This window comes from Eublepharis macularius, chromosome 10 (genome assembly GCF_028583425.1).
Source record: "Eublepharis macularius isolate TG4126 chromosome 10, MPM_Emac_v1.0, whole genome shotgun sequence".
Classification (NCBI taxonomy): Eukaryota; Metazoa; Chordata; class Lepidosauria; order Squamata; family Eublepharidae; genus Eublepharis; species Eublepharis macularius.
In genome coordinates this window covers 45102618-45246796 of record NC_072799.1, presented here as the reverse complement: position 1 = coordinate 45246796, position 144179 = coordinate 45102618, and positions in this window count along the sequence as shown.

Below are 144179 nucleotides of genomic sequence, written 5' to 3'. Positions count from 1 at the left end.
AGCTGCTGTGCCGGCACTACTCCATACTGGAAGTCTGACAAAATCCCATCTTAGTGGGTGTTTACATCATGAAAGGAATGTTCTCCCCAAATTTCATGTTTCTAGGTCAACGAGCTTGGGGTGGGCATTGATGAGTCAGTCGGGACACTTGTCTTTATATATATAGATATGTGACAGACAAATATGTGAAAATGACCAGATCCGCAGATTAGCCTTAGTCTTACCACCCTTACTCTTAAGTAAAGTGATCAGGAATGCACCTATATTATTAAGAATTTGCCATACCTGTTGAGCAATGACCTCTCAGTTATAGAAAAGTATAGGAATAGCTTCAACACACATCCTTTATGGACAATCCAACTTTAATTTTTTTTTATGTAATACAATGGTTTTTGTATTATGCACCCCTGTTGGTTGTGACTCGAGATGGGCATGAAATGAACCACGGAACAAAATTCTGTATGGAACGGCTGGTTTGCTTGCAACCAAACACATGTTCCATGGGAACGGGTGTTTACAGAACAAACGGATTTTCCCAGCCGTTCTGTGGCTGGTTCAGAGTTCCACAGACCTTGCGCCAGTTTCAACCCATTGGCTGAACCCAGCGTGGGGTCTGTGAAACTGACAGCCCCTGTGCAGGAGAAAGGGGCTGTCAGTTCCACAGACCCCTATGCTGGATTCAGCCAATGGGCTGAAACTGGTGTGGGGGTCTGTGAAACTGACAGCCTCTTTTCCTGCTGCCTGATTTTCCATGGGAATGCATGTTTATGGAACAAATGAATTTGTCCAGTTGTTCTGTGGCTGGTTTGGAGTTTCACACACTTTGTGCCAGTTTCAGCCCTTCGGCTGAACCCAGCATGAAGTCTGTGAAACTGACAGCCCCTGTGCAGGAGAAAGGGGCTGTCTGTTTCACAGACCCCAAGCTGGGTCTGTGAAACTGACAGCCTCTTTTCCTGCTGCCCAAATTTCCATGGGAATGAGTGTTTACAGAACAAATGAATTTTTCCAGCCATTCCATGGCCAGTTTGGAATTTCACAGACCTCGCGCCAGTTTCAGCCCATCAGCTGAACCCAGCATGGGGTCTGTGAAACTGACAGCTCCTGCGCAGGAGAAAGGGCCTGTCAGATTCACAGACCCTGTGCTGGGTTCAGCTGATGGGCTGAAACCAGCATGGGGTCTCTGAAACTGACAGCCTCTTTTCCATCTGCCCAGGCTGTCAGTTTCACAGACCCCATGCTGGAACACAGACCCACACTGCCTGGGGTCTGTAAAACTGACAGCCCAGTCAGCAGGAAAAGAGATGTCAGTTTTACCAATCCTGCACCGGTTCCAACCTGGGGACTGTGAAACTGACAGCCTCTTTCTCCCGCTGCCAGAGCAACAGGAGAAAGAGGCCTCCAGTTTCACAGACCCCATGCCAGTTCCAGTGCAGGGTCTGTGAAATGACCGCCTCACAAACCATGAACCAGGAACTGGGAAAAAGTTGAAGTTTGTGTTTCATGGAATGCTATGAACCACTAATCATATGGTTTGGGTTTTTTTGGTTTGTGCCCATGTCTAGTTGTGACTATACTGCCTCTTTAAGAGGCTATCCCATAATGCCTCAGCACAAGCTGGAAGTACATTTTTAACTTCCCTGCTAGTAACCTGTGGAAGTGCTGGGCTTGTACAAACTGTTCAGAATCAGGCCAGGAAAATCCTGGGCCTAGTGGTCAAAAAGGAGCCTTTAATTAAGTATTATTATATTTCTTTTTGTCATGCCAAATTATCCACCCTGAAATTTCAGTGTTAGTAAATAAATCAAGTTAAGGAAGCTAGAATAGTGACTATTTCTTAGTGGAAAAAATAAATAGAATTACCATATATATTTGCAATCACATACCTTTATGCTGAATAGTTGGACTATACATATACATAAAACCATAAATATGGAGGTGCCCATTTTGAACAGTTATTGTTTTACCTTTGTGTCATGAATTCCTCCCCTTGGATATTTTAGTCTTTGAAGTTCACATAATGAGATCAATATCTGGATAGAGTCTGTTTAAAAGAATATCATTACAGCCTGAGGGGGGAAATATCAAGGAACACAGCAAATCAGACATTTGAAAAGGGTACCATTAATATGTAAATTTCAGGTATCACTTGTAAAATTGCCCATATTTCTATCTCCGGCACTGAGAATGATTTTCTCCAATGTGTTTATTATTAAAAACTCAATTTTCACTTGTCAATGCATATTCCTCTTACTATGCTCTCTTATCCCATCTACATTTAATTGGTTATGGAAAATTGTCACCTTGTTGTCACTGTGGCTTGTTGAAACAAAAGGATAGAAAGTGTGATGGTGAGCAACATAACAGGATTTAAAGGAGGGGGAATCCTCAATTTATTTCCCAGAATATAAGAGAAATAATGTTTTAGTAATAGCTTTTTTAGATATAATTGTCACCAAATGGTCTTTTTTATTCACATTTTATTTTACAGTCTGTATTCATTCCAAAATTTACTTAGCATGGCTTCACAGAATTATATTTTTTTCCAAATAGTGATAGGAACTCCATAGCCATTATCACAATGTATTCTTGCAATTCGCTTTCTGTGACTTGGTGGTTGTTTCTCTTTCTCAGAGGACTTTTGAACTGATGGAAACAAAAATCGTTAATAGGAAACAAGTTTGTATATAAGAAGTAAGTTTTTGCAATTAAGTTTTTCAAAATTTTAATTCCACCCTTGGCCTAAGGGCAGCAACATGGTCCCTTCCCATTTAATACTTACAAGAACCCTATGAGGTAGGCTATTCTCTGTGGGAGAGTAGGACAAATTCACAAGGAATTCCACTGCAGAGTGAGGATCTGAACTCAGATCCCACCAGGTCTGGTCAAACATTTTAACCACTATATCTCCTTAGCCATGGATTTTAAGCCATTTTAGATGAAGAGACTTGAGCTTAATAAGCTGTCTTTCTGCCGATACACGTGGCTGGGATGTGGGAAGCTTCCAGTTCTAATATCATCTCAGTTACATGCTCACCAGCTGGCATGTCACTCTCTCTCAATATCAGTTCCCATAGGGATAGTGATACTGGCCTGCCTTACAAGGACATTGTCAGCTAATCTTGTAAACAGAAATAAGTCTAAGTGATTCAAAGGAAGTCACTTCCAATTAAGTGTGCAGTTTGATCTCAGAATGCAATATCAGTGTTAAGTATTGTTGTTAGCCAAGTGCTAACTAATTTTCAGTAAAAAACTTTTTAATAGATTTAGTTTAGCTTAAGAATGTGCAATCACTCTCTACAGAAATTTTACATATAAAACATGGGTGATATTTTAAAAGTAGAAAGGCACCTGTTAGCTTGCCCTTCAAAATTTCATGTTCTTTGCCCATTCAGTTGCATAAAAATCCTTATTCTCCTGTACATGAGCCATTCTTCCCTTTGCATTTGGTCACATAGTTTCTTGCAATGCAGTTATTTATATCACACAGGAAGTAAATTGTTGAAAACATTTGGAAAAGTATTATACAGTAACTCACCAGATTGGATCCTACTGGCTTTTTCACTTAACCCCTTGCTAATGGGGAATGACTAATAAATGCCACTATTTAAATCAGCTCAGAGAAGGCAGAGAAGGCTTTTTTAAAATAGGGATGCTCAAATATCTGCTAGTTCATCTCACATTCTGCTCACCAGTCACAATCAGGCAGCCAATTTTTCAACAAACAATTCTTCCTAACAGTGTAGTACAATATAATCAGCTTTTTGCTCATGTGTTCTCACAGAGCCTAAAGGAGTTCTACTTCCCCCTGTCCTTTCTGCACCACTGTGCAGGCCACTTTTTACACAAATAGCTAAATTAGTCACAAACCACCTTAATCAATCATAAACCAATGGCACATTAAAATATATATAACTAGGTATTCATCTAAGTAGTCAGTGACATTAATAGCTGCCAATCTATTTAGATTGTCATTTCTGAGCATGAAGTTCTATAAAACCTGATGCAAGCCTTTTTGGCAGTCATTCAAGTTGTTTAGTACCTAACTGAACAGACCAAATGATTGATTCATACCTGATCATCACTTATAACTGTTTAACACAGTGTGGCACCCTGACCTGGATAGCTCAGGTAAGCCTGATCTCATCAGATCTCAAAAGCTAAACAGTGTCATCCTTGGTTAGTACTTGGCTGGAAGACCTCCAACAAAGCTCAGAGTTGCAGAGGCAGGCAATAGCAAACCACCTCTGTTAGTCTCTTGCCATGAAAACCCCACTAAGGGTTGCCATAAGTCAGTTATGACTTGAGAATACTCTCCACCACCTACACATGTCTACTTTTTACCTGATGTCTGCCCACCTATCCATTCTGGAGATGTATTATTTGCTGGATGCTTTGCGACCAGGTAGAGATTTGGGGAGGGTTCTGTCTGATTGGCCATGGTGGGCCTTTTCCCCACATGTCTACCTTAATCTGGAGTGCCTGTTTAGTTAAATAGGTCTGGAATTAGGACCAGTTAGGCTCTCAGCAGGTGGCAGAATTAGGGCAGGTTAATATTATATAGATAGAGGATAATTGGTGAGCACCTGATGCATCTAATGATGATGGAAGCTCACCTAATCTGATTGATTATTGGCTCTTAGTGCTGGATAGTAGCGATGGGCACGAAATGGGAAAAAACAAAACGAGCAGTTCATGTTTCATCACATTCCATGAATCACAAACTTTCATGAAATTGTCCCATTTCATGAAACAATTTGTTAGTTTCATGATTAGTCAGAACCCAGGGCACTTCAATGGCCCCCTTCATACCAAGAGATGCCAAACATGCAGGGAAACTTCAGCAGGCTCTCCTCCACCCACCCTCACCCAACAAGCCTGCAAGAACAAATGCTCTAAAGAAGAATATAAACAAAATTGAAGAAAAAAAGGTAGGTCTCAATCAAGCTAGGCCCCAGAGCCAGGCAATGCCCTGAGTCTGGGGTTGGGTGAAGTGGAAGAAAGAAGGCACCCTCACCCAACTACCTTTCCAGCAAGGCCAAGAGCTGAAAATAAGAAAAGCTTTTCAGTCTCTTTTTAAGCAGCAGCAAATCCAGCCAAAAGCTCCCAATTCCACTATCTCACTCCAAATCCCAGCAACAAGTCCTCCCTCTCCCTCTGTCTACTGGAACTGAAAAGCACGAGGCAGAAAGCTGTGCCTTATATAAGAAATACCCACATAGAGCAGAACAGGAGAACTCTGGCTGGCAAACAGACCTGCCTAACAGGGTTTGGAGGGATGAGACTGGTGTTTCCATGGCTACAGAAGGCCTATCTCCTCAGTTACCTAGAGGATTAACCCCCCTGCTCCTTGCTGTATAGGGCAGAATGGAAGCTCTCCAGTTGGCAGGGAGAGCTGCCTATCAAGGTTATGTGGGCTAAGATTGGGGCTTCCAATGGCAACAAAAGGTCTGTAGACATTCTGGGCCTATGTTGCCTAGGGAATTAATGGATCAGTGCCAGCCTGTCTGGCATCATGTATCATTCACAAATTAAACGAATCGACCCCAAAAGTAGTGAATTTTGTGAAAACTGTGGCCCCCACGAAACACGTTTTGCGAAACTCGAATTGGCCCTATTCATCACAAAATTTGATTCGTATTTCAATTCGTGCCCATGTTTACTGGATAGCATTGGCTGAATGTATGTCATAGTGGGAAATGGGTGACATACAGCAGCCAATGTATGCCATGGTGGGAAATGGGTGACATACAGCAGCCATTTCCCATTTCCAAGACTTTTAAGTCAAAGCAGCTTACATTGTTATCTTTCATCAACCGTGGCCATTTCCACGTCTCCCCCTACCGAAAAATAGCGCAAAACTTACAGAACATTGCGCCTTCATGGCAGGATTTCCTGACATGACTTTGCTTCATGGCACGATGACGTCAGAAAACGCAACACGAAGCAGTCATGATGGAAAATCGCACCATGAAGGCGTGTCATTCCGTAGATTTTGCACTATTTTTCGGGAAGGGGAGATGTGTGGAAACGACCAGGGAGGGTGGAAGAGAACAATGTAAGCTGCTTTGGGTCCCCACTGGGGAGAAAGGCGGGATATAAATGCAGTAAATAAACAAAAGAATTTACTGTTGGAAATATTCCTTCTTTGAAAGTATTCCTTAAATATTTCCAGCATTTCAGCAATGAGATGGCATTTGAACAGGGCATTTGAATATAGTATACACTGTGTTGCGTAGCTAATGTAAAAAGAAGAAGGCAATGGATTGCTACAGACAGACAGGATGGCAGAATGGACATGCCTCCCACAGTATGTTCCAGTAACTATGTTGGCACAAACCTTTGTCTATATCATCCCAGCAGTACACATCTATTTGATTAACGAATGTCAGTGGGACCTAACTGGCTCCATTCCAAGTACCACAGTTTAACTGACTTCTTGATTGGACTGGGTGGGTGCCGTTTATAATTCACAGCAGTCAGCAGCCAAATTTCCAGTGGTTTTTAAAAGCTCTGGATTGTTCCCTGACGGTCTCACAAACAAGACTTTCAAGTGATGAAAATGGGAACTTATGTAAAATAATGTTTTGTGTATCAGTTTATGCACTCCTTTTCAAAGAGATTTGTAACATTCACAAGAAAGAGTTTTAAATGTCAGTAATGCTTAGGATTGATGAGAAACCATACTAAGTGAAGCCCTTACTTATGCAATTGTCGGGGGGGGGGGGCTAGAGATCTCCTGGAATTCCAACTGACTACAGAGATCAGTTCATCTGGGGAAAATGGCTGCTTTGGAGGGTAGATGGTATTGCTTTATACCCCACTGAGGCCCCTCCACCCCATCCTACTTGGGCTGCACCTCCATATCCCCAGGGATTTCCCAACTGATCACTGAAAAAGGCAGACTATAAATAAACCAACAGACAAACTCCACCTCTGGTCCTATTAAATAACCTATGTGGGGGGTTAGGGGCATCCATGTCTCTGCCCTCAGCAGCTCTCTTTATCTAATACCCCCTTTTCTGTCATGTTTGAGCTTGCAGAGCCACAGAACTGAAGAGAAGTTTTGTAGTCTCTGGCTCTCCCTGCGTGCCTCCATCCCCAGTCTTTCCTACATAGCTTGGAGAACCCAGCCGGATCCCCACTGGCCTACTCCCCCCCCCCCCCCGCACTTTTCAGGCTCAGTCAATTCCAATGAATCTCACAAGAACAATCAGTCTCTGGAGACCTCAGGGGGAATCTTGGGCTGTATCGGCAGCCTCTTTCTCCCTCCCATTGATGTGGCTGGGCTAGATTGCTGGCAGCTGTTGTTAGTGGTTGAAGTAGCTCATACTGTCTTACTGCTGTTGAAGCATTTCTCCTCTTTGCTGCTGCTGCTGTCCTGAAAGTTTTTGGCTGTGGTAGAATTATGGCATTAAAGGGCCCAAACTGTGTTGCTTCTCTCGCAGCATTTTCCCTTGCTGTTGGTGTCTTATGGAATTCCCTGTTGCTGACACAGTGGGTTCCCATATGAGCATTCTGTGTCTCCCGGGTAAGTCCAGGGCAGCTCCCAAATACTATGGCTTCTTCCAGACAGCAAACTGGATTTTTACTTGCCTCCAGGGCATCTTCAATTGCAGCATGTTCGGGGCACTCATCCCATGCTGCAACTTTTTATGAGAGCCAGCTTGGTGCAGTGGTTAGATTATTTGACTAGGACCTGGGAATCTCAGGTTTAAATCCCCACTCTGCCATGGATGCTTGCTGGGTTACTTGGTCCAGTCACATACTTTCAGTCTTACCTACCTCACAGGGTTCTTGTGTGGATAAAATGGAGGAGAAATGATTTGGGTCCCCATGGGGGAGGTGGTGATGGAGAGTGCTCTCAAGTCATAGCTGACTTATGGCAACCCCAGTGCAGATTTCATGGCAAGATACTAACAGAAGTGGTTTGCCATTGCCTCCCTCTGCAACATGGGTCTTCTGTGGAGGTCTCCCATCCAAGTACTAACCAAGTCCAACCCTGCTTAGCTTCTGAGACTCACCTGGGCTATCCAGGTCAGGTCCCCTATGGGGGAGAAAAGTAGCATATTAATGAAGTGATTTTTTTTAAAAAAATTAAAAATTATGTGGAACTTCCCTGTGAGTGTCCTGTTCAGTTTATGTTGTTCAGTTTATGGCTTTTTTCTTTTGTGTGTATCTGTGATGGAGAAATGGTGCAATCTATCAAAACCACTCCATTTGCACACATGCTGTGCTTAATCAGTTACTTCCCCCAAAGCCCACTAGTTAATGTTCCTTGTGTACCAATTTTACCTTTGTCTGGTTAACTGCTTTCCCACATTTGACTGCTTGTTTTGATAGGCTGTGCTGTCTTTCCTTCCTTTTCTGAATTGCAGACAGTAGCTAATGAATTCAGAATAATTATAGCCGATTGTAGAATTAACAGGACATTTCTTTGGAAGGTTATTGTTGAGGGCAGCCTTACACTATGTTTATATTCCTTATGTCAACATTGAATTCATCACTATTCATAGAAAGTGTGTTTGTATGGGTAATAGTTCATACTGAGGCAAATTCTGCTTCAGAATCACTTCACCACCAGTAAATCATCATAAATAATGCTTTTGTAACTACACTCTAGTTTGTGATCATTAATCATGAACTTTGGAATAGACCCAGTGCTTATTTTTTTAAGAGGTACTGGTACTTGTATATATGGTTGAACTGATTATGCAGTTTCTATGGAGGGCATGCTAGGCAGGACACAGTGCAGGCGGGGATGGTGGGGGGAAGGGACACCCTGAAGCTTCGCCTCACTCAAGATCAATAGCAAGGCAATCATTTCCTCTTTCTCCCCAGGAAACCTCACATACTTTCACAAGCTTGCCTTCTATTCAGATTGCATGGTTAAAAGGAACCTAGCATGCAATGCACAAAGGGCTTGAAAATGGCATTTAGGCATGGTGTGCTCTTACGTGGAATGTTTCAGGTGACAGCAAGGAAAGGATTGGCTGCTTGTTTCGAACATTCTGATTGGTCATGCCAGTTTCTTTAGCACAATCATAGTACATCACTGTTTCAATATTTTGCTAGCTTGCAATTAAAGTTCACTGCCTACCATGTACCAACAAAATGGCAAGGTGGGCAGAACAATGAGAAATGGCACAGGCATTACAGACAGATGAAATGCTGAAATTAAACGATTTCTGAAAAAAGATGGAAGGAAAACAGGATCAGAAAGAATAAGAAAAAATGTAAAGAAGCTAGGACAGCAAGGAATATACAATGAAGCTGTAAGGAAATGATGGAGGCAGGGAGAACAGTAACAAATAGAACATTAATGGTGCAATCCTAAGAAGAGTTACTCCAGTCTAAGCTCATGGATTTCAATGGGCTTAGACTGGAGTTACTCTTCTTAGATTGCACTGTCTGTCTAGAAGAACTCTACATTAAGTTTTTAAAAAGGGAGAAAGCAAAGGGTCTTTTATAACCATTTAACAGGGAGAGAAACTTATTGCAAAGCAATCTGCGATGTTCCTTATTTTTTATTTACTTTCTATTGCTTCCCAAGCATCACTAAGCTGTTATTTTCCAAATCATCATCTCTAGCATTTATATAGTACTTTTTTGTATTTAAAGGATTTCATTTTTTAAAAAAAATATTGTATTTGTTTTCAAATGATTTCATTTCATTTTTTAAAAAGTACAGTAATATCATTGCTTCAGTGTTGTATCATAACTAGAGATGGGCACAACCTGCATTACGAACTTCAAAAACCCACGAAATTGGCGATCGTGTGATCGCGATCTGGTGGTTCGTGATTGTCCATGGCCAATGAACCAATGTTCAGAAGAGGCCTGGTTCGGTGGGTTCGGCCACGGTTCGGGAAGCCAGACACTCAGGCGCCAGCAATCAATTCACCTGGCAATGGAGCCGGGGGAATGCCTGAACTCTGTCTCCACTCCTTCTGTCACCCTGGAAACCTGAATGGAAGCCCAGTTTACCTTAATCGGCATGTCTTCCTTCCAACCATGGAGCTGCAAAGCAGTTACAAGTTGGGAGAAGACATCCAGGGGAGGGAGGGGGAAGGGAGTGTTCTGTAGTCATGGGCACTCCAATCTCATCCCTGCAACCCCTGATAGGCAGCTCTGATGGCCAAACACAGACCTCCTGCATTGCTCAATGGGACCTGTGCTTATAAATAGCTGTGGGCTCTCAGGCTGGGTTTCACTTTCAGTGAGCAGTGGAGTGGGACAGAGATCTTGCTTGCCACTTGCTAGCCTTTGGGGAGAGAGACTGAAAGTATAATTGAGCTTGGATTTTTGTGGGAGTTTCCTGGGGGCCTTGGATTAGAAGGTATAACTCCAAGATCCCTTTTGCAATCTTGTCCAAACTTGGGTGATGGCTGTAGGAGAGCCTGCAAAAGACTCCCTGGGAATATGGGCTCTCTAAGTACCACGGGGGCCATTCTGCGCCCCACAAATTGCAAACTGGTTCGGCAATGGAAAATGTTCGTTATGGTTCGCAACTTCAGGATCGTCGTTGGCACCGAACCGCGAACCGCTGGTTCATTAATTTTTTTTGGTTCGTGTCCATGTCTAATCATAACATAATATTCACACAGTGCAAAATTTCAGCACTATGCAAAAAGTGGTGAAGAGCAGCTGCACCTCTGTCTAGGCCTGAGCCAGTGGTATAGGCTGCAAACTGCAGAGAGAGAAGAACTTGGATGCCCTCCCAACCCCTCTCTCTTGCCTTATGAGGCCTTCCTTGAGGAATTGCCATTAGTGTTTGTAGCAGGATTTGAGCCCAGTAACACCTTCAAGGCCAACTAGCTTTCCAGGGTATAAGTTTCTGAGAGGCAAAGGTCCCTTTTTCAGATACCAGAAAATGTGTGATGTCAGTGTTAGTGCCTTGCAACATCTAGCTGCCTGCCTCGGTACTGGCTTGCCAGGTTGATTCTGTGGAATTCTATGGTTTGACATTGGTTCTGTTGGGCTTGCTGCCATATTGGTCCATGATTCTGCTGGGATTCTCTGTTTTGACATTGGTTCTGTTGGACTTGTTGGTTCTGTTTGCATTGGAAGGCTTTTGGCCAGTGGTTGCTTGGTCTTTTGTGTCTGATTGGAGAAAGCATGGAATTTTTCCCTCATAGGAAACAATAGAGAAAAATGGGATGGCTGGGGTATCTTGTTCAGGTGCCCATAGACCTAGATTCCTTTGCCCAATTTGCTTGAAACTTACGGGTCTTTAGTGGAGAGGAAATACTAGGTCCTCTACCATTTTGGTGTCATTTAGTTAAAAAACAGCCACACAACCTCCCCCTCCCAAGTCCTCCGTATGGAGTAATAGAACACAAATGATTCCAGAATCCTGGAAAAAATCCTGAATCTGAATCAGTACTGGGGAATCTGAATACCACTGTTTGTGCCCTTTCTGAAATCCAAATCCAAAAAACCCCAGGATTTCTTTTAAGATGCACATCCATAATGATGACTGATGATTGGTTTCAATCAGCAGCATCTTTGTACATAGGAAGTTTTGCAAATCATGGTACAAACCTATTTGGCACACTTCAAAGGTGTCCTTCATGAACCACACAGACCATGATTGGCTGATGTCTGATTAGCCTTCAAACATGGTAAGTCAAACATGCTTGCAGTGAAATTTGCAACATCTGGATATGATATTCTGGGGTTAGGCAAACATCAAGAACACTGGAGTAAAGAACACTCCAAGTGTATGACTACTATTACTACTACTATATCATAAAGAACTCCATATTTTTAAATCAATGCCATTAACAGTCCCAATATCATGAAGGGGGAACTTCGTGAAATATTTTTGGAGCATCCAATGTGTATGTTCTGAGATTCTCTTCTTGCAATAAGGACTGGAAATAAGCAAAAATGCCGCTGAAGTCATTCTTTAAAGTACCATAAGACCTCTATGACAAGCAGTGTCTTAAAAAAATTACCATTAGAACACAAGAGAGGCCAAGAAGTTTCCTCTGTGAAGATATGTATTTTAATTTGGCTTCACATTCTCCAATACAGAGAGAACATTGTGAGGCAGGAATTTAAAATACATAATTATAATACTTTTAAAAAACCTAAAGAAATCTTCAGCATGTCATCCTCAGAGAGTGAAGCATAATGAACAAGAAATGCACAGAGGAATACATTTATATATTGTCAATGATAAAAGGGATAATCACTTCAAGACAAAGCAAAATGTCAGATGAAAGAAGCCTATAGAACATAGCCTGGGGGTGCTCCTGAGGCCAATCAGATAGCATGGATACACCTGCAGGATTTGTATTTAATGAAGCCCTTGCTCAGTTCTGTAATGAATGTTGACGACTCCTTACTGACTCCAGCACTATTTAACAGCGCTGAAACAAAGGGCCTCCACATGAGTATTTTTGCGCATTGGGGAAACTAACACATTTTGTAGCACATATACCCCCTTCCTTGTGCATCAGTGAAAAAGTTAACTCTCTCTCTCTCTCTCTCTCTCTCTCTCTCTCTCTCTCTCTCTCTCTCTCTCTTTATATATATATATATATATATGTATGTATGTATGTATGTATGTATGTATGTATGTATGTATTACATTTATCATTTACCCTTTTTAATAAAAGCCTTAATACTGTAGATACAGAGGGGCCAAAAAACTTTGCTAAAAATAGTCCTGCTATTGGATGATGTGGAGATAGTGATTCAACTGCATCACTCGACCCGGTTAGTGCCTGGATTCCTTAAGGCAGGGCTAAAGAATTGCAAAGCTGCTAGCCACTGTTGGCATTCACAAGAAGACAAACACAGGTGATCACAGAGCAAGAAGAACAGAATTTAGGAACAAGTGCCTATTTTTCCAGCTCAGCAAATATAACAAACTGCAATTCCCAAATCACACTTACACTGAACCAGTTACCCTCCCCCCAAAGGCAGGCATAATACCAGCCATATTGTTGCCGCTACTCTTTATTCCACAGATAAATTCCCCAAGCATTGAAGGAGAACAAAGAAACCAAGATACATTGGACAATCATGTCCATTGATCCTGTTCCCTGGTTAAGGCAGACAAGACTGAAAATATACTTCTCATATAATGCTAAGAAAAGGTCCATAAAGCCAGGCATTCATTTCAGAAGCACAATGAAAAGGAGGAGAAATGGCAGTAGTCATACAGTGCAATCCTATGAAGAGTTACTCCAGTCTAAGGCCATTGTCTTAAATGGGCATAGACTGGAGTAACTCCATAGGATTGCATGGATAGTCTCCTTGACTCTTCATATTGCATCTAAGTCTTTCTTTGTGTTCTTCCAACATATCTCATGTCTGCTACTACTGCCAAAATTCTGTGGCGTGCTTTTGTTGTTTTGATCTCACTACTACTGTCTCCTCTCTGGCTTTCTTTTATTGTGCCTTGATCCCTTACCTCTGGCAAAAACGTTGCTTCTAGAATCATCTGCTTTCCCTACCGCTGTATTTTAATATCACCTACTTGTCTTATGAACAGCTTCCTACCAAGACTTTTCTTTCTTACTTCTCACTTTATCAGTGGCAGCTGCTGACTCCCATTGTTGGTGAGGCATACTAATACCTCATAATCATCCACAGCACACACTTCTCTTCAACTCCCATCTCTCAGAGATGAAACAAGAAACATTGGTGGAGAACTGATTTATATTCTACAGTATACTAAGGAGAAGATTCTAATATGAAGTGTGTGTGCCTGCTTAGTGCATTTTCTCTAAGAGAAAAGGGCAAGAAATGTTCTAGTTTAGTAATTCCCAAACACTAATGCATCATAAGAGAATTTTTAAGGCACCATGATAATTTACTAATGAAAGTGTTCCCACTTACACAGGAGACATCCTGATGCATCCTTGCATCTGTGCTCTGTTTCTTTTAATCAACATCTGTTGAACTGAGAAGGCTACTTTCTGAATCTCTGCATGAGACACTGCTTCGGGCTTGGTGCCTTCCAAATGGAAGATATATCAACAAAGCAATGGGAGTTTGTAAAAAATAGTAATGGCTTTACTGATGGCGAGTCATTCTATATTTTACTCTAAAAGCAAACATTTTCAGGTATAAATGTGAAGTGTCTCTCCAAATTTTAATTCAGGAAAAAACTTTACCTCAGATATCAGAGGTCTAGTGAACATTGATCCCATTTATAGAAATCATCCATTGTTAGGAAAACCTCTCAATGTAACATTTCAGTTTTCCCTTTACCTTCTCAGAGTTCATTTTGTCAAAGATTAAATTGATCTCTCGTGACTCACCACAGATGATAAACACATGGAGGCTTCAGAAAATCAGTTATGGCTTTGACCCATTCAAATCAATAAGGAAAATGAGTTGTGTTAAAGAGGGCTTGCTGACTCACCAGCAGAGCAGTGCTGTGGCTGGGAGCCGAAGCTGGAGTGAAGGGCTGGCTGGTGGCCTTGATGATGATGCTGGTGGGGGTGGATCAGGTAGGAGCTCTGGAAGGGCTTCCCCCCATGCCAGTAGCCCTTGTGGTCCTCACCACCATTTCCTCAGCTGGAGCTATACCTCCTGCCATCCCACAGTGCCCAGCAGGCAGACTGGGGAAGCATGCCATCGAATGGTAGGTGGATCATTTGATCCATATCCTATACCCCACTAATGCTCCAATGGTTGTAATCAATAAATCTGTGCCTTTTGCCAAAGATCTGTGTGTACAGGTATTTATTGCTCAGACACCAGCCTCACATGTAGCCAATACAGCCGCAACTGTCCTATCTCAATGAGACTTAAGTAGGGATAAGTTGATATTGCTATTTTAGTTTTTTGTTTTCTTGGGGGGCTCCTATCTGTATCAGTTCCCTTCAGTTTCTTTGCTGTCACTGAGGATTCTTTTGTTTCCTTTACATAATCTCACACCATTTACATGCCAAAAATGTTCCATTGTTAAAACACTATTTATATGTAATCAACTAAAAAATTGGGCTGAAAAGTATGTTAATCTTAAAGGGAAACATTCAGCAAAAGGAAAATAAAAAGTCTTGAGCCGTTGCTCACCAAAGAGAAAAAACAATCAAAATGGGAATATTCATATTGAACCAACAACCTTTCAAAATTTGATTTTATACTTAGACTTAAGCATGACTATAGTTTAGTCAGGGTGGCAGTCCATGAATATGACTGTTACCTATATATAAATGTAAAGTGACTCTGAGAGAGTGTATTTTTTCTGTTTGCTTCTATGTATTTGTCAGATATAAAAATATAAATCTTATTTTTAGAAGAGATGGTTTACCCTCTGAGCAAATTACAGTTTGTTTGTATTTAATAATGCTTTGTAAATGTTGTACCAAATTGGTTAGGAAAAGATAGTTTTAGCAATATGTCAAATACTTATAAATAGGTATATTAGATATTCTGGCACCCATGTAGAAAATGGTGAAGAAAGGCACGGCTGCCCATTGCACCCCCAGCCGGAAGAAAGAGACAGAGATAGGCTTGGATTAAAGGGCCATTTATTAAATTGGCCATAAAGATAAAGCACGGCAAGAACTAACTAAGCGGTACAGGTCAAGCCACGGGATCAGCCCACTGACCACCGCCTTGCCTGTCTGGGCGAGCCCCAATGCCCCGGGTGTAGGCCATCTCACGAATGGCTGCAACCCGGCCAGCCAGGCCTAGGATCCCCACTCAAGCACCTGTTACGCCCCGGCTGACTAACATGAGGTTAGGCCTTGTGCCAGGGGATCCCCTCAGGCATCTGCCCATGCAACGGTAGCTGCCACAAGCATACCGCCTTAATGGCAGACCCTGTTCCCCACCCTTGGGGAATTGCCCCAGGGGCTCACCGGCCCACACCCTATTCCCAAAATCTCCTGCCACTGCAAGGGCCAAGCCTCTGCTTAGACCCTCGCGCCCCACAGGTGGACTACAGCCACCCGAAGTCCTTGCTGCAGGTCATCTAGGAATATATCATTGCCCTCAGGTGCCAGGTGGACCCCGTTGCCTCTGTAGAGGTGGGCAAATTCAGCCCTAATCTTGGGGTGTGGCAAATAAATGCCCAAGCCTTGCCCCAAAGACCTTTTAATGGCATGGTTAGCCTTGCATCGGGCCCTCTTTATTGCCCTGGGATCTAAGACCTCCCGCCAAACCCATCATTGTAGCGTCTCTGACCATACTATAAGCACGCCCGGCCATCGGCTTCTTACGTAACTCAGGTCCTCAGCTACTTGCATCGCCAGGGCCTTGCCGCGTACCAGCCCAAGGTAATTACCACCCAGGTGAATGACCAAAACGTGTGGGGGAGGACCCGTCTGTCCCCTAAACAGGAGGGGCAGCAGGCCAGGCCATCTGAGGCCACGCCGGTCCTGCCACTCCACAGTGGCCACAGTGCTCAAACCCAGCTGGGATCCAATCTGCGTTCTCTCGGCTTGATTGGCTGCCCAGAACACCATGCTGTGGCCACAAATCAGGATCCTCTTCCTCGTTTGGCCCGACATGGCACCTGAGAAAAGAGCAATTAGTTCACCATTTAAAACTGATATAGGGGCTGGATATAGGACCCAAACGCCCGTGACCGCCACCTGCCCACTCTCTGGATCACCTGCTGAGGGTATCCCATAGCAGCTGCTGTGGAGGCCGCTCCAATCCGGAAGGAGTGGGTTCCGAATTTGACCCCATACAAGCCCATTTCCTTAAGAGCCCTCTCAGTCACAGCCCAAACCTGATATTTAGTCAATGGGGCCTGATCTTCATGGCGGAATAAGACCCCTTGGTCATCCCCACGAAGCGTGACATACTCCCTGAGGGCCTTAACAGGGCACAGCTCCTGCTCAGCGCAGGGGCCCAAGAGCAAGGTGCTCCCCCGCTGCTGCTGGTCTGTCTTGGACCTTCTAATCCCAATGGAGACTTTGTCCCCGACAAATTTAATGTCCTGGGTGTTCAAGGCCTGGCCAGATGCTTCCGTACGCAATGAGGCCACCAGCTCACTGACTCGCAAGGCCCCAAAGAATGCCGTTAAGGCAGAAGTGTGAAAAAGCTTCCGTTCAAACATGGACGAGCAGACCTCCGCCCACGTGGTCCCCAGCCCCTTCAGCACTGATGGGGAGATGGGCTGCCTCAGGTCACTTGGCGTTTTTATCTCCCTGGCACAGACTTCCAGCATCTTTCAAATCCTGAAAGCATCCGTGAATTCAGGAAAGCCACGTGCTTTGCTGGCAAAGGCTAAAGCAGCCAGCTGCCCCCTGATAGACTTCACAGCAAGGCCCTGCCCCCACTGCACTACACAAAAGTGCATCAGGTGCTCCAGTGGGATGAGCCACGACTGCTGGAGCCCCACAGTCTCCCTAAACTGATAAAGCTGCCCTACCGCACGGTCGTAGGCCCGGCGTGTACTGGGAGCAATGGACAGCTGGATCGCTCTATTTACTTCCGCTGTCCAAGCTCCCATAGCTCCAGGGGCATCCTCGCTGGTTGCCTGTCGGCCCAGGGGGCAAGCTGCCAGAATCGTTCCATCTGTTGGCGAAACAAAGCGTCTGCCACACCATTGTTAACACCTGGAACATGTCTGGCCCTAAACAAAATGTTCATCTGCAAACATTTCTTTTTTATATATATATATATTTATTTTTAATTACTAACCTCAAAAACTACAAAAAAGGGAAAAAGGGAACAGGGGGAAAGGGAAGAAACAACATATAAAAAATACACAACATCATCTACAAGTATTGCATTCCCTTTATAATACAATTATTTAAAGTTAAACTTTCTAATATGCTATTAGATTGGTAGATCTTATAAAATATGAACTACAGTCAGGATCAGGTCTTCTCCCCCCCCCCCACCCTGTGTCTCGGTCGCAGCTCTCTCTGAACAGCTTCAGTAGCTGCGCTCACTCCCTCCTCCCCATTCCCCCCTTCAGATTCTAAATCTTCTTCTTGCTGGAACTCTTGATGATTAAACACAAAGTCCCTCAGCTGTACTTCTGATGTTATCTTGTAGGCTTGGTCTTTATAACTGAACCAAATGCCTTCCGGAAATAACCATTTGTATTTTATTTCACACTTCCTCAGAAGAGCTGCAAACCTTTTATATTTGAATCTTCTTTTCCAAGCTAAAAATGGAACGTCCATCAATATCTTAACCTTGTTACCCAGAAAGTCCAAGTCCACATTGTACGAATTATATAAGATGGTGTCCTGAGTCTTCTTAGATGAAAAATCGATAATAATCTCGCGAGGCAGCTGACGCACGTTGCATATTTTGAAGATGTCCTTCATCTGCAAACATTTCAATGTAAAGGCCCTCACCAGCCTCATCACCCTGGGGGATCTAGATGCCAGGGAGTTAACCACATGCACTACAGCCAAGTTGTCACACCAAAAGTGGACAGCCTGGTTCACCAATTGTGGTCCCCAAAGCCACACAGCCACTAACAAGGGAAAGAACTCCAAAAACATCAGGTCTTTGGACAATCTCCGGGCCACCCAATCTGCGGGCCATTGGTCAGCACACCAATGCCCCCTGAAAAAGACTCCAAAGCCTGTAGACCCGGAGGCATCCGAAGTGACCTGGAGCTCTGCTTCTAACAACAGATCCTCCCTCCAAAAGGTCACCCCATTAAAGGTGGCAAGAAATTCCTTCCACACCAATAAATCCTCCCGCATACCTTTGGTAATTCGCAAGCAATGATGGGGCAACCACAAGTTCCCCATAGCATCACACAGCCGCCTAAGGAAAGCCCTCCCAGGTGCCACTGCCTTACAGGCAAAGTTTAAATGGCTGACTAATTGCTGCAACTCAAGGAGAGATACCTTGTCTCTGCTCAAGCAGTCCTCCAACCTGGCTCTAAGGTCTACCACCTTCTCCAATGACAACCTCAAGGTCTGGCGAACCGTGTCAAGTTCAATGCCTAAAAACGTCAGGACCACCGATGGCCCCTCCGTTTTCTCATGAGCCAGAGGAACCCCCAGTTCCTCAGTGAGCTCCATGAACTCGGCCAGAAGCCTGGCACACTTTCCCGTGCCAGCAGCCCCAGACACCATAAAGTCATCTAAATAATGGACGATGTCCGGGCAGGCACATCGGTGACGCAACTCCCATTCTAAAAAGGAACTGAAACGCTCAAAAGCAGAGCAAGATATGGAACACCCCATAGGAAGGGCCCTGTCCATATAAAACTTGCCCTCAAATACAAAACCCAAAAGATCAAAGTCCTCAGGGTGAACCGGGAGCAGGCAAAAGGCAGATTTAATATCGCACTTTGCCAATTTCAGCTCCCACTCCACACCGGCGCACAACCTTGACCGCTTGGTCAAAGGAAGTGTAGTGCACCGTGTAGAGTTCTTCAGGGATGCCATCATTCACCGAGCCCCCTCTGGGGAAAGACAGGTGGTGAATGAGGCAAAACTCTCCTGGCGCCTTCTTTGGCACCACCCCCAAAGGAGACACCCTCAGGGACGGGACAGGAGGGGCATCAAAAGGCCCCAAGACCCTGCCCTCAGCACACTCCTTCAAGATCTTTTGGCGGACCACTTCTTCCAAGCCAGCCACTGACTTAAGGTTGGCTGCCATGAAAGGTGTCCTGGGACCCTGGAAAGGGATCCTAAACCCGAACTTAAAACCTAACGCAAATAATCAGCGTCCATGCGCCTTGGTTATACTTGAAGCAACCGCTCAAGTACCCTCAGCCTTACTGGACTGGGCCCCTTTACCAGGCCCTTGCTGACCACCATTGCCACCAAAGTGTTTTCCACCCTGTCCCCTCTGTCTTCCCCTGGGACAGGCGGAATTCATGTGCGATCCACACATGTACCTATATTTGCACGCCCTTCTATGGCACACCCCCTTCGACGTAAAGTCCCAGCAGAACAGCCGTGATTGAACCTGCTGCCCCGCGGGGGTGCGGGAACCTAAACCCTGAGCTGGCCGAATAATCATATGACCGCTGTCGGTCCTGTCCCCCATGGTGGACTTAGAGGGGGCCATAATCTGAACCCAAAGCTGGACAAGTATTTGATCCCAGGGGAGGCTCAGGGTCAACGCCGCATGCATGCGGAACTCTTCGTCATAACGAAGCCAAGCCGCCCCCTCAAAATCAGTGTACCCCCTGTATATTATATTATATTCATGTATTGAAAGAGGGGGAGCGCCCTGTGTGGCTGCACCCTGGCCAACACCCTGGCATAAACCAGGAACCCAGGCAACCAATGAGCCCAGGTCCTGTCAAGCCGCCGCCGGCAGAACTTTTCCTTGTCCCTGTCATCAAGATCATCCTTATCCTTCTTATCCAGTTCCCTGAAGAGAAGGGTAAAGACATCCACGTACTCTCCCCTTATAATTTTCTCACGGGTGGCCTGAGTCAAATGATCCCCTAACGGCAAAGCGGTATCCCCCGGGGGCAATGCCCTGTAAGGGACCATGCCATATCCCTGGGCTGCGTAAGGGGCTAAGCCCGTCTGATTGACATACCCGTAAGGCCACCCGGCTGCCACAAGCGTGAAGGACTGACCGTCCCAACCGGCTGCACTGCCCGGAGAAGGCAGGACTGAAGCCTGTTGCTGGTGCAAGGCGCCACCGGCATGGTTAGGCCACTCCAATGGGCCCACAGCAGGCCAACCCTGTGACGGGTAAGCACTCATAACGGAAGGGGCCAAAACACCAGACGCAACTACTTGCCCCCAGGGCCAAGCAGTGTTCTGCTGGGGCAGGGGATCCTTACCCTCAGGTATAGGTGGTTCCACTACGATGGCGACTTGGCCACTGTCCACCTGCCATTCCTGGCCACCATCAGCCACACCCTCCAGTGAGGTCGGATGTTTCAAGGCTCCACCACCATCGCTTGACGCTACACCTGATATTAGCTCGAGAGCAGAAAGGCGAGAAGCAAAATCTTTGTTAAAACCCACCTTAGCAACCCGTTTGCCGCCCCTGCGCAGCTGAGTGGGCATCACAGCAGACGCCAAGCCCCCTTTTTCCCTCTCGAGAGCCATAAGTTGCTCCATAAGTTCCCGCCTGCTCGGTCCCTCATCCTCGTCAGAGGAAGACATAGCTGGGGGTGGGTTCTTTGGCGCTGGCCTTTTAACAGGCGTAACGAAAATACAAATTGTAATATAGAAGTTAATACACAATAAGTACAATACTAAATTATTAATGATAAGCAACAGGTGTAGACATTCCAAAGGGACTCCAACAATATACAGATATGATTTTTCCAGTCCAATAAGCCCGTAGCAGGTAACTGGCGTGCCGAGATGATAGACGTAGATAATAGCCGTAACTGGCTGTAATTAGGCCATGAAGTCCTACAGCGCTAAAGAGTATTTCAAGATGGTAACAGCCAACCGGCTGTAAGGATCTTCAACATGATGTCAGGAAAGCAAAATCAAAAGCGGCAACGAGCATAAGCCAGCAATTTTCCACTTTCTCGTTTCAGAACAAAAATATCCTTCCTCAGGCCACAGTATCTAGAAAGACAAATATCAAACAATTCTTATACTACGCCATAAAATAAATTTAAATATTAATCATATGCCATTCAATTACTCACATATAGAAACCAATGGAACAATTTTCCACGAACAATGTAACAGTGCTTTCCACGAACAATGTAACAATGCTTTCCTTTAGACGGACCCCCTCCCTTCTTAGGTGGCATAATTAATAACAAAGTTTAGCCCAACAGCTGAGACTGTAACAATACAGCAGACTGTTCACAGCGCAACCACTTAACCATACACAATGCCCACCCTACAAGGTAGGACGGAGCCTGGCCAAAATGTAAAAGAGAGTCCAAACAGTCACAGCAATCCCAATCCACCGCTAGGTGGTGCCTTATGTTACACTATGCTAAAAGTGAACAATTGTCAAAGGAACAGTAGCTGTGACTCGCCTCTAGGCAGCATTAATAACCACCCCCGAGCCGAATTTTTTTTTTTGCACCAACTATGAGCCACCACCAGATGGCACCAAATCCCCTGGATGGGATCCAAGGCACTGGCACAAAATGGCCACAGGGGCAATCAAACCAAAATGGCCCCTCAGGCCTCTAAGACAGGCTCCAAGCACCACCCCCACCCTACCCCCACCCTTCCAGGTGAGGTTTATAAGGCCCACAGGCCCACTGGGCTTTTGAGCAGTGCAAAGGGGCGCAGGGACTCAAACCCCCCAACCCCCTTAAGTGCCCCAAGACCACCTGATGTAAATGAGGCGGAGATATTGAAACGTGTTAGGCCTAACTCAAGGCCCTCTTAAACAACAGCCACTCAAGGTCACTAAACCAGTCTCCAGCTACCACCCAGGAGGCCCAGTTATTGTAAATTATACTGCAGCCGCCATTGCTCCGGTGGCCGCAAAAAAGCTGCAGCGGTGCGCCACCGAAAAAGCGGCCTTCGAGCGGCCCTCCTGGCTGACAGATGCTGCCACAGGCCCGGCGATGCTTCCTGGCAAAAATCCGTCGTCCCTATGCCCTTCTGCTGTCCCCAGACACGCCGCTGCGGCAGAGGATAGGGCCGGCGAGGTCTCCACTTCGACACTCGAAGGAGGCCATGGAGTAAAATGCTCCAGCCTCTCCGAGCAAATGAAGAGACTGACGCCGGAGGGAAGCGGAGCTCCCAAAAACGGCTCATGGCTCCCCCCCCACCAGCTAAGCCCTGGATGCCCGGGAAGGGAGCCTGTCTCCCTCACCAGGCGGGGCTGCAAAAGGTGGCTCCCAGCCTGAGCGGTGTTATGCCGCGGCTGGGAGAGCCGGCTTTCTGTAAAACATTTGTAAACATCGACCTGATTACAGTATTCCTTTTCAAATGGGATATAATGTTGCATGAGTCTTTGACCTTTTTGCTTTTCAGCTAGGTAAGCAACAGTGCCATCCTAAGCAGAGATACACTAAGCCTGCTTCCATACACATTGGATAATCCACTTTCAATACTCTTTAGTGAACATTTGAAACTGATTTTCCATGTGTGGAACAAAAAATCCACTTCTAAAGGATTACAAAATTGAAAGTGCATTATTCAATGTGTGTGGAAATGGCCAGTGTCACAGGACTTAGAGATGCATTATAAATGAATAAATACAGTGAACTTAAAAAAAACATAAATGTCACAAATAAATAGAGTGGTGTAACTTTGCTAAGTATGACTCTGTAAAACTGCCTTTGTTTCCTGTCTCTGTTTTGAGCTTTGAAATAATATGCTCTAGGATGGTGGAACACTTAATCTGTGAACTTTGCTCTGCTACTAAAAAACTGTATTCTACAATTACTTACAAATGTAGAATACCTTTCCTTGTCTTGCTGTCCCTGTAACTTCACATCCTGTAACAACCTCTCAAAGGCTGCCTCCACACTGTTGGATATTTTGCTCTACCTGAAGTATAGCAATCTTTGCAACTTGATTTCCTTGTACATCTAGGAAAATCTAATCATGAATTATTGATATGGTGCAATCGTGAAGTCTAATTGTGAATGATTGCTATGATTGTGTGATAGCCAATAGTGTGTCAATGCAGCATTGGATATACAATGAAAAAGGATGTCATAAGTGTGAACAGGACCACACCTGTTTCTTTCATGCATCCCTGCAATGAGCCTGTAAAAACTCATTACTCAAAGGACCCCATTCTCATCAAAGGGCCTTTGGTTGTACAAAATCTGAGATGGTGTGCCGCTAGCAAGATGCTGGCCAACAATTCTCCTCTCTTGTTCTCAGAGTCTCTGGTCATACCCAGACTTGTAGAAAGGAAGGTGAGAGAAACACATTGGAGATGGTATGCAGCATAGCAAGGCGCAGCCCAATAGTTATTGTCTGTTGCTCCTAAATTGGAATACATTTGTTCACATTTCAAAGATTGACACCAAAGTGTAATGAAGTGCTATACCAACATTAGGCTTGTATGGCTAGTCATCAGGGAAAGAAAGATATGCATTTATATATGCATTTATTTATTTAAGGCATTGACAACTCTGCTTTTCTATTCCAAAATTAATCTCTAGGGAAAAATAGATTATGAGGAGGTCATAATTTTAACAACCCTAAAGCTATAATCAGCAAATGTTTGCCTAACTGTATTTTCCAATTTTACTGCTCTTTAAATTTAAATGACTAGGCCTCCTTCTTAGTTGTCAGGTGTGAACATTCATAATGTCTTCACACTCTCTAGCCCAAATGTTAATCTTTGCATGTTTGACTGTCTGGCTATTTTTAATAGCTGCACACTGTACAGCTGATTTGAGAGCTATTAGAATAGTCACTTTAAAATGTGTTCTATCTGGCTGGAATGAGTGCCAGATTATTAATAAAACAGCTTTATTTTTTGAGGAGGCAAATGAAAAATTAAATCCCACCTATGCTTTCAACCCATGATCTCAGTTTCTATTCCTATGGTTTTTGAATTGATATTTGATTATTTATGAATGTATAATAACCAAAAAACAGCACAAAACTGATGGCCATTATGTTCAGAAGCAACAGTGAGGTCCCCAGACTGCCCATTTCTCCATTTTTTAATACAGCTGAATGACAAGCTACTGATAAAAATAAATACTTTGTGACAGGGGAAGAAATATGACTTGAGGGTGTCGGTTATGGAATGAATATCATGCATGCCTTCCATAAGAGCTGTTAACAGAAGAATGCCATTTTCAAATGTACTTCTCAATAAACATTCACAGCTGAACCTGTGTTTTGTATCAGAGCTCCTGCATACATCTGGGAAGGCAAATTATTTATTACACATATTTAAAGTATTATTCAACACTTAACAGGAATTTGATGTTATGAAACTTGTGCAAGTCATGGCTATCTTTTTAAAATTCATTTCTACAATTTCCCTCCAATAAATACCTATTGTTTTGTTGGATAAAAAGCATTACAGAATTAGAATTACAATTTCTGCTACTGTAGAAAAGAAATTCCTTTATTTGCTTTTCCTTCTTATTACAATCTTCTACAGGATCTATACATTAGGTATATTTTTTGCTCATCAGAACTCTTATGATTGGATTATTGTTATTATTGCACTCCAGTAGAAAATTCTATGGCATATCGACTTCACTGAGCTCTGTGCAACTTATGTTCTGATAGGATTGTAGGTTTTAGCACATTTATTGTATCCATGGTCATAGGATACAAACATAGGATCCTAGGCATAGATGACTTCAAATTTCTTATTCCTACTATTTCAGCTCAAAAGTTCTATTTCATTTCTACTTTTCCCTTGTACAAATGAAACCTATAATTGTTTATGTTTATATTTATTATTATAATTGTGTATTTTCTGCAAGATTTCCATCATAAAATGTGTTTTGAACATTATTTGTGAGTTCTTTATGTGCATAACTTTATGCGTTATGCTTATTTTATGTGTACAAATGAGATTATGTATTAAATGTTGTATACATTGTATAATCCCTTGTAACATGCATGTGCATATTAATAGAAATAAAAATAAAACCAACAGGGAAAAGAAAAGAATGAAAACTTCTGGCCAAAAAGTTATATAATATTTCTTTATTAATATCAGTTTTGAAATTAAAAAAAATATATTAATAGATGGTTGTTGTGGATTTTCCGGGCTGTATGGCCGTGGTCTTGGCATTGTAGTTCCTGACGTTTCACCAGCAGCTGTGACTGGCATCTTCAGAGGTGTAGCACCAAAAGTCAGAGATCTCTCAATGTCACAGTGTGGAAAAGAAGTTGGCAGGTAATTTATATCTACCCAGGAAGGTAGGGTTGGGCTGAGTCATCCTGTAAGAGTTTCCCAGGGTGTGGAATGCTAATGGAGGGAGGCTTCACTGTATCCTGAGGAGGTCACAGCTGCTGGCGAAATGTCAGGAACTACAATGCCAAGACCACGACCATACAGCCTGGAAAATCCACAACAACCATTGTTCTCTGGCCGTGAAAGCCTTCGACAACACAATATTAATAGAGATGAAACAGGAGTAATTAATTCATTCTCAATTGTGCTTTGATCTGATCAGATTCAGTCAAAGATGTCACATAACACTGCAACTTGAATCCTACATACAATAGCAGTGAGCGTACAGCCTGTAATGTGGAAATGCAGTGTTGTGGACTTCCTAACAGAAAAGCAGCCCTTGTGTATTGGAAGAAGTCCCAACTATGAAAACTGAGATAATAGAAATTTTCTGAGGTCTTCTACCTTTTAGGAGAAAGAGCCTATCCTTATTTTAACATCAATTAGGGACAAGATTAGAACAGGTTTATATGGATTACATTGATTTGCTTTTCTTTTAATTGTTGCTCAGTTCTACTGCATTGACAAAATTTTGGGTGTGCTTTTTAAAAATTAAACCTTTATATTCTGAATACTGGAAATCTGATTTTTTTTAAACCGATACTACATCTGATTTAATCATGTTTACCAAAAGAGAACACTAAGTTTGAGGGTCAGTTTTAGTTCATCTCACCCAGTGCAACCCGTAGCTTCCACATCATACTAGACAATTATGTAATTTTTAGCATGATGGGTGGGTGTGGGAGGTAAGTTCTTGCTGTCCCCCACACCTCTGCCCCTGATTTGGCCCCTGGTGGCAACTCTAGCATGATCCAGTTCTTAGGGGATAAAGGAAGGGAAAATCAATGAAGCCCCCACTTTTTGTAGGATGAGAAATGACCTTCTGTTCATGCAGTGAGGGATTTGGATCCAAGATATAAGAAATTTCCAGAGGATTTGAGGGGAAAGCTGTCAGAAAAAGTGTTTTTAAAGCATTTCACTTTTGCCATCTTTTTTAGCATACTAAAATTCCTTTCTGGTATCTCACAGGATTCCATTTGGAGCTATGAGAAGAAATGGAAACCCTGCAGAGTATAATGAATGACTTTGGCAGAAATCCATTAGAAAAGAGTACAGAAATATATTCAGATAATTCCCATATCCATTCATTTGTACCTAATTTTGAAAACCAAAATGAAAAAAAAGTGCAGAATATATCTAGTACTGCTATGTTGAGAATTTACCAGCACTCCATTTTTTTAAAAAAAAAGTTTGGCCAATTTTAATTACTTTACTTCTCTCTCTCTCTCTCTCTCTCTCTCTCTCTCTCTCTCTCTCTCTCTCTCTCTCTCTCAGCAAACAAATCAAATTCCAAATTTGTCAAGGCTGGAGCAAGGCTTTGGTTATTCCTCAGAATATTTACCAAACCAAAGTCTAAGACCTCCTCAATATGATCAATAATTTGTTATGTTCCTTGATGACATATGCTTGGCAGAGAACAAAGCCACAAGCTTTGAAGTGCATCCATGTTTAGTGAAGGGATCTTCACAGGTGCTGAAGCTGTATGGGTCTCAGACGCTCTTAAAGATCTAAGACAACAGACTAGCTCTCCAAACCATTAAAGTTTGAAGAGCAAGATAACAGATGTTTATTCCTTTCATTTAATATTTCAGGCAGCTGTGTAACTTTACTGTGTTGCTTTTTCATTTCTTTTCCCCCTTCTAACATTTAAAAGCTAAACTGGATTTAAGGTCAAAGCTAATGATAGACTGAACTTGTTCTGACAGCTGTTTAAATGTTTGTGACATCTGCCTCATACGCTGGAATTTGCGCTTTCTTCTGCCTCAGCTACCATGCTAAGAATGTTTTTTTTTCACTTAAACAGCTTATCACTGCAAAGATTCATAGAGTCATAAAAGTCTGTATATTGTTGTGAGTCTGCTATATTGCTGTTGTGTGTTTATTTCAAAGTGATAGGATATACACATTGTTGTATTGTGGAGACACAAATAATCTTTCACTTTGTTTTGACTGGGATTCCTTGTGTTTGTGTGTGGGGGGGAATCTTACCAAACATGTACCTGAGGCTGCTTTTGATGAAACAGGAATGTGGGAGCCCTGTCGGCTATCAAGTCTGCCCAGGCTATCAAGTCTCTGTTCCAAAATTTCTCCCCATGATTTTGTTCACTTGTTTAGGCTAAATTTCAGTGTTGAAGCCTGGCCGGGGGAGGGGGGAGGTGGGTTTAAAACCAACCTGGAAGACTCTTTAAAGAAGAACATTGGAGAGGAGGAGAAAAATGACACTGTTGCCAGTTCGTGTCCCCCTACAAGAAACACTGCCCCTGCTTTAGTATTATGTCAACCTCTTATTTCTCGTGGAATGAGTATTTATGTATTTATTATTTACTTCATTTGTAGCTCACCTTTCTCACTGAGACACAGGGCAAATTTCAAAACATAGAAAATAATTCAATGATATGTCATAAAACAGCTAATGAACAATGCAATAGGAATAGGATTGCAGAGTTAAAAACAGTGCAAACAAAGTCGTATTTCCTTTTTATTCCAAATATATAAGACAAGATATGCTTGGATCAAATAAAAAATGGAATAATTTTATTAATATTTCTAAAAGTTAAGAGATTAAAAAAAAATCTTGACCCAGATTTTGTAAATCATGATTTTAAACTATGAAATGTCTCTATTTTGCAATACTTATACAATAGGGAGCCTGTAGGGAAATCCTCCCACTTTAATACAAATTTACACAATAGTTATTCAGAATGTTTATACTGTTCCTTCTTGCGATCCCAGCATGGTATAGCAAATAAGTAAAAGGGGATCCTCTTGGAGATTCTTGAAACTAAAATTGTGGAGTTCTGCTCAGAATTACAATTAAAAATATTCCTGAAAATTATAATTTATACTGAAAATTAACATCCTGCAATGGATACAATTTGAGCCTTGTTTATCTCCTTGTTTTACCCTTACCACTGAAGAAACAATTGGTTCTGTTTCCTCAATTTAGTGCAAACAAATAAAAAACAGTGTATCATTATTTATTCATTCAAGCACATGCCTGCTTCTGTGCTTTAATCACTCTCCCCAACTAGCCTGTATTACCCCTGGAAGTATTTTATTTATTTCATTTGTACTCTGCCTTTCTCTCTAGTAGGGACATCATTCTCCTCTCCTCCATTTTATCCTAACAACAACCCTGTGAGATAAGTTAGGCTGAGAGTATGTGATTCACCCAAGGTTGCCACGGCAGAGTGGGAATTTGAACCTGGGTCTCCTAGATCGTAATCTGACACTCTAACCACTACACCAACCTGGGTTTCCATTTTACATGATTGTGAGAGTGTCAGATTGCTGAATACAATTTTCCTTCCACTGGCCAAATTTAAGGTATTCATGTTGTCGATAATGTTATGACGTCGTGTTTGACATCAACATGGACATCCATAAACAATCATTTAGATCACCCCTGGATTAAAGCATAATGTGAGAAAATGAGACCAAGCAGAAGGGGCTTGTGGTAGTGAATATTTCCTGCACTTGTTTTCCCTTGCAGCACTGAAAGGCTTATACTGGTACTTAGGGGCCCATGTCATGAAAAAAAGTGACACAACACTGCATGAAAATTGCCCCTACTCTTTCATGTGCTGTTAAAGCCTCTTCCACCAGTGTAAGGAGCTTTCTTCTGCCAGAACAGAGGCACAGGATCCAGCCCATAGCTCTCTCTCTCTCTCTCTCTCTCTCTCTCTCTCTCTCTCTCTCTCTCTCTCTGCATAGGGTTTTTACAATTCTGAGAATATATTAGTATTTATTTAATACTTTTTCATATATGCCCAGCATATAAGTTTTCAAACAATTTTTACCATGATTTTTATTCATATTAAACTATTAAGTATTTGTCAGATATTCTGCCCCTTAATCAAGGACAACTTTTTAGTAATGAAAAAATATTTTTAATTGATTCATCTCATTGTTTAATCAATGAAATGTTAATGGTCTTAAAGCAAACAATTCTTTGCTTTAAATCTAATTATTTGTAGAACGTACTGTACAAATTATTGTGTGGGACTTCTTTTAAGGTCAGAACAGTGTGCCACTGCATATTCTTACAGCTCAAATGAGGTATGTGCACACAGAAAACCTTGAAAAAAACATACTAAGCTATATATCCATGTTGACATCTATGAAAAATCAGTTCATCAATTAAGTAAACTATCCACAAAGTTAGAAGCCCTTTCCTTGTTTAATGCAGGATAATAGAAAATTGCATCTTCCCATGTTTCCAAGGCTCTTCTATGTACATGTCAATAAGGTAGCATTTTTCATTTTACTCATGTCATGTCAAATTGTATATGTCACTTTGGTGATTGAAGCATATTGGGAAAATTATTTCTTGTAGACTTGTATGTATATGGTTATATAGGAGGTAATGCATGTAAATGAGGATGTATTTTCACCGACAATAGCACTCTAAGCTAAGACATGCCAAGGAACTGGAATAAAATAGTTTGTGACATTGCTAAGTGTCAAAAGGAAGAAGATAAATTACACCGTGTTGAACCTAAGAGAATAAACAGTAGTCTCAATATCAGCAGCAGTTTCTGTTTTTTAAAAAAAGAAATCCAAGCAGAATGTGTGTATGAGCATTACACAATTTTGGCCTAGCTACAATTAACGTCAAACCAACACCTTTTAATTTATTGTCCTTTTTAGCTTGATAAATAGAATTATAATGGCATTTTCCTCTTAAAAATTGTATTCAAGAGAGAGAAGAAACAGTGCCTTGCATGGATAAGGCATTACAGAAATCCTCAGTCTGTTTTGACACCAGCAAGGATAGTTTCCATTCCCCTTTCTTCTCTTGATAAGAAGGGGGTAAATCCCAGAGAGAACTTCTCTTGTTTCCATATATCCAGCTGTCAGTGACATTTCAGCTAACAGGGTCAGTGGGTTTGAAAGCTCAGTATTGACAGAAAGTTTGAACCTCAGCTGCACCTTGCAGACATGGGTTTTGAAATTATGTGGAGCAATATCCTTCAAAGTTTCTTTTACATTTAAGTCAACCATTATACTACATTCCTGCATTCTTCACTTCTATATCTTTTTTTCAGTGTTCAAAGATTTTAACAATTCTCATCTTTGTCTCCATAAGATATGTAAAGTGGAGGAATCATTGTGATTTGGAATGCTACTAATTTTTTTAGCAAGATTCCATAACAGTCGAAGTAACTGAGGAGCCAAATGCTCTTCTCAAGAAAGTTGTTTGACTTAGCATGGATATCACCAGATATTTTATCAGGTATGGACAGTAACTCAGGAAATAAAGTAGTTTTGCTTTGAATGTTAGCAGATGAGAACTATATGTGACAAGAAGCAAAACTCACTCATTGTAATGAGACTTAATTTTAAGCAAGTATGGTTAGGATTGCAGTACTGTCAATAAAGGCCTTATGGTTCCATCCTAAACAGAGTTACGTCTTCCTAAATCTATTCAAGTAAATGAGATTAAGTGGGTATAATTCCATTTACAGGGCAATCCTGAGAGCTGCTGTGATGGAGGTGGCTGGCTGCAAGGGTACTGGCAGCACAACTAGTTAGCTCTCTAAGGGGTTTTGGCAGAGGCCAGGTGGTGGCAGAAAAACACGAAAGGGGGACCATACAGGCCATGGCTGCAACAGTGTCCCTAGAAACCATGCCATCAATCTCCAATGCCCCTGTCCCTAGGGCCATCCTTGTCCTGAAGGGGGTGCAGCTGTCCCTCCAGGTTCTATTCATGAGCCAAGGAGTCACTGCTAAGGTCCTGAAGGTGTCCTGGTCATTGGTGAGCCAGTACCTCCACAGCTTCCTGGATGCCATGCTGAGGCAACTGTAGGAGCACATGTGGTTCACCATGGAGGAGGCTGAGCAGCCACCCATCTTGGCTGGGTTCACTGGCTTTCCAACCATCATGGGGTCAATGAACTGCAAGGACCCAATTGGCAGGAAGACAATACCATAGCACCAAAAAAAAGAGCGATGCAGTCATGTGTATTGCACACATTTCCCTTTCCTGCCATCAGAGTTAATTAATAATATAAGAGCGCTCTCTCTCCTTAGGATCTGATTGGTGAATGCCATTAAAGAAAACAAAATTCTCCCATGCCCACCCAGAGCCTGCCTGCTGCCACCACTGCTGCAAGTTAGGAACCAAAACAAAACACAAAAACTTTTTGGTGGAAGATGTCATAATTTGGTTTCCCAGATTTGGTTCGCCATTCCAGAAGATGCTTTATCAAAATGAAACAGCAATTTCCTTGCATATTTCCAGCTTGTTTGTTTCATTTTGCACACTTAGACTTAGCTCTGGACTCTATTTCTTTTCACTCACTCTTTTCCTTCCATTGTCATTAAATAAGCAAAGGTAAGATTATTTGTACATGCAAATTAGGGTGGGATGCATTATATAGTTTAGGTTCTTTTGGAGTTATTTTAAATTAAAGGCTTCCACATAGACATGTCCCTATTCTCCCCTTCCAATTTCTTTTAAAATATTATGTACTTGGTTGTTTCTTTGGGGGTTATTTCATAATAATTTTATGTCTACATTTCCTCTATGTGGTTTTGATGTCTATTTTATGACTGTTTAATTTTTCAATGATAAATTAATATCTCAGTACAAATGGTGTGTGATTTTGTCCCTTTGTCTTTTTTTTCTTATCCAATTACTGTCATTATACAAACCTCTGAAACAAACTAGGAATTAGAAGATTAAGATTACTTCCTACTTTCGGGGGTGGGGGAAGGGAGGCTATTTTTAGTACCCAACCCCTGAAAACTGGTGTCAATGTTAAAGAAATTTTACTATCCAAGTTTGTGTATTTGGCAAACTAGATCATGTGATTTCACTTGAATTTTTTTTAAAAAACACCAGTATTTTAATCAAACAAATGGAATCCCAAAATTCAGATGCACTCCTTAATAGATACTGATACTCTTGCATCGAATCTACAAAAGACTGTTGAATCAAGATGCTACTATACAAATAAAGCTAAATCTGTAAATTTTCTTCAATTGTTCCTTGAGAACATAGTGTGACCAGATTATGGATCTGCAATGGTTGCTTTTATGCACAACCTCCATTTGTGTGTGTATGCTGTTGAACACACAGTAAACTGCAAGTGTTTACCATGTATTTTGGAGGATCAGAACTTTGCACTACAGGTGAAACAACTCAAATTCACCCCTCATCTTTGATAACCTCTGTTTGGATATTTTTAAATTATTTAATAATATTTATAAACAGATATCACTACAGCTTTGAGACCCCTGTGAATGATTTGAGCTATCAGAAACATACTGCATGCACTTTCTATCTGTGGGTTGCAGTAAATGGCAATGTTTGAGAAGTGAAAGTAGTATGGTTTTCTTAAAAGCTCTTCAGAAAGTGAGAAAAGTCTTTACAGTGTACAGATTTGTTCTTTTCATTGTTTCAGGTTACATATGCATATTTCAGACCTTTAAAATCTACGCTTGCGATGTCATACTCTTTTATCTACTCCCAGAAGACAATAATACATGCAACAGATATGAATAATGTTTGTAAATGGAGTAGTGCTTTCAGTTTTTGGAAAACATCTTTGTTTTTGCTTTAGTGTATATCCCTTTTGTTACCTGCAGCTGTTTCATCAGCCATCTGTTCTTTGAAACATCTTTTTCTTTTCATCCCATGCTAATCGGTGTTAACCCTCTAAGTATGCCTGTAACAGAACAAGCTGAACATATGCTTAATACCTTCTTTCTAATTTCATTTTCTCCTCTGCACTATGCTAACTCACAAAGACCAAAAACTTGAAAGCTCCTTTATGTGTACTTCAGGGACTGGGCATGCCCAGGGGGAATATTGACATGTTGACTCCATGCCCTTTAGAAATGACTTTGCCTGAGTTTCAAAGGTAGTAAAGGGAACTACTGTTTGTAAAACTGTCAAAAATACCATTTAATTAGGCATGTGGAATTTCTTGTGCCTTACTGAGCTTTTTAGAAAGGAACTTTATGGCAGATTTATAGATATTGCAGTAAAATGTATGTGTTTTTCAGAAGTATTCTGTTGCTGCTTTTCATCTAAAGGATACTAAGTCCAAAAGACAAGCACCAATATTAGCATTATTTAACTTTACCAGTAGGGCTGTCAGGACATGCCTGACAACTGGTGGGAGTCAAAGTGGGGGAGAGACATGGGGCATAGTTGGTGGCAGCATGATGTCATTTCCAGGAAAAACTCAGAAATGGCATCAGTCTTTTCTAAGAATTGCCAGAAACTCTATGGTTTTTCCATGAAGTGATATCATTATGTCATCAGCAATGATTTCTAATTTTTTTCCAGATGTCTGCCATCTGAAAAAGTGGGATCTGGTCCATAAAAATTTATAACAATCAATAGGTACAATCAATACATATAAATACAAATATATACGCCAAAATATCTGATGGAATAGCTGATGGAATAGCTTCTGGGTGTTTCTCAAGGACAACAATCTCTTAGGTCCACAACTGATACATAATCCCTTCCTTGAAAAAGATGAGGTAGATGATGCAAAAATAAAGTGCAAGGTACAGGAGAGATCTTCACATAACTGTTCTAGGCATGCTGTTTTCCTTCTTCAAATAGACGTCCACGCCATACAGATTATTGGCCACATCCGTTTCACACATATGTGCTTTTTCAAGGACAAACAATCTGTAAACTCACACTTCTCTAACCTGTTCTCATCTCACCCCGTCAGCTTCACTGAAGCATTTGGTCACTGCAAACAAGCCGATGGGGTGAGATGGGAAAAAGACTTGATATACCATTTTACAGGGAGGAAGAAGAAAAAACGAGAATGAAATCCAGATTGTGATCCAATAATTTAGGTTTAACCTTTTATATCTATCTGTCTCTCTAACCTGTTATACTGTTAAGGGATAAGAGAGAGGGGGACCGATGGTGCTTTTTGTCTTTTTTGTTTCTTGTTTGAAAGGGAGAAAGAAGGAGAAACATAGATTATGATTTAGGCTCCCTCTCTACGCATAATGATATGTAATACAGACTTATTGAGAGTTTAGATGTTCTGTAACATGTTAGGTTTTGTATATTTACTGTTAATGGATTAGTGATAATGTGATAATTGGGTCTTTGGAATTCTTTAATCCTTCCTAGACTTCAGCTATTTTCTTTAGAATATAAACTAGTGCTTAAGCCAAATACTTACCTGTTCTTCCCAGCCTTACTATTATGAAAATTCAAATATATAAGTGTAGATGGCTTGGATAAAACAGATGAAAGACCTACCCTCTCTAGAATATAAATTAGTGTTTAAGCCAAACACTTATTTGGTCTTCCCAACCTCACAATTATGAAAATTCCAATTTATGTGAAGATAGCTGGGTTAAAATAGAGGAGAGAATGAGGGAAAACTGGTATAAAAATGTTCCTTTTTCCTATATTGATATATAATAAGAATCATTTATCTTTCTGCTTATACTCTCTATTTTTCTATTTTTATCTCCTATTCCTGGAATGACTAAGGGATTAATAATTTTGGTTAAAATGTAAGGGATTGGAAATGTGATTTATGCATAATATATATAAAGGAAAGAATTACTAGAAATGAATTAAGAAATAGAGTAAAGTGGACAAGAAAGCATAGAATGTAAATAATGATTGCAGAGATTAAAAGGGAAGCTTGAAGGTAGAAGGGGCATTAACTGGGTATGTAATGTCTTGCTGTATTTATGGATGGATGGAAATGTGTCTTGTACACAAATCTGCTATTGAAACCTTTTTGTCTTGTTGTAACCCTTTTCCCCACTATAAAATCCAATAAAATCATTTATATATATATAAAAAATTAAAATATACAAAAATCTTTTTTATTGTATGGTTAAGAAATCCAGTACCGAGAGTTTTTTTGAACAGTAGTATTGAGAGTTACTCTTTGGTTTCACCCTTTGGTAGAGCCATAAAAATTTATGCCTAATAAATTTGCTAGTCCTTAAAGTGCCAGAACATTTTATTTTAGTTTTTGTCAACTGAAGTTATTTTTCTGACGTTTGGTATAATATCACATTTCTGAAATACCTTCTAATATTCAGACTTTAGCTGTTTTCATACCTCACTGGATGCTGTATTCTCAATGAACTATAGCAATCAGGAAAACAGGAAAATCCAGCTGCAAAAAATGTATATAGTTGAAAGTGCATTGCCTCAGCATGTGCCTTTTGTCTTACAGCTTGAAGTAATATTTTCACAATTTGTTATTATTTTATACAATGACAAGAAAGAAACTAGGATGCCCGAAATTATCTAATACTTACTGGACATCCCAGACTCCTGCTGTGGAAAGTCAGCAATGTTCTGTCTTACCAAAAGTGGTAACAAATCAATTGCACATTCAGTTACATCAGATAACCCAGTATCAGTAAAAATATCTAGGAGTTTTCCCTATAGGGACAAGCTTGTGTTGTTTCCCTGTTGCTGCTGTGGCTACTAAAACAGTGGAGTGGCAACAGGGCTTTTACATAACAGGTTTCACCACTAGTTTTTTTTTTTTAATGGTGATTAAATAATGTTATATTGATATACTGTTATACTTAAATATGTATCAGGTTCTCTGAATTCCCAGCTTTCATTTTAAAAGAAGTTTCATTACAGAGATATGCCTTTTCCCATGTATTTACAAAAGGAAAGGGGCTAGAGACTTGAAGGAAGGAATTCAGAGAACCTGATGTATATTTTGGTATAGCAGTATATCAATATATACCTGATACACTGGTCAGCCAGTGTAGTGCAGTAACTAGAATGACAGACAAAAAATTGGGCAAGCCAGGTTCAGCTCCCCACTCTGCTTGGAAGCTTGCTGGGTGACCTTGTTCAGTTACAAGCTTTCAGCCTAATCTTCCACACAGGGCCTTTCTCCAGAGGAAAGCTGAAAGCCTTTTTCCTCACTGAGGAGAAAGACAGGGTATAAATTAAGTAAGAAATCCACTTTGATAGGAAAAAATGGATTCATTGAGTTCATACTTTCATGATCAGTCAGTTGTATTTCATCTATTTTAGCTGAATCCAACACAGTTTTTCATAGTAACATGGACATGATAATGCAGAATAATTAGAAAAAAATCACAGAGCAACATATTATTAAAGATTAATACATGAGGTTCTTTTATGGGCATTCCTCTTGTCATAGTTAATTAGGAACCAAAGTGGTAGCATTGAGAGATTTTTATCTATTAAAGTTTAAAAGACATGGTAGCTCCTCTGTGATTATTGTACATTTCAGTAGTTTTATTATGGCAGAAAGCCAAAGAACTATATTCAAAAATCCAATAATCACTCCACAATGCTTTTGGCTCAAGAATTTTATTGCTAGTTTGAACTGAATTTTCTGCATTGAATTAAAGAGGGCAAGCCAAATCTTCATATAAATGATTGACAAGCAAGTCAAAGAGCTTTGATGTATTTAGTATTAAAAGCTAGTCTTTAATGAGCCATCACAACAATATTAAGTATCGCTATAATTAATAATCATTCCATCCCAGACACAGAATAAAGGTTCCCTCTCCCATTTTTATAATGTACAGAGCTCTAGTTACAATATAAAGACATCATAACTGACTGGGCCAAGAGAAGACACAAGAAGGTTACAAAGAAGCCAGATGGTTAAAAAGGTGGGTCACTATACCTTGTCAACCATCCACCTTTGCTGTGATCACATCCTCCGTAGGCTTAACACTTTACCTTGCCGGATTTCTGCTGAAGCATGGGAAGACTTCTTCCCTCTCTTCCCTCACAGAAGGTAACAAGATCTCCTTATATTGGGGAGAGAAAGGAAGGGGAGCTTGTGAATCAAGTTTTAAAATGAGAAATAGTAACACAAGTGCAGAGCATGATTGACAGGAAAATAATAGAGAACAGAAGAATACAATTCACACAATCAGGTCAGAGAGATACTCAATGAATTAATATATGTGGGACCCTAATTGCAATGTAAAGTGGAAGTATAAAATGACACCTAGTACTACGACGTCATGAATAACAGGAGTAACAGGTTCGGTACATGTATTCTGGTTTTCTCCATATTTTTTTCCAGGTAGCGCATGTAAATTTCCAACATACATTTATTCCTCCAACTGAGAACAGAAGTGGTCTGTGATCTGCCTCAGAACTGCCACTGGGGTTGATACTAAACTCCATGGCAATGCAGGAATATCTTGCATATACATGTTTGGGATCAGGCCTGGAACGATAGACTTGGTAAGACTTGCTTATACTTTTTACAAGACAGAGAATCCTTGAACGTATGCTTGCAATAAATGATGTCCAAAATACCCTTGATAAATAAATGCAGTCATTATAGTTAAGTGCTAATTAGTGTGAATCGTAATTAACTGTCACCTAATGAATTTGCTTAAAGATATCTCCTTAAAAACTCAATTAAATGCTCGAATAGGCCTTTCTGTGTTTAATAAACTAATAAGAATGATTCATTCATTTTCCCTGCCTGTTTTCCAGTAATAACCTAGCTGCTGTTTTTAATCTCTTTTATTAAACATCTGCAATTAATAAGCACTATTATCTGGATTGCATTTTCATTCAGTTAAATGCAGTCAATGTCCTTTTAGATCGTATTTCTTTATAGAGTTCAGACAGCTTCAACAAAATGGCACAGGTGTAGCATCTGGAGGCATGGTAATGAATGAGAAAATTATCTACTATTGAAAAAAGAAGTTTGACTTGAGCCACATGCAATCATTGTAATGGTCTTAAATGATAAAATACATAGGATATGACCATGCCCACACCAGGAAATCTGAACTTCTTAAATGGCTGCTAGCTGTATCGTCTTAGAGGAACAGAACTGCTTCAAAACCTGAAGTACAACTCTAGTTCCAATGTCTGGTTGCTAGGCCATTTTGGCCATCTATAGATGTGGTGGGAAATGGGAGGTTGTGGAAATTGTGTGCCTTACCTGGTGCATTGGCACTGCCTCTGGTAACAGTAGGCATTTATAAATTTCCCTGTCAACTCATATGCACAAAATGCTTGGTTAAACTATCGGTTCACTGTAGGATTTCAAGAGCACTATGTCTCAGTTCAGTAATACATGGCTACCCACTGGCATTAAGTCCATCTCCCTGGGTAAAACACAGAGATACAGTGCACTTATTCTCAATCTCCTCTCCTGCTCTTTACCATGTATAGTGCTGCCATATCATCTAGACCAGCCACTGAGTAATGGTGATACAATCAAAGGACAGATGGTAGGTCATGCAGTACTATTCTATTTTTACTCTCAATGAAGCCCAGTCATTTCTTAACATTTTGCTTCGTTGCAATGTTGGCACCAGATACCTGATTATGTTTGGCTTCCATTCCTGTGTTATGTGCTAATCCATGTACCCCAGACACATCTAGCTAAAATGAAACTGAAAGGCATCTTCACTCACACAGCAATGAGTAGGATGCTAAACAGATAAAGTTGGGGTCATCAGAGACTGTAAGCTTTGGGCTTTATTTGATTTTGTAATGAATAATGTTTAATATCAAGTGCTCACCTCTTATACAGAATACTTTGTACTATGCTAATGATAAATAGTAATTGCCATTCCTGTTAATTTTGTTTTCTCCTTAAAACTGATGTTGGCTAAAGGTTACTTTCTGCATGAAGATCAATACATGCAGTGGTGGGTAGCCATCATTCACATCTAAGAACTGGTGCAGGCTGACATGAGAACAGCTGGGGATTTTAATGAATGAATAGCATTAACAACATCTAAAGTTTAGACAGTAAAGCGAGTTTTTCGGATGCAATGAGATGACATGCTGAATGTTGATAAATATAATACAAATAAGATAAGAAGCACATGCACCTTTGAAGGTCTTTGGACTTAGAAGACAACAACAAAAAGATGTATCATCTTTCTTCATCCATAATGCTAACTGCACAAGGATGGAAAATGACTAATTAAGGCAATCCACGGTCTCCCAGAATGTTCTTTGATTGCCAAGGCTGAAATCTGCCCTTCATTATACAGTTTAATAATTCAAGGATTTATCTTTCACATATACAAGCCAAGTGAAACCTCACTAAATATATCACTGAGGCGGTGATGCAAGTTGCCCTTTAAAGACAATATTTTAACAACTTATTAAATCAGTTTTGGTATCTACAATGGCAGAATACAATGACTGTATTGTACTATATCAGCTGGAGAAGACATAAAGCTATAAAATCATTGGAAATTGAAGCAAGATACCTATTCAGAACAAGCCCTAGTGAATTAGCAAGACTTAAAACCCAATATTTGGCAGATCAATTCCTAGGAAATTTGATGGGACTCACTCTCTAGTAACTATGTAGATGATTGAAGCTGTGATAAGTTAAGGTTCAGTCATATGAGGGACACACTAAACTAAAAGTAAATGTGATAATTTATTGCAAAGCACAATATTCTCCTAGGTTCCCTGAATGCTCTCCTACTTCTACTAACAGCAGCACCACCTCTTTAAGCAGCAGGGCTGCTCTTTAAACTTCCATAATCTATATTCCTTATAAAGATGTGCTTCTAAATTACAAAGATCACTATAGCAGCTTTAGTTGTAATCACCACTTCTAGTTCAGTGTCATTTGTATATCTCTGATTTCCTATGATTGGTTGAAATTCTCATATGTGTATGAAATAAGTACATTGGGCATGACACATGCCATTTATTTATATTCTGAAATTAATATAATAAGTAATATGCCTCTCTGGAATGTCATACACTCTCATCAATTGACATACATCCAAGATTATTTATTCATGAATGGGACTTCAAGTTGTGGCCCCGTAGAACACTAAGATCCTCTGGCATTCCAAACTCAAAAGTGCAGATTAATCCATTCATTTTGATACCAGGTTAGGGTCTCTTTATTAAGGCATGTGTTTCTCTAGGCAATATCAAGAGTGTCCCTAGCCATGGTGCTAACTAGTGGCCTATCTGCCATGACAACTAAGACTGGACTGCCCATTGCTTATGTTAAAACTGATAAAAGGTAGTTCTTAAAAATCTTGCCTTTTCAAGATTACCACATTAAATTTTTGTCCTAACATATGTGACCTTAATATGTGGATTTTGATTTCTCTTTTTCATAACTTTTTAACTATGTGAATATTTCTTAGAAATATAACAAGTCACTGAGTTAGAAAGCAAGGAGCCTATGTGAATATTTCTTAGAATTATAACAAGTCACTGAATTAGAAAGCAAGGAGCATTTTTTACATGGTGTTTCTGGTTTTGTTTTTTTAAACAAAAAATAGCTTCTAAGAAGAGTAATGGAGAGGATGACTTGATAATAATGGGATTGTTTTTCTGGGCAGTTGATACTAGAAAAGGTAATTCACTTTTCAAAGTAATCCTCCAAAAGCTAGGTTGGATATCTAATCTTTTGCTTGCAGAAGACTGGAAATGCACTGGTGGTTTCAATCACGAAAGAACAGAAATAACATTTCTGTTTACCTTCTGGTAGGAGGTGGGGGAGTCTGGTCAACTTCATTCTTTAAAATTATACTTCTTTTGTACTAATTCCTGCATTATACACCTTGCAGCTTACTCAGCCATTCTATGTGTATCTGATAGGGTAGGGAGAGCAGCCAGACATTTATTACTCATGATCCCACTTGAATAATATCTCCTTATAAATGCTCAAAACCAAATAGGATTATTCCAGATATTTGGAATAGTAGGAAAATTTTCCATCTCACAGTTATTCTCACCCAGTGGCCAGCTGGGTGAGAGAGGGCGGGACTCAGTCCTGACCTGAGAGGAGATGTTTTCTCTCAGGTCTGCCCTCCCCTCTATTTAAAGGGGAGATGGCTGGAGTGTGCAGCAGCTGGGCTCCGAACAGTGATCCCTCCCATCCACCAATTTCATATTTTGTGGCAGGTTATATTCGTAATGTTCTACAGAGGTCTCAAAAATTTTCATAAAGGCTTTAATCTGTTTTAGGAAATTATTTATTTATCATCACAACTGGGGGGTGATAGTAAGTTTTTCTATTTGTTAAGAACACAGGGTTGTATTTTGTGTTGAGGTTTGATATTTCTCATAACTTTCTATGGCAGTTTGGGCATTGAGCACGGATCCTCTTCGGGGGGAAACAGAACCTGCGCACACTGTTTCTCCATAGATAGGGATCTCCATAAGGGATCTTGAACCAGGCATAGGCAGTAGCAAGCCCAGCTCTGGGGCTGGCAGAGAATGCCCACTTCCAGGTGATGAGGCAAGCATGCGAGGCTACCACCCAGTGTGGATCCCACTGTTATCCCACAGTTGCGTCTTTCAGCAGACAGGCTGAAGGGGTGAGGGATCATCAGCTGGCAGGTGGGACAGCTGATTCTGGGATCCATGCCCTACGCTGTGCAAATGCTCTTATCACTGTTACCAATAAAGTTGTGGCCTTTTTCTCCATGAAATGTCTCATGTGTGTTTTGTTGCCTGCCCAAGCACCCTCAGCCATTAAACTGATCTGGCAAACAAAAGTATGCAAAGAAAATAAAGCACAGGTTTAGTTTTCATTTATCATTGGTCTGTTTATTATTATTGATTGGTTTTTACTGTTGTTCTGATGCTTTAGATACTTATGTAACTTTATATTTATTGTTGAAAGCCATTTTGAAAAAAAATCAGTTGATCTCAATCGAGCTGTTTTAAATAAATTAGGTAAATAAACTTGGAGATCAGTTTGATCGAAAGTGAAGTTAGATGGGCGGAGGTTGTGATTCTGCCCAATCTCTGGTTTTAATAGTGAACCTTATGTGGGGTAGTGTGGAACCTGCCAAACAGAAAGGGAAATATGCAGGAGGAATGAGGCAGCCGCAGTAGGATACTTCAAACGCAATACATTGGGAATTTTACAGTTATGCTATAGTAGGACATGATTAAAGGAACAGTCCAGTTTCTAAAAGAAGCATGGAACTCCTGGCATAAATTTTACTAAGGGAAGCTTCTGGATTTGTTCTCTGAGGCAAATAGGCAGAAATCTGAGCTAACTGATTTTCTGGAAAAGGAGAACAAGATATTATTTGGACTGATGAATGTAATCAGATCCATGGAGATTATTCAGTCTTTTACTGATTCAGGCTTGGTTAGAATATCATTAGAAGAATACGTTCTGTCTAAATAAAAGACCATTTCTGAATGCTGCATTTCTTTAGTTTGCATCATCAGCAACGTTATCACCTTTTATCCTATCAGAAATTTTTTACGTGTTCTGTTCTTCAAATTCTTTGAACATTGTTGATGATATTTATAAGGGAAACTGTGAACTGTACAAAATGTGTGGATCTTTAGCCGCAATGGACATTAGAGCTCAAAACAATGCACAGAAAGTGGGCTGCGGCTGTAAAGCTGTTGTGTGATGGCTTCAGTATATGTCCAATGATTTCTGCAATAGGGAATAGTATTTTTACAATTTACAGACATTACTGATTTGAATTTGGGCCTCTCAGAACATAGTCCACACTTTAACCAACCCTGCTTTCTAGCTGACTGGCTAGATGGACCAATGACTTGATTCAATATGAGATAAGTTTTTTCAGCTTATATCAGTAAAAATATACTTATGTGACCGTAAAGCTTAGACCATTTGTTTGGATAGGGCAGGCATCTTCACAAGGGACTTATTTACTTGTGCTTATTTGGCATATTAACGCCTCGCCTTTCAATAAAATTGCATTTACAGGAGATGTTCCAGAAGTATTTAAGGATAACAATATGAAACTTGGAATTAGAAGTCAATCCAGGGGCATGTCACACAAGATTGTACACCACTGGAAAGCCTGGTTCGGGCCACAATAAGAAACAGAAATATTTCTCAGCATTATTAGATAGCAAAAATTCAGAAAAGCCCTGTCATTATATCCAAGATTCAGTGAAAGCAACAGAAATAAAATTCTGACAGCTAGCAAGTTCCCTAGTCCATTTTACGCTCTATGGGTGTGAGGAAAGTTTTTGCCCTGTCACCAAGAACAGTAAACCATAGCGTTGCCAGCTCTGCTCCAGGGTTTGGGGGGTTGGTGCTTGGGGAGCATAGAGTTTCAAGGAGTGACATTACTTTCTCCACTATTCTAGGAATCTCCCAATCTATATGTGCTTTACCATAGATGTTGGAGAAATTCCTAGAAAGAAACAGAAGTGATGTCTTTTCCAGGTGGAGGATCACTGGTTATGATATCACCTCAAGGTGATTAGGAATTTTACCAGTCTTTATGTTCTTTACTATAGAGTTTCAAGGAAATTCTTAGATCATCACCATCACCCCACCCCCACTTTTTCTCTCACCACTAAAATTTGTTAGTGTGGTAACCTCTGGGGAGGCCAGAGGTGGGAAATTGCCTGTTGTCACCACATGAATCACAGCTCTGGTAGTACAGTTCCACATCATTATACCCATTAGGGGCTGCACTAGACACCATGAAGCACAGATAATCAGGGAAGGCTAGAAGCAGCTTTTAAAGACAGCTCCACCTCCCAGTTTACAGGTTTTTCTGAATCTGCTGTCTCACCCTAACCTGAATAAAGTCAGATTAGCAGTATCTAGTGGGGCTGAGCGCATATTGGGGCATGTCCCTCAGACTGGGCTTGGAGACAGACTTTTTGTTTTTTGGCCTGTCTTGCCAAGCATCCAAAAGCATCAAAGACTGAAGTAAGTGTTTTGCAAAATAACTGATCATTGGCTGTGCAGTGGGGTTGATGGGAGATTCCTCCCTCAATGCTGAGCTGTTTCAGCTAAACCCTTAATTGGTCTCTGGCATGTGGTGGGGAGAGGATGATTCTTGACACCTTTAGGCTAAGTTTTCCTCTGGGCACAGTTTTACTGTGTGGGCTGTGATAAACAAAGCCAGCAGAAATGCTAGTGGAGTATGGAACTAAGGTATAGCCCCTAGGGATTTGCATTAAGAAAATTTCTATTTCAATTTCAATTCTAGGGAGATCCTGATGGGCATGAACAGCAATACGAACTAAAAAAAGCCACAAACAGCCCAGTCAGCTGTTCGCGAACAAGCTGTTCGTGAGGCCCCATTCTAAATGAACAGGTGGTCATTGCAAGCATTGTTCATTGCTGTTCGTTGCTGTTCATCAAGTCAATCTGGCACCTGCAATCAATTCCCTTGGCAACCGGAGGCATGGACTGCCTGAACTCTGTCTGAATTCCTGCTGTTGCCCTGGAAACCCCAATCTAATCCCAATTTAGCTTGATAGGCAGGTCTTCCTTTCCAGTGTGGAGCTTCAAATTTGTTACAAGGAAGCAAAGAGCAGGGAGGAGGGGGCTCCCAGCTCTGGTTTTGCAGACAGTGAGTGAGAGAGAGTTGCTGTTGGCATTTTGAGAGAGAGACAGGGAGAGTGCATTGGAGCTTGAATTTTCTTTTTGTATGGTGGGATAGGGATCTACCTCTTCAAGTTCCAGGGCTGCTGCCAGGCTCTGGGCCAAGCTATTATTTATTACTGGTACGTTTCCTGCTGCCTTCTCAGGTAGGGTTTCTGGGAGTAGTATGGTAGGGATCTTGATGGCTGGAGGAGGGCCTGCGGGCCCCCATGAACAACGAACAATGAACATGTTCATGAACAAGTCATGTTCATCAGTGTTCATTGTTCGTTATTCATGGATGGCAACGAACAACCAACACCATGTTTGGGTTTTTTTCTGTTCATGCCCATGTCTAGTCCTGAATAATTCTGCCATCTCCAGTTAATAGTAAAGACTAGGGGTGTGCAAGGAAAAAACTTTCGGCTTTCTTGTTTCGGGATTACCCGAAACAAGATTCTCTACCGGCATTAGCCGAAAGCCGAAACAAGAATCTCTTTCGGGATTCGGGATTCGGCATTATTTCGGCATTCTTTCGGGATTCTTTCGGGTTTTTTTGCTGGGAAAATGCCTCCGTCTTTCAGGACGCCTGGAGGAGGCATTTTCCCACCAAATAAGCCAAAAATTGGTGGGGACCTTCCTCTAACCCTTCTCTAACAACTACCCAAGTTTCAGACAGATTGGACTTTGGGGGGCCATGTTATGGCCCCCCAAAGCAGGTCCCCCCATCCTCCCCATAAGAAAGCAAAGGAGCAGCATATTGTTAGCATGCTGCTGCTGATCTCTCTTCATTATTTCCTATGGGGAAAAAATGAAGAGGCAGGCTTCCTTTGCCAGGGGTGGCATTTTGCATGCAAAATGCCCCCCAGCCCTCAGGGGCCCTTCTCCCACCCCTCCTCCCACCCCCCACCAAGGCTCAGCCTGCTCCCACTTGGGGGGGCCATTTCATGGCCTCCCCAAGTAGGTGCTCTAATCTCTACCACTGACAGCTGGGGGAGGCTTGTGTTGCCAGGGGTGGCATTTTGCATGCAAAATGCCCCCCAACCCTCTGGGGCCCTTCTCCCACCCCTCCTCCCACCCCCCACCAAGGCTCAGCCTGCTCCCACTTGGGGGGGCCATTTCATGGCCTCCCCAAGTAGGTGCTCTCAGCCCCTAAAGTCCACCCCTCACAGCCCCACACAAACCCAGTTCCCCCACCCCAGCTGCCACACACAGACCCAAATCCCCCCAGTAGCCCCTCACAGACCCAAATCCACCCCCACCTGCCCCACACCCACCATAACCCCAGGAACAGGCTGGCCTGCCCTCCCCTTTTGGGAACCCCTAAACTCTCTTTCCCAGGGCAGTTCTGCACAGACAAGGGGTGCCACAATGGTGGCAGTGCCAAATCGTCCCTGGGAAAGAGCACCTGCCCTGGCACACAGACAACCACCCCCCTGACCCCCCCACCACCCGCAGAGAAGGCTGGCCAGCCTGCCCCATTGTTCCCTATGCTGGGAACCAACCTCCCATCAAAGAAGGGAACACAGACACACAATCATTAAGTTTAAAAAACCTTTATTTTCTCATTTTCAAATTACAAGTGGTCAACAAATCACAACATATTACACTTATTGTCCCTCATAGCACAACACAACACAATTAACTACACATCAGAGAATCTTAAACACAATTTTTTTTTTGAAATGGACAAACAGTAAAGTTTTGAACATTACAACAGGTCACATAGTGAGCGGGCACAACAGGGCATGGAAACAGAAGATGATCATAATAACTACCAGCCTAATACAACTCTCCCTCCATAACATGACTTAATGGGGGGGAACCACAGCAACAAAATCCCCCCCCAACCCTCTGGGGCCCTTCTCCCACCCTTCCTCCCATCCCCCCACCAAGGCTCAGCCTGCTCCCACTTGGGGGGGCCATTTCATGGCCTCCCCAAGTGGGTGCTCTGCTCTCATCTCTACCACCGACAGCTGGGAGAGGCTTGTCTTGCCAGGGGTGGCATTTTGCATGCCAAATGCCGCCCTTCTCCCACCCTTCCCCCCTACCCCCCACCACATGCATTCCTTGACAATCAAGAAATCTGGAGTTAAATATAATGTGCATGTAAGTCCCTCAAAGACAGAAGCAATATGGAGGTAATGACCCATTTGATTTCCACAACCTCAGACACAATTAGGGATCCGTTTCCCCTTGGTGGGGGATCCCCCACTCTCACCTATCACCCCGAAGGGGGAAAGTCAGTGAATGAGCCTTCAAGGTACGCTCCAGGGGCTGCTGCCGTGATGTCACTGATGTCATCTGGCTGCCCTGAGAGTATGCCTGTGCTTTGCAGTGGGCTGATTTGGGCCCTACAGGCCAAAGCAGGATCCCTTGTGGCCCAAATCTGCCTGCTGTGAATTGTGCGTGCTCCCCAGCCTTGTGTGATGATCACATCACCTCCTAGAACAAACATCATCATGCCAGAGCATTGCCATTAAATGATCATGCGTGTGTGAACAGACCCTAAGTATCCTGTAGGCTTCAGTGATGGTATAGTAATGTTTTCACTCACATTATAGAGAGAGAGAGAGACAGAGAAGGGGGGGAGGCACTGAAGCTAGATTATTTCTTCTATTTTACTGTCCCCTTCCAAAGCCAGGGTGGCATTGGCACAATGCCCCCCTCCCCCCGGCCAGAGCCTTAGTACCAGTATGCATTGACAGGCCCATGCATCATAGTCCTTTTTGAGACCCAGCCAAGTTGTGCCTTTTGGAGAAAAATGTTCAAGTTGCTGGTGGGGGTATGAACAGTTTTTAGATATCCACTGTAGTGCAATGGCTAGAGAGTTGGTCTAGAATCTGGCAGACTCTGATTCTGTGCCTTGTAGGCTTGATGGATGTTCTTGGCTCAGCCTAAGTAAACAATTGTGTTGTGTTTTCCAGAGGCAGTCTACGTGATTTTGGGGCCCTGGACAAATGTTCTGGACGGGGCCCCAGAACCAGTGCCGCCCCACCACTGGCTCCTTGCCAAGGCCAAGCAATTTGGTCACCTAGGCCCCAGATAGAGTGGGCAGGAGTGCGTTGTTTCCTTCCTCCCCCCCCTCCACCCCCTCCAACAACTAAGAAGGCCATCGGTGGAGTCACTCCAATGTGAGGCATGGAGCAGCTGTCTATTGTTAGCCTGGTTGTGATGAGGGTGAAACAAATCAAGGGAGAACAGCAATGTGTAAACCACTCTAGGTTCCCATGGGGGAGAAAACCGGGGCATAAGATAAACCTTTAATTTGGTGGGGAGGGGGTATATACATTTTATGTGTATGTGTCTGTATGTTTTATGCATTCAAATCACTTGTGGTGTACTTTAGAATTATATTGAGCTCCACAGTATCCCAAAAACCTTGTCCATGTATTGCAAACCGCAGTCAATCTACCACATCTAGGGTATTCTTCTTTTCCCTACTGCCTTCAATTTTTCTTAGCATTATTGTCTTTTCTAGTGAACCTTGTCTTCTCATGATGTGACATAAGCACTATCATCAATTGATATCTTCAAGGGAGAAAGCAGGCCTGATTTGGTCTGGATGCCACTTACATGTCTTTTTCGGAGTCCATGGTACATGTAAATTGAAACTTTCTTCCCACTTCACAGTGTGAATGCTTTTTCCTCCTATGAGCTTAGTCTAAATTTTACTGTACTGATACTGCTCATTTGGCCAAAAGGCCTGCCCTTGATCAATGCCACATTAAATACTTCATAATAAAAATATGTTTTTAGAACCATTTAAAAGTGTCCTTCAGTGCCATACGCTGATTTAAAAAAACATAAGCTAAATGTTTGGGAACACAACCAGATATGTGAATGACTGAAATGCAGCCCAATCCCACTGCTACTTAAAATCCATTTTTGATGGAGGTCTGGATTGTCTTACATTGGTGTCATTGGGCTTGGAATCAGGAACCTGGAAGCGTTCCATGGGGGCTACAACTTTCATGCCAAGGCTAAGAGGGTGGGAACGGGATCTCTCTGGGGTGGCAAACTCTGGCCTTGGAAGTTACTGGCAATTTGGGGGTGGGACTTGTGGAAAGGAAAATCTGAGTAGGGATCTCCCCCAGAATCCATGGTCCGCATTTGCCCTCTAAAGAGATTGCCCTTGGAAGCAGCCAGTTTCTCTGTAGGGAACTACTCTCTCTAACCTGAACTCAAGCCCAACCAGGAGTTTGGCAGCCCTAGGAAAATTTCAGAAAAAGATGGCAAAGGAGGGCCAGCAACTGATGGAGGCATGGAAGCCCACACCAGGACAGTAGCAGGGGCCTACTTGGGCACAAGGGACAACCAGTGCTCTCATCCCCCATAGTCCACTCCTTACAGCCCCACACAAACCCAGTTCCCCCACCCCAGCTGCCACACACAGACCCAAATCCTCCACTCAGCCCGTCTCAGAACCAAAACCACCCTCAGCTGCCCCACACCCAGTACCCCAGGAACAGGCTGGCCAGCCTGCCCCATTGTTCCCTATGCTGGGAACCAACCTCCCATCAAAGAAGGGAACACAGACACACAATCATTAAGTTTAAAAAACCTTTATTTTCTCATTTTCAAATTACAAGTGGTCAACAAATCACAACATATTACACTTATTGTCCCTCATAGCACAACACAACACAATTAACTACACATCAGAGAATCTTAAACACAATTTTTCTTTTGAAATGGACAAACAGTAAAGTTTTGAACATTACAGCAGGTTACATAGTGAGCGGGCACAACAGGGCATGGAAACAGAAGATGATCATAACTACCAGCCTAATACAACTCTCCCTCCATAACATGACTAAATGGGGGGGGAACCACTGCAACAGGGTCCAGCAGAACCTATGTCATTTCCTGTGGCTGTGCTTTCAGTTCAGACACACAAAGCTGAACTGGGCACTTCCAAGGCACTGGACAATGGTATTTCTGGAGCAGTTCTGCAGAGGTCTCCCCCCACCCCCACACCAGCCTCAGAATTTACCTGGGAACATCTGTGAGAGATCATCATTGGCCGGTGCCCATCCACCACTCTACCCGCATCCCCCAACCATGCAAACCCAACATTAACATCAAATTTTTTTTTTTTTAAACATGAACATTCAATCAACTTTTAAAAAACATAATCACAACATTTTTTTTTGGTTTTTTTTCCTTTTTTTTACATGAACGGAACATCAACTTTTAAAAAACATAATCACAACATTTTTTTGGGTTTTTTTTTTTTATGAACATTCAATCAACTTTTAAAAAACATAATCACAACATTTTTTTTTGGTTTTTTTTCCTTTTTTTTACATGAACGGAACATCAACTTGCAAAAAACAGTACAACAATTCTTCTACAATTTTTTTTTACAAGGAGTTCATCTGATAAAAACACCTAAGCAATCCCTATCTAACCTGTTTCTCCCTCCAGTAGCAATCCATGTTTCTGGGGCATTATTTCTCATAATAAATTTGGTCCCACAGGGTATGTCTCAGTGATGGGAGATGTTTTGAATACCCTGGGGGGGGGGCTTTCAAATTGCTGGGTGTTTTCCCTTTGCCACTGGTTCCTAACCACCCTCCCTCTACTGGCCGGTTTTAACTGTATATACAGGGTTTTATACAGGGGAGAGCGCGATTCCAAAGGATTGGACTCATAGAGGATGCAGGCCACAAGTTGGGCTCACCTCAGTCACTCTGGAAGTCCAGTCCTGAGAAATCGAAGAGGCGAGAGTTGACCTTCAGGAAGGTCAACTGCTCGACTCTCCATGGGAGAAGGCGAGTGCGATGTGGGCCGACAATGTCGCCCGCATGTGAAAAGACGCGCTCGCTCTCCACGCTCGTCGGAGGGCATGAGAGCAGCCGCTGCGCCTCGAGGGAGAGGTCCGGCCAGACCGACTCCTTCCTGGCCCAGTAGCTGAGCGGATCGGTGGAGAGCGACTCGCAGGGCTCCGCGAGGTAGTCCCTGACCATCGCCTCCGCCGGATCCTCTCTCACGGTCCTCACGACCCCAGAGGGGACGAGGGCCCACCGGAGCATCTCCATCTCCATCGGCACTCCGGTGGTGGCCTCGGGGGGGGCCTGCGCAGAGGGGGCGTCAGAGGGACCCGCACGGCAGGGCCCCTCTTGCGTCCCCCCTGTCGACAGGCGTCCCCTCTTGGCCTGCCTGCGCCTCACCCAAGAGCAGAGCCCGTCTCTGGCTTGGGTGAGGTTCCCGTCCCGCTCGGCGAAAGTGCCCTTTATGCGCGGGTCACACATGGTCGCCAACATGTATGACTCTTCCTTAGTGAGAGGAGTTAGCCTGGCAGCTATGCCCTGCTGCAGCCTTCTCACTAATGCGCGCACCGCTGGAACAAGGTCAGCACGGGGCGCGACCCGGTCTGCAAGGGTGGCCAGATTCCTCTGGAGCGTGTGCACCAGGGGAATGACCAGACCGAGGGTCGCCGTGTCTGACGAGACCGCCACAGTGAAGTCCTTGAAGGGCTTCAGGACCTCCACTGTCTGGGTGATGGTGAGCCAATCCTCCCGGTTGAACTCACCCACCTGACTCGCACCGCGGTGCTCGGAGAGCCACGCGTGGAGTGCGGCCTGCTGCTCCACCAAGCGCTCAAGCATGGCGCAGGTGGAGTTCCAGCGAGTGCTGACGTCAGTGATCAGAGCGTGCTCTGGCACACCTGTCCTGACCTGTGTCTGGCGCAGTTCGTGCGTGGCCTTCACGCTGCGCGAGAAGTGACCCGTGAGCCTCCGACATTTCTGGACAAGTAACTGGAGTTCACGGGTCCGGGTATCCACGGGTTCCTTCGAGGAGCCCAACCCCAGCGCATCTCTCACCACTAGGTGAAGCTTGTGAGCGGCACAGTAGACGCTCTCTCGGCTCACTAGATGCGCCGCTGCCCTCATGTTCTTGCCACCGTCCGTCACCATGCATCCCACGGTGGCGGGTCCCTGGCCTATCCACTCGTCCAACTGTCTCCTTAAGGTGGCAGCGATGTTCTCCGCCGTGTGGGACACGTCGAGCACCTCGGCGTGAAGCAAGGCCTTGCAGTAGCCGGCCTGGCGGTCTCGCATCCTTCCCTGTCTAGCTGTGCTAGGCACCTCCCCCCGGCCCCCACCCAGAACCGACTCGGGTTCCCACCAGTGAGCAGTAAGCGAGAGGTACGCTTGCTGCACACTTGGGCAGGTCCAGATGTCCGATGTGAAGTGCACAGTTCTCCCGGCAACCCGGGACAGCTGTGCCTTCACATGATCCCTGGCAGCCCTGTAAAACGAGGGCACCACCGATCTGCTCAACGACGTGCGAGCAGGGACGGCGTACCAGGGAAAGCAATCTTGGAGCAGCCCTGAGAAGCCGAAGTCTTCAACTACGGAATACGGTTGCCCATCCACTGCTATCATGTTGACGATGTGGCGCGTGATGCGCCTGCTCGCCCTCCGGATCCCCTCTCTGGGCACACTAGCGCCCTGCATACCAAGCATCTCCGGGAGAGAGGCTTGGCGTCCCTTTCCTGCAGGTACCCTTGGGGGGAGAGCACCAGAGGAGCCTGCCTCCTTCTGGCTAGCTGGCGGCCGTGCGGCGCCACTCGAACCCTCCTCCCGAAGAAGCACCGCCTGGTGGTGCCTCTTCATATGGTGCCTCATCCCAGACGTGGAGAGATGCCACACATCTTTGCCACGGCTGACGCGCTGCCTACAATGCAGGCACAGGGCTGCTCGGGGATCCTCCGTTGTCTGGAAGTGCTTCCAGATTTCGGAGGAAAAGGGCATCCCACGCTTCCCAGGAGAAGCGCGTTCGGGACCACCCTGCGGCACCTCCTGTGAGGTGCTCTGGCCGGACACACCGTGTCCCACTCTCGGCCGGGCAGGTGGGGATGGACGAGGCTGAAGGGGCAGAGATGTGGGCTCTTCCACCACAGTCTCTGCCTCTTCCTCCCGCGTCCTCTCCTCCTGCACAGCCGCGAGAGGCCTGCTGCTGGCCTCAGAGGAAACTGGGGTGGACCGCCCCAGGGGGGGTCTCACGGGCAGTTCCTCCAACATCCTCCGGGTTCCTGGGGTGAGCGGGAGCGCAGGGAAAGTCATGTGCTCCGCGCCCATCCCAGGAGACACCACATGCTGCCCCTCCTCCAGCAGCTGGCTCGCAACCACTGGAGGAGGAGGAGCCTCAGCAGCAGGCCCCTGCCCAGTGCCAGCCCCTGCCTCACGCACCCGGGTTGGGGGTGGCCCTCCAGCAGCTGCCTCAGGAAAGAGAGTCTTGCGAACCCTCTTCCTGTCACCAGAAGCCAGGCTGGTGAACGGCAGCAGCGCAGGGGAGGGCCTCCTCCGCTCAGATGGAGGGGCTGCCGCAGCAGTCCCCCTCCCCCTCCCCTCCTCCCCTCTAGATTTCTCCCTAGCCTTTCCCCCGGGTCCCCTCTCTGCTTTCCTCTCTGACATACTTTCCCCTCCCAAATTCAACCCTAACTAATCAGAAAAGATTTAGAAAACAAAGGTCAACTTTGTTTTCAAGACCTAACTAACCTGCTATAAATCTGTGTTTCTAGTGGCTCTGTGACTTGGAGATGAACAATCAAGTGCCTTTTTAAGCAACCCTATTTATGTCAGGGAACCTGAGCCTGCCAATCAGCTGAATTCCTCTGGAATTGAGCTGGCCCTAAACCCCAATAACAGGTGACAAAGCCTTAAACACTCACACACTAGTATGCCCGGGCCGGCCTGGCACCACCACGGGTGCCAGAGATGGGCAGTGGAACCCTAGTTATGGGGGCACTAATGGGAAGCCTATTGACAGCTATTACAAATTTTTATATATATATATATATATATATAGAATTCAAACCTAACACTCACTCACTAATGCTTTCCCTGCTGAGTCCCTATTTAGTTTTTTAAAAAAAACTAGGCTCGGTTTCCCTAATAATTATGTTGAGGGCAATTATCCACTGATCACCTACCAACTGGCCTACCTACCTAAGAGACACTATTTAGCGGGACCGATGTTTCTGTGGTATGTCGGTGTGGGGTGTGGATGTGGTGTTTTGAAGATGAGCCTCCCCCCTCCCAAGCTAGCAAGAACCCACCCCCAAGGCCACCCAAATGTGAACCCGGACTCGCTCACAGTAACACCAGTCCTGCAGTCCAGCGATGTTCAGGCGGTCTTGCAACTGGTCCTCCTCTCCTCCACGATGCTGTCAAGAAAATTGGAAATGTTAGCAGAGTCAACACCACACGCCGCACACGCAACCCCAAAATTCAAGGCCCCGTTGCACAAGCCAAGTCAGCCCCCCCCCCTTAAAGGCTAGGGCCAACCAGCAGCAAAACAAAACACATCCACCCAGCAGAGCTTCTGGCCTGTGCAGGCCAGAAGCTGGCACACTCATTTTTTAGTCCTGTGAAACAGCAGTTCATGCCCACCCCACACTCAAACTTGAAAAATGAAACATGAAAGAAAGCAGGCACTGCGATCAATGCTGGCCCCCCTAACCCCCAAACAATATCCTCTTGCCCAACCAGAAAATGCCCCCCCCCCCGGCCCAAGCCATAAAGACAGAGCCAAAGCATATGCTTGCAGGTAGGCACAGCAGCAGACATAAGCTCAAAAACCAAATTTAACAACAACCCTACCAGTCCACCAGTGCAGATGTCCAGCAATGTTGATCCTCCACGCAGAGATCTGCAGGCCGATGTCAACCAAGTGCAGTCCAGTCCAGAAGAGGTCCACCAACGATAAACAACCTGAATGTGAAGCAAAACAGTGAGTGCCAGGCCAGCAAACGGGAAGGGTTACCAAAGCCGGAGCAGCAGGCCTGTGTGTGGGCCGAAGGCTGGCACAGTTGATCAGGACGGAGCCTGTTGGGAATCCTTGCAAGCAGGGGACCAGACACAGAAACGCAAGCCACACCATTCCAGATTGTGGAGCACAACTGTGAGTGCCAGGCCAGCAACCAAAAAGGGTTACCTTGGCCAAAGCAGCATACCTGTGTGTGGCCCACAGGCTGGCACAGTTGATCAGGACGGAGCCTGTTGGGAATCCTTGCAAGCAGGGGACCAGACACAGAAAAGCAAGCCACACCATTCCAGATTGTGAAGCACAACTGTGAGAGCCAGCCAGAAGAAAGGCTTCTGGCCTGTGTAGGCCCGAAGCTGGCACACTCTGGTTTTAATCTTAAAACAGTGGATCAAGCTTAAAGAAGGCAAGCACAACAACCAATGCTGAACCCCCCCCCCCCCACCATCAAACATTGTCTGCCCAACCTGTCCCCCAGGCCATACCTGTGTGTGGCCCACAGGCTGGCACAGTTGATCAGGACGGAGCCTGTTGGGAATCCTTGCAAGCAGGGGACCAGACACAGAAAAGCAAGCCACACCATTCCAGATTGTGAAGCACAACTGTGAGAGCCAGCCAGAAGAAAGGCTTCTGGCCTGTGTAGGCCCGAAGCTGGCACACTCTGGTTTTAATCTTAAAACAGTGGATCAAGCTTAAAGAAGGCAAGCACAACAACCAATGCTGAACCCCCCCCCCCCACCATCAAACATTGTCTGCCGAACCTGTCCCCCAGGCTATACCTGTGTGTGGCCCACAGGCTGGCACAGTTGATCAGGACGGAGCCTGTTGGGAATCCTTGCAAGCAGGGGACCAGACACAGAAAAGCAAGCCACACCATTCCAGATTGTGAAGCACAACTGTGAGAGCCAGCCAGAAGAAAGGCTTCTGGCCTGTGTAGGCCCGAAGCTGGCACACTCTTGTTTTAATCTTAAAACAGTGGATCAAGCTTAAAGAAGGCAAGCACAACAACCAATGCTGAACCCCCCCCCCCACCATCAAACATTGTCTGCCCAACCTGTCCCCCAGGCCATACCTGTGTGTGGCCCACAGGCTGGCACAGTTGATCAGGACGGAGCCTGTTGGGAATCCTTGCAAGCAGGGGACCAGACACAGAAAAGCAAGCCACACCATTCCAGATTGTGGAGCACAACTGTGAGAGCCAGCCAGAAGAAAGGCTTCTGGCCTGTGTAGGCCCAAAGCTGGCACACTCTTGTTTTAATCTTAAAACAGTGGATCAAGCTTAAAGAAGGCAAGCACAACAACCAATGCTGAACCCCCCCCCCACCATCAAACATTGTCTGCCCAACCTGTCCCCCAGGCCATACCTGTGTGTGGCCCACAGGCTGGCACAGTTGATCAGGACGGAGCCTGTTGGGAATCCTTGCAAGCAGGGGACCAGACACAGAAAGGCAAGCCACACCATTCCAGATTGTGAAGCACAACTGTGAGAGCCAGCCAGAAGAAAGGCTTCTGGCCTGTGTAGGCCCAAAGCTGGCACACTCTTGTTTTAATCTTAAAACAGTGGATCAAGCTTAAAGAAGGCAAGCACAACAACCAATGCTGAACCCCCCCCCCCCACCATCAAACATTGTCTGCCCAACCTGTCCCCCAGGCCATACCTGTGTGTGGCCCACAGGCTGGCACAGTTGATCAGGACGGAGCCTGTTGGGAATCCTTGCAAGCAGGGGACCAGACACAGAAAAGCAAGCCACACCATTCCAGATTGTGGAGCACAACTGTGAGAGCCAGCCAGAAGAAAGGCTTCTGGCCTGTGTAGGCCCAAAGCTGGCACACTCTTGTTTTAATCTTAAAACAGTGGATCAAGCTTTAAGAAGGCAAGCACAACAACCAATGCTGAAACCCCCACCCCACCATCAAACATTGTCTGCCCAACCTGTCCCCCAGGCCATGCCAAGAATAAACTGCAACACCTTTTTGCAGAGGCAGGCCACAGCAGCACATTGCCCAGCATCAAAAAAATTTACAAAAATTTTAAAAAGGCCTACCAGGTGTCCTCTCAGGATGTCCAGCACAGTTGATCCTCCAGGCAGATGTCCTCCAGGCTCCAGGTGCAGTCTCTCTTCTTCTCCTCTCTCGGTCACAGCTCAGCAGCAGCAGCAACAGAAGTGTTCCAGACAGTCTTGCTCCAAATTTAAATCCCCTGCTGCAGCCTCAGCCAAAGATTTAAATCTATTGGCTGGCATGAGAATGCAGCAGTGGGATTGGTGACTCCTAAAGTCCCCAGTCCCCTGCCTTTCCCCACCCACACTCCAAGAGCCACCCTCCTCCTGCTCCCCCTCCCCTACCTGTTAGTTTTGGCGGGAATCTCTGCTGCTTTGCAAATGCAAAGTGCAATGCAATGCTTGCACCTTGCATTTGCAAGGCAAAGCAGGATTCCCTATCCTCCTTTGCAAGAGGGGTGGGGGGTGACAGAAGGAGTGAGTGATTCACTCCTTCTCCCCCCCTCCCCTCTTCTAAAAGCCTGCAGGAAGCCTTTGCTTCCAGCAGGATTTTGCTAGCCGCTTGCTAAGGCAAACGGCTAGCAAAATCAAAATGGCGATTCTCGAATGCCGAAAGAATGCCGAAAGAATCCCGAAACGTTTCGGGTTTTTCTTTCGGCAATCCCGAAACGTTTCGGCATTCCCCGAAACGTTTCGGGATTCTTGAAGAATGCCGAAACACTTTTGTTTCGGCATTCTTTCGGCATTCTGAATGCCGAAACGCACATCCCTAGTAAAGACACTGCTGAAGCTGATCCCTCCCTCTTCAAACCCACATGTGTACGTCAGTGTGTATGTTGCCAGCCCTTCCTTGCATTTTGTGTAAAAATGTAATAGTGATGATAATGATGACGACGATGACAACAACAACAACAACACTCAAGTTATATACCACCCTTCAGGACAACTTAACATCCACTCAGAGAGGTTTACAAAGTATGCTATTATTATCCTCACAACAATCACCCTGTGAGGTGGGTGGAAACAAGATGCTGCTAGCGAGGTCACCCCACTGTCTGGTCTGCCTTCACAGCCACTACATCTGTGGAATTTTAATCTAAGTTGGTGCAACAAACTATTTTTGCTATATACATAAGAATTATATATCTGCTTCCAGAACAAAATGGCTGCCCCTCATGTCTACATTTTGCTTCTTCCTGCAAACCTTAGACTGTGGCTCACAGGCTATGGTCTTCGCCAGACAGATTAACCTGGTTGAAACCAATTCTGGATGCTGTATCTAATTTTTGTCTTTTCTTTGTTTTTAATAATGTAAATTATGTAAATAAATCATTTCTATATGTTTTGTTTGAGCCAATGGTGCCTTACATATGGATTTGTAGAAGACCAGCATTTCGAGTCACAGCTTGCCAGGAAGCTTCAATGCAGGGATGGGAGAAACGGGAGATTACATTGTGATTGCTAATATTCCAGATAGACTAGCAGGACTGACACTGGAGGACAGTTTATCATTGAATCAAAACATGGCACTGTTTAAAATCATTACAAACAGGCAGTATATCTTCAGTGGCAAGCACTCTGTCTCTCAACCACTTTTGTTGATCACATTAATGCCTGGAAGCATTTCAGGTATCAGACTACAGGAAGGGCAGAGTTTTTCATGGTCCTGTGGTGAATCATGGATTAGATAAATGATTTATTATAGCAGTCTGCATTCCAATATCAGATGAGATTACACACTGAACTGGCTGAAGTATAGTGTCCTCTGTTCACCACTCTAGGTCTAGAGGATCTTGATTTTAATTCCTAAGATAGTTAAAGATAAAATATGTTTTGACTACAGCAATCATGCTGAGCAGTGGGGGACCATTTAGCCTACTTAGGGATTCCGCTGGGGATGTGGGATAGAATTCATTCTGCTACATTTCAGAATAGCCTGGAGAAAAGAATATTTGTTTTTCAAACTAGGAGCTTATATTAGTGGACAAAACTCCCAGCTGCCAACTTCACTCACTTCTTAGCTGGGTTTAAAAGGCCTTGTTAAAGACAGCATCTAACTTTAAGCACATAATATGTTCCCTTAAGTTAACATTATCACTAAAACAATTCTAACAATGCATGTGTTTAAGTGCCTTGTTGGATCATATCCTAATTGAAACTGAAGAGTTGCAGGTGTTTAAAAAAGTCTCTCAACTTTAGCATCCCAAAAGTTGGAGTTGGACAGTTCTAGGTTGTCACTTGACCTGAAATCAAATGAACCACATACAAATGTCAGTTGTTAGTGTCCACAGATGCTAATTAGATGAAATTCATGACAGGTTCTCCAGTCATAAAATGTTTAATATATAGCCAGGTTTTTTTAAAAAAAAATCTCAATTATGCACCCCAAATGAGATGAGTAAAATGAACATTGGAGAGTATACTTTCATATTCCATATCTGCTCCTCACACAGTTCCATCGTTTTGCTGTACCTTTTTCAAGCTGGTATATTCCAAATCAGTTCAATCAAAAGCATTACCAGTAGCAAGGCCAACACTTTGAAATTAAAAATTGTTTTATTTTGGAGAGACTTCTTGGAAGTTAATGAATGGTTGACTTTGGGGTAAAAAGTGTAGAAGACTGTTAAAAACAGGTTGCTCAGAGTATTTTATAAGCTGCCAAATGAGATGTTATTTTATTTTCTTCTTGCAATATGATGTTACCTGGTAAATTGTCTTGAATCTTTGGGAAAAGGCAGAGTATAAATGCTTCAATAAAATATAAATAAGTAAACTAGTAGCTGCATATAATCTGTGTATGGAGAAGAAAGTTGAACAAGACAAATGAAATCAAGATGGGTAACTATAGCTGCTGGAATGCTTTACTTATCAGTAAGACTTTGGGAAATACTTAATTAGAAAAAAAACCAGCAAGTGAAGTTCCAATTTTACCCAGCTAATTAATTTCTCTCAGTCCTTTTGAATCTGAGAGTATTAAAGTTTTAAAGTTAGGGAAGTGAAAGGATATATCCACCAGCTGCTTCATCTTGACAGCATCCTCTTGAAAGGAACAAACTAAGACTTTACGGCATTTGATAGTAATTGTGAATCCAAGTCCAATCCACTACACTAAACTAGTTTCCAAAGTACATTAATGCAACAAACTTTTACCTTTATTTGAAACAAATTAAACTTATGCTTCTCTCTGTGTGTGTTTAAATCTTAGTGCGACTATGGATTACTTATTTAAGTTAGATGAGTACTTGGGATGTGGCTAATATTTTAAAAAATCAACATAAACCAATCATTTCTGAACATTAAACATGTTCTGAGTGGGCACAGAATTATTATCAACATTTGAAAGGGGTCAGAAATCTTCTGATCTGATAGTTACTTATGGCTTCATTTTCTAGGATGTGAATGAATCAAAGGAAGGAACTGACTCATTATTAGGTGATATGTATATAGCAGGGACATTATCCAACCTGAAAAGTTCACACTGAACGACATCATTTCAATTGGAAATATTTGTGCTTGGTATGTCCCTTCTCTATAACTCTTTGCACCTTTTTAATGGCTCTCAAAGTATTTGAAAATTGACAAACTCTTTATAACTCAGAGTAACAATGTATGTTCCCTCTGTCACTACTGTTAGTAATAGCAGTTGCTAGTGAATGTGCAATATGTTTGTCAGTCATAGTAACGTTGCATGTGTTTGAAAGAGATCAAATCAAATAGTTATTACAAGTTCTATGTTACCTGTGTTTTATTGGGGGGGGGGCGTGTTGCAGTGCACACAATTCAAATATTATGTCGTGAGTAATTTATTTACAAAAATGTTGTACCATGTATTTTGGCTCATGTCAGTGACACAAACCCATAGACAACTAAAATACTACACCATGTAAAAACAAAGGTAAAATGTGTATCACATAAACAACAAAAAGCAGCAGCTTATTAATCAAACTACCATTATATCTAAGTAGCCTATATTTTTGATATTACCATTCTAGCAGTCATACTGGCCAATTCATTTTCCCGAGATATTCTGTAAACCTTGGAACCAAGTAATTTTTGACTAGCCTGAGAGGGTATTTAGGAGGATTTCCCCCCCACCACCTGGAGCATTTTCTCGATCAGAAAACGAGTAGGGCTTGACAATGCCAACCACTCAGTAAATTTCCCAAAGTCATCAAGATACTATCCAGACTCATCAATCTTCAGTAATGGGCCATCTGAATTGGACCCGGTGCAAAGGGATAAAGCTATGGGTTCCATTGATGAAGCAGTGTAGTTTTCTTTTTTCTTCTCACATAACTAAGTGCCATAGATACACACCACCTTCATCAATAAATAGTGTGTTGATGTATGTGCAACTGTTTCTCATTATACTGCACAAAAAATTGACATGATTCCCCATGCAAAAATGCACTATTTGTTTTTCACTAAATGCTTATACTCATTGAACAATGAACTGCAGATAGTGAGAATAACTGTACTTTGAAAAAGCCTGCTCTCTCATTCTTTCTGCTTGTCTTAGGGTTCTGCCATGCTGGTTGCTTTCTGGAGTTGTCAAAGCTTCCTGTGCTCTCCTATGCAAGTATAAGATGGGGTAGCTTATCTTTTGGCAATTTACAGATAGATCAAACAAAATCATAACAACATAACTCAAATCTGTTTTCCTCCTTCTTGTTTTTTGAACACTTCTAATAAATAGGATTCTAGCCCTCTCAAAGAAACTGGAGTAATTTAGACCCTGGAAGTCATTGAAAAAAATGGTTTACCCATTTAAAATTTTCTACAGACACCCAACTCCTGTTATGCTTTCTTCCCAATGAACTTCAATGCTCTGAATCCCTTGCTCCCCTTCCCACTACCTTTCTTTTTTGAGTTTGAGGTTCATCAAAGTTGTAAAAGGGGTCATTCTGGCCCCCAATAAATTTGGTTTGAAAGAAAAAGTGCTTTGGATAATTGTATTTAGAGGTTTTAGTAACCCCAACAAATATTAAAATATGATTTTAGTACTGTTTCCATGTATAAATAGATGGACCAACACCTATTATCTCCATTTTATAGGAAGGTGGACCAAATAGTGTAAACATAAATTACGGAGAGAAATTTTTTAAAAAATATGTATTTGTTGTGCAAAAAACATTACGCTTTTGGCTTTGAAGTTTTATACCACTTTGGAATCGAGGGTTGAAATGACCCCTAAGGAAACCACTGTTTGCAACCTGAATTGTTCTGTATGAAGTAGGAGCAGGTAAAAGCCCTGTGTTCGAACTCTCTCAAAGCTTCCCTGATGTCCATTGCCACATGGGAAAGCTCAAATTGAACTGTATTGCTGTTTTGGAAAATGGGGTCATTCTAGTTTTGGACATGTTTATAGGTGTCCTCTGAACCTCTTTACGTTTTCCAGACTTGAAGGAGCCATTCAGCCTGGAACTTTATATGACCCCTAGCCATCTTTCCACTAAGCTGATTATTTCCCTTTATTGTACCCTATCAAAGCTTCCCTTCTGCCCCATAGCTACAGTGAAAAGCTCAAATTGAACTGTATCACAGTTTTGGAAAATGGGGTCATTCTAGCCCCCTGCAAGACAAGCCTGGGCATGTGTGCAGGCATCATATGAATATCTTCACATTTTCCAGACTTGAAGGAGCCATTCATCCTGGAACTTTAGATAAACCATAGCCATCTGTCCACTGAGCTGATTGTTTCCCTTTGTTATTCAGGAAGAGATCTTCATTGTAAGGCTCCAAAAGGTGCAGCCCAAGGGTAGATTACAAGAAGGCTAGCAGAAAGAACACAGGTATTTTCTCTTCTTTTTGGTAGGAATGTAATGCCCCCTTCTATTGTAAGGGTCTGTTATGTGCCACCATGTGTGAGTTTCCCACCATTACCACCATATGCGAGTTGCCTGCAGTTGCCACCATGTGTGACTTGCCCACAGTTGCCACCATGTGTGACTTGCTTACTGCTGCTCCAGGTGTGAATCAACATGGTGGCAGCAGCTGAAAACTCACACACGGTGGCATTGGCAGGCAAGTGTTGGTGTGTGTGGGGGGGTCAATTTTGCATTTACATTTCTGTGAGAATTTGATTATTTCAATGAGGGTTATTTTGGACCCCAATTGCAAGTTAGTTTAGCTGGGGATTTTTCCTTGGGAGGGCCAGGTAAGTTAAAATATTTATTTTTGGCCTGATCCCAAATATATCTAGAAATAAGTAAATTCTAGAGATGGTCTCCCCTAGGCTTGATTTTTTTAGTCTTTCTTGGAGATTTCTAACAAATCTAACATTCTTCAAGAATCCCGAAACGTTTCGGGTTTTTCTTTCGGCAATCCCGAAACGTTTCGGCATTCCCCGAAACGTTTCGGGATTCTTGAAGAATGCCGAAACACTTTTGTTTCGGCATTCTTTCGGCATTCTGAATGCCGAAACGCACATCCCTAGTAAAGACACTGCTGAAGCTGATCCCTCCCTCTTCAAACCCACATGTGTACGTCAGTGTGTATGTTGCCAGCCCTTCCTTGCATTTTGTGTAAAAATGTAATAGTGATGATAATGATGACGACGATGACAACAACAACAACAACACTCAAGTTATATACCACCCTTCAGGACAACTTAACATCCACTCAGAGAGGTTTACAAAGTATGCTATTATTATCCTCACAACAATCACCCTGTGAGGTGGGTGGAAACAAGATGCTGCTAGCGAGGTCACCCCACTGTCTGGTCTGCCTTCACAGCCACTACATCTGTGGAATTTTAATCTAAGTTGGTGCAACAAACTATTTTTGCTATATACATAAGAATTATATATCTGCTTCCAGAACAAAATGGCTGCCCCTCATGTCTACATTTTGCTTCTTCCTGCAAACCTTAGACTGTGGCTCACAGGCTATGGTCTTCGCCAGACAGATTAACCTGGTTGAAACCAATTCTGGATGCTGTATCTAATTTTTGTCTTTTCTTTGTTTTTAATAATGTAAATTATGTAAATAAATCATTTCTATATGTTTTGTTTGAGCCAATGGTGCCTTACATATGGATTTGTAGAAGACCAGCATTTCGAGTCACAGCTTGCCAGGAAGCTTCAATGCAGGGATGGGAGAAACGGGAGATTACATTGTGATTGCTAATATTCCAGATAGACTAGCAGGACTGACACTGGAGGACAGTTTATCATTGAATCAAAACATGGCACTGTTTAAAATCATTACAAACAGGCAGTATATCTTCAGTGGCAAGCACTCTGTCTCTCAACCACTTTTGTTGATCACATTAATGCCTGGAAGCATTTCAGGTATCAGACTACAGGAAGGGCAGAGTTTTTCATGGTCCTGTGGTGAATCATGGATTAGATAAATGATTTATTATAGCAGTCTGCATTCCAATATCAGATGAGATTACACACTGAACTGGCTGAAGTATAGTGTCCTCTGTTCACCACTCTAGGTCTAGAGGATCTTGATTTTAATTCCTAAGATAGTTAAAGATAAAATATGTTTTGACTACAGCAATCATGCTGAGCAGTGGGGGACCATTTAGCCTACTTAGGGATTCCGCTGGGGATGTGGGATAGAATTCATTCTGCTACATTTCAGAATAGCCTGGAGAAAAGAATATTTGTTTTTCAAACTAGGAGCTTATATTAGTGGACAAAACTCCCAGCTGCCAACTTCACTCACTTCTTAGCTGGGTTTAAAAGGCCTTGTTAAAGACAGCATCTAACTTTAAGCACATAATATGTTCCCTTAAGTTAACATTATCACTAAAACAATTCTAACAATGCATGTGTTTAAGTGCCTTGTTGGATCATATCCTAATTGAAACTGAAGAGTTGCAGGTGTTTAAAAAAGTCTCTCAACTTTAGCATCCCAAAAGTTGGAGTTGGACAGTTCTAGGTTGTCACTTGACCTGAAATCAAATGAACCACATACAAATGTCAGTTGTTAGTGTCCACAGATGCTAATTAGATGAAATTCATGACAGGTTCTCCAGTCATAAAATGTTTAATATATAGCCAGGTTTTTTTAAAAAAAAATCTCAATTATGCACCCCAAATGAGATGAGTAAAATGAACATTGGAGAGTATACTTTCATATTCCATATCTGCTCCTCACACAGTTCCATCGTTTTGCTGTACCTTTTTCAAGCTGGTATATTCCAAATCAGTTCAATCAAAAGCATTACCAGTAGCAAGGCCAACACTTTGAAATTAAAAATTGTTTTATTTTGGAGAGACTTCTTGGAAGTTAATGAATGGTTGACTTTGGGGTAAAAAGTGTAGAAGACTGTTAAAAACAGGTTGCTCAGAGTATTTTATAAGCTGCCAAATGAGATGTTATTTTATTTTCTTCTTGCAATATGATGTTACCTGGTAAATTGTCTTGAATCTTTGGGAAAAGGCAGAGTATAAATGCTTCAATAAAATATAAATAAGTAAACTAGTAGCTGCATATAATCTGTGTATGGAGAAGAAAGTTGAACAAGACAAATGAAATCAAGATGGGTAACTATAGCTGCTGGAATGCTTTACTTATCAGTAAGACTTTGGGAAATACTTAATTAGAAAAAAAACCAGCAAGTGAAGTTCCAATTTTACCCAGCTAATTAATTTCTCTCAGTCCTTTTGAATCTGAGAGTATTAAAGTTTTAAAGTTAGGGAAGTGAAAGGATATATCCACCAGCTGCTTCATCTTGACAGCATCCTCTTGAAAGGAACAAACTAAGACTTTACGGCATTTGATAGTAATTGTGAATCCAAGTCCAATCCACTACACTAAACTAGTTTCCAAAGTACATTAATGCAACAAACTTTTACCTTTATTTGAAACAAATTAAACTTATGCTTCTCTCTGTGTGTGTTTAAATCTTAGTGCGACTATGGATTACTTATTTAAGTTAGATGAGTACTTGGGATGTGGCTAATATTTTAAAAAATCAACATAAACCAATCATTTCTGAACATTAAACATGTTCTGAGTGGGCACAGAATTATTATCAACATTTGAAAGGGGTCAGAAATCTTCTGATCTGATAGTTACTTATGGCTTCATTTTCTAGGATGTGAATGAATCAAAGGAAGGAACTGACTCATTATTAGGTGATATGTATATAGCAGGGACATTATCCAACCTGAAAAGTTCACACTGAACGACATCATTTCAATTGGAAATATTTGTGCTTGGTATGTCCCTTCTCTATAACTCTTTGCACCTTTTTAATGGCTCTCAAAGTATTTGAAAATTGACAAACTCTTTATAACTCAGAGTAACAATGTATGTTCCCTCTGTCACTACTGTTAGTAATAGCAGTTGCTAGTGAATGTGCAATATGTTTGTCAGTCATAGTAACGTTGCATGTGTTTGAAAGAGATCAAATCAAATAGTTATTACAAGTTCTATGTTACCTGTGTTTTATTGGGGGGGGGGCGTGTTGCAGTGCACACAATTCAAATATTATGTCGTGAGTAATTTATTTACAAAAATGTTGTACCATGTATTTTGGCTCATGTCAGTGACACAAACCCATAGACAACTAAAATACTACACCATGTAAAAACAAAGGTAAAATGTGTATCACATAAACAACAAAAAGCAGCAGCTTATTAATCAAACTACCATTATATCTAAGTAGCCTATATTTTTGATATTACCATTCTAGCAGTCATACTGGCCAATTCATTTTCCCGAGATATTCTGTAAACCTTGGAACCAAGTAATTTTTGACTAGCCTGAGAGGGTATTTAGGAGGATTTCCCCCCCACCACCTGGAGCATTTTCTCGATCAGAAAACGAGTAGGGCTTGACAATGCCAACCACTCAGTAAATTTCCCAAAGTCATCAAGATACTATCCAGACTCATCAATCTTCAGTAATGGGCCATCTGAATTGGACCCGGTGCAAAGGGATAAAGCTATGGGTTCCATTGATGAAGCAGTGTAGTTTTCTTTTTTCTTCTCACATAACTAAGTGCCATAGATACACACCACCTTCATCAATAAATAGTGTGTTGATGTATGTGCAACTGTTTCTCATTATACTGCACAAAAAATTGACATGATTCCCCATGCAAAAATGCACTATTTGTTTTTCACTAAATGCTTATACTCATTGAACAATGAACTGCAGATAGTGAGAATAACTGTACTTTGAAAAAGCCTGCTCTCTCATTCTTTCTGCTTGTCTTAGGGTTCTGCCATGCTGGTTGCTTTCTGGAGTTGTCAAAGCTTCCTGTGCTCTCCTATGCAAGTATAAGATGGGGTAGCTTATCTTTTGGCAATTTACAGATAGATCAAACAAAATCATAACAACATAACTCAAATCTGTTTTCCTCCTTCTTGTTTTTTGAACACTTCTAATAAATAGGATTCTAGCCCTCTCAAAGAAACTGGAGTAATTTAGACCCTGGAAGTCATTGAAAAAAATGGTTTACCCATTTAAAATTTTCTACAGACACCCAACTCCTGTTATGCTTTCTTCCCAATGAACTTCAATGCTCTGAATCCCTTGCTCCCCTTCCCACTACCTTTCTTTTTTGAGTTTGAGGTTCATCAAAGTTGTAAAAGGGGTCATTCTGGCCCCCAATAAATTTGGTTTGAAAGAAAAAGTGCTTTGGATAATTGTATTTAGAGGTTTTAGTAACCCCAACAAATATTAAAATATGATTTTAGTACTGTTTCCATGTATAAATAGATGGACCAACACCTATTATCTCCATTTTATAGGAAGGTGGACCAAATAGTGTAAACATAAATTACGGAGAGAAATTTTTTAAAAAATATGTATTTGTTGTGCAAAAAACATTACGCTTTTGGCTTTGAAGTTTTATACCACTTTGGAATCGAGGGTTGAAATGACCCCTAAGGAAACCACTGTTTGCAACCTGAATTGTTCTGTATGAAGTAGGAGCAGGTAAAAGCCCTGTGTTCGAACTCTCTCAAAGCTTCCCTGATGTCCATTGCCACATGGGAAAGCTCAAATTGAACTGTATTGCTGTTTTGGAAAATGGGGTCATTCTAGTTTTGGACATGTTTATAGGTGTCCTCTGAACCTCTTTACGTTTTCCAGACTTGAAGGAGCCATTCAGCCTGGAACTTTATATGACCCCTAGCCATCTTTCCACTAAGCTGATTATTTCCCTTTATTGTACCCTATCAAAGCTTCCCTTCTGCCCCATAGCTACAGTGAAAAGCTCAAATTGAACTGTATCACAGTTTTGGAAAATGGGGTCATTCTAGCCCCCTGCAAGACAAGCCTGGGCATGTGTGCAGGCATCATATGAATATCTTCACATTTTCCAGACTTGAAGGAGCCATTCATCCTGGAACTTTAGATAAACCATAGCCATCTGTCCACTGAGCTGATTGTTTCCCTTTGTTATTCAGGAAGAGATCTTCATTGTAAGGCTCCAAAAGGTGCAGCCCAAGGGTAGATTACAAGAAGGCTAGCAGAAAGAACACAGGTATTTTCTCTTCTTTTTGGTAGGAATGTAATGCCCCCTTCTATTGTAAGGGTCTGTTATGTGCCACCATGTGTGAGTTTCCCACCATTACCACCATATGCGAGTTGCCTGCAGTTGCCACCATGTGTGACTTGCCCACAGTTGCCACCATGTGTGACTTGCTTACTGCTGCTCCAGGTGTGAATCAACATGGTGGCAGCAGCTGAAAACTCACACACGGTGGCATTGGCAGGCAAGTGTTGGTGTGTGTGGGGGGGTCAATTTTGCATTTACATTTCTGTGAGAATTTGATTATTTCAATGAGGGTTATTTTGGACCCCAATTGCAAGTTAGTTTAGCTGGGGATTTTTCCTTGGGAGGGCCAGGTAAGTTAAAATATTTATTTTTGGCCTGATCCCAAATATATCTAGAAATAAGTAAATTCTAGAGATGGTCTCCCCTAGGCTTGATTTTTTTAGTCTTTCTTGGAGATTTCTAACAAAGGCACCAAGCTTTCTCCAAAATAATGGTTTTCAATTGACAAGAATGTCAGACAAGGATGCATATTATCTTCCTACCTGTTCAATCTCTGTGCAGAGTATATCGTAAGGAAAGCTGGATTAGATCTAAAAGAAGGTGGAGTGAAAATTAGTGGGAGGAACATTAACAATTTGAGATATGCAGATGACACCACATTACTAGCAGAAAATAGTGAAGACTTGAAACAACTACCGATGAAGGTTAAAGGAAAAAGCGCCAAAACAGGATTACAGTTGAACATTAAGAAGACAAAAATACTGACTACCAAGGAATTACACATTTTTAAAGTTGACAATTAGGAAACTGAAATTGTTCATGATTTTCTATTCCTTGGCTCAATCATCAACCCAAAGGGAGACTGCAATGAAGAAATCAGAAAACTGAGACTTAGAAGAGCAGCTTTGAGGGAGATAGAGAAGATCCTTAAAGATAAAGATGTCTCTCTGGGAACCAAGATCAAGATAATCCAAACTATGGTATTCCCCATTGCCATGTATAGATGTGAAAGCTGGACAGTAAAGAAAGCTGACAGGAAAATTGATTCTTTTAAAATGTGGTGCTGGAGTTTTGTGGTTACCATAAACAGCCAAAAAGACAAATAAGTGGGTACTAGATCAAATCAAGGCTGAATTCTCCTTAGAAGCTAAAATGACAAGACTAAGGCTATCGTACATTGGTTACATCATGAGAAGACAAGATTCTCTGGAAAAGTCAATAATACTAGAAAAAGTGGAAGGCAGCTGGAAAAGAGGAAGACCTAAAAGAGGAAAAGAGGAAGAAACGAGATGGCGTGACTCAATAAAAGACACCACGTCCTCCAGTTTGCAAGATCTGAGCAAGTCTGTTAAAGACAGGACGGTTTGGAGGTCTGTCATTCGTAGGGTCGCCATAGGTCGAAGACAACTTGACAGCACATAACACACACACATAAGTCAAAGGTAAGCCAATGCGGCTTACTCTCAGGAAAGTATGTTTAGGATTGCAACGTGTATCTTAGATAAACAGAGGATTGTCTGTGGCTCTCCTGGACACATTCAAGCTTTTTCCAGGTACCAGAAATGCTTATTTCAAAGCTTAGCCAAACAGTGGTTTAAAATAAAATTTCCTGTAAGGTTATTTCCATGCTTAATTATCACATTTTTTAAAAAATGTTGTTCATAGTTACCCTAAACTAAATTAGAATGCATATATTTGACATTAGTGTGGAAAATTATGAAGAAAGCTTTCCAAGAGCTTTAAGGCAGCTGGTCCTCTTAGCTCTCAAAAGGATAGAAATGAATAATTAAAAACTAAAGATTGCTTTAAATGAAATAGATAGCTATTATATTTAAGACTCAAGATATGATGTTTCAATACCTCTCATTGTGCATTTGTTGTGGATTATAGGGCACTATCAATATTTATCATGTTATAAAGACATACTCAAGTCTTTGAAACTCTTTAGATATACAGCTTGTTGAAACTCAGATAAATAATAGCATCCCTAATCGAATGCAAAACTAAACCTACTGGCATCATAGGAAGGAAAACAGTTCTTCAACTTAGTTAACACTGATTACTAATTAATGATTTTGCAGCCTTGCTAAAATCCTGAATATTTCAATATGTTCTAATCCAAGTGCAATACAGCAAGGTATAATTCAAAATCATTAATGCAAATTTCTAACACAATAAGATGACAGCTAGAAAACAGTTGGGAAATGTTATATTATTTCAACTGCCACAATGAGAGCTTTATAAAACTGTGAAATGTTAATTGTAGGGTTTCACAGCAGAGATAAAAAAAATCCTTTGAAGCAAAGGGCTAAGAGGAAAATGTCTGACTTCCTTTCTTTTCTGTGGAAAACGTCTGACTTCCCTTCTTTTCAAAATTCTCTCCGCCCATTTCATTGCCTATAGGACTGGATAAGAAGGCTATTTGTTACTATTAATCATCTCAAGAGCTAAGATATCTCTGGTTTTACTTTCTTTGGCAAGACTGCAAAAAATACGTATGTACACAAAACCAAGTTGATTATCAAGCACCTACCAAATTACAATGAATACCTACTCAGCTATTTTAGGCTTGTTATAACCTTAAGAGTATGAGGTGGGTCACTCTTATTCCCATTCTACTAATGGAATCCAGTTTCTGAAGAAGTGAAGTGAACTGAGACTCCCGAAAGCTCATACCACAAATTGTGTTAGTCTTATAAGTGCTACTGGACTCTTGCTCTTTTCTACTGCTACAGACAGACTAACCCAGCTACCCATCTTGTTCTGACTCTGGGAGAAGGCCTTTGCTGGGGATACTAAGTATACCATGTTCAGCAGAAATCTACCCAAAACTAATCTGATTCATGTTTTATTAGCTTTTCCCTTTAATCACCCCAAGACATTTCAGTTCAAACACCTAAATGAATTATAGCTTCTGAAGTCACACAGACAGAGACTTCCTGCTAGAAGACCCACCTTTTCTATCATGTGTCACTGGGATATCCATGACATAACACATGAAACATATGACTTTGTCTTTTCCACACAGTTCTTGCATGTGTTATTACTAGACATGGGCACGAACCAAAAAAAATTAACGAACATGAAAGAGGGACCATACAGGCCATGGCTGCAACAGTGTCCCTAGCAACCATGCCATCAATATCCAATGCCCCTGTCCCCAGGGCCATCCTTGTCCTGAAGGGGATGCAGCTGTCCCTCCAGGTTCTATTCATGAGTAGGCATGGGCATGAACCCAAAAAATTTAACAAACCATCAGTTTGCAGTTCGGTGCTGACGACGATCCCAAGATCGCAAACAGCAATGAACATTTTCCGTTACCGAACCAGTTTGCGGTTCGTGGTTCATTGGGCGCGGAATGGCCCCCGTGGCATTTAGACTTCCCATATTTCTGGGGAGTCTTTTGCAGGCTCTCCTACAGCCATCACCCAAGTTTGGACAAGATTGCAAAAGGGATCTTGGACTTATATCCCCTCCAATCCAAGACCCCCAGGAAACTCCCACAAAAATCCAAGCTCAATTATACTCTCAGTCTCTCTCCCCAAAGGCTAGCACGTGGCAAGCAAGAGCTCTGTCCCACTCCACTGCTCGCTGAAAGTGAAACCTAGCCTGGGAGCCCATGGCTATTTATAAGCACAGGTCCCATTGAGCAACGCAGGAGGTCTGTGTTTGGCCATCAGAGCTGCCTATCAGGGTTTGCAGGGATGAGATTGGAGTGCCCATGGCTACAGAACACTCCCTTCCCCCTCCCTCCCCTGGATGTCTTCTCCCAACTTGTAACCACTTTGCAGCTCCATGGTTGGAAGGAAGACCTGCCGATCAAGGTAAGCTGGGCTTCCATTCAGGTTTCCAGGGCAACAGAAGGAGTGCAGACAGAGTTCAGGCATTCCCCCGGCTCCGTTGCCAGGGGAATTGATTGCTGGTGCCTGATTGTCCAGCTTCCTGAACCGCGGCTGAATGCATCGAACCAGGCGTCTCCCGAATGCTGGTTCATTGGCCGTGGACAATCACGAACCACCGGATCGCGATTGCGCAATCGCCAATTTCGTGGGTTTTTGAAGTTCATTACGGGGTTCGTACCCATCTCTAGTTATTACTATTCTATTATTTACTATTTAAAAATAATCTACCCTGCCCTTCTCTCAAAGTGGCACTCAGGTAGGATGGTAGGATTGCCAAGTATTCCACTATGGAGACCTCCTGCTGGCAACCCCCATAGCCCAAAACTGCTCTGTCATCTGGTGGGGAAAAATTAATTTAAAAAATTCCATTGACATAACAATGAGGTTGTACTAAATGGTTTTACCATAGTTTCCAGAGATCACTAAAGCAGTGTGAAGTCACTTGCCGGTTTTTCAGAAGTGACATATAATCATAGAATCATAGAGTTGAAAGGGGCCATACAGACCATCTAGTCCAACCCCCTGCCCAGGGCAGGATAAGCCTAAAGCATCTCTGACAAGTATTCATCCAGCCTCTTCTTTAAAACTGCCAGTGAGGGGGAGCTCACCACCGTCCTAGGAAGCTGATTCCACTTTTGAACTAATGCCATTGTCTCTGCCCGTGCTCCCCAACTCCTGCCAGTTGCCAACTACTGTACTGACTGGCAACCCCTACACTCAGGACAGTTCACAAAGTTAAAAACCAAAACAAATTATATATTATAATCCAAAAATGTCAACAATGATAAAAGCAGCACAGCATGATTAAATACAAAATAGTAAGCAGCAAAAAACTCAAATAGTGCAAGTTGCTATAAAAATCCAATAACACACACAAAAAAAGCATGTCAATGAAATCAGTCAAATGAAATTAGGAGTAAAAGCAGCAGCCTCCACTAAATGCCCTTTCCAGCTTAGCCTGGCTTGTTCAATGCCTGAGGTGGTGTGTAGGCTTGCCCATGCTGAGCCTGGCTCAATTGGCATCTGGGAGATGTGAAGACTTCCCCTCATGAAAAGTGTTTTTTTTTCAGGATGGTGGAGGCTTTAACACACTTGCCCCCTTCTATTATTTCTTTCTCTGCTTCCCCCCACAGCATAGGGGATGGTCAGGCCTCCTTGATTCGGGGCCCAGCATGCACCATAGCGGGGGTGTCTTTGATTTCTCATCCCCCCCCCCCAGTTAGAACTGGTGGAGATGCTTTTCTGGCCTACGTGCACTGCCATGCCATGCCTTGGATGGCTTGCACTTGGGGCAGAAGGGCTTACTCAGATAAGTCAAGGTCCAGGGTGACCCCAGGGCTTGACTTGTGCCGCTAGTTAGGCCCTTGCTGTATTATGTTTAATGTTATGCTGTTGCCAAAATAAAATGGCCCTTAGTTCCCAGCACTTGTGTCTGCCTCTTTATCCTGTCAGGGAGGGGGTGGAAAGGAGGGCTCTACATTCTGATCACTAAGGAGTTCAGAGGTGCTGCAGCACAGGGTAAGGTGCATGTGTGTGAGAGCAAGAGAGAGGAAATGCCCAAACAGCCTTTCAGGGAGATGGTGGAGGTCTTGAGTGGGGCAATTCTACCCCGCCCCTCCTTATTTGAGACCTGAAGGACCCCCGGGAGAGGGACAATGATGATCTCTGCCACCAAACAATCCTTTTTAAACAAAATTGAAATTATTTAATTTTTATGCCTATCTGACATCAGGTTTCACATCCTAGCATTGAACAAATGCTTTCTACAAGAGCATGTATAACAAATGTTACAGCTATGTTGTGTGTCACAATTAGACATGGGCATGATCAGAATTATGGTCTGAAAATTGCCCTGATTTTGGCGTTTGCGCCATCGGGACCGGGCTGATCGGTTCCGTCCATGGCTCCTGGTTCAGAGCTCGGGTGGGGCACTCTAACGGGTCTCGATTGGATTGAGACAGTCTGGCGCCAGCCATCTGTTCCCAAGGGAACGGAGCCCCATGGAAATGGAGCCTGGGGAATGCCGGAGCTGTTTGCCTTCCTTCTGTCACCCTGGAAACGCGAATGGAAGCCCAGCTTTCCTTGATCAGCAGGGCTTCCTTCCAACCATGGAGCAGCCAGAAAAGCGCGTGTCCGTCTTGTCCATTTGGAAGAAGAGAGGGGAGGGCAGGGGAAGGGGGTGTTCTTCTGTAGCCATTGGCACTCGAATCTCCTCAAATCTCCTCACCCACCTCCCTTCCTTGGCGGGGAATATGCCCTGCTCCACTTTGGCCCGGTGGCCGGGCACATCGGGGGTGCCGCTGGCGAGCAGCCAGACCCCCCCACCCCCGCAGGGGAGGCGGCTCACCGCCGCTTCCCCGGGCCTGCCGGGCCCGGCGGCCGCCGTCACCCACCATTCCTTTAGCGCTGGAAACGGAACTTGATCGGCGAGGTTTGGGAACCAGGGTTCGGTGGCGCCGCGGAATCACAATCAGCTAAATCGGGATTATTTTTTGGATCATGCCCATGTCTAGTCACAATCTGATGATCTCTGTCATTTTTTGCTTATAATATGTCCCCTTCACCTGCCTTTTTAAATTCATTCTCTTGGAAGAATGAATAGATTCAATTTAACCTCTTTCGCTTTGTAAGGGATGCAGAAAGTCTCACCAGTTCTCTTTATTATTTTCATGGAGCTGTTTTGTACAGTCTTTATTCCAGTTCTGATATTTCTCCTCAGCCTATATTAAGGTAAAATTACTGCATTACTTTTTTTAAAAATTTGAGAAGAAAGATATGTTTATCAATATCCCATACTATTACTTAGCCATGTAATTCTATGAAGTAGAATAACAAGTTTAATTCAACAAGGTACTTCACCCTGGTTAGGCATAACAGTTCCATCTTGATTACTGTATCACCAAAATGTTATATTATTATGTCATTCAATAGGTTGCCACACTTGGATCCGACTATTTTTCTTAATCCCATGTTTACAATAATAGAAGATAAATAGCTTCGACTAGCAATACAAGTTAATTGTATCACAGTATGGGTGCTCTAGTTGTTCCAGAGTTTCCCCCCCACTAATTATCCTCATGTAAATGCAATATAAGGTTTCTAATGTTTTTTTATTATTATTATTATTTTAATTTTTATTGGATTAGAAATAATTGAATTGTACATTACAGTCAATTTCCTTTAATTTCCCCAGTTCTAACCCCCTCCCTTTCCCCCCCTTTTGTTGACTTCCAACAGTTTTCCAACCCCTTGTCCCTTATCCCTTACTCATTTCAAATTTATTATATCTGTCAAGCATTAACTTTCACTTTCTTCTAAGCTTATCTATATAACACAGTGTATCCTCTGTCTTCTTACTTAAACAACTAAATAATGCATAACTAAATAATACATTCTTGGCATATATTCTTTTAATAATAGTCATTTAACTAATTTTGGTACTCTATTCTCTGTCTTATAATCTCATCTTCAATATGGGACAAACAATTTATCCCTCATTTAGCATAATTTTAGGTACTTCTATAAACAATATATTCAATATAAGCCAACCAATTTAACTTATATTCTATATATTACTTTTTCTGCACATCTTGTCTTCGTACTATTTTAATTATATAATTCCTCCATTATGCAGCTATCCACCAAAAGTAGTCAACCAATTTGACCCATATATACCTCAGTCAGTCAATTTAACATGTAGTCTATACTATACATATAGTCTATTACTATGTATTTTCCCACCTTGCTTAGGTTTCTTCATTGCAATTATAAAATATCTCCATTATACAATTATTGCCAAAAATGAAATTAATTAGTTTCTATTCTTATAATTAATTAATTTCTATCATTATAATTCTTATAATAACACCTATGATACTTAATACTATATATAATAGTCAAATAAAATAGTTGCTTAGAAATTCTCATTTAACTCTCCACCCCCCGGTAAAGTCACCTCCCTCTACTTTTATTGTATTTCAGTAATTTTCAAACTGCCACAGTTCTCCTCCCACCTCCCATTTTTTCACCAAATATTGTTTCAGCTTCTCCCAATCCGTGTTAAACTGTCCTGGATCAAGGTCTCTCAGTTTCCTTGTCATTTTGTCCATTTCCGCCATGTACAGCAATTTGTAAATCCAGTCCTCAATAGTTGGCACTTCTTGCACTTTCCATTTTTGCGCATACAAAAGTCTAGCCACTACTGTCATATAAAATAACAATGTCCTATATTGTGCTGGAATGCTCTCCATTCCCAAGTTCAGCAGCAGGAGTTCTGGGTTCTTATTTATTTGAAATTGTATAATCTCGCTTATCTCTTTTATTATTTCCCCCCAGTACTTCCTAGCTACCTCACAAGTCCACCACATGTGATATAAAGATCCTTCATGTTTCTTGCATTTCCAGCATTTATTAGACATATTCAAATTCCCTAGCGCAATTTTCTTTGGTGTCAAGTACCAACGGTAAATCATTTTATGAACATTCTCTTTAATATTGGTACATGTCGTAATTTTCAGCGTGTTTTTCCACAAGTATTCCCACACCTCCATTGTTATTTCTTTGTTAAAATTAATAGCCCACTTCACCATTTGCACTTTAACTGTCTCATCTTCAGTATACCATTTCAGCAGCACTTTATATACCTTAGAAATTTCCTTTTTGTCCTCTTGTAGGAGTGCCTGTTCTAGTTCCGAATTCTCCATTCTTATCCCTCCCTTCACACAGTCCGAGTTATAAAGATCTCTGATCTGTCTATACTGAAACCAATTGTAGCTTGGAGATAACTCATCTTGCGTCTTTATTTTAGGTTTAGAAAATTCCATTCGGGTTATCTCCTTGTATGTTAAACACTGTTGTTCATTATCGACAGTTCTCGGATCTATTACTTCATATGGAACTACCCATGAGGGGATTCCATCTTGTAGGTAATTTCTGTACTTCCATATTGTGAATAGGCTTCTCCGAATATAATGATGTAAAAACATAGAGTCCGCTTTTACTTTCTCATACCATAAGTATGCATGCCAGCCGAAAATTTTTTTATATCCTTCTAAGGCCAGTAATTTCCGGTTTTTCAACATCATCCAATCTTTCAACCACACTAAACAAATTGCATCATAATAAAGTCTTAGGTTGGGAAGTTGCATTCCGCCTCTTTCTTTTGCATCTTGTAACACTTTCATTTTCACTCGAGGCTTTTTGCCTGCCCAAACAAAGTCGGATATTTTCTTCTGCCATTGTTCAAACTGCTTAGAATCTCGAATAATTGGTATTGTCTGTAACAGAAACATCACTCTTGGCAACACATTCATCTTAATTACTGCAATTCTTCCCAACCATGACAAGTTCAATCTGTTCCATTTAATCAAGTCTTGCTCTATCTGAGTCCACAATTTCTCATAGTTGTTTTTAAATAAATCTATATTCTTTGCAGTCAATTCAATTCCCAGATATTTCACCTTGCTTGTTACTTCACAGTCTGTTATTTCCGTTAATAGTTGTTGTTTTTGTTTAGTCATGTTCTTACATAGTATCTTTGACTTCTTTTTGTTTACATAAAATCCTGCCAAATCTCCAAATTCCTTTATTTTCTCTATTACCTTTGGCATATTTTCCATTGGATCTTCCACAATTAACATTATATCGTCCGCAAAAGCTCTGACCTTATAGGAAAAGTCCTTTATTTTTATTCCACGGATTGCATTATCTTCTCGTATCTGTATCATCAATATTTCCAAAACCAAAATAAACAACAATGGCGACAACGGGCAACCTTGTCTTGTACCTTTACCTATAGTCAATTTCTTGGTTACCTCATCATTCACCACAATTGCTGCACTCTGGTCTCTGTAAATTTCCTTTACTGCTCTTATGAATCTTTCTCCCATTTGAAGCTTTTCCATGGTGGCAAACATAAAATCCCAGTTCAAATTGTCAAACGCTTTTTCAGCATCCACAAAGAAGAAACCGACCTCCTTGTCACAACGTTTGTCATAGTATTCAATAGCATTTATAACTGTCCTTAAATTGTCTTTAATTTGTCTGTTTGGTAAAAAACCAGCTTGCTCCTCCTCAATAACTTCAGAAAGCCATCCCTTCACTCTTTCCGCCAGTATTTTCGCAAAAATTTTGTAATCATTATTAAGTAACGATATAGGTCTATAATTTTTCACATTGGTCAAATCTTGCCCTTCTTTGGGGATCAATGATATATTAGCTTCATTCCAAGTATCTGGGATCCGCTGATCCTTTAAACCACCATTGATCACTTCTTTTAGGAATGGTGCCAGTTCATTAGCCATTACCTTATAAAATTTGGCTGTAAGTCCATCCGGTCCTGGCGCCTTTCCCAAATTTGTTGACTGTATTGCCTTTCTTATTTCTTCCTCCGTTACTTCATTATTCAGTTTGTCTCTCCAAGCTTCCGAAATTACTGGGAGCTTCATTTTCCCCAAATATGTCACTATTGAGTCTTTGTTCACCTCTTTTTTATTATACAATTTGGCATAAAATTTATAAAAGGCTCTGCTGATAGCTGTCTGCTCCAGGTACACTTTATTGTCCTCACAGATTTTATTTATTATCTTCTTCTCCTTTCTCTTCTTCAATTGCCATGCCAAATATTTCCCAGGTTTATTCGCGCCTTCAAACGCCTTTTGATTCATTCTCTTAAGGTTCCATTCCAATTCTTTGTTATTCATTGCTGTCAACTGTTCTTGAAGAATTTTAATATCCTGGTAAATTTTCTTTTTCCCTGGTCTTTTCTTTAACTGTATTTCTTTGGCTTTTATTTTCTCCATGATCTCCTGTCTCTTCTCCTCTTTTTTTTCCTGGCTCTTCCATTTAAGTCCATTAATATGCCGCTAATTACTGCCTTGTAGGTATCCCATACCTTATTGCTTGGTACTTCTCTGTTCATGTTATATTGTATGAAAAACTTTGTTTCTCTTCTCAACATCTCCATATTTTCTCCCTCTTGCAGCAAATCCTCATTTAATCTCCATCCTCTCCTTTTACTCCTTTTCCCCAGCTTCCACATAATTGGATTATGATCTGAGCCTACCATAGGCATTATTTCCACATCCTTAGTCCAAAGCGCTAAGTCTTTTGAGGCCCAGATCATATCAATTCTTGATAACGTAGAATGTCTCGCAGAGAAAAACGTGTATTGTCTGCCTTTGGGATTTTGTCTTCTTCATACATCTTCCAAAGTTTCCTGTTGCGTCAATACAAAAAACGTCTTTGGTAATAGTCCTCTTTTCTTTTGTGCAGTTGCTGACTTTTTATCTAATTCCAAGTTTGTCACTCCACTGAAGTCTCCTGCAAGAATTATCTGGTCATAGGAAAGTTCATCTAATTGCTTCCTCAAGTCCTCAAAGAAGCTTTCTTTTGCTCCATTAGGTGCATAAATTCCAATCACCAATACTCTCTTTAAATTCCATATACATTCCACTGCTATAAATCTGGCTTCCGCATCTCTCATCACTAACTTTGGCTGTAGCTCCTCTTTTATATACAATACCACTCCCCTTTTTTTCTTATTGGAGGCCGCTACAAAGTCACTACCCAATTTATTCAATTTTAAATACTTTACATCCTGCTTTCTGATATGAGTCTCTTGCAGGCACACAATATCACATTTTTGTTTTAATAGCCAGTGGAAAATACTTTTTCTCTTATTCAGTGAATTAAGTCCATTTACATTCCAAGATAAAACTTTGCACTCCATATTCATAATCTTGTTGCTGGTAAGTCCTTTTCATTGTCCCTTATAAACTGTTCCATCTCTGATTCAGATCTAATGCGCTTTTTCACTCCTCCAAATTCAAAGGACACTCCTTCTGGTAATTCCCATCTGTACCTTATTTTCATGTCCTTCAGAATCTGAACTAGAGCTTTATATTTTTTCCGATCTAACAACACCGATCTGGGTAGTTCCTTCATGATAATAATCGTCTTGCCATCAGTCTCCAATGGATCTTGAAATTGTTTAGTCACGATCTTCTCTTTTATGTTTCTGGTTGTGAATTGCACAATCACATCTCTTGGTAGTTTCCTCTGGGTCGCAAATCTTGAATTTACACGGTATACCACATCTAGGATAGCCATCACTTCCTCCTCCTCCTTCCCCAGGTATTCAGCTAACACCTCAGCAATCTGTTCTTGAGCTGTCTTTCCTTCCACTTCCGGCAAACCACGAAACCTCAGCTGCTTCTCCATATGTTTACTCTCCACAACCGCCATTCTCCCCCTCATCGCCTTCATATCTGTTCGTTGCGTGTCTGCTAAATTCTCCACAGCACTTTCCACTACCTTGACTCTTTGCTGTGTTCCCTGCAAATCGTTTTGCATTGTTTCCATACCTTTCTTCACTTCTGCCAGCTCATTTTTTACTGTCTCTTTAACCTCTTTAACCTCTTTCACCAACTCCGGTTTCATGTCCTTGAGCTCCTTAATCACTTCTAAAAGTTTTTTATCCAAATTCTCTATCGCCGATTGCCACTCTTTTTTCGACATCGTGGGGCTTGCTTTGGCTCTCTCCCACGAGTCCGCTCTCTTCCTTAGCTCCGTGGCATTTGATTTAATATCCTTTTAGTTTAAATGTCCCGGTCTTTCCAAAAAAAACTTTTAAATAGTCCAAAATGTCGGGCGTCTTTTCTCTATGGTTCCTCTATGATTTTTGTAATCCAATATGGCTTACTTCCTCTTTCGCTGAAGCTGCGGCTCTTCCCCTTTCAAAGATGGCGATTCCCTTCTTCCTGCCCTCCAGCAAGGGCCGCTTCTCTCCAGCAACTCTATCGTCGTTACGTACTTCCTGTTTCCCGACTTCCCACAGCAGCTCTCGCGATGGTAAAACTTTCTCACAGCCTGATATCTCCTTCTAGCCACAGGTATTCAAAACAATAGTCCAATTTCTTTAAAAGCTTCATTTAACTTAGTCCTTTTTCTAATATAATTCTTGCCGGATCCTCCCCTCCTTATACTGAGTCTGTTGCAGTTTAAAAGTCTACTTTAATTCTTCTTTACTTTAAGTAATCTGTCCCGTTTCAAGAGATAGTGATCTTTACCTTCTCATTCACTTTCCATGGGTTGTAATCGCTGTTTCAATCTTAGATTCCCATCCACTCTTCTTTCCCCTGTTGAAGCTTGGGCATGGGGGTCTTATGCCAACCGCATTGGCACCAGGACTGCCGCAGAGATTATAGCCGACCTGTCTTAGGGTGGGACCTCAAGGGTCAGGAGAGGATCCGTTGCGTAGGACCCCCCCTCGCCCGAGATCAACGCGCCCTGAGGTACTTGAGCATTCTATGCCTGTTCTCCGCCTGAGAACAGTTGGCCGCAGGCTTTGTTTTGCCCCGCCGGCCACTTAAACGGCAGCCCGGTCAGCTCCACAGTTAGAGCTGCGTTAGACCTCCATGGATCCCAAACAGGAAGTCTAGGTTTCTAATGTTGTGATAGAAGACTACATTGCAAAATTTGTGCTACAGTGATCTGTAAGGACAGCACTAACGGGAAAGTGTGCTCTGAAGACAACATTTCTATGAATTAAAATTAATGCATTAGAATGGATATGACATCTGCATACCCAGGGTGGTAAATAATCCGGACCCCGAGAATGCAGAAGAGGCACCTCTTTAGCAACCACAAAAAGGGGAAATGAAGTCAATATACTTAACAGAGCTAAAAATCTATGTCATTAGCATGTCAAGAGTGAAAAACTGAAAGCAAACTGTATATTTATGCAAGCAGTGGGGAACATGAAGTGTGTTCAACTAGTTTGTGTTTCTGTCTGTAAAGATGACTGTTTCATTTTTGCTCCCTGTCAATGAGCAGTAATGTACAGACCACCAGTGTCTAGTTCTTTTGAAGGAGCTTCTTATTGTATTCCCCCAAAACTGTGACCCTTGTCAGTTAAATACTAAACTCACACAAGATTTACAGTGCAATCCTATGCAGAGTTAGCAAATGAGTTTAGATTGGAGTATGTCCATTTACGATTGCACAGTAAGTTACCGGAAGACAGCAGACCCACTACTATCCCACATCATTTCCCCAGAGAGCCCCAGGCATTCAGCCAACTCACAGCTTTCTATCCATACTTATATGTCTTTGCATATTGTGTTGTTGCATTCTGCAGTCATCCCTTAATGAATTGCCTTGTCCAGATCTGTTGATGTACAATCTGTCAAGTATTCTTCTCAGATCATACCTCTCCCAGAGTCATCTTAGGGGGAAAATTAGATCCATTCACAGTGGTCAAACTCTATATGCTGGTATTTTCTTCGATAAATGATACACTGGTATCTTAGGATATATTTTAATTCCACATTTCATAGGAATTTTCCATTGAATTTATAAATTACCAAAAAACAATAGAAACTTTCAGTTCTGGTAGTGGAACCCTGAGAAATATGCATACCTGTGCTCCAGGACACCAGAGAGCCATGGAGCATAAACCTGCAGGTGAATTTTTCAACTAGTTTGATAGGCTACTATAGCTCTTAGTGAGGAAAGGGGCATCGTGGGAATTGAGGCCTTTGGCTATGAGATGTTTCTAACCCACAACATGAACCTTGGAGACTGCTGCACAGGCTAGAGATGGTTTTATCTCTGCATTCTATATATCTGTGATTGTTTCCATACCACTCGAGAAAAGAGTATGTATATGTGGGGCTGGAAAGATAGAAACTAGGGGACACGTACTCTTCGAGTGTGAGCTTTATCAAAATATTAGGGCAATCTTCATAACTTCAATTTGTAATCGGTTCCCAGGTAGAAATGACAGATTCTATCTAGATAAGCTTTTAGCCGATAAGGACCATGAAATTACATTAAAGGTGGCAAATTTTGCTGTGCAAGCCATACGGATTAGGAAGTATTTTACAAGGGGAAATATTTAAATATTTTATAATGTTAAGGATTTTAATATTTAATAATTTGGTCTTAGGCACTCAGGTTTTAAGGTTTTAAATATTTAAGACTCTGTACCCTGAAATTTTAGTGAATAGATTTGTAAATAATATGACTTACCATGACTGGGTTGTATGCTATTATTGTGTGGTCTATGACCGTAATAAAGATTGACTGACTATATCTGTGATTTGTTGGACCTGAATGAGCTGTGGTGTGTGTGAATTTAGTTCTCGCAGTGTAATGCACATGCTCTCCTCCATTTAATCCTCACAACAGCCATGTGAGGTAGGTTAGACTGAAACAAAACACTCTAATCATACTGGCTTACTGTGTATTATATAGTGAAAAACTTATTTTTGTCTGCCCTGTATCTACTGACCATCAAATTTATTACTGAAAGCACAGCAAAATATAAAAATTCCTGCACAGAACTTATCCCAAACTCTTCAGATTTCCAGCCATTCCTTCTTCTTTAACTTCAACCTGAGTAATATCCATCACACTTTCCCATGGAATATTTTACCATCATATAAAAACCTTTAAAGAACCTACCATATCACAAGTGAATATTTCAACATGTGCCCTTGCCCAAGGTGTAAGAAGGGGAAGGAACTAGGACTGAAACACCTGGGCAGCTGATTGGGACATGTGGCTGAGCATTTGCCCCATTCCTTTTTTCAGGTACCTTTAGGGAGTGAGCTTGCCTAGAGAGACCATGTCCTAAGAGATATCAGGAGATCATCTGCTTGGACCATCTTGGCAGAGAATTTTCCACCCAAACATCAAGGAGAGCCTGGAAAGAGAGAGAGAGAGCGATGTTTGAGAAGGGGAGGGAGCTTAGCAGGGAGGTAATGCAATAGAGTCCATCCTTCAGAGCTGCCATTTCCTCCAGAAGAACTGATCTACTGATTTTTGTAGTCTGGATGAACAGACATTTACTTCTCAATCTTGCTGACCCTCTCATAGCCTCCCTCTGAAACCTGAGACTACGAGATACTGCAAAGTCCTCCACTTCCATCGCTTATACTACCTTGCTCCACCCCATTTGATTCTTTTTACATGTGGAGTCTGATTTTAGGTTGCTGTGCCATAACTGATTACCTCACATTGCTGGGGATGGAGGGAGGGAGGCTGTGAAGACTCTCAGTCTTAACTTACTGGATTCCTTTTTGAAATTTGTTTAATAAAGAATGTCTTGAGAATGTAACCTCTCACGTAAAGAGTAAATCTTCATCCTTTTGTGTGCATTTATTTCAAATTATTTTTGTATTTTTGTATTTATAGTTCTATTTTAAAAAAATGTCTAAATTTAGGGTCCCCCTCCCTCCCTCACTCAACCTTAAAAACCCTTCTCTCAAAAATGAGGCATTGTTAGGCATCAGGTTCTCACAGCTTCTAAACGGTGAGGACTTTTAGTTGTTGCTGTGCCATTGCTTTTTAGCTCCAAGAAAATAGAATGTGCATGTCTGCTCCAACTGATACAGGCCGAAGGCCTTGATTGCCTCAATAGGATGGTTAAAGTCAAAGATGGTGGGATAAGCCTTATCCAGCTGAATCCAAGGCATCTCCAAGATTCAAGCCAGGATACATTTTTTGTGGATAGTAGAAAGTGGAGCTTGTTTCATTTCTTTCATTTGTGTTATTAATTTCAAAAGAGACTGTTTAATTTCAAAAGGGTCATTTTTTCCTGTTATTGCTTCTTTCATTATGGATCTTTTATTTTCATAATTCTATTTCATTATTATCTCCTTGGCTCTGTACTTTCATGATTTTCTATTCAATTGTCCAAAACACAGGGGGATTGTAAAATTCCCCGAAGACACCCACATTGCTAAATTTCAGACAGACTAAAAAAGGCCTCCTGTCTTTTGAGGCAATGAAAGGGCACCCATGTTTAATATGAAAGTCTGTGGGAGAAAGGAGAGGAAACCTTTCAAACAGTAACACAGACCACATTGCATTCACTTAGCTTGAAGAACAGCAGTATGAGGAAGAGAAAGACTGACAAGGCAAGGGCATTTGGTGGCAAAAGGGGCCAATGGCATCTGGACAACAGGTAGCAGCAAGAGAACTCTGACGAAGATTTGCTTGAATGATAGAATACAGTTTGGAAAGCACTGGGCAAGTGAGTGCAGCAAAGTGTGTGCATGCACACTGTTGAAGAAATAAAGCTTACCCAGAGCCTGTTTAAGTTCAGCAAAGAAATAATAGCCCTTTATTACAAGAAACTCCACTTCAGATAGGAAAGAGAAGAGACAGCATTCTAAACTAACTGTTTAAGCTAGAGTGCTGAAAGATGCAAGAGGCGTACCCTGCACTCATGGCTGGGTTTCACTTTCAGCAAGCAGTGGAGTGGGACAGAGCTCTTGCTTGCCATTTGCTAGCCTTTGGGGAGAGAGACTGAGAGTATAATTGAGCTTGGATTTTTGTGGGAGTTTCCTGGGGGCCTTGGATTGGAGAGGGTATAACTCCAAAATCCCTTTTGCAATCTTGTCCAAACTTGGGTGATGGCTGTAGGAGAGCCTGCAAAAGACTCCCTGGGAATATGGGCTCTGTAAGTGCCATGGGGGCCATTCCATGCCCAATGAACCATGAACCGCAAACTGGTTCAGTAACGGGAAATGTTCGTTGCGGTTCGTGATCTCGGGATCGTCATCAGTACCGAACCATGAACCACTGGTTCATTAATTTTTTTTGGTTCACGCTCATGTCTACTGCAAACTTATACAGGGAAATTTGGCACAGCAGCACAGGCATTGGGAGGAAAGAAGACAGCAAAGTCCAACTTCATATCCTTCACATGCATGGAATACCTCATGCATGTATGTAATTCTAGTGGCTACAGCTTGCAGTCAACCAAGAAAGCCCTTATTTTAAAAAAATACTGCTTGCCTTCTGAAAGTGAAACTAATAGAGGAAGAAGAGACTGCAATAATGAAAGAAACCAGAACAAAATGAAAGAAAATCTTTTCTCCTCCCCCATTATAGGCTGTTTACAAAATTTTGGTGTAGTGGTTAACAGTGGCAGAACTCTAATCTGGAGATCTGGGTTTGATTCCCCATTTCTCCCCTTAAATCCAGCTGGGTCAGTCACAACTTCTTGGAGCTCTCTCAGCCCCATCCACCTCACAGAGTGATTGCCATGAGGATAATAATAACACCTTGTAAACCGCTGTGAGTGGGTGTTAAGAAGTCCTGAAGGGGTATATAAATTTTTTTATTTTTTTTTTAATAATTTTTTATTTTTCAATATCTAACCTACAAAACTACAATGACAGTAACTACAAAAGACTACAATAGCACAAGGGAAGGGAAAGAAGGGAGAAAAAAGAGAAAGGGAAGGGGGGGTGGAAAAAAAAGGGGAAGGTAACCTACAAACACTAAACGCTACATTTCAATGCTTTCCCTTCATACTGCCATAGTAAAAAAAATAGCTTAATAAAGTAGTGACGGAGTGGTTGATCATACAAATTACAAATTACAGTTCAAATTAAATCTTTTTCCCTCCCCTGGGCCTCGGACGCAATTCCCTCTGCGCAGCTACCGCCAGAGCGCTCATTGCCTCCCCCCTCCCTTCAGGCTTCGGATCCTCTTCTTTTTGCTTGGTGTCTGGTCCAAATTCTGGATTTTTATCCACAAAATCCCTTAGCTGATCTTCCGAATTAATCTTGTGAACTTGATCTTTATAACTAAACCTGATTCCTTCCGGGAGTAGCCATTTGTACTTTATGTCACGTTCCCTCAAAAGAGCTGCCAACTTCTTGTACTTAAATCTTCGCTTCCGAACTAAAAATGGAACGTCCTTCAATATCTTGACTTTATTTCCCAGAAAGTTCAATTCCGCATTGTATGAATTATATAGGATAGACTTCCGGTTTGGGATCTATGGAGGTCTGAAGCAGCTCCAGTTGCGGAGCTGACCGGACTGCCGTTTTAAGCGGCCGGCGGGGTGAAAATAGCCCGCGGCCGACTGCTCTCAGGCGGAGAGCAGGCAAAGAACGCTCGAGACCCTAGGGCGCGTTGATCTCGGACGAGGGGGGGCTCTGCGCAACGGGTCCCCTCCCGATCCTTGAGGTCCCACCCTGCGACGGGTCGGCTACAATCTCTGCGGCAGTTTTGGGGCCAATTCGGCTGGCATAAGACCTACATACCCAAGCTTCGATTGGGGGAAGAAGTGGAGAGGAGAAGTTAAAATCGAAACAGTGATTACAACCCGAGAAAAGTGAAGGAGAAGGTAAAGATCACTATCTTCCGATACGGGACAGATTGATAAAAACAGAGAGGAAAAAGAGTAGATTTTTAAGCTGCAACAGATTAATGAAAAGGAGGGGAAGACTCGGCAAAAGTTGTATTTGAAAAGAGACTAAGTTTAAAGAAGTTATTAAAGCAATTGGACTATTGTTTTGAATACTTGCGGTTATGGAGCTGTGAGAAAAAGACACCATCGCGAGATCTGCTGTGGGAAGACGGGAGACAGGAAGTGCGTAACAACAATAGAGTGGCTGGAGAGAAGCGGCCCTTGCTGGAGGGCAGGAAGAAGGGAATCGCCATTTTTGAAAGGGGAAGGGTCGCGGCTTCAGCGGAAAAGGAAGTAGGCCATTTTGGATTACAAAATCATAGAGAGACCATAGAGAAAAGACGCCCGACATTTTGGACTCTTTAAAAATTAATTTATGCAAGAAGACCGGGACATTTGAAATAAAAAAGGTACTAAACTCAACGCCACGGAGTTAAGGAAGAGAGCGGACTCGTGGGAGCGAGCTAAAGCAAGCCCCACGATGTCGAAAAAAGAGTGGCAATCGGCAATAGAAAACCTGGATAAAAAACTTTTAGAGGTGATAAAAGAATTTAAAGACATGAAATTGGAGCTGATCAAGGAGGTTAAACAGACAGTAAAATCGGAGCTGTCAGAAGTAAAATCGGAGCTGTCAGAAGTGAAGAAAGGTATGGAAACAATACAAAATGAATTGCAAGGAACGCAGCAGAGAGTTAAAACAGTAGAAGGAGCGATGGAGAACTTAGCAGACACGCAACAAACGGAGATGAGACTGATGAGGGGAAGGATGGCGGTTGCGGAAAGTAAACACATGGAAAAGCAGCTCAGATTTCGCGGTTTGCCGGAGACAGAAGGAAAGACAGCGCAAGAACAGATGACTGAGGTGTTAGCTGAATACCTGGGGAAGGAGGAGGAGGAAGTTGTGGCTATCCTCGATGTGGCATATCGCGTGAATTCGAGAATTGCAACCCAGAGGAAAGTACCAAGAGATGTGATTGTGCAATTTACAACACGAAACATGAAAGAGAAGATTGTGACTAAACAGTTTCAAGATCCATTGGAGATCGATGGCAAGACAATTATCATAATGAAGGAATTACCCAGATCAGTGTTATTAGATCGGAAAAAATATAAAGCGCTAATCCAGATGTTGAAGGACATGAAAATCAGGTACAGATGGGAGCTTCCAGAAGGTTTGTCCTTTGAATTTGGAGGTGCCAAAAAGCGCATTAGATCTGAGCGGGAGATGGAGCGATTTATAAGGGACAATGAAAAAGACTTACCAACAAGATTATGAGTATGGAGTGTAAAGTATTATCTTGGAATGTAAATGGACTAAACTCACCGAATAAGAGGAAAAATATCTTCCACTGGCTATTAAAACAAAAATGTGACATTGTTTGCTTGCAAGAGACTCATATTCGAAAGCAGGATGTAAAATATTTAAAATTGGGAAAATTGGGCAAGGAATTTGTAGCGGCCTCAAGCAAGAAAAAAAGAGGAGTGGTGTTGTATGTAAAAGAGGAGCTACAGCCAAAATTTGTAATGAAAGATGTGGAAGCCAGATTTGTAGCAGTGGAATGTATTTGGAATTTAAAGAGAGTGTTGGTAGTCGGAGTTTATGCGCCTAACGGTGCAAAAGAAAGCTTCTTTGAGGATTTGAGGAAGCATTTAGACGATCTTTCATATGACCAGATAATTCTTGCTGGAGACTTCAATGGAGTGACAGACTTGGAATTAGATAAAAAGACAATAACGGCACAAAAGAAAAGAGGATTATTACCAAAGCTCTTTTTTGAGTTGATTCAACAAGAGACTCTCGAAGATGTATGGAGGAGAGAATATCCCAAAAGCAGACAGTTTACTTTTTATTCTGCAAGGCACTCTACATTATCAAGAATTGACATGATCTGGGCCTCAAAAGACTTAGCGTTATGGACTAAGGAGGTAGAAATAATGCCGATGATAGGCTCAGATCATAACCCAATTATGTGGAAATTAGGGAAAAGGAGAAAAAGGAAAGCATGGAGAATAAATGAGGACTTGCTACAAGAAGGTGAGAACATGGAGATATTGAGAAGAGAGACAAAGTTCTTCATACAGTATAATGTGAACAAAGAAGTACCAACTGACAAAGTTTGGGATGCTTATAAGGCGGTTATAAGGGGCATACTAATGGACTTAAATGGTAGAGCAAGAAAGAAAAAAGAGGAAAAAAGACAAGAGATTGAGGAGAAAATAAAAGCCAAAGAAATACAGCTAAAAAAGAGACCAGGGAAAAAGAAATTATATCAGGAAATTAAAATACTTCAAGAACAGCTAACAGCAATGAGTAATAAAGAATTGGAGTGGAATCTTAAAAGACTGAATCAGAAAGCATTTGAAGGTGCAAATAAACCTGGGAAGTACCTGGCATGGCAATTGAAGAAGAGAAGGGAAAAGAAAATAATAAACAAAATTTGTGAAGACAACAAAATGTATTTGGAACAGTCTACCATTAGTAGAGCCTTTTATAAATTCTACGCTAAGCTGTACAATAAGAAAGAAGTAAATAAAGAATCAATAGCGTCATATTTGGAGAAAACGAAACTTCCAGAAATCTCGGAAGCTTGGAGAAATAAATTGAACAGTGAAGTAACGGACGAGGAAATAAGTAAGGCAATACAATCTGCAAATCTAGGAAAGGCGCCAGGGCCAGATGGACTTACGGCTAAATTTTATAAGACAATGGCCAATGAACTGGCACCATTCCTAAAAGAGGTGATCAATGGAGTTTTAAGGGATCAAAGGATTCCAGACACCTGGAGTGAAGCGAACATATCACTGATCCCAAAAGAGGGCCAAGACTTGACTAATGTGAAAAATTACAGACCGATATTGTTACTTAACAATGACTATAAAATCTTTGCGAAGATACTGGCGGAGAGACTGAAGGGGTGGCTCTCGGAAATCATAGAGGAGGAACAAGCAGGTTTTTTGCCAGACAGACAAATCAGAGACAATTTAAGGACAGTGATTAATGCTATTGAATATTATGACAAGCGTTGTGACAAAGAGGTTGGTTTCTTCTTTGTTGATGCTGAAAAGGCGTTTGACAATTTAAACTGGGATTTTATGTTTGCCACTATGGAAAAGCTACAACTGGGAGAAAGATTCATCAGAGCAATTAAGGAAATCTACAGAGACCAGACTGCAGCAATTGTGGTGAATGATGAATTGACTAAGAAATTGACTATTAGTAAAGGAACAAGACAAGGTTGCCCGTTGTCTCCACTGTTGTTCATTTTAGTATTGGAGATCCTGATGATACAAATACGACAAGACGAGGAAATTCGAGGAATAAAAATTAACGACTATTCATACAAGGTCAGAGCATTTGCGGATGATATAATGTTAATTGTAGAGGACCCACTGGAGAACATGCCAAAAGTGATTGATAAGATTAAGGAGTTTGGAGACTTGGCAGGTTTCTATATTAACAAAAAGAAATCAAAGATACTATGTAAAAACATGACTAAGCAGAAACAACAATTGTTAATGGAAATAACGGACTGTGAAGTAACAAGTAAGGTGAAATATTTGGGAATTGAACTGACTGCAAAGAACATAGACTTATTTAAAAACAATTATGAAAAACTATGGATTCAGATAGAGAGAGACTTGATTAAATGGAACAGGCTGAATCTGTCATGGTTGGGTAGGATTGCAGCAGTTAAGATGAATGTGTTACCAAGAGTAATGTTTTTGCTACAGACAATACCAATCATCAGAGACTCTAAACAATTTGAAAAATGGCAGAGGAAATTATCAGATTTTGTATGGGCAGGCAAGAAGCCTCGAGTGAAAATGAAAGTTTTACAAGATGCAAAGGAAAGAGGCGGAATGCAACTGCCCAATCTGAGACTCTATCACGATGCAATCTGCCTAGTGTGGCTGAAAGAGTGGATGACATTAAAGAACAAGAAATTATTAGCCCTAGAGGGATACAAAAAAATATTTGGATGGCACGCATACCTATGGCACGATAAAGTAAAGGTCAACTCGATGTTCCTGCATCATTTTATACGGAGAAGTCTATATACAATCTGGAAGAAGTACAGAATTTATCTACAAGAAGGAACTCCTTTGTGGGTAGTTCCATATGAGGTGATAGACCCGAGAGCTGTTGATAATGAACAACAATGTTTAACTTATAAAGAAATAACTAGAATTGAACTATCTAAACTCAGAATAAAGACGCAAGAGGAACTATCACCTCATTACGATTGGTTCCAGTATAGACAGATCAGAGACTTATATAATTCGGACTCTGTAAAGGGAGGTATACGAATAGAGAATTCGGAACTAGAGCAGACCCTTCTTAAAGAAGATAAGAAAAGAATATCTAAGGTATACCAAGTACTGTTGAAATGGTATACTGAGGATGAGACAGTTAAAACACAAATGGTGAAATGGGCTATAAATTTTAACAAAGAAATAACAATGGAGGCATGGGAATACTTGTGGAAGACTACAATGAAGACAACGACATGTACTAGCATTAAAGAGAACATTTACAAAATGATTTATCGTTGGTACATGACACCAAAGAAGATTGCGCTAGGGAATTTGAATATTTCTAATAAATGCTGGAAATGTAGGAAGCATGAGGGCTCCCTCTATCATATGTGGTGGTCGTGTGAGGTAGCTAGGCAGTACTGGGGGGAAATAATAAGGGAAATGAGTGAAATTTTACAATTTCAAATTAATAAGAACCCAGAATTCCTGCTACTAAACTTGGGAATGGAGGGAATTCCAGCCCATCATAGGACATTGATATTTTATATGACGGCAGCGGCTAGACTTTTATATGCGCAAAAATGGAAAGTACAAGAAGTGCCAACCATTGAAGATTGGATTTACAAATTGCTGTATATGGCTGAAATAGACAAGATGACAAGAAAACTGAGAAATCTGGACTCAGGGCAGTTTAACACAGATTGGGAGAAGCTGAAACAATATTTGGAGAAGAAATGGGAGGTGGGAGGAAAACTGTGGCAGTTTGAGAACTACTGATGTATAATAAAGTGCAGAGGAGGGTGACTTTACCGGGGGGGAGAAGAGATAAAAGTGAATCTATAAGCAGTTAGATTAATAGATGGATATATATATAGACATATGAAGGCTAACAAATAGAACATTGATAGAAAATAATTAATTATAAGGATTAAATATAAGGATTGTGTAACCAATAATATTTTCTTTCTTTGGTAAGATCTGTATAATGCACCAAACTGAATGTCTAAGGATAAAGATGAGTCAAATTGATTGACTATATGATGAGAGTTATATTGAGTTATATTGAATTATTATAAGAAGATAGTAATATATGGAGTATAAGTTAAATTGTTTGACTTAAATGAATGTATGATTTACATGGTTTATGGTTTATAGAAATATTTGAACTATAGAAATTGGGATAAATTGTTTATCCAAGATGGAAATAAGGACTTACAGTTTGGGTATAGAATATTAAAAATAGTTAAGGATGTACTGCTTAGAATAAAGGAGAATATATATTTGTTTTAGATAGAGGAATCAAATAAAAGTAAGGGAAAAGGGACAAGGGGTTGGAAAGCTGTTGGAAGTCAATAAAAGGGGGGGAAAGGGAGGGGGTTAGAAATGAAAAATTGGGGATAATTGAATGTAATGTAAAAATAATGGATTCTAACCCAATAATTTTTTTTTTTTCAAAAAAAAAAAAAGAATTATATAGGATACTGTCCCGGACCCTCTTAGATGAAAACTCGATAACAATCTCGCGAGGCAGCTGCCGCTTCATTGCATATTTTGAAGATGCCCGACGGACTCCCAAAATGGCGCTTTTCACTTCTTCTTTAGTTGCCCTCGCAGGTGTCGCTAAAAGTTCCGAGGCGAGATCCCACAAATCCTCATTTTCCTCCTCTTTAACATTCTGGAGACGCAAAATGGTTTGTGTTCGCTCCACTTGCAGTCCGATCAGCTGGTTTTCCACCAACTTTAATTCCCTGTTTGTTGCTCTCGTAAGTGACGCACTTTCCCGGGCAGACTTCTCTGCCCCCCCCCCGCTGCTTCTTTAATGGCTTTCACATCGCTTTCAATTAAGCCCACCCTTTGATCTGTTTCATTCAGCTTGTCAACAAAGGGTTTTATGGCTTCCATAACCGCTCTTTTAACCAGTTCCTCAAGCGTCTCGCCCCTCTGCAAGGCAGCCGTAACTGACTTGCCAAGAGCAGGACTCTGCTTTTTCGCTGCCATTTTAGGGGGGGGGGAACTGCCAATCTTCCGAGACTCTATGGGGGGGGGGGAGAAATCCGAGTCTTCTAACCTTCAGACCCCCCCACTCCTCACATACGCTTGTAGTAACAGAAGGGATTCGCTTACTTGCAGGCTTTCGCCTAATCCTGTTCCTTGCCGTTTTCCATAGCCCGGCAGCACACTAGGTGCTGCGCTCGTCTGCCGGCCTCCATAGGGACAAACGGGCAATTTACCCCCTGCCTCGATCTGTCAGAGGGCTCTTCCCGCCGCACCCCGGACTCAGACTCCCTGCCTGAGAGTCTGGGGGCTAACCTTTGCAGATCAGCCGCCCGGCCAGACGGCTCGGCCGCTTCTTCTCGGACCTGCCGAGAGGAGCGTCCGACATGGCTGCGAAAACGAAACCGAATCCTGAAGGGGTATATAAATTGAATGTTATTATTTTCATATTAATTCCTAAACACCCTATTTTTGTAATTATTATGACTGATAACAAAAGAAACATGCAAGTCTAGTGGGTAGCTACTCTTCTTCACAATGAAAATGGTTCAAAATATCCTGTAACCTGAGAAGGAGACTCAAGAGAGCTACTCCCTCTGGAGATGTTGCAGCAGTGCCACCAAGAACCAGTCACACTGCAGCTTTCTTGTGGCTCTTTTGCAGGCTATGGTGTTCTTTGTACTGGGAGACAGATGGCCACTCTGTCTCTTTTTTCTCCAAAATTTCTTTCACCTCATAACTCTTTTTCCCTTTAGAACCCTCCTATAGCTTCCTCTCAGGGACACAATACCTCCCCACCCCCAAACTTCAAGGGAGGATCAAACCCTTAGGGTTACAGATAATGTGTTGATCTCCCCTACAATTCTCTCAGCAGAGCTGCTTTTCAAAGATAAGAGGCAAATGGGTTAAAGCTGACTGCAACCTAAAAGTGCACTGTTATATTTTAAAAAGAGATTTTTAAAAAACCCTCTCAGCTTATACAAACCTTTTATGCAATGTCTTCTTTTTCATTCCCACAGGAGCAGTAAATCATCCATAATAACAATAAAGCAAATGAAACAGGCCCCACTGTGGAAACCACAAATGTCAGCTATTGATCTGTGTGCTTTCTCTTCTCTCTGTGCTCTTGTAAACGAGTTTCTTCTTTATATTTTTTGCAAGATTTTGTTGATAAAAGAAACAGCTTTAAAGTTCATCTTTTGAGAAAATTTTGAAGTATATTTTTTTCCTCCAGGTGACCAAAGGTTTGCCATTTTGTTATTTAATGTCCAGTGTGGCTACATCAGACTTTATCATATCCATTGTAATGGGATTATTGAAGCTAAAGAAATAGAACAATTCTATATAGAGGTACTCTGGTCTAAGCCCACTGATTTTAAGAGGTTTAGATGGTAAGTACTCTGTGCAGGATTGCACTGAATCCTTTAGAACAATAAGAAACACAAATATCTGTATCAAAAATATAGAAATAGAAATAATAAGTATGTTGAAAGAGTTTGCCTATCAAACTGACTAGAACAGTAGATATTTCTGTTGTTTCTGTTACCACCTACACTGTGGAATGAAGGAGACTAAACTGATTGATTTGTTGAACAGCCTCACTATAAATCAAAAACAAACTCTGCAATTCTGAGCTTCCTCAGTCTAATAATGTAGTGAAAGAGTGAAGGAAAGCTTTCAAAGAGAGAAGGATCAGCAATAGTCTCCATCGAATGTGTTAGTTTACTGCATGAAATGAGGGGTTTTTTTTCTGTGAGAAGTATTAAGAATATGACCCCTCAACCTATAGTATGGGGCAGTACTGTCCTGTCAACAATTCCACATATGCTGTATTCACCTTTCCTTTGTAGTATGGAAGATACTGAGGAGCAACTCCACCCTGCTGCACTTGAATACTGTCTGAATCCACATGCCATTAGACAGTGGCTCCTCCTCATTGTCAGAATTGCTCTTGACAGGCCAGAAAACTGGGCTAAAACTAACAAAACAAATTTCAACAGAAATGAATGTAAAGTTCTGCATTCAGGTAGGAAAAAATTGAAGGCATAATTGTTGGATGGGGAGACTTGTCTTGGCAGTTGTACATGTGAAAAAGATCTAGGAGTCTTGCAGTGAAATCCTAAGCAGAGTTACTCCAATCTAAGCCCATTGATATCAATGAGCTTAGACTGGAGTAACTCTACTTAGGATTTCACTAAAAGTAGACCATACACTGGATATGAGTCAGCAGGAGTGTGATGTGGTAGCTAAAAAGGCGAATGTGATTTTAGGCTATATCAACAGAATTATAGTGTGCAGATTGCCCCGCTAGTCGGAATGAGAGACAGACACAGTATTTTGGGATATAAAAATGGGCCGCTTTATTAACTTAATAACAAACAAACATCAACTACGACAAGGGCCTAACTAGCGGTACAGGTCAGGCCCTGGGGTCACTCCGTACCCCGCCCCGACCTGTCTGGGCGAGACACCTGCTGCCCTGCGTGCGAGCCATCCATCCAATGGTTGGGACCCGGCCTGGCCAGGCAAAGTGGTTCACCCCTGTAAAGCTCCCCCACCCGGCCGTACGGCAGTGGGGGGAGACTGGCTTGTCCAGGGGTTCCCCACCCAGGGTGTCTAACCATGCAATAGGGCTGTACAGCAGCCAGCTGCTTCTGGCAGACCCCAATTCCCCACCAATGGGGAGGTGCCAAGGGTGCTCACCGGCCCGCTACAGATTCTTCCCTAACTAACATCCTGCCACCCGTGGCATTAACTCAGGCCCACCGAGCCAATTACCGACCATTCTCACAGTGCGAGGTAGGCGAAAAAACTCCAGCCCCAAGGCCAATCAGGGGCTGTGAGCGAAAAATTCCTACCTGGCCCCAATAATGGCGACTGGCTAATCCCGCACTGCAATAGGGTGAGGTGGGTGGGCCGAGCATGAGGCAAGACTGGAGCCAAAGGGGGGTGGAGAAGCCAGCAAACGCTGCAAGACTCCACCCCCCGCGGCTAAGCCCCATATGCAGGGCACGCAGTCAGCCTCCATCCTTCCAGTGAGGCAAAGGACTGCCATCTGCCTAAATAGCAATGCCATTGGCAAGGTTGGCAGGATTATGTGAAGCAAAGGTATCAATTTATTATGCTGTAGTTAGACTTAACTTGAAGGACTGTGTTCAGTTTTGAGCACCACAGTTTAAGAAGGATGTTGACAAGCTGGAACGTGTCCAAAGGAGGGCAACAAAGATAGGGAAAGATTTGGAGACCAAGTCCTGTGAGGAAAGGCTGAAGGAGCTGGGAATGTTTATTCTGGAGAGGAGGTTGCTAAGAGACTATATGAAAGCCCTTTTCAAGTATTTGAGGGGCTGTCACATAAAGGATGAAATCGAGTTGTTTTTGTTGCCTCAGAGGGTTGGACCCACTAAATCAAAAGAGTTTTCAGGTAAACGCTAGGAGGAACTTTGTGACAGAGCAATTCCTCAGTGGAACAGGCTTCCTTGAGAGGTGATGGGCTCTTCTTCCTTGGAGGTATTTAAGAAGAAGCTAAATGGCCACCTGACAGTAAAGATGATTCAATGACTCAATATGAATTCAGGCAGATTGGGAGAGGAAGGGCATGAAAGTATGAGCCAGCGTTAGACTCTAGTGGCCCTTTCTTATACACCTGGAGTAATGTCGATTGCCACTTTGGGGTAAGGAAGGGATTTTCCTCCAGGCAAGATTGGTTGGGGATCCTGGAGGGTTTTGTGCCGCCTTCTGGGCATAGAGCAAAGGTTGCTGTGGGAGTGAAAGGAGGAAGTATCTGTGCATTTCCTGTTTTGTGCAGGAGTTGGATAGATGATCCTTGAGGTACCTTCCAGTTCTATGCAATCTGCTTGCATATTAAATGAATAGTTCTATTGTATTTGTTATCTGCCTTGAGTCTCAGTGAATAAGGCAGGCTATGAATGAAAATAAATAAAAGGTCTGTTTTATTATTGTTGTTGTATGTTCCCTACTAAAGTCTGTTGCTGAATCATGTGTTTTATGCTGTTTTACATTCCTAGTGGGCTCTTTTCTTGTTGTACTGCTGATTTTAAAACAGAATGTTTTGCTTTTTATTTTTATGATTTGTTTTTACCTTATGATTATGAACTGCCTGAAACAGGTCTCTGGACAAGAAGTATATAAATTTTGCAATCTAACAACTATACTTCTATAATCATAGCATTCCTTAGCTTAAAAGAACCTGAAGGTCTCTGTATTGTAGGTCCACTTTGTATAGGTCCATTGCCTGTAATATGGCAAGATTCTCAGATGAATCCAAATATTCTTAACCAGCAATAAGGCCTGTTGTTTGGGAAAATACAATGGGCCCTAGCAATGCTCCCCCCGCACCTCCCCCCATGGCATCAGTTGAGGGGGGATTGGGGAAGAGATCAGGGACTCCCTCCTCCTTTGGCCCCTTGACAGCTGCTCAGCTTATGCATGGCCCTCCCAAGGCCCCGTGAAGGTGGCAGGGAGCCCCAGCCTCCCAGCCACTGTGGGACCTTGGGAGAGCCTTGCCACCATGCTTAATCTTCCAGGTCTGGAGGTCCCGAGAAGACAGTGAGGAGGCAAACCAATTTGCCCCCAACTCCTTCTTATCCCCGCATACTGCACCTTCACAGGGATAAGGAGTAAGTTGTCGGTTTGCCTTTTATATAGTAGGATAGCGTTAGTATAAACATTTTTACTATAATGTTTTCCCAAGCTGACACTGGGAAAAGATCAAAGTGATTCAAGATATGAATGGTCCAAGGGTAAGAAATAAGTTTAGTAAAAGACTCAAATATTTCAGTCAAATGAACAATATTATGTGATAGATTAAAGAACAAATGAATTCTACAGGATCACCAACCACACTGATGTGATCAAAAATTCTTGGAATATAGTGATCAAGTTGGACCATTAGCCTAGGTCCAGCATATGTCAATTCAGCACCACGATACCTGATTTAACTCTGCTTATATCCCTTACTCCTCCTGGTTACTTTTTAAAAAAATGCCTGGCTTAGATTTTGCCACCCTAGTCAGAATGAAGAGGCAGACACCAATTTTGGATTTAAGGGCCACTTTATTAACTGTATACAGCAACAATAACAACAGCAGCAAGGGCCTAAAGCGGTACAGGTCAGGTCACGGGGTCCACCATGGACCTCCGCCCTGACCTGTCTGGGTGAGCCCCAAAGCCCCGGGTGCGACCCATCCACTGGTTGGTATGGATCCGGCCGGCCAGGCAAATTTGGTCACCCCCCTATTGAGCTCCTAACACCTCAGCCATATAATAGTGAGGGAAAGACTCGCAAGCGGGGGTTCCCGAATGCAGCCTGCCCCTGCCACTGGCAGCCATAAAAGCAGTACCAGGCCTTCGGGCATGCCCCTCTTCCCACTAATGGGGAAGCGCCAAGGGTGTTCACTGGCCCACACCCTATCGTAAACCCAAACCTGCGACCCATCCACTGGTTGGTGCGGATCCGGCCGGCCAGGCAAATTTGGTCATCCCCCTATTGAGCTCCTAACACCTCAGCCGTATAATAGTGAGGGAAGGACTCGCAAGCGGGGGTTCCTGAATGCAGCCTGCCCCTGCCACTGGCAGCCATAAAAGCAGTACCAGGCCTTCGGGCATGCCCCTCTTCCCACTAATGGGGAAGCGCCAAGGGTGTTCACTGGCCCACACCCTATCGTAAACCCAAACCTGCCATGGCACTGCTAACAGGCGCCACCCTGAGCCAATAACCTCAAACCCCAGCATCGGTGCAAGGTAGGCGAAAAACCCATCTTCCTAGCACCAAATTGGAAAGAAGGGAAAAAATTCCTACCTGGCTCTGATAACAGCAGCCGGCTAATCCTGCACCAATATAGGGTGAGGAAGGTGGGCCGAGCGAGAAACAGCAACTGCAGCTGGGCAGGGCAGAGCAGAGCAGCCTCCTAAGGCTCTTGCTCCGCCCAGCCCCAGCCAACCCTGTGTATGGAAGGAGGGAGGGGTGTTGCCTACCTCCTTCCAGGGCAGCAAAGAACGGCTCCCAGCCCGAGCACATTGCTGTGTGCTGAGTAAGTGCCGCATTGCTAAGCATATTCATTATAGATGTTAGGATTTTGAATTGAATATGTAAATGAAATATTTTGTAAGCAGCAGTGAATTACTGTGAATTTCCTCTCCATTGCACTATATCAGACAGTCAGAAAATGTAGAGCTTCCTCAAAAAAACCCCTAATAATTTCTCAAGTTCTTTTGATGTGTACAAGAAATGTATTAACAAAGGATTTACAGCACACATGAACTGCCTTCTGAAAGATACATTATACTTGCAGCTGGCACCTGGCATGTATAACAGCTGTCCCAATAGTATCCATTGACTATAGGTGTCATCCTGGCAACATTTTAACATTTAAAAGCATCTGTTTCTCATTTAATTCCTGTATTCAGTTGACTGATCTGCATTATGTGTTAGTTTAGACTGTTTCATTTATTATTTATTGCTCACAGATGTTGAAAGTAAACAGAAGTTCTGCATACGGCACCCTACATTACTTGCAGTATTATCGATTCACTGAGAGTAAATAACAGCTATTTTAGCATGGCACTTCAGGACAACTTTCAAGCTGATCTTACAACACACCGATGAATGGATTAAAGGCTTAAGACATCTGAAGTTCTTATTGAAAACCTGTCATTAATGACTTGTTTGCATAGTGACTGCTTACAGCGTGCATTGATTTAGTGAACATCACTGAGCCCTGAGTTCCGAGTATTGTTCTACTTGAGACACAGTCAGAGGCTTGAAGGTGATGCTAGCAATAAGCCAATCATTGGGACTTTGCAATCATTTGCATATCCTTTATAAAATAGACAGAGTCAAGCAAAACTTCAAGAAAGATGGAAAGTCTGGCAGAGTCGAAAAAAGAAAAGAAAATGTCACCTTGTCAGCTAGTAGTATAGATAAATCTAAGACTCTTCCATAGGCAGGTTTAAAGAAAGGTATATCTCATACAAAGTAATTCCACAAGCAAAACTGTAATGTGATGGAATTTGAATTTTGAAAGTGCCTTTTGCATCATTTACAAATATAGGTTGCTGCTCTGGAAGACAGAGGGAGTTGAGGGAATGTGTGATAAAAGAGAGGCTTTGAAGATGACACATTGACTAAAATGGTAGGATGGGGAAGGGGTGGGGGTGAACATTTCCCATTAAGTGGCCCTTGTAATGCACTTGTATTCAGAACAATTCTCTTGCAAGATTAAGATGAAAGAATATACTTAGCACCATAACAGTTAGGCTGATTTTGTATGGAAATGATATAAACCAAACTCTAGTTTTTGTTAATCTCCATTCTCGCGTAGTTTGTAGATCTGATTGTCTGATTTATGTTACAAGTTAGAAAAGAAGAGGTTGCAGAAACAAGAAACTTTGGATTCTGATTTCCTGATAAATAGCTGAATCATAACTCACGATCCATCTTATCAGGGTATGCAAAATGAAGCCAACTAGCTGGAAATACACCCAGAAATCTCTGTTTCATTTGATAAAGCTGTTTCTGGAACAGTGAACCAAATCTGCGAAACAAGTTATAACAGCACACTCCTACCATAAAAGTTTGTGTTTTTGTTTTAGTTCGTATCTTGCACACAGGGAATGAACTCTCATGGCAGTGCCTAGTTTTCCATAACAGCATTCATCAACTGGATCCCAAGGGGAGAAAGCCTTTAGGCTATTAATTAACTCTATTGGCTGGAAGGGGTAATGTCATGCAAAATGCATGAGTGCATCCTTTTTACATTGCTATCTGGGCAATGGCACTGTCTCCCTGCCAATTAGGTCCTCGCAAAGGGAGACCCTTCCCCTCCTCACCAATCAGCTTTGGAAATTTTGGAAGTGGGAATATGCAGATTTCAATCATTAGCTGCAATTTGAAAGACACTTCCCTGGGAGTAAGCACTATTGAATAACATGGAACTTACCTCTGAGTAGACCTGCTTGGGAGGGGGGTCATTTTGCTTTTTTTGCAGCATTACTGAGGCATTGGTCTGTCTCCTCAGTCCCCATCAAGGCTCTTGGACGGTTGCTGTGAGGAAAACGGGGCAAATACAAGTGGTCTGTTCTATCAATCAGACTTGATTAAAGCACTGGAAGATTTCAATCATAGGCTGCAATTCTAAAGATACTTACCTGGGAGTAAATACAAGGAAACATGGCAGCAAAAGCAATAATTTATTGGCACTATTAAAAAGGCAGGGGGGAAATGAACATAAAGTAGGATTGTTTTTAATACCACTGGTGCTGCCATCCATCAACTCCTCTGCTAGCCAGTTTCTTGCCATGGTGCACACCCATCCACAATCACCTTCTTCAGGGTCCATTGTTGTCTTTGTAGTGTAATTGGGGTAAAACTTGGTTGATCAATAGTTTAAAAAGAGGATTGTATTAGGTGCAATTTTGATGCCTTTTAAATACAAAAACAGTTGCCCCAAAGAGCCTGCAAGCCTTCATTGCATAGAATGGGGCCCAAACTCATGATAATGGAAAGAACCCATACAGATTAGATCCGAGCTGGCAATGCCCCACCCAGAAAGGCTAATTTTTCCTTCTGATTCTTGTATAGTATATTAAATAACCAATTTAGCATGAAAATATTTAGACCTGTTGCATCATTAAAACAGGTCTTTACCACCATTCTAAGAAATGAAGAACTATATAATTGCAAAATAGCTGTTTTCCCTTTGGAATAGCAAGGGGCACCCAAATGTGGTGCAAGGGGAGCAGAGAGATTTTTTAAAAGGGATCTGTGGTGGCACTCAGCAGATTTGTCTCCTTTGTGTTGCTTTAAAGTCCAGTGTCCATAGATTACAGAATAAACAGCCTCCAAAGATTACTCAGTCCATTATTTGAAGAAGATTGTGAAATGAAGGTTTCAGTGGTGGAGGAGTTAATTTTCACTGCTCCATATCCAGCCCCCAGCTCCAGGTTGCACCTTCCATTCTGAAAAACTCTTTTACCCCATTTGAAGATGATTTGAGCACTGTCAGCACATTTGTTATGTAAATTGAAAGGCCTAATCTTGTAGCACACCGTTATATATTTGTCCCACTTGTCCCCTTTTTTGTCCCCTTCTTTTCTGTATTAACTTTTTGATTTAATAAAATAAAAAATAGATTTTTTAAAAAAGAAAAGAGTTTATCTCCAGATGGCTAGAATTAGCTTTGGCCAGCAGAATCTTGGGCAATCACTCACTTGAACTTTTGGTATAGAAGAGAAGGAAGAATTATAAGGAAAATTCAACTTTCTTCATGTTTGTGTTCATGTGAGTGAGGAGAAAGAAACTTCTCATGTTGAATCTGATTAAAAACCAGGGAAGGGAGAGGAAGAATGAACAGATTGCCTCAGTTAAGGATTTTGATTAAGTGACAATTTTTTTGTGTGATTGGAAATAAATGAATCAATCTTGCATCAGTTCATTAAGAAACTGGTGGTGAGAGGGCCTAAAATGTGTAAATTGGGAAAGCTATTGGAATGACTTTTGTTTACAAAAAATAAGCTGTCCTGGTTCTAGCAGCTGTAGGAGAAAATGAATTTCTATCAAGGATGAATAACTTTTAAACTGTTTCAAAACCAGTGTGGGTTCTGCAATATTTGAGAGTGCCATCCTCATTCAGATTTCACAAGATCCTCTTATAGTGGTTATTCCTAGTAGTCTTAACAGTACAATTCTAAACAGAGTTATGCCAGTCTAAGACCATTGAAATCAATGGTCCCAGACTGGAGTAACTCTGCTTAGGATTGCACTGTAAGGTTCTTTCCATTTATGTTTTAGTTCTTAGTTCTTGAGTACAAACTGAACAAATGCATAAATAAAAATAAGAAAATCATGAAAAATATCATGATTAGGGGTGCCAGACCCCCAGTGGGGGCGGGGGGTCACCTGCCCTCACCCCCACACCCCACCCCCACTTACCTGGCCAGTGGGGGGGCACCCTCACCCTCCGAGCATGCTCCCCTGCAGAGCTGCACGCTCTCACGGATTGGGCCCATTTGGGGCCCATTTTGAGCTGCTGCAGAGCATGGGAGCTCTCCTGTGTGCCACAGCATCCCAAAACGGGCCCAATCCATGCCAAAACAGCCATGGATCGGGCCCATTTTGGTGTGGATCAGGCCCATTTTGGGACGCTGTGACGTGCAGGAGAGCTCTTGTGCTCTGCAGTAGCTCATAATGGGCCCAATCCAGGTGAAAACGGGCCTGTTTTGAGGCACTGTGGAGCGCAGGAGTGCTCCTGTGCTCCGCAGCACCTCAAAACAGCCCCAATCTGTGGGCGTAATTTGAGCCACTGTGGAGTGCAGGAGTGTTCCTGTGCTCCACAGCAGCCCCCAATGTGAGCCCCTGCGGAGTGTGGGTGCACTGGGTGTGTGTGCACAGCTTGATGATGTCACTTCCAGGAAGTTATGTCATTGCGCTTTGCAGGAGCATGTGCTTTCCATGCGTGCACCCCCCCTGGCAGGACAGAGGTAAGAGCCAGGCCCAGATCCCCCGCTGGAAGCTTGAGGGGGCCTCGCAAGCCTAATCACGATTGAAGAGTAATTTTCAGAAATTGGTTGAAAATGAAAACAGGAGAGGGAGGACTTTGATAGGAAGAGCAGTTTTCTAGGAGTTATTTATATAATAATTGCAAATCTGTTTTCTTTGAGTTATTTATGTATTAATTGCAAGCCACTTTGAGCAAGACTCTGAAGGGCAACCCCCCCCCCCAATAAATAAACAGAGTCTGACACTGGAAGAAGTCCTCTAAGAAAACAAACGGATTAAAATGAAACAAAACTGAAGAAATTGATCTAAAAACAGTTAAGACAGAAAAGGCAAAAAAATATAGCTGTGCAGTTCAGGTTCAAGTACCAAAATGGTTGCAATGTGAGAGGGACAAAAGTGCATCAGATCACCAAGCTGTGGGCCTGGTTATGATTGGACCTCTGTGGCATTTTTAAATTCTTTAAAATGATGGTTGTCATGTCTCATTTGGCCTGGAGACAGCAGCTAAAGCTTAATCTATAGTGTTTTTTTTTTCTCCACAGAGTTTAACTCTCATGTATAAATAATATGCAGCTGGATCATATTAACTTTTCCTCTGGTACAAAAAGGACAATTCCCCACCTCTGAAAATGCTATGCTGGTGATCTTGGGACTAGGGGTGTGCAATTCGATAATCAGTTTACCGGAAAAAAACCGAAACATACCGGTTTCGGTTTGTTTTGGTATTACCGAAATGTTTCATGATTACCGAAATGTTTCGGTATTACTGAAACATTTCGGTATGTTTCGGTAATCGTTTCGGTATTTCGGCTTGTTTCAGTAATGCATTTCAATGGGAAAAAGCCTCCCCAGGATTCCCTGAAGCCTGGGGGAGGCATTTTCCCACTGAATCTAGCCAAACTTGGTGTGTACCTTCCTCTAACTCCTCTCTAACAACTCCCCAAGTTTCAGACAGATTGGACTTCGGGGGGCATGTTATGGCCCCCCAAACCAGGTCCCCCTATCCTCGCCTATAAAGGGAAAGGTTTTCGCTTGCTGCTGCTAATCTCTTATTTTGTGCTTCCTGCTGCTGATCTTCATTATTTCCTATGGGGGGAAAATGAAGAGGCAGGCTTGTTTTGCCAGGGGTGGCATTTTGCTTGCAAAATGCCCCCAACCCTCAGGGGCCCTTCTCCCACCTTTCCTCCCACCCCCCACCAAGGCTCAGCCAGCTCCCACTTGGGGGGCCTCCCAAAGTAGGTGCTCTCCCCCCCTTCTTCACTATTTCCAGCTGGGAAATAACAGAGGCTTGTCTTGCCAGGGGTGGCATTTTGCATGCAAAATGCCCCCCAACCCTCAGAGGCCCTTCTCCCACCTTTCCTCCCACCCCTCACTGAGGCTCAGCCAGCTCCCACTTGGGGGGGGCATTTCATGGCCTCCCCAAGTAGGTGCTCTCAGCCCCCAAAGTCCACCCCCTACAGCCCCACACATACCCAATTCCCCCCAGCTGCCACACAGACCCAAATCCCCACATTAGCCCCTCACAGACCCAAATCCACCCCCAGTAGCCCCACACCCATAACCCCAGGAACAGGCTGGCCAGCCCTCCCCCTTTGTTCCCTATGCTGGGAACTTCTAAACTCTCTTTCCCAGGGCAATTCTGCACAGCCCCGGGGTGCCACAATGGTGGGCACACTTCTGAGTGCCAGCTTGTCCCTGTGAAAGAGCACCTGAACCACAGACACCCTCCCTCAAATTCCCCCACCACCTACAGAGATGGCTGGCCAGCCAGCCCCATTGTTCCCTATGATGGGAACCAACTGCACAACAAAGAATAAAACACGAACAACACAAAATAAAGTTTTAAAAAATATTTTCTCACTTTCAAAGTACAAGTAGGCAAAGCATTATGACACATTACACCAGCAGTCCCCCACACAGAAAAATAACACAACTCACTTAACATCAGAGAATCAAAAAAACACAATTCCTGTCAAAAACACTTTATTTCTTGAACAGCTTTAGGTTACACAGCAGGGGGGCACACCAAAGGGTATGCCAGCAGTATCTTACACAAAAATAACACAACTCACTTCATATTAAAGAATCACCCCAAAAAACAGTTGCTTTCAAAAACACTTTATTTCTTTAACTGCTTTAGGTTACACAGTAGGAGGGCACAACAGGGCATGAAAGCAGTGCACCACACAAAATAATACAACCCACTTCACCGTTTTTGACAGCAATTGTGTTTTGGTGATTCTCTGATGTGAAGTGAGTTGTGTTATTTTTGTGTAGTAGACTGCTTTTACGCCCTGTTATGCCTTCCTACTGCGTAACCTAAAGCAGTTAAAGAAATAAAGTGCTTTTGACAGCAATTTTTTTGGGTTATGCTTTAATGTGAAGTGAGTTGTGTTATTTTTGCCACGCCCTTTGGTGTGCCCCCCTGCTGTGTAACCTAAAGCTGTTCAAGAAATAAAGTGTTTTTGACAGGAATTGTGTTTTTGTGATTCTCTGATGTTAAGTGAGTTGTGTTATTTTTGTGAGGTGGAATGCTGGAATGCCCTTTGGTGTGCCCCCCTGCTGTGTAACCTAAAGCTGAGATTGCCCCTCCTCTTTCATTGGTCCATGGAAAACCTGGCAGAATCCCAAGATGTCTTGCTGTAGATATTTAAAACTATGCAATAATAACAACATAATAATAACATTCAATTTATATATTACACCCTTCAGGATGACTTAACACCCACTCAGAGCAGTTTATAAGTATGTTATTATTATCCCCACAACAAAACACCGCGTGAGGTGGGTGGGGCTGAGAGAGCTAGAAGCTGTGACTGACCCAAAGTAACCCAGCTGGCTTCAAGTGGAGGAGTGAGAAATCAAACCTGTTTCTCCAGATTCGAGCCCTGCATTCTTAACCACTACACCAAACCATTACACCAAACTGGAAAAGGGATCTTATAGACATAAATTACAAAGTCTAATGTAATAAATAAGTACTGTTTTATGTTTAGTTTTTATGAAATATCTACTCAAACAAGGTTGATTAGGAAAAATACATTTTATTTCCTCTAATACTGACCCCTCCAGAGTATGCAATACTAAACCAATCTGCCAAGGATGACTAATCTCTTTTTTTTAATAAATTTTTTATTTTTCATAACTACAAAACACTACACCAGACTATCACAAGGAAAGGGAAAGGACAAAGGGGGGTGGAAAAAGAAAAAGGGGGGGGGGAATGAACTACAAACACTAAACACTACACTTCAATGTTTCCCTTCATACTGTCATAATACAAAAATAGCTCCATAGAATAATGATGGAGTGGTTAATCATACAGAAAATAAACATTTCAAATTCTGATTAAACTTTCCTCCCCCTTCTAGGTCCCGGACGCAATTCTCTCTGTGCAACTGCTGTTGCGATGCTCTCCTCCTCCCCCCCCCCCTCCGGCTCCTCCTTTTCTTCGTTCTTGGTGCAGCAGAGTTCTGGGTTTTTATTCTCAAAATCCTTTAGTTGATCTTCTGATAATATCTTATAGGCCTGATCTTTATATCTGAACCATATTCCTTCCGGGAATAACCATTTGTACTTTATTCCATGGTCCCGCAGAAGAGCTGCAAACTTTTTATATTTAAAACGCCGTTTCCGGACTAGAAATGGAACGTCCTTCAAAATCTTGACTTTCAAACCCATAAAGTCCAAATCCGCATTGTATGAGTTATATAGGATGGTGTCCCGAATCTTTTTAGTTGAAAAGTCAATAATGATCTCACGAGGCAACTGTCGCTTTGTTGCATATTTTGAAGAAGCCCGACGGACCTCCAAAATGGCGCTTTTAACCTCTTCTTTAGTCGTCCTCGCGGGTGTCGCCAGTAGTTCCGAGACCAAATCCCACAGATCCTCATTTTCCTCCTCTTTCACGTTTTGGAGACGCAAAATTGTCTGCGTTCATTCCACCTGTAGCCCGATCAGTTGGTTCTCCACCAACTTCAGCTCCTTTTTTGTAGCCTTCACAAGTGACGCACTTTCCAGAGCAGACTTTTCTGCCCCCCCCCGCTGCTGCCTTAATGGTTTTCACCTCGCTTTCAATTAAGCCCACCCTTTGATCAGTTTCGTTCAGCTTGTCAACAAAGGGTTTTATGGCTTCCACCACCGCCCTGCGCACCAACTCTTCGAGCGACTCCCCTTTCTGCAAGGTGGCCGAGATTGACTTACCGAGAGCGGGACTTTGCTTCTTTGCTGCCATTTTGGGGGGGGGGGGCGCAACAAAATTCTGGAACTCCACGAAGGGGAAGAGCGAGTCTTCTTCAGATCAACCTCTCCTTCACAAACGCTTGTAGAACAGAAGGGATTCGCTTGTTTACAGGCTTCCGCCTGTTTCTTTTACTTGCCGTTTCTCGTTGCCCGGCGGCACTCGAGGCGCCGCGCACATCTGCCGGCCTCCATAGGGACAAACGGGCAATTCCCCCCCCGCATTGATTTCGGGGAGTTCTTCCCGCCGCGTCCCGGACCCTGGCTCCCTCCCTGGGAGTCCTGGGGGCTAATCCTTACGGATCAGCCGCCCGGTCAGGGTGCCCGGTCGTTTCCTCCCGGACCAGCCGAGAGGAGCGTCCGGCATGGCTGAGAAAACGAAACCGAATCCCAAGGATGACTAATCTCTGACTCATAAAATGACTTCTAAGTAGCTTTCTACAATTCACTACATTTTCCCTCAGGTTATTTAATACCTCCAGATTGATGTTCCTGTTGCTTTTCCCCCTTTTTCCAAATATATAAATTAATTTTTAGACTCTATGAACCTGCCACTTTATCCATGGCTTGTCCTAAATCGAAGCACAAAGCCAACGTCACAAAGATTAATTTAGCATTTGTCAAATACAGTTGTCCTGGAAGTTACTATTGTTCCCTTGGAGTGGCTATAAATGGGGAACTAATGCAAAATTCCATCAAAGTTTTTTTGCTTTGTTAATATGTATAATTATTCACATGATTGAGTTCGATCAATTGCAAAATGTGAATCAGAAATTATAAGGAAATATGACCAAAAGTTTTTTAGAAGAAAGGACATAATTTTCACCCAGAAGAGGCATGTCGTACTCATCTGAGCCATGTCTTACTCTGAGGCATCTTTTTTATCCAAGGAACACTCTACTTTCATGTTAATTTGAGCACAAATATTTGACAGCCATGAATTTCTGGCAAGAAAGTGGTAACGATCCTGAGATGAGACTTGCAGTTGCTACTAAATATCTAATTGCTTAAATGAAGTTCTGTATTTAGGGCTCTGTATTATTTTATACTATGTGATTGTATCAAGAGAAAAAATATTTAGTTTGACTTAGGCAGCCTCTTAAACTAACCTAAAATTAAATGGATTGACATAAATAATTTCGATATTGACAAGCAATAGCTATAACATTCTGTATTTTTAATTATGACTAGAAATATATAATCCTGAAATAGTTTTTACAAACACAAAGTTGTTAATAAATTACTCATGTACAGATTCCCCAGTGCTTCCTTTTACAAAGTTATACATCTGTGTGTGTTATGAGCGATCAAGTCACTTTTGACTTATGGTTACTCTATGAATGAAAAACCTCTAAAATGTCTAATCATTAACACACTTGCTCAGATTTTGCAAACTGGAGAACATGGCATCCTTTTTTATTCAAACTATCTAAATTTGGGTCTTCCTCTTTTCCTACTGCCTTCTACTTTTTTTTAACATCATTGTCTTTTCCAGTGAGCGTTGTCTTCTCATGATGTGACCAAAGTATGATAGCCTCAGGATCTCTCTAGATGTGCAAGTTCTTAAAGAGTTGGTTTTGGGTTCTCCAGACTCAACTCGGGTTCCTGCAGTCACACAGCAGCTGCAGGGAATGGCTGTTAAAAAATACAAGTGGCCTCAGAACACCACTGAGTGGGTGGGGGTGGAGGAATCCCCTCTCTTCCTTCTAGTCATCTTCCAAAATAACGAGTGTGTGTGTGTGTGTGTTTGCTGCTCCACATGGACTGTTCGGTGCACATGGAATAGTAAAAAAAGGAAAATCCCTTCCCCTCATGCTATTTTGACATGGGGCTCACCTTTATTTGGGTACTCCTTCATTTTTTATACAGCCATTCCCCGCAGCTGCTGTGTGGCTGCAGGGAATACAAGTTGGGTCTGTGTGGCTATGGGGAACCCAAGGTGGGGAATCCAGACTGAACTCTTTAAAACCTCCAGAGAGACCCTCAGTGTCATAACTTTAGCTTCTAGGGAGAATTCAGGCTTGATTTGATCTAGAATCCACTTGTCTTTTTTGGTCATCCATGGTACCTGTAAAACTCTCATCCAGCACCACATTTGAAATGAATCAACTTTCTTCTTGTCAGTTTTCTTCAGTGTCCAACTCTCACATCCATACATAGTAATGGAGATTATCATAGTGTGGATTATCTTGCTCTTGGTCACCAGTGACACATACTTATCCTCAAGGATCCCTAGTATACTCCATTAGTCATTGTAAACTTGTAATGTGATCTCTACTGGCTCTTCCTTTACTAAATCCAGCTTGGAACATCTGGAATTTCCCATTCCATATATAGTAAGAGTCTTTGTTGTAGAATTTTGAGCATCACTTTGTTTGCTTGGGAAATTAACACAATGGTCTGATAGTTGCTGCACTCTTTAGCATCCCCCTTTTTTGGAACTGGAATATAGATAAGCATTTCCTGTCCTCAGGCCATTGTTTTGTTTTCCATATTTGTTGACAGATTCTTATGATTTCCATAGCTTGAAAAGCTCTATTAGTATACCATCTATGTTTATAAAGTGTTAAATAGATGAACAGAACACACTCTGGTTGGCACTCAGTAACCATTATTAATCAGATTTCAATTAAATTGGTATCTATACCAAATGAAAACTGCAGGTACTTCCATTCAGCTCTCCATGAAAACATGTAAAACCCTATGAAATTTCCTCCCATTAATCCACAGGAGGAAATTTCCTCTGTTTAGTACAGCCATGTCGATTTCGGCTTTCCAGGCTCTTGAGCAGAAAACATACTATTTCAGACACTTTACTTGAAAATACTTCTGCAAATCATATATTGAACTTGGAACTTATGCTGACGCTTTTGGTTACTGTGGAGATGTCCAGCACTCAGCCTAAGATGACTTCTGAGGGCAGAACTGGCATCAGCACATGACGAGGTGGGCAGCTGCCAGGGCCCATGGCTTCTGGTGGGCCCCACTGCTGCTGATTATACTCATGAATCTCCTCTGATGCCTGCACTCACAGCCTTCCACTGCCTGCTTGTAAGTGCTTTGTCACCTCTCGTCCTAGCAGCCTAGCTCTACTGGAAAAGGGCTTGTAGTAGACAAAGCATCAGCATTCTTGGTAGTCTTGGCAGTGGCACTCCCACAATAACAACAACAACATTTGATTATAAACTTCCCTTCAGGACAACTTAATGTTCACTCAGAGTGGTCTACAAAGTGTGTTATTATTATCCTTACAATAATCACCCTGTGAGGTAGGTGGGGCTGAGAGCGCTCCGGAAAGCTGTGACTGACACAAGGTCACCCCACTGGCTTCAAGCGGAGGAGTAAGGAATCAAACCCAGTTCTCCAGATTTGAGTCCTGCCACTCTTAACCACTACATCAAACTGGCTCTCCTAGCTGCACTCACCACCCAGCGCTATCAGGAGAAGGTGTACAGGCAGTGTAGACAGGTGTGACTGCAGGTGGTGGAAGAGCATGCAAGCGAGCAAAAGGACACACAGACAGGTGGGGAAATGTGAGTGGGAGAGCAAGAAGGGGACCCTAGTAGTAGGCATGGGGGGCCCTGAGCACTCAAATCCCCAAAACATGGAACCAGCCCTGTCTAAGAACCCAGAGCCTTGTCCTGGCTAATTCCTCACAGATTATCTGTAATCTGAACACATTTTGTAGAACTGTTTAAAAAGCCTGAAATGTTTGTGATGCTCAAGGATCAGAGTATTGGGGAGGTACAAAATTGAATTTTAGGATTTACTGCTTAGTTTCAAAATTATATACAGGGGTGGGGTTATCTGATGCTCATAAATAGAGATGGGCACGATCCAAAAAAAATTAACGATCAAGCTGATCATGCATTGGCACCGGCAACGATCCCGATTTAACGACCCGCACTGAACATCTCCCGTTCCCATTCCCGATCTGTGGATCGTGGATCGTGGATCGTGGAGGCAAAAGCGGAGAGGTGCCCTGCTGTTCCCAGCGACACAGGAACGGTGGGTGATGCCGGTGGCATCCGTGTTTGTGTTTGGCCATCTGTGTTTGGCTACAGAAAGGAGGGGGAATTATCACTTCCAAATCACAGATACAACAAGAGAAAAAAAGAAGTGAAAGAAGCACAATCGTAATGGTACTCGCAATTTACATGTATATTTCACAATATTACAAGTTCAAACTCCACGCGATCACTCGGGGTCAAGCCCTATAGAAAACCCACGGATAGAGCTGCATACTTGGAATATACGTCCCATCATAGATCAGTCCTAAAGAAAAATATACCAGTGGGACAGTTCCTTCGAATTAAAAGGAACGCGACGGTCCAACAAGACTTTCAGAAAGAAGCAGCGCGAATGGGGGCAGCCTTTAGGGCACGTAATTATCCTAGTTGGATTGTGAATCGGGCTATTAGAAGAGCTGAATTAACGCCTCAATCCCGTTTACTTACCTATAGACCCCGGGATCAGAGCCCCAACAGGATCACCTGGGCCATTGATTTCACCCCTATATCAGGAGCTATTACTAAGGTCATTAGGAAGTACTGGAACATACTCAAAAACCTACCCGGATGTGATAATCCACCCCAAATCGGTTACCGGAGAACTAAGAGCCTGCGGGACCTGTTGGTACACTCTGACTTCAGGAGAGGGATGGAAAAGAATGATCTTCCAATGGGGCACTTCCCCTGTGGTCACTGCAGTGTATGTACATTTTGCATTGACTTGAAACAGATTTGTCATCCGCTTACTGGCAAACCGCTCTTCTCCAGGTCTTTTTCCACATGCAGTACCCCAAAAGTTGTTTATCTCCTTCAGTGTAATTGTGGTCTCCTGTACGTGGGTTGCACCACCCGCCCAGTCCGCCTTCGTATTCAGGAGCACATCTCAAGAATTAAAAACCACAATCTGGATACACCTTTGTACCAACACTTTCATTCCGTACATTCCAATGATAGAACCTTTAACTTCTCGGTTTTAGAAACGATACTGAAACCAGAACACCATCTCAAGTCCCTTCTCCAAGCAGAAATCAGATGGATCTTTCGGTTAAACACTATGATTCCCCATGGTCTTAACCATGACATTGATTTTTCATCCTTTTTATGAACACGTGAACAGAATTCATTTAGTCCCCCTTAAGGATCTCTTCTCTTTAATCCCTTCTTCTCCTCCCCCCTCCCTTCCCCCCCTTCTCCTTTTTCTCCCTTCCCATAGACACTGGTTCCCTACTGTTGCTTTCCCTGTCAAGAGCTCATTACATTTTAAAAGTCCCAATTTTTTAAAAAAATCTTTATAAAAATATTTATTAAAAATACATATATTGTAATTGAAAAATGGGAATAAGTGCAATGGGACTTTAATTAAATTGGGCGTCTTTTAATTAACTACTTAAGAAGCATATTTAAACAGAAAGGGAGAGGTTGAGTTTACTCTAGATAACTTATGGATCTATGGATGCGGTATGCTGGTGGAATTGAATTTATTTTCCTTTGATGTAAGTAAATGAATGGTGTGTGATTCTGTAACATTTTGTGCTATTTGCACGATAATTGTAGCATTACTGTGTATTGTTAATTTCAGATATGGTGGCCTGAAGAAAGACATTCTAGTCTGAAACGAGCGAAGAAAAACTGCCGGCTCGTACTCGTTGCCATCTACCTACCTCACCACTTATCTGCTTTAAGCACTGCCTTTTTGGAAACGCGTTTACGCCACAACTTGAATTCTTAGAAATTGTATAATTACTTATTGTGGCCAGGATTGTTTTTCAATTGGAATCTTGGCTGGTGCCTCCACACAGCCAATTGCTCCGAGTGCTTAATATGTACTATACTACGGCTTGAATCTCCTTGAACTATATTCACCTATTGTAGTGAAAGATTGTCCTTGACTGGGATTCTGGACGATTATGGTGTAGCGATCGTGGAGTTTGAACTTGTAATATTGTGAAATATACATGTAAATTGCGAGTACCATTACGATTGTGCTTCTTTCACTTCTTTTTTTCTCTTGTTGTTGCCAAGTAGGCCCCCTCTCATGCTTTAAGGCCTGCCATGAACTGTGTTAAAGTTTCCTGCGTTGCTGTTTTATTACTACACAAAGATTGCTTTGCACGTGTGTGCTCTGATGCACGTGTCAGTTTCCTGCCTGCGTGTCAGTTACCTTGCTGCTGCAATAGACTGTGTAGTTCCCTGACTCCATGTTTGGGTGACTGCACAAAGGACTCTCTTTCTGGGCAGCCCTGCCCTGACCTATATCTGGACTTCCCAGTGTGTGCGTTTGGACTGTGTTACAAATATGCCCCGTGCCTGCATTGCCATCTGCCACGGACCGTGCCTGTTCCCTGCTTTGGACTGTGTTTTAAGTGTTGTTTCGGCGAAACGGGCACACCACGTCCGCAGCGAGAGTGCCTCGCCCCGCTCTGCATATCTTAGGAGCCGCCCCGGAGAAGGAACTAAGTGCCGACCATCCCAAGCACTTAGAGAATGCATCTCAAAGAAACCTCCGCATTCCAGAAGCTGATGACATCAGGACAAGCCCTGTCCGCTGGAACATCCTTTCAGCCCACTCGGATTTCCCCCTCCCTCTTTTGTCCCCTCTTCCTGAGGTGTCACTTATCACAATCTGATTACTAAAGTGGCCCATCCAAGCCATTCAGTAGCCCATTAGACCCTTGTTTTTGATCTGTGAGAACCACCAAGTACAGCACCAGCCCCAGGGTACGTTTTGGGGTATTTAAGCTGGTCTCCCAGACCACTCGGTGCTCAGGCCATCCTATCCAGAACCCCTTGCTGTCCGTCTGTGGTCCCAGTGCTGGCATTGGGCCACCTCGCTGTTGTGTCTCTGCTTCGCTTCAGGATAAGTGAGTATTCCCTCTACCATCGTTGGGAACCAGCTAATGTGAAAGTCTCTATATTTCCTGCTCTATATTTCTTAGACCTTGTATGTTTTCTTGTATGTATGTGCAAGCTCAGGCTTACGCCACACTATTAGAAAATACACGTGTTGGAACCTATTTGTAGTCTGCCTCTTTTTCACTAGAGTGTCTGGAATCGGGACCTCCGTAGACATAGGTTAAGATCCGCGCTAATTTTAAGTTACAGACTGCTATAGCTAATTTCCCCATTATAATAAAGAGCAGTTCTGGTAACATTCTTGCATCTGTGTTTGGCTGTCAGAGCTGCCTATCAGGGTTTGCAGGGATGAGATTGGAGTGCCCATGGCTACAGAACACCCCCTTCCCCCTCCCTCCCCTGGGTGTCTTCTCCCAACTGGTGACTGCTTTGCTGCTCCGTGGTTGGAAGGAAGCCCTGCTGATCAAGGCAAGCTGGGCTTCCATTCGGGTTTCCAGAGCGACAGAAGGAGGGCAAACAGAGCTCAGTCATTCCCCTGGCTCCGTTGCCAGGGGAATAGATTGCTGGCGCCTGAGTGTCTGGATCCCCGATCCGAGCCCGATCTCCCCGATCCAGGCCCCTCCCGATTGCTGGATCATTGGCCGTGGACGATAACGATTCTATCGTAATGTGGATCGTGCCCATCTCTACTCATAAATCTCCTTAGCTATTCTGCATATTGGTATTTGATATAACAAGGCATACATTTCTAGATATTTACAATGCATGATTTTTTAAAGTATCTTTTCACATATATATAAACATTATTTTCACAAACCTCATATTCGTAGTGGTTGCATACAACTTACATGTTGTCTCAAAATTAAACAGGGAGTATTTATAAGTAGGTAAATCACCAGAGATGATTTTCTTCCCCTGTGTCAGGGTAATAGGGGAGGACAAGCTGCCTACTAAAAAGGTATTGTATTTTATTTTTAAAACTATACTTTCACAGACAGATTCTAATTACTAGAGCACTTTAATCACAAAACGTGTACACATGCAACATTGCTACTTTGATTTAATAATGAAATAAAAAGTTTAACAACCATTTCATTAGAATTCATGCATAAGAATCTTTTTTTCATAACCTAATTTCTATATTCTCAAAAGGGCCCGCTTATATTTAATAGTGTTAAACATTCACATCAGGTTACATTATAGCTGAGCCAATATTTGGACTTTTACTATTTGATTAAGTCAATGAAAAGTTGAGAGTTCAGGGGAAATCCAGCAAAGGATTTTGTGCCATTTCCTTGCAATATTATGTCCTTGCTTGTATATTCATACTGACATTACCAGAGGAAGATTTGCTGTAGGATTTTTTTTTAAAGTTATTAATAATTAACCAAACCAGCACATGGTGTGGGGGCAATATGATGACTCACAAGTTTGCTAAAGTTAAGCAGGGAAAGCTAACCATATGATCAGTTTTTTCCTCCTTAGTCATCATAAACTTGCCTTTAAAAAGTGTTCAGATTTTCACTAATCTGCAGGGTATGTTGTCAGATGTAATAATTAGCATTTCATGTTTGAACTACAGCCTCCCATGTTTCTAGACTTCAATAACTTCTTGTGATTTTAAATTCTGATTTAACATTCAACCTGATGAAGAGTCCTCGAGAACTCAAAAGCTCTCTGAGTGTTGTGTTATTTTGGTTGATCTGAATAAAAGATATAATATGGATTTGGTTTTAGATTTTGTGATTTTAAAATGTCTTAAAACAGAGCCTGGTGAAAGCAGGGATCTGTGCCATTAGCGGGGCACCTTGTTGTGCCCAGCATTGTGTAGATAGGGGCTGAAGAAAAGGTTGGCTTTAGCCAGTGGCCCAGGTGAACCTCTCAGCTTCTCAGGCTCTGCTTAGCTGGACAGCTGATGGATTCCTGGCTGTTGAGGGGATCTGGGGTCCACTGAAGCTCTCTCTGTAGAAACTGGACTTGGATCTCTTCCCCTTTTGACTTTGTCTGGACTTCCTGCCAAACCTAATTGAGTGGCTTATTAGATTTTACCTAACCACTGATTGGACCCAATAGTAAGCGCTTTTGCCATCCTCAGACGGCTCATTTTTCAGGACAGTACACAATTAAAGGGCCCATTTGCATGTATCATTTCTTTTTGGCACAAGTGGGTTGGCACCAAGGCACAGAGATGTATAGTATCTCTTTGCTTCTTTCTGAGGGGCACGTAACAATATTTGCAGTACTCATAACATACATTGCAGATTTATTGATGATCCCCCTCAAATTGAAAACTGGGAAACTTCTTGGTGCGAATAAACAGAACAGTATGAAAATAAAGCATCACAGGTTTGATTCACCCTAAGAGAAGAGAAATGGAAATGAGGACTTGTGGGTCAAAACAGCAGGAATAAAAAGTTGTGAACATAAATTGTTGAGACAATGAACATTTCTTGGTTTTTTTCTTGTTTTATTTTTCAAGGATAAATATATTGCAGTTAATGAAAGCCTGGCAGATATTAGTAAAATTGTCACTTTTTAAAAGCAATGTTCTGAATGTTCAGGATCACAAACTTTGACCTGCATTCTGATTTTGTTTTTGAGTTTTGTGCTCAGAAATGTGTCCTAATAGTTTCTATTTGTAATACTTATTCCATCACTTCTGTATTTAACAAGTGCTCTGATTGCCTATATCTGTTAAAAGCTTTTCAGTATGATGATTATCATGCTAATGAGCAGAGGCACTATAACATGAATACTATTTGTAGGGTGGAGCCACTTAATTTAGAATTATTTCAATAAAAAAAAACATGAGGATTACACCTGCTTAAATTGGTGGGTGATTGTCATTGCAACCCTGGCTGGAATGAAGAGACAGACACAGACTTGGAACTAAAGGGCCATTTATTAATAAAACATTAATCATAGCCATGGCAAGGGCCAACTAAGTGGTACAGGTCAAGCCACAGGGTCAGCTCTGGACCTCCGCCTTGACCTGTTTGGGTGAGCCCCAAAGCCCCAGGTATAGGCCATCCCTGGGATGGCTGTAACCCAGCCAGCCAGGCAAATGGATCCCCCCATCAAGCTCCTAACACCCCCGCCGTACAGCATGAAGGAAGGACTTGCCCTTGGGGATCCCCACAAATGTCTGTCCGTGCTATGGTAGCCATCACAAGCATATTGCACTGCTGGCAGACCCTGATTCCCCATCCTTGGGAAATTGCCACTGGGTGCTCACTGGCCTGCTCCCTATTTCCCTATACTCTCCTGCCACCACAAGGGCCAAGCCTCTGCTTAGGCCCTCGCACCTCACAGGTGGCTTAAAGCTAACCGAAGCCCTTGCCATAGGTCATCAAGAAAGATCTCGCTGCCTTCCCTCAACAGGTGTACACTGTTGCCTTGGTAGAGGTGGGCAAATTTGGCCCTGATTCTAGGGTGTGGTAAGTAAATACCCAAGCCTTCCCCCAAGGGTTTCTTGATGGCTCAATTAGCCTTACGACAGGCCCCTTTGATTGCCCGAGGATCCAAGGCCTCCTGACCTACATGCCTTTGCAGCATTTCAGACCAATATATAAGCATGCCCGGCCATCGGCTGCATATAACCCGGACATCTTCAGCTACCTGCAGTGACAGGCCTTTCCCTGAACTAACCCCAAGTCATTACCACCAAGGTGGATAACCAAAATGTGCCTGGGCAGGAACCGCCTGATACTGTTGCCCCGGCCCAAAAGGCTGATTCGCAGAGGGCCAGTTAGACACAGGTAATGCCACTGAGTAAGGTGCAGGGCCTGGGATCCCGGAGGCAGATGCCCTGACAGCCACCCCAGATGACCCTGAGCCTCTGGATGCTTCAAGTGCCACCAGCCGGTCTAAAATCTCCTGTGTACTGGGCCCACTGTCATCCTCATCTGAGGAAGAAAGAGCAGGAGGAGGTTTCCACGGTGCAGGTCTCTTAGCAGGCTGCTTCCCTTTGGACGGACCACCTTTTTTGGGAGGCATGCTGACCGGTGTCAGTTATTTTATTGTATAATATCAAGCTCTAAGATTGCCAATCAGGCCCATCAAGGCTAAATGAAGCCACACCCCATGACCAGTCTGCTGAAACAGCTCTCAGCCCAAGCTGTAACTCAAGCAGTTCAGAGCCAACCCTCTAAGGGACCCCAGGAATAAGCCTAGCAGAAGCCTACACAAATGGACCCTACAGAAAATGGCCACCAGTACTGGTTAATCTCTAGCCACCTAAAATGGCCGTCCAGAGGAAAACCCCACCAGGCCACCACAGGCCCAGATCACAGCCCCAGCTCACTCTCCCTCTCCCTCCCCCCCTCTCTTTTTTTTAATGCCAGATGAGGGGAGGGATGAAACATACAAAGCCAAGTATGCAGTAAGAGTAGGCCAGTACCAGCTTGCACACCCTCCCTACAGGCACTATGGCCCTTACCCCTGCCCTTGAAGGAAAAAAGGAGGGAAAAACAGTCGCCGTGCCCTTGAAGGAAAAAAGGAGGGAAAAACAGTCGCAGTGAAAGCAGGCCACGGCCGCATCACCCACAGCATAGCCCACTCCTGACCAGGCCTCTTACCCCAAACAGGCCTTAAAAGAAATGGGTAGGCACGCCACTACCACAGTGATTAAAATGGGCGGCTCAAACTGTGGACAAGCTGCAGAAACAATTGTCACCACCACCATCAAAAATGCTGCCACCAAATGCTGCCAAGAACAAGCTGCTGCCACTGACAGCTCTGCTGCTGCAAACGCCTGCAGCCAGTGCGGCCTTCACTTCACCACTCAGAAGGAGACTAAGCAAATAGCTCCTGCTTCCTCCAAGCAAGCGAAGTGACTGCAGGCCAGGAAAGCGGAGCAGCCTGCTGAGGCTCTTGGCTCTGCCCCCAGCAATGCTCCGTATGCCTGGGGAGGAAGTCTGTCCCTCCCTCCAGGCAGGGCTGCAAAAGACAGCTCCTGGCTTTAGCAGCTGTGCTGCTGCTGGGAGAACCAAATTCTGAAAAAAGAATGTTATTATTCTTTAGGACTGTATAATATTCTCTGCCACAATGTATCATACAACAGAAATTGCTAAACATCAGCCATTTACAGGTGATAAAAAATTCCTGCAAATATTTACTATATTTAAAAAAGCATTAGCATCTGTCATGGAAGATATGTTATAAATTAGCAATAAGTTGTTATCTAAACAACTAAATGAGTTTCTGGAAATGATTTAAGAATTAAACTTGCTGTGTGATAGAGAATGCCAGACTAGATGATCCACTGAGGTATGATATAACAGAGTTTTCCAGGGTGTCAAGGAAAAGTCTTTCTCAGCTCTATCTTTAAGGTTATTTTAAACAGAATCACAGAGGATTCAAACTGGCCTTGAATATGTGCTCACAGATGCTTTAGATGAGCAGTGGGTGCTTTGCTGTATTATTCTACCAAATTCCCTAACACCGCTAAATTCTGTCTTGCCAATAGTAAAATGATCTGTGGAGGGAGGCAAGCCTACATCTGAAATTCTACATCTGTGCCAAGCCTACATTTGAAATTCCATAGTCTTTCTTTATGGAATAGTTAGCATTGTAAAGTATAATCCCATCATGGATAATAATAGAGTTTGTTGGTGTGTGAAAAAGAGCAAGCCCAGTTTAAAACTATTATGTGTCTAGCCTGTTGATTCTACATGGTATAGAATCTTTATGGAAAAGGATTTACTGAAAATTTCCTAAAATGCTGGAATTAACTGACCAGCACAAGATCTCACATGGCATGATCCAAGGCTGCTATCTCTGGTAAAATCTTTTCTTCAAGATCCCAATGAAGTTTATGCAGCTTTGCTGTAAAGTAATTTCCTAAAGGACGATGGCTGATGACATCAGTAAACTGCTTTCACTAGGTCTGAAAACTAATAAATCTTTCTAAAAAGATTAACTTGAACTGATCTTGGCAGGAACAATTGATAGATCTTCTTGCTTTTTAAGTAGTTATTTTAACAGGCTAAGCTTTACTTCATTTCTTTCCCTGCAATAGACTTTTATTATGGAGAGGTGAGTGTGATTTATTCCCATAAAGAATGTGGGCTAGATTAGGTTTGTGTTTTAAATCTTTGTTTTTATTGCTCATTAAATATTCAGACTAGGGTTGCCTTTAATAATTTCTAGAAAGAAAAAGATTACTCTTCTCCACAGACTCTCCAGTATCCTGAATACCGGATTATTATTTCATGAAAAGGGCATAATAACAATAAAATAACTTCACTATAGACTACTGTTGACAGCTACGACACATGAGTGCTAATTTACTATAATTCTTAAGGTAGGAGAAATAGATATCATTTATCAGGCCTCCGCCACTGTTACGTTGCAAACAGAGAACACTGTATAAAGGAAAACAAGTTCCATTTACAGATGATGTGTGATAGCAAATAGGGCTTGACTGAAGATTCTTTAGTTGGAGAGTCTCCATGAGCATTGTTGAGCACGATTGATGGGTTTTTTGGTTTGTTCAGCCAATACAGTGGATCTGAAATTCTGTTTTACAGGTTAAAGCTACTAGACTTTGCAAAGGGCTTTCTGAGTTTTGTGTCTGTAATAGGATTTTCTTTTATTTGAAGGAGGACAGCTTATCTTGAAGATTTCATGGATGTACTCCTGGAAATCTCCCTCTGCAACAATTACTCTACCCAAGTGCTATTTCTGTATAAGAATATATTCAACAAATTCTCTTTTTCCCTCTCTAGGTTGACATGCCTGGCAAATGTAGCTCCCCATGTTTTTAGTTTGGAGAGGGAGTGACATTTTTCTTCTTCTCACATAATGCTATCCAGAGTGGAGCAGATCCTACCCTGATCCAAGCAAACTACTGAGCATTCGTTCGTTAAAATTTGTTAAAATAAATAGTTTTTTCATATCCCTACTCAGTCCTGAAAGCTCACTGGGTGACCTTGGGACAATTGACATTCTCAGCCTAACCTATCACAAAAGGTTGCTGTGTGATTAAAAAGGAGGAAAGGAGGATGCACGCTGCTTTGGGTCCCCATTGATGAGAAAGGTGAGGGTATAAATGAAGTAAGTAAGTAAGTAAGACTCGGCCCCATCTGTTCTAGAGGGTGCTTCTGAGGAGCTTGCAATTGAGGCTCATCCATCAATATTTTCCTCTGCCCCCACCCAGATCCTATGGCAACTAAGCACCAGCCCAGGACTCAGCTCATGAGCTCATCAGGATCCACTTCCATCACTAGGAGCAGTGGAGGCAACAGGCTCATGCTGAGGGAGCTGAGAGATGCAATGCCAAATCAGCAGTTTGTGTGCCAGCTGTGGAACCAGGCTATACATAGTACCCTGTAAGAATTTGGTCCAATTAAGGTCACACCAAGTGAGTTCCAGAAAGTGACTCTAGAACAGCTGGGGCTGCTTTCCCTCAATCTATTTAATAGCTCATTAAGGGCAAGGAAGGGTGCTCTGCTGAATCAACTGATTCACAAGGCTATAATCCCTATATCCCTGACCCAGCTCGAGAGTTTACCTGTGCTCAAAATTCTGCAAAAGGTAATCTGTAGGACGAGTTCTGGTGGATGAGCTGGGTGACCTCAGGTCAGTCACAGCTTCTCGGAGGTCTCTCAGCCCCACCTACCTCATAGGGTGATTTTGGTAATGATAATAATAACACACTTTGTAAACCACTCTGAGTGGGCATTAAGTTGTCCTGAAGGCAGTTTATAAATCAAAATTTGTGTTTGTGTTGTTTGGATGACTCTTCTACCTGATCAGAGAAAGCAATAACATCATATAAACAACCTTCATAAGAATTATCAATAATAATTTTGCCACAATGGCTGGATCCACCCAAACATAGATCAGGTAGAAAAATATACTCAACGAAGATACCACCTGCATTCTTAGCCATCATTACAATTGTTTTTGAAATTGTATTTTATGATGAATTTGTTGTACCCCACCCTGAGCCCACTTGTGGGGAGGGCGGATTAAATATCAGACACTAAGACCTGTATTAATTAAGAATGATGTTTCTTGCTGCCAAGGATTGAGAAGAGAATAGGAGAGTTTAGAAGATAATTTTTAACATGCCAGTATTCATTTGCTGTGAAACACTATCAAATTTCTATTACATTTATGTAGAAATTATGCCATAAACAGAAGACCTTAAAAGGAGCTTTAAAAGATAAAATGTTTCATTTAAAAGCTTATGTGAGGCCTGGCTCCGTAGATACGAGTAGACATGGGCACGAACAGCATTACAAACAGAAAAAACCCACAAACAGCCTAATCTGCTGTTCGCGAACAAGCTGTTCGTGAGGCCCCATCTTAAACAAACAGGTGGTCATTGCAAGCCTCATTCATTGCCTTTGGCAGCCGTTTGTCAAGCCAGACAGTCTGGCACCTGCAACCAATCCCCTTGGCAACTGGAGGCAGAGACTAAACTCTGCCTGAACTCCTTCTGGCTTTCCTTCTGGCTTTAACCCTTCAAAGTACTTCCAGCAGAGGGTCCAGTTTTTACCAATGTAAAGAGAAAATGACAGCCAATGGGGAGACCCATGGATCATGCCTTTCCCGGGGTGCAATCTCTCTGAAACTTGGGGGGATCTTCAGAGGACAGTGAGTACTATGTCCCCTGCAAATTTGGTGGGTATTGGACATTGGGAAGGTCAGTTTGTAACCCCTCAAACTAGCTGCCAGCAGACACTGCTGTTTTTGCCAGGACAGGGCCCTTTAAACTATCAGCTGGCAGGTGAAAGAGGGTAATCCCCCCATGCCACCTGCCAGCTGATAGTTTAAAGGGATCTTTAAAGGGCCAGATAAGTGGGTTTGAGGAGGGGCTAAGTGGGGGGGTTGGGGTGGGTGGGGGTTCTGGCCCCCAAGAACAACGAACAATGAATATGTCCGGGAACAGTTCACGTTTGTCCATGTTCGTTGTTCATTGTTCGTGGATGGCAACGAACAATGAACAGGGTGTTTGGGTTTTTTTTTTTTTCTGTTCGTGCTCATGTCTAGATACGAGTCAAAATTCCTAGGAGCAAATAATCCCAGAAACAAATCCAAAAGGAAAAGCAGGTAGGGAGGCAAAGGCATATAAGGATGTATCTAGCACTGAGAAATCTCCGTAATCACACACAGGTGTTACCAGAACTGCTTTTTATAATGGGGAAATTATCTTTAGCAGTCTGTAACTAAAATTAGCGCGGATCTAACCTGTGTTTACGGAGGTCCCGATTCCAGACACTCTAGTGACAAAGAGGCAGACTACAAATAGGTTCAATCACGTGTATTTACTAATAGTGTGGCGTAAGCCTGAACTTGCACATATACACAAGAAAGCATACAAGGACTAGGAAATACAGAATAAGAAATATAGAGACTGTCGCATTAGCAGGTTCCCAACGATGGTAGGGGAAATACTCACTTATCCTGAAGCGGAGCAGAGACACAACAGCGGGGTGGTCCAATGCCAGCAATGGTCCAATGCCAGCAATGGATCCACGGACAGCTTGGGAATGGCCTAAGCCACAGACAGCGAGGGGTTCTGGATAGGAATGGCCTGAGCACCGTGTGGTCTGGGAGACCAGCTTAAATACCCCAAAACGTACCCTGGGGCTGGTGCTGTACTTGGTGGTTCTCACAGATTAAAACAAAGACTCTAATGGGTTACTGAATGGCTTGGATGGGCCACTTTGGTAATCTGATTGTGATAAGTGACACCTCAGGAAGAGGGGACAAAAGAGGGAGGGGGAAATCCGAGTGGGCTGAATGGATGTTCCATCGGACAGGGCTTGTCCTGATGTCATCAGCTCTGGAATGCAGAGGTTTCTTTGAGATGCATTCTCTAAGTGCTTGGGATGGTCGGCACTTAGTTCCTTCTCCGGGGCAGCTCCTAAGATATGCAGAGCGGGGCGAGGTACTCTTGCTGTGGACGTGGTGTGCCCGATTCACCGAAATGGCTTCTCAAAGCAGTCTTCTTCCCTGGGTCTTCTAGCTGCCTGAGAACATGGATGCCGGCTGGGCATAGCTGGGGCTGGATAGCAGGCTGCCCGGTAGCGAGGGCAAGCTCGGGGACCGACCCGTGGGAGGCTCCAGGCGGGAACTGACCAGGGAGCGCCTAGCCAGGCTCGCTGGAGGTTTCCCCGGCAGGCGCCCGGCTGCTAGCAGCGGCTTGGGCCCATATGAGGCAGGCTTCCATGGAGGCAGGGGGAACAACACTTTAAAACACAGTCCAAGGCAGGGAACAGGCACGGTCCGTGGCAGATGGCAATGCAGGCACGGGGCACACTTGTAACACAGTCCAAACACACACTGGGAAGTCCAGATATAGGTCTGGGCAGGGCTGCTCAGGAAGAGAGTCCTTTGTGCAGTTAACCAAACATGGAGTCAGGAAACTACACAGTCTATTGCAGCAGCAAGGTAATTAACACGCAGCCAGGAAACTGACACGTGTATCAGAACACACATGTGCAGGGCAATCTTTTGTGCAGCAGCAAAACAGCAATGCAGGAAACTTCAACACAGTCCATGGCGGGCCTTAAAGCAGGAGAGGGGGCCTACTTGGCAACACAGGTGGAGCTAGCTGGCGTACACAAGCACTAGGAGTGTGCAAAAGAAAAATATTGGTAAATGTGGTTCAGTAATATCAAACTGGAAAAAAATGACTTGATTCTCTAGTTTGGTTTGGTATTACAGAGCAAATTGAGTAAAATTTGGCCATTGTTTCCCATAAGAAACACAATTCAGTTTTTTCCCTCAAGTTTCATGGAGATTGGAACTTGGGGGACAATTTTATACCCTCACCCCCTCAAGAAGGTGCCCCCAGCCACCTCCAATTTCCATTTTTCCCTATGGGGAAAACTATCTGGGGCTATGCAGGGGTTGGAAGTGGCATTTTGCAAACAAAAACCACCAAATTTTCAGAGAACCTACTCCTGACTACCCTCTAAAGACCTTCCAGGATTTAGAAAGATTTAACTCCAGGGTCCAATTCTATGTGTCCCTGAACAAGGTGCCTCTAGCTACTCCATTTGTTCCTATTGTGGGAGAAAAAGTTGAAGCAGCTCTCACTGTAGAAACACATGGTGCAAGGCTGCCATGACCAGAGGCACACTCCCAAATGCAGACTCCACACCAGTCAATGTTATAGAACCAAAAGCAAGCTCATCCCTAGTGAAGGCCAACAGAACTAAACTGATGCCCCCCAAAATCCCAGTGCCCCTTGAGCAAGCTGACTGGCCACTCTCCGTTGTTCCCTATGAAGAACAACTTCACAAAACAGAATCACACAAACCAAACTGAAGTAAGAGATAGTCTTGCAACTAGATGAGAACTGAAGGAAGAGAATGGAATCCTCCCATAACCAAAGTGAAGCCAGGGGGCCAACTTCACATCAGAGAATCACATCCATTCCACCCAAACCAAACTGAAGAAAGGGACACTCTTACAACTTAGCGCAACAAATCCAGTGTCATTCATAGGAGCCAGGCACTGGGTTCAGCCACTGGGGAAATACTACAGAACAGAATTAAGCAGTACTAAGGCATAAGCACAAGACAGCAGCAAGCACCCACAGTTGCGTAAGATGGATCCCGCCCATTGGGCCTCTGGCTGAATGTGAGAGTGAGGTGTACTTGGGAAACCCAAGTTATCATATTTCTCTGCAGCCTTCATCATGGGCCCTCTTCCACCCCTGCTCTGAGGAAAGATAAGTTAACATTAAAACAACAGCTTAAAACAATACATTACATCAGCCATCCCTCTCACCCCTGCAATAAAGAAAGTTAAGTTACCTTTAGAACAACACTTTACATACATTAGTTTACACAACAGCATTCTGTAGCTTCATTTGGGTGTTTCTGTGGGTTTTCCTCTCTGACACACGGTGTGCCATTCTCTCCTTTTCCTAACATCTCTCTCTCTCACTCTTCCGATCCCAGTGTCAAGAGAGCAATATTTCTGAGGCCTCTTTTTTAAATTATCTGCAGACATTTGTGCTAACACGAGCCAGTGGTTTTGCAGTGTGTGTTGAGTGAGGAGTCCAAATTGCAGTGTGCATTTGTTGTGCTGACTGAATCAACTTTCCTTCTCCTGTGTCTTCGGAAGAGTGTTTTTCCCCATCTCACAGACTTCTAGAGGATGCACGCCACAAGGTGAGCTCATGTAACTGACTCTGGAAGTCCAAAGTTGGGAAATTGAAGAGCATCATGTTGATCTCCAAGAAGGTCTCTTTAACTCTCCAGGGGAACAGGTGAGTACAATGCAAGTTGACAATATTGCCCCCATAGGGAAAGCCACACTCGCTGTCCATACTCATCAGAAGGCATGAGAGGAGTTTCTGAGCCTTGAGAGAAAGGTCCAACCAGACCATATCTTTCTAGGCCCAGTAGCTCAGCAGATTGGTGGAAAGCAACTCACAGAGCTCTGAAAGGTAATTTCTGATGATTGCTTCTGCCAAATCCTGGCTCATCTGCCTCACATTCTCAGGGGGGCACAGGGCACACCAGGGTTTCTCGACCTCCATGGACATCCTGGCACTAGCCATGGGGGAAGCCTGCTGAGAAGGGGTGAGAGGGAGATCAGTAGAGCTGGGCCCCTCCCCCACCTCCTCTGCTGGAAAGAAGATCACTTGGCCTGCCTACACCGGACCTGCAAAGAGAAAGAATCTGTTGTGCTGGTGAGGTACTGTGTCTACTTGACAAAGGAGCTCTTGACGAGCGGGTTACACATGGTCACTAGCACATATGACTCCTTCTTGGTGAGAAGCTGCAGTTGGGACACAATGCCCTATTGCATCCTTCTCATGAGTGCACACACTCCTGGAATGAGGTCTGCATGTCCTGAGTCTGGGTCTAGGAAAGAGGCTATAGCACTCTGAAGCATATGCACCAGAGGAATTATTTGACCCTGGGTCGCTGTGTTAGACGAGACCATGACAGTGAATTCCTTGAAGGTCCTCAGGACCTCCACTGTCTGGGAGATGGTGAGACCATCCTCTGGGATGAACTCACCCTCTCCCCTTTAAGTGTTACTCTCAGAGAGCCACACCATGAGGGCAGGCTGCTTCTCTACCAAATGCTCAAGTATGGCATGGGAGGATTTCCAGTGAGTGACAACATCAGTGATCAAGCAATGCTTCAGCACACCTGTCTCAGTATGCTTCTGGCTTAGTTGGTGAGTTTCTTTCATGCTGTGCAAGAAATAACTAATGAGTCGCCAGCATTTCCTGAGGAGACACTGGAACTCATGAGTTGTAGGATCTTCTGCAGATTAATCGGAACCCAGATCAAGTGAGTCCTTCACTCTGAGGTGACGTTTGTGGGTCACAGAGTAAATGTGCTTGAAGGTCACTCACACACTGCTGCCTTCATGTTTGTGCCACCATGTCACCATGTGTCCCATGGCAATGCTGCCCTCATGTATCCAGTCCAATAACTCCCTCTTGATGGTGACATCAATGTTCTCTACCATGTGCACAACATCAAGAACCTTGGTGTGGAACAAAGCTTTGCATTAGCTGGCCCGGCGGTCTCCCATTTGACCGTCCAGAAAAATGTTGTTATAATTTTGGATCTAGCCTTGGGTTGGATTTTTACTGTGATTGTTTGTTTCCAGGTAGGACATTACCAGTTTGAATTCAAATCTGTGTGGTTATTCTGGTTCCAGAGTTCTAGGACCATTATTTTCAATGGAGAATGTATACAAACACAGTCTTGCCTCTAACCTAAAGTCCCCCTAAGTTTCAAGCAGATTGAACAAAGGGTGTTGATTTTACAAACCCTCCAAAGTAGATCTCACTGTCTCTGTACAGCCTAAGTTCTCTCTACTAATTTCTAAAATTGTCTTCAAGCAGCAGCCAGCAAAGAGCTCCTCATTGGAAAGGAGAAAGGCCATTGCTGAGGAAATCAGTAGAATTGAAGGGAAAGACATGCTGCATGGCTGGTAAGCACTGGAACTCAGGAAAAAAACACATGGAATTTTTTTTTTAGGAAGAGTGTTTCATGATTCTCAAATAGCCCAGATTAATGTTACCATTTCTGAGTATCACGTAGTAACCCAGAAAACAGTTAATTATTTTTTTCCTGGCTTGGGAACTTTGTAATGGATGTCTCTACTTAGGACTGCACTGTGAATTAACATTCCTATGCACATGAACTTGGGGAGTGACTGACGAGCTCCAATGAACAGGGTGGTACATACTTCTCTATAAGGATTAATTTATTTTATTTCATATTACAGGCAGTTTATAATTTACAGGAGCTGATCAACTGGTTTAAGGTTTGTCAGAGGAAGAGAAAAGTGGAAATTTAGCTAATCTAGGGTTTCAGGATTTCTTTAGTCTAAAACTTCTACTCATATTTCTGTGACTATTGTAGTGGAATGGTTGCTTAATTGCATCAATAAAATTGTTTAATGAGAAATTCAGCATATGACACACTGACCTTTTCTTTAAGATTGTATTGAGCTATGTTTGTATTTTGTCCATTAATATACACTGCTCAAAAGCTTCACCTTGTTGATTGTAACTTCAACTTTAGCTTAAATTAGACTCATTTCATCAATATATTGGTAGCATGATGTCCTAGACTGTCTATCAACGTCCGTATAAACCATGAATCATATTCATACACTTAAGTATATAGAGTGGCAGATCTCTCTGACTGAATGTGCAGATATTCTGTTAATCAGTATAGCTATATTAAAGTACCTTGTGTGAGATATGGGGACAGACATCTGAAGTGCTGTTACACCGGTTGTATGCTCACGTTATGTTTGAACAGAACATGTATGGCTTAAATGTTGCTGGATACATTTCATTTTCCAGTTCTATGTAGAAGCAAATGAAGCAGACTTCGCCTTATTTATCTTTGAAAATTTTCAGGTGTTTTGCTGTCCCTACATTTACCAATTGTTGTGCAAAATTAGTCCATGATTTCAGAGATAAATCTTAAGTAAGAATTATCCTACACTTTCTAAATGCCTTTTACCTCATAACCTGCAGACAATTTTCCTACAACGTTTATCTCCATTTTAATACCACACAATTATGTTCCACCAAATCGGTGTACTATTTTCCTTATGCTCCATTTATACTCATTATAAAATTTTGCATCACTATTTGTGTAGTTTCCTGTGTTCCCATTGCATGTCCAGGAATCTGGATTATTAGTAGAAAACTCTTCTGTGTAGCAACCGCATCTAGATATATTGCCTTGTTATTGTTGGTGGGGAGTTATATTTAGGAATGCTAGCACACCCTTTAGGTCAGTTCCCTGTTACTGAAGATAATGCGCAGTTGTCTTCAACTTCCTTCTTGCCTAATCATCTTTGGGATTTATAGATCAACAATCAAGTGTTACCATGATAGACTTTCAAACCTGTATCTCCTATCTATACTAGTCATAGCAGACACTGAAAGCTTTTAAACCTCAAACTTAACAAGATAGTTTTCAAACAGAAGAAATGGCATTTAACTTGAGTCTGCCTCATTTTGTTCATTAAAAACTTTGTCCAGATTCTTTAATATTGCTATGGTACATCTATAAAGCCATGAGGAGAAAGCTGTCCTGTTCTAGGGATTAACATTATCATTTACAAATTGGAACAGAAGAAGACAAAATATGCTTCTAAGGGCCAAGTATTCCCCCTAGTGAAGTAAGATTAGGCAGGGAGCATTTGCATTGTTCTTACTAATTCTGTTTCCTTATGTAAGGAAATACGTATTGTGCACACATGCACACACACCCATTTTATACTAGAATGTACCTAATCAGGGTCCCTCAGCTGGTTTTAGACAAGAGCCCTTTCACATGGAAAGATCTGATCATTTGTTGACTTCCAGTTTGGGATCCATGGAGGTCTAACGCAGCTCTAAGTGCTGAGCTGACCGGGATGCCGTTTTAACGGCCGGCGGGGCAAATTAAGCTCACGGCCAACTGTTCTCAGGCGGAGAACAGGCATAGAACGCTTAAGAACCTCAGGGCGCGTCGATCTCGGCCGGGGGGGGGGGGTCCTGCGCAATGGACTCTCTCCCGTCCCTTGAGGTCCCACCCGAAGACAGGTCGGCTAAAATCTCTGCGGCAGTCCTGGAGCCAATGCGGTTGGCATAAGACCTACATGCCCAAGCTTCAACAGGGGAAAGAAGAGCTGAGGGGAATTTGAGATTGAAACAGCGATTACAACCCGCGAAAAGTGCTGGAGAAGGTAAAGATCACTATCTCTTGAAACAGGACAGATTACTTAAAGTAATGAAGCACTAAAGTAGACTTTTAAACTGCAACAGATTGATTATAAGGAGGGGAGGATCCGGCAAGAACTATATTAGAAAAAGGATTAAGTTAAACGGAGTTATTAAAGAAATTGGACTATTGTTTTACATACCTGTGGTCACAAGGAGATATCAGGCTGTGAGAAAGCTTTACCATCACGAGAACTGCTGTGGGAAGTCGGGAAACAGGAAGTACGTAACAGTGATAGAGTTGCTGGAGAGAAGCGGCCCTTGCCGGATGACAGGAAGAAGGGAATCGCCATCTTTGAAAGGGGAAGAGCTGCGGCTTCAGCAGAAGAGGAAGTAAGCCATATTGGATTACAAAAACCATAGAGGAACCATAGAGAAAAGACGCCCGACATTTTGGACTCTTTAAATGACTTTTTTGTAAAAAGACCGGGACATTCAAAATAAAAGGACACTAAGCCAAGCGCCACGGAGTTAAGGAAGCGAGCGGACTCGTGGGAGCGAGGTAAAGCAAGCCCCACGATGTCGAAAAAAGCGTGGCAAACAGCTATAGAGAACTTGGATAAAAAACTTTCAGAAGCGATTAAAGAACTTAAGGATATGAAACCTGAGCTGGTGAAAGAGGTTAAAGTGACAGTAAAGAATGAACTGGCAGAGGTGAAGAAGGGAATGGAAACAATACAAAATGACCTGCAGGCGACACAGCAAAGAGTCAACGTAGTGGAAAATGCGGTGGAGAACCTTGCAGACACGCAACGAACAGAGATGAGGGTGATGAGGGGAAGAATGGCAGTTGCGGAGAGCAAGCATGTGGAGAAGCAGCTGAGGTTTTCGCGGCTTGCCGGAGGTAGAAGGAAAGACGGCCCAAGAACAGATTACCAAGGTGTTAGCTGAATACCTGGGAAAGGAGGAGGAGGAAACTGTGGCTATCCTAGATGTGGTGTATCGAATAAATTCAAGATTTGCAACCCAGAGGAAATTACCAAGAGACGTGATTGTGCAATTTACGACTAGAAATATAAGAGAAATGATTGTGAGTAAACAATTTCAAGAACCATTGGAGGTTGATGGCAAGACGGTTATTATTATGAAGGAGTTACCCAGATCGGTGTTGCTAGATCGGAAAAAATACAAAGCCTTAGGCCAGATTCTGAAGGACATGAAAATAAGGTACAGATGGGAATTACCGGAAGGAATGTCCTTTGAATTTGGAGGAGTGAAAAAGCGCATCAGATCTGAACTAGAAATGGAAAAGTTTTTGAGGGACAATGAAAAGGACTTACCAACAACAAGGTTATGAATATGGAGTGTAAAGTTTTATCTTGGAATGTAAATGGACTTAATTCACCGAATAAGAGAAAAAGTATTTTCCACTGGCTATTAAAACAAAAATGTGATATTGTGTGTTTGCAAGAGACTCATATTAGAAAGCAGGATGTAAAATATCTTAAACTGAACAAATTGGGCAATGACTTTGTAGCGGCCTCAAAAAAGAAAAAAAGGGGAGTGGTATTGTATATGAAAGAGGAGCTACAGCCAAAATTAGTGATGAGAGATGTGGAAGCCAGATTTTTAGCAGTGGAATGTACATGGAATTTAAAGAGAGTGTTGGTGATTGGAATTTATGCACCTAACGGAGCAAAAGAAAGCTTCTTTGAGGATTTGAGGAAGCAATTAGATGAACTTTCTTACGACCAGATAATTCTTGCAGGAGACTTCAATGGAGTTACAAATTTGGAACAGGACAAAAAATCAGCAACTGTACAAAAGAAAAGAGGACTACTACCAAAGACTTTTTTTGTATTAATGCAACAGGAAACTTTAGAAGATGTATGGAGAAGACAGAATCCCAAAGGCAGACAATATACGTTTTACTCTGCGAGACACTCTACGTTATCACGAATTGATATGATCTGGGCCTCAAAAGACTTAGCGCTTTGGACTAAGGATGTAGAAATAATGCCCATGGTAGGCTCAGATCATAATCCAATTATGTGGAAGTTTGGAAAAAGAACTAAAAGGAAAGGATGGAGAATAAATGAGGACTTGTTACAAGAGGGAGAAAATATGGAGATGTTGAGAAGGGAAACTAAGTTCTTCATACAACACAACATGAATAGAGAAGTACCAACCAATAAGGTATGGGATACCTATAAGGCAGTAATTAGAGGTATACTAATGGACTTAAATGGAAGAGCCAGGAAAAAAAAGAGGAGAAGAGACAGGAGATTATGGAGAAAATAAAAGCCAAAGAAATACAACTAAAGAAAAGACCAGGGAAAAAGAAAATATACCAGGATATTAAAATCCTTCAAGAGCAGTTGACGGCAATGAATAATAAAGAACTGGAATGGAATCTTAAGAGAATGAACCAAAAGTCGTTTGAAGGTGCAAATAAACCTGGGAAATATTTGGCGTGGCAATTGAAGAAGAGAAAGGAGAAGAAGACAATAAATAAAATATGTGAGGATAATAAAGTATATCTGGAACAGACGGCTATTAGTAGAGCCTTTTACAAATTTTATGCTAAACTGTACAACAAAAAAGAAGTGAATAAAGACTCAATAGCGACGTATTTGGGGAAAATGAAGCTCCCAGTAATTTCGGAAGGATGGAGAGATAAACTGAATAGTGAAGTAACGGAGGAAGAGATAAGGAAGGCAATACAGTCAACAAATTTGGGAAAGGCGCCAGGACCTGATGGACTTACAGCCAAATTTTACAAGGTAATGGTCAATGAACTGGGGCCATTCCTAAAAGAAGTGATCAATGGTGTTTTGAGGGATCAAAGGATTCCAGATACTTGGAGTGAAGCTAACATATCATTGATTCCCAAAGAAGGACAAGATTTGACTAATGTTAAAAATTACAGACCTATTTCATTACTCAATAATGACTATAACATTTTTGCGAAGATATTGGCGGAAAGAGTAAAGGGATGGCTATCCGAAGTTATTGAGGAGGAACAAGCTGGTTTTTTACCAAACAGACAAATCAAAGACAATTTAAGGACAGTTATAAATGCTATTGAATACTATGATAAGCGTTATGACAAGGAGGTTGGTTTCTTCTTTGTGGACGCTGAAAAAGCATTTGATAATTTGAACTGGGATTTTATGTTTGCCACTATGGAACAGCTACAAATGGGGGAAAGATTCATAAGAGCAGTGAAAGAAATCTACAGAGACCAGAGTGCAGCAATTGTGGTGAATGACGAGGTGACTAAGAAACTGACTATAGGTAAAGGTACAAGACAAGGTTGCCCGTTGTCTCCACTGTTGTTTATTTTGGTCTTGGAAATATTGATGATACAGATTCGAGAAGATAATGCAATCCGTGGAATAAAAATAAAAGACTTTTCCTACAAGGTCAGAGCATTTGCGGATGATATAATGTTAATTGTGGAAGATCCAATTGAGAACATGCCAAAGGTAATAGAGAAAATTAAGGAATTTGGAGATCTGGCAGGATTCTATGTAAACAAAAAGAAGTCAAAGATATTATGTAAAAATATGACCAAACAAAAACAACAGTTACTAACGGAAATAACAGACTGTGAAGTAACAAGTAAGGTGAAATATTTGGGAATTGAACTGACTGCAAAGAATATAGATCTATTCAAGAATAATTATGAGAAATTGTGGACTCAGATAGAGCAAGATTTGATTAAATGGAATAGATTGAATTTGTCATGGTTGGGAAGAATTGCAGTAGTTAAGATGAATGTGCTGCCAAGAGTGATGTTTTTGCTACAAACAATACCAATTATTCGGGACTCTAAGCAGTTTGAAAAATGGCAGAGGAAAATATCGGACTTTGCCCAATCTAAGACTTTACTACGATGCAATCTGTTTGGTGTGGTTGAAAGACTGGATGATGCTGAAAAACCTCAAATTACTGGCCTTAGAGGGATATAAAAAAATATTTGGATGGCATGCATATCTGTGGTATGACAAAGTAAAAGCAGACTCTATGTTTTTACACCATTACATTCGGAGAAGCCTCTTCACAATTTGGAAGAAGTATAGAGATTACCTACAGGAAGGAATTCCCTCCTGGGTGGTTCCTTATGAAGTAATAAATCCGAGAACTGTCGATAATGAACAACAGTGTTTAACGTACAAGGAGATAACACGAATAGAATTTTCTAAACTAAGAATAAAGACGCAAGATGAGTTGTCTCCAAGTTACGACTGGTTTCAATATAGACAGATTAGAGATCTTTATAACTCGGACTGTGTGAAAGGAGGGGTAAGAATGGAGAATTCGGAATTAGAGGAGGTAATTCTACAAGAGGATAAAAAGGAAATTTCTAAGACTTATAAAGTGTTGTTAAAATGGTACACAGAAGATGAGACAGTTAAAGTGCAAATGGTGAAGTGGGCTATAAACTTTAATAAAGAAATAACAATGGAGGCGTGGGAATACTTGTGGAAAAATACGTTGAAGATCACTACATGCACTAATATTAAAGAGAACGTCTACAAAATGATTTATCGTTGGTATTTGACACCAAAGAAAATTGTGTTAGGGAATTTGAACATGTCTAATAAATGCTGGAAATGTAAAAAGCATGAAGGATCTTTGTACCACATGTGGTGGACCTGTGAGGTAGCTAGGCAGTACTGGGGGGAAATAATAAGAGTGATAAGTGAGATTTTACAATTTCAAGTTAATAAGAACCCAGAACTCCTGCTACTGAACTTGGGAATGGAGGATATTCCAGCACAACACAGGACATTGTTATATTACATGACAGCAGCGGCTAGACTTTTGTATGCGCAAAAGTGGAAAGTACAAGAAGTGCCAACTATCGAGGACTGGATTTACAAATTGCTGTACATGGCGGAAATGGACAAAATGACAAGGAAACTGAGAGACCTTGATCCAGGACAGTTCAACATGGATTGGGAAAAGTTGAAGCAATATTTGGTGAAAAAATGGGAGGTGGGAGGAGAACTGTGGCAGTTTGAAAATTATTGAAATACAACAAAAGAAGAGGGAAGTGACTTTACCAAGGGGAGGAGAGTTAAATGAGAAATTCTAAGCAAATATTTTATATGACTACTATATATAGTATTAAGTAAATAGAGGTGTTATTATAAGAATTATAAGGATAGAAACTAACTAATTTTATTTCTGGCAGATAATTGTATAATGGAGAAATTATATAACTAAAATAGAATGAATATAAGACAGAAGGAAGTAAAGAGTAACATATAGAGTACAAGTTAAATTGATTGACTTATAGTGAATGTATACAATGCTTATAGAAGTACTTAAAGTTATGTAGAATAAGGGACAAATTGTTTGTCCCATACTGACGCGACAAGAATGAATAAGATAGAATATAGAGTACAAAAATTAGACAAATGATTGTTATTATTAAATAATATATGCCAGGAATGTAATATTTAGTTGATAAGTTAAGTGGGAAAGGGAATAGAGATAGCACTGTGTTATAATAGAGAAGCTTAGAAGAGAGTGAAAGTATATGTTTAATAGAATAAAATAAGTTTGAAATGAGTAGGGGGAAAAATGGATAAGGGGTTGGAAAACTGTTGGAAGTCAACAAAAGGGGGGAGAAAGGGAGGGGGTTAGAATTGGAATATTTAAAGGAAATTGATTGTAATGGATATTATAGTGATTTCTAATCCAATAAAAAAAATTTTTTTAAAAAAAAGAAAGATCTGATCATTTGTTCACATCACTATGTGTTTATATTTCTTTTTGATTTACTGCAAGAGGGTGAAAGCCCCAGACTAGGGGTGTGCAAAGGCACCCTGGTTCGTGTTTCCCGAATCTGGCAAACCCGAATCGAGAAGCCGATTCGGGTATAGCAGAAACCCGAATCGGCCAGCCGATTCGGGTATGCCGATTCGGGTTGATTCGGGTTGATTCGTGTTGATTCGGGTTAGCTTTTTCAATGGGAAAAAGCCTCCCCAGGCTTCTCTGAAGCCTGGGGGAGGCATTTTCCCACAGAATCAACCCAAAATTGGTGGGGTCCTTCCTCTAACCCCCCTCTAACAACTCTCCAAGTTTCAGACCGATTGGACTTTGGAGGGCCATGTTATGGCCCCCCAAACCAGGTTACCCTATCCTCGCCAAAAAAAGGGCTTAGCTTTAGGTTGCTGCTGCTGATCTCACTTCATTTTTTCCTATGGGGGAAAAATGAAGAGGCAGGCTTCCTTTGCCAGGGGTGGCATTTCGCATGCAAAATGCCCCCCAACCCTCAGGGGCCTTTCTCCCACCTTTCCTCCCACCCCCCCACCAAGGCTCAGCCTGCTCCCACTTGGGGGGGGGCATTTCATGGCCTCCCCAAGTAGGTGCTCTTTTCTCTACTACTTACAGCTGGGGGAGGCTTGTCTTTCCAGGGGTGGCATTTTGCATGCAAAATGCCCCCCAACCCTCAGGGGCCCTTCTCCCACCTCTACCCCCACCCCCCACCAAGGCTCAGCCAGCTCCCACTTGGGGGGCATTTCATGGCCTCCCCAAGTAGGTGCTCTCAGCCCCCAAAGTCCACCCCTTACAGCCCCACACAAACCCAATTCCCCCCTGCTGCCACACACAGACCCAAATCCCCACATTAGCCCTTCACAGACCCAAATCCACCCCCAGCAGCCCCACACCCATAACCCCAGGAACAGGCAGGCAAAGGCCAGCCCTCTCCCTTTGTTCCCTATGCTGGGAACTTCTAAACTCTCTTTCCCTGGGCAATTCTGCACAGCCCAGGGGTGCCACAATGGTGGGCACACTTCTGAGTGCCAGCTGGTCCCTGTGAAAGAGCACCTGAACCACAGACACCCTCCCTCAAATTCCCCCACCACCTACAGAGATGGCTGGCCAGCCAGCCCCATTGTTCCCTATGATGGGAACCAACTGCACAACAAAGAATAAAACACGAACAACACAAAATAAAGTTTTTTTAAAAATTATTTTCTCCCTTTCAAAGAACAAGTAGGCAAAGCATTATGACACATTACACCAGCAGTCCCCCACACAGAAAAATAACACAACTCACTTAACATCTGAGAATCACAAAAACACAATTCCTGTCAAAAACACTTTATTTCTTGAACAGCTTTAGGTTACACAGCAGGGGGGCACACCAAAGGGCATTCCAGCATTCCACCTCACAAATATAACACAACTCACTTAAAATCAGAGAATCACAAAAGCACAATTCCTGTCAAAAACACTTTATTTCTTGAACAGCTTTAGGTTACACAGCGGGGGGGGGGGGGCACACCAAAGGTCATGGCAGCAGTGTACTACACAAAATAATACAACCCACTTCACCGTTTTTGACAGCAATTGTGTTTGGGTGATTCTCTGATGTGAAGTGAGTTGTGTTATTTTTGTGTAGTACAGTGCTTTCATGCCCTGTTGTGCCTTCCTACTGTGTAACCTAAAGCAGTTAAAGAAATAAAGTGCTTTTGACAGCATTTTGGGGGGGTGATTATTTAATGTGAAGTGAGTTGTGTTGTTTTTGTGTAAAATACTGCTGCCATGCCCTTTGGTGTGCCCCCCTGCTGTGTAACCTAAAGCTGTTCAAGAAATAAAGTGTTTTTGACAGGAATTGTGTTTTTGTGATTCTCTGATGTTAAGTGAGTTGTGTTATTTGTGTGTAGGATACTGCTGCCATGCCCTTTGGTGTGCCCCCCTGCTGTGTAACCTAAAGCTGTTCAGGAAATAAAGTGTTTTTGACAGGAATTGTGTTTTTGTGATTCTCTGATGTTAAGTGAGTTGTGTTATTTTTGTGAGGTGGAATGCTGGAATGCCCTTTGGTGTGCCCCCCTGCTGTGTAACCTAAAGCTGTTCAGGAAATAAAGTGTTTTTGACGGGAATTGTGCTTTTGTGATTCTCTGATGTTAAGTGAGAGTTGTGTTATTTTTCTGTGTGGGGGACTGCTGGTGTAATGTGTCATAATGCTTTGCCTACTTGTACTTTGAAAGGGAGAAAATAATTTTTTAAATTATTTGTTCGTGTTTTATTCTTTGTTGTGCAGCTGGTTCCCATCATAGGGAACAATGGGGCTGGCTGGCCAGCCATCTCTGTAGGTGGTGGGGGAATTTGAGGGTGGGTGTCTGTGGTTCAGGTGCTCTTTCACAGGGACCAGCTGGCACTCAGAAGTGTGCCCACCATTGTGGCACCCCTGGGCTGTGCAGAATTGCCCAGGGAAAGAGAGTTTAGAAATTCCCAGCATAGGGAACAAAGGGAGAGGGCTGGCCTTTGCCAGCCTGTTCCTGGGGTTATGGGTGTGGGGCTGCTGGGGGTGGATTTGGGTCTGTGAGGGGCTAATGTGGGGATTTGGGTCTGTGTGTGGCAGCAGGGGGGAATTGGGTTTGTGTGGGGCTGTAAGGGGTGGACTTTGGGGGCTGAGAGCACCTACTTGGGGAGGCCATGAAATGCCCCCCCAAGTGGGAGCTGGCTGAGCCTTGGTGGGGGGTGGGGGTAGAGGTGGGAGAAGGGCCCCTGAGGGTTGGGGGGCATTTTGCATGCAAAATGCCACCCCTGGCGAGACAAGCCTCCCCCAGCTGTAAGTAGTAGAGAAAAGAGCACCTACTTGGGGAGGCCATGAAATGCCCCCCCCAAGTGGGAGCAGGCTGAGCCTTGGTGGGGGGTGGGAGTAGAGGTGGGAGAAGGGCCCCTGAGGGTTGGGGGCAAAGGAAGCCTGCCTCTTCATTTTTTCCCCATAGGAAATAATGAAGAAGATTAGCAGTAGCAAGCTAAAAAGACACTCATTTTTCCCTTTCTTAGGCGAGGATGGGGTGACCTGGTTTGGGGGGCCATAACATGGCCCCCCAAAGTCCAATCGGTCTGAAACTTGGGTGGCTGTTAGAGAGGAGTTAGAGGAAGGTCCCCACTAATTTTGGCCTGATTCGGTGGGGAAAATGCCTCCCCCAGGCGTCCGGGAAGACGGAGGCATTTTCCCATTGAAAAACCCGAATCAACCTGAATCAAACCGAATCGATTCAGGTTATGGCGATTCGGAAAACCTGAATCGATTCGGGTTTCCCGAATCGATTCGGGTTTCCCCGAATCGATTCGGGTTTCCCCGAATCAACCCGAATCAGGGTGATTCGGGTTTTTTCGGGTTTCCAAAACCCGAACTGCACACCCCTACCCCAGACTTTTCTCAGCAAAGCAAATAAGCTTCCTATCACAAGGTGAGAGGGGGCAATGAAGTACAAGAGGGATTAGCCTTTGACTCTTTAGGTGCCCCCACCCCAAAAAAAACCAGCATGGCAGTCTTTGGGTCTTGCAAAAGCTAAGGCAAGATTGAACCTTATGCCTCTTGCCTCTCCAGTGCCTACTCAAATGGGTAGATGTAAAGAATATGCTGCTCACTCGTATATTAAGGCTAACACCATATCACTGGAATGTCTCAATCCAGCAGTGTCTCTACATTAAATGCATCCTCCAAGAGTCAGCAATGTGATTGGGTAACAGACAGTGCAAAGAACTGTCAATTAGGGATGAGACTGAGTAGCATGAGTTTTGGCTAAGTGTCCCATTTGGATGGCATGTTTGTCTCTCCCTTTACTCCATTTCTGCAACATTCACTGAAGCCAGGAAGCAAAGGATTAGGAAGAGGCTTGTGCCACAAGGGTTCCCACGCTACCTTGGCAAATGCTTAGAAATTTGGGGGGATGCCTGATGAAGACAGAGTTTGGGGAAATTTGATGTCACTTCTGGGTGATGCTCTAAGCTGTCTGCTCTAGTCTCTATTGCCTTTACCATAGAAACTAGAGGAATTACTAGAGGGGGGCACAGACCAAAAAAATGGAACAAAATTTGACATGGACTGGCCCAGTTTGGTGTTCGCAAACTGGCGGTTTGTGGGATGGGCATTTTTCACAGATGCAACAACTTTTGGGCCGGTCCGTCAGTCCGTTGATCCTTGAAACCAGACATCCCAGTGCTGAACAATCAATTCCCTAGGCAACGGTGGGGACATCCAAAGACCTACTCTGGCTGTTAAACAGAGAGCTTCCATTCTTCTCTATGAGAGCAGAAGGAGTAAATTCCACCCCCTGCCTCTCAGGCAAATGGTGTCAGTTTCCAGCAGGCAGTAAGACCAGGAGAAATTGCAGGGTGGATTGTTCAGTCATAGAGGGAGGTATTTTCAGTCATAGAGGGAGGTATTTGAAGCTTTTGCTTGAGAATCTGGCTGCTTCTGTTCCATAGTCAGGCTCAGGGGCTAAGCCTGTGAGAACTCACAGAATATTTTTATATATTATACTTATTAACAGTATCATTATTATTTAGATCACTTGTCCCAGCTGAGAAGATGCCTGGGTGGGTCAGGGCTCTGGACCACCCCCTGTCCTTGCCAAGTGTGAATGCACCCTCACACAAGGGGAATTTTAACCTCCTTCCCCATGGGTCCTCCCGTCCCCTAGTCCACCAGTGCCTGCTGGCCTCTGGCTGCATCTCAGCAGAGGAACTCAGTTGTCCATAGTTTGGTTCATTCCAGGAGGATATGAATCCCCCTCCCTTTGGGAATTCCTTGCCACTAGACCATGAGAATCCATGATTTTGAAGCATGTTTTTGCACCGTGGTGGTTCAGTGCTGGTGAGTGCATGCTTTTTGGGTGCAACTTGTGGCAATAGAGATGATATGGGATTGTGTGGTGGATTTGGGGTGACCCTATATAAAAATCAAGAGGATCCATGAGGATCTGTGCCTTTGAAGCATGTTTTTGCACTGTGGCAGCACCATGGATTGGTGGGTGCATGAGTATTTCGGTGCTGTCTGTAGACTAGGACATGATCTATAATATGATGGCCTTTTTGTTTTGTTTCAATATAAAAATCATATGCATTTATGAGGATCCATTTAAAATTATCTAGATCTGACTTTCACCCATTCCCTTTGATCTGTTCCCAGAGACCATCATTCCACTCAGGTAGCTGTCATTCCAGCCCCAGAGCAGTTTAGCTGCTTCCAGGGACTGTCATTCCACTCTGGGGGCCTTCCTTCTAGGCCAAGATAGGGTTGCCAGCTCCAGGTTAGGAAATTCCTGGAGAATTTGGGGGTGGAGCCTGAAGAAGGCAGGGTTTAGGGAGAGGAGGAACCTCAGCAGGGTATAGTGCCATAGAGATCCTTCTCCAAAGCAGCCATTTTCTCCAGATGAACTCATCTCTGTAGCCTGGAGATCAGTTCAGGGAGACTTCAAGCCACCACCTGGAAGCTGGAAACCCTAGGCCCAGAGCAGAGCAGTGCATCTAAGCTTGTGCAGAAATAACAGAGAACAGTGCCTCTGCAGAGCACTTTCTGTTCTCAGAGGAAGATTCTCTAACTCCATTCTATGTTTTCGTTGCAACTTTTTGGTGCTGCAATGTATCTCAATGGAGCCAATGCAAGTCAATTGGCATTTGCAGCTCCTATTATATCTAATGGAACTTTCTTGGGGATAGCTGCTTTGGGTGTCTATAACTCAGACATCCGAAATCCAATCTTCACCAAACATGGAGGGTGGCTGGAGAAGAGCCTGCTGAAGATTCCATGCAAATTTGACATCTCTTGAGTTTTAAGGGGGGCATCCTAGGGCCCCTGGAAGTCATGGACCATGGACTGATGAACCAGTCCATGAACAGTGGCAGGTCCATGAAAAGTTCATGGTCTGGGGTCCGTGAAATGCAGCAGACCTCCATATTTTTTTCCCAGTCCATGCCTGCCTCTAGGAATTACTACAGCATCACTATGTGTAGCCTGTTTTGTCTACTGCTTCTCAATTCCTTGAGGATGGGAAATTTGGGCTGGGGACAGGTAATTCCATAGCCTAGCAGGTAAATGGAAGGGCTACATGTCAGAATACAGAAAGATCAGATGCAGAGTAGGGAAGGTAGAATAGGCTGAAAGAAGGCATAACAAAGAGGGTTAAGGTAAGTGATTTAAGGCAAAAATATAAAAGGCAAGTTTTAAGATGGTTTCTGAGTATCTCTTTGCAGTTTGTACTTCAACAAATTTAGGTACCCAAATAGTTACCAATATCTTGTACACTAGTCATATAAACTTGGGTCACTGATGACTAAACATTGGTCCATAAAGCAGTGTTCACTTAGAGATCTAAGGAACATTTCACTACAGTCTAGCCTGTGTTATAAGTAAAAAGGTACTTTACATGGTGAATGTAAACTTCCTTTAATGCTTTAATGAAAGCAATCAACTTCATTTCCCAAACCTTACGAATGCCGGAGGATCTGAAAACACAATAAACTACACAGTCCTAACTACAGACAGAGTCACAGCATTTTCTGTTCTCTTCTTCTGTTGTTTGGTTCAAATACCTCTTTTAATCATGTCTCATATAAAAGCTTTATAGCTTCATAAAAGACAAACTTGCCATGCCTGCAAAAAAGCAGGCCTCTTGCTTTTTCTGTTTATTCTTTTCTTCTAGGAAACATGTTGTGACTTGCCCACCACAGCTTGCTACCAATTTGTGTTTGGAGTAGTAGATCAAAATGCTGTTGTTGCCAGGAACAGAAATGAAAAATTAAAATATTAGGAATAATCAAGTAAATGTTTGTTATAACTTTGGGTGAGGGCAAACATTGTTTGGCCGCAGGGCAGCTGCTGAAAATAGCACTCCTGTCAGTTTTGATCCCATATCACACTAGATCCA